This window comes from Cottoperca gobio, chromosome 19 (assembly GCF_900634415.1).
Source record: "Cottoperca gobio chromosome 19, fCotGob3.1, whole genome shotgun sequence".
In the NCBI taxonomy this organism is placed as follows: Eukaryota; Metazoa; Chordata; class Actinopteri; order Perciformes; family Bovichtidae; genus Cottoperca; species Cottoperca gobio.
Window position 1 is genome coordinate 4,678,856 of NC_041373.1, and position 142,857 is coordinate 4,821,712.

At 40.3% G+C, this 142,857-nt stretch overlaps 7 protein-coding genes across 11 annotated transcripts; all 7 read right to left on the reverse strand.

Annotated features, from left to right (window-relative positions):
* Positions 1-10,492: 10,492 nt before the first annotated feature.
* Positions 10,493-22,836, reverse strand: st6galnac (ST6 (alpha-N-acetyl-neuraminyl-2,3-beta-galactosyl-1,3)-N-acetylgalactosaminide alpha-2,6-sialyltransferase). The gene is given in 11 exon segments (XM_029455498.1): positions 10,493-12,618; positions 13,001-13,100; positions 13,334-13,417; positions 14,441-14,544; positions 14,649-14,787; positions 15,830-16,004; positions 16,812-16,977; positions 18,176-18,533; positions 21,067-21,182; positions 21,184-21,452; positions 22,684-22,836. Coding segments are annotated over 10 exon segments (1,446 nt in total). The 5' UTR covers positions 21,217-21,452; positions 22,684-22,836; the 3' UTR covers positions 10,493-12,447.
* Positions 22,837-23,819: 983 nt separating this feature from the next.
* Positions 23,820-43,264, reverse strand: cep131 (centrosomal protein 131). 4 transcript variants are annotated; one of them, XR_003834099.1, is made up of 32 exons: positions 43,119-43,232; positions 42,343-42,386; positions 41,982-42,178; positions 41,694-41,788; positions 39,940-40,051; positions 39,585-39,712; positions 38,834-38,938; positions 37,878-38,057; positions 37,670-37,787; positions 37,425-37,541; positions 36,781-36,973; positions 35,785-35,879; positions 35,568-35,693; positions 35,063-35,255; positions 34,869-34,966; positions 34,572-34,751; positions 33,923-34,114; positions 33,704-33,841; positions 33,225-33,350; positions 33,028-33,144; positions 32,750-32,779; positions 32,268-32,370; positions 30,800-31,001; positions 29,800-29,907; positions 28,827-28,944; positions 28,627-28,701; positions 27,821-27,963; positions 27,501-27,678; positions 27,147-27,343; positions 26,469-26,529; positions 26,220-26,377; positions 23,820-26,147 (listed from the first exon to the last, which is right to left on the reverse strand). XR_003834099.1 is itself a non-coding variant. In XM_029455495.1 (31 exons), the coding sequence occupies exons 2-31, from the start codon at positions 42,374-42,376 to the stop codon at positions 26,306-26,308; spliced, it is 3,831 nt and encodes a 1,276-aa protein (XP_029311355.1). In that variant the 5' UTR covers positions 42,377-42,386; positions 43,119-43,232; the 3' UTR covers positions 23,820-26,305. The 4 variants fall into 4 exon arrangements, 3 of the variants coding, with proteins under 3 accessions (XP_029311355.1, XP_029311357.1, XP_029311356.1); XM_029455495.1 differs by having other exon boundaries at positions 23,820-26,377; XM_029455497.1 differs by lacking the exon at positions 42,343-42,386 and having other exon boundaries at positions 23,820-26,377; positions 43,119-43,264.
* A 681-nt stretch (positions 43,265-43,945) lies between these two features.
* On the reverse strand, positions 43,946-79,606 carry rnf213b (ring finger protein 213b). Its single transcript, XM_029456098.1, is given in 70 exon segments — positions 43,946-44,360; positions 44,867-45,045; positions 45,450-45,539; positions 46,154-46,351; positions 46,551-46,628; positions 46,721-46,922; positions 47,415-47,580; positions 48,599-48,682; positions 48,822-48,954; positions 49,947-50,195; positions 50,952-51,046; positions 51,135-51,294; positions 51,396-51,546; positions 52,050-52,069; positions 52,071-52,148; positions 52,244-52,278; positions 52,380-52,464; positions 53,456-53,698; positions 53,781-53,882; positions 54,252-54,374; positions 55,439-55,629; positions 55,737-55,941; positions 56,084-56,195; positions 57,160-57,259; positions 57,346-57,491; positions 58,452-58,628; positions 58,917-59,017; positions 59,443-59,563; positions 59,647-59,834; positions 60,943-61,140; positions 61,229-61,404; positions 61,544-61,677; positions 61,763-61,951; positions 62,159-62,294; positions 62,430-62,586; positions 62,704-62,747; positions 62,869-62,982; positions 63,094-63,206; positions 63,311-63,409; positions 63,493-63,629; positions 63,730-67,539; positions 68,006-68,161; positions 68,253-68,437; positions 68,648-69,548; positions 69,550-69,762; positions 69,764-69,976; positions 70,241-70,393; positions 71,165-71,308; positions 71,397-71,614; positions 71,709-71,868; positions 72,138-72,769; positions 72,902-73,048; positions 73,159-73,326; positions 73,423-73,588; positions 73,836-73,964; positions 74,536-74,634; positions 74,904-75,041; positions 75,126-75,291; positions 75,370-75,425; positions 75,519-75,729; positions 75,809-76,015; positions 76,417-76,664; positions 76,756-76,782; positions 76,784-77,037; positions 77,127-77,296; positions 77,918-77,952; positions 77,954-78,074; positions 78,157-78,842; positions 78,924-79,061; positions 79,522-79,606. Coding segments are annotated over 69 exon segments (15,351 nt in total). The 5' UTR covers positions 79,014-79,061; positions 79,522-79,606; the 3' UTR covers positions 43,946-44,221.
* A 5,576-nt stretch (positions 79,607-85,182) lies between these two features.
* nploc4 (NPL4 homolog, ubiquitin recognition factor) lies at positions 85,183-102,307 on the reverse strand. The gene is made up of 17 exons (XM_029456570.1): positions 102,115-102,307; positions 101,303-101,383; positions 98,791-98,900; positions 98,417-98,653; positions 98,292-98,340; positions 98,072-98,166; positions 97,862-97,985; positions 97,139-97,318; positions 96,894-96,980; positions 96,070-96,141; positions 95,855-95,981; positions 92,060-92,220; positions 91,737-91,808; positions 91,515-91,607; positions 89,309-89,425; positions 88,957-89,059; positions 85,183-88,140 (listed from the first exon to the last, which is right to left on the reverse strand). The coding sequence occupies exons 1-17, from the start codon at positions 102,127-102,129 to the stop codon at positions 87,980-87,982; spliced, it is 1,884 nt and encodes a 627-aa protein (XP_029312430.1). The 5' UTR covers positions 102,130-102,307; the 3' UTR covers positions 85,183-87,979.
* A 1,850-nt stretch (positions 102,308-104,157) lies between these two features.
* On the reverse strand, positions 104,158-105,897 carry pde6gb (phosphodiesterase 6G, cGMP-specific, rod, gamma, paralog b). The gene is made up of 4 exons (XM_029456534.1): positions 105,845-105,897; positions 104,452-104,679; positions 104,329-104,369; positions 104,158-104,234 (listed from the first exon to the last, which is right to left on the reverse strand). Exons 2-4 carry the CDS (start codon positions 104,595-104,597, stop codon positions 104,158-104,160), a joined length of 264 nt encoding a protein of 87 aa, XP_029312394.1. The 5' UTR covers positions 104,598-104,679; positions 105,845-105,897.
* A 3,101-nt stretch (positions 105,898-108,998) lies between these two features.
* oxld1 (oxidoreductase-like domain containing 1) lies at positions 108,999-111,812 on the reverse strand. The gene is made up of 2 exons (XM_029455557.1): positions 111,615-111,812; positions 108,999-110,781 (listed from the first exon to the last, which is right to left on the reverse strand). Exons 1-2 carry the CDS (start codon positions 111,663-111,665, stop codon positions 110,389-110,391), a joined length of 444 nt encoding a protein of 147 aa, XP_029311417.1. The 5' UTR covers positions 111,666-111,812; the 3' UTR covers positions 108,999-110,388.
* An 11,966-nt stretch (positions 111,813-123,778) lies between these two features.
* On the reverse strand, positions 123,779-135,716 carry gprc5c (G protein-coupled receptor, class C, group 5, member C). Of its 2 annotated transcripts, XM_029456987.1 has the most exons (5): positions 135,501-135,716; positions 132,077-133,123; positions 129,777-129,877; positions 127,271-127,405; positions 123,779-125,901 (listed from the first exon to the last, which is right to left on the reverse strand). In XM_029456987.1, the coding sequence occupies exons 2-5, from the start codon at positions 133,062-133,064 to the stop codon at positions 125,869-125,871; spliced, it is 1,257 nt and encodes a 418-aa protein (XP_029312847.1). In that variant the 5' UTR covers positions 133,065-133,123; positions 135,501-135,716; the 3' UTR covers positions 123,779-125,868. The 2 variants fall into 2 exon arrangements, with proteins under 2 accessions (XP_029312847.1, XP_029312848.1); XM_029456988.1 differs by lacking the exon at positions 127,271-127,405.
* Positions 135,717-142,857: the final 7,141 nt, after the last annotated feature.

The following is a 142,857-nucleotide window of genomic DNA, read 5'->3' on the forward strand; positions in this document are numbered from 1 at the left end:
AGTACATTTATCTAAATGCACATTATTTCTTCCTCTGAGCTGATAACTCGCCCAAAAGACAACAATATGGATATAACAGTTTAATGCAGAGCCTGGAAATTGGCTCGCATAGTGTGAGAATGTGAGTCACTGACACACTCAAACAATAAGATGAAGTACTTTGCACACTGGTTAGACTCAGCAATAATACATCTGCAGAGAAGAAGAGACTCTCTACATGTGCAGAGCAAAGAGCTGAGATTGGTTGAGACTGTTCTTTGAAGAGTCCCCCTCCTGCATGAGCAAATAAATAGAGGACGGACAGGGAGAGCAATCAGGAAGTCTAAATGTTTGTCTGTCTGTGTGTCTGTGTCTGTGTCTGGGTTAAAGTTGCCTCTGAATCCTGCAGGCAGAAGCAATGTCCATGGGGAAAACAAAGTGATTAAGTCTCAGACATACAGTAACAAACTCAGCAGGGACAGAGAGGAGCTGGGGATTGTGCTCTGACTGCAGGGAGACAGATAAAGTCCCAGTCGTTTAAAAAGAGTCCGTCATGGTGATTCCAACAAAAGCCTTGTTATGTTGCTTCTGGAAACAGCAGATTGTTAATTTGTTGAATTATATTTGAAAACTCATTTTTCTTGTTTACAAGTTAAGTGCCTGTCGGCTTCCCCACAGTCCATTTCTCCTCGCAACTAAAGGAATTTAACTGTTTTGTCTTCTTAGTTTCTAAAACCAACCACAGGAAGGATTGTAAACGTGCAACTTTGCAAGAAATGACGTTGAATATTGGTGAATTTGCATGATTTGATGTGCTCAACACCATTTTGCAAATCATGCTACAATACATTGTGTTTGTGAAATGTACTTTCCCTCACAGGCAGCCACTGGCTTCCACTTGTGTCTGTATCGTTTCAGAATCAAACAGCAAGGTCTACTGCACATCATCCTGCTCTGAGTCCGTCTGATTATAACGTATCCAAGTGGCCACTATCAAATCAAACGGCCTCTCTCCTAAACTGACACTCTTTACACGTCTGACTGTCCCGACTCGGTCTCTAGGACATTATAACACGTGTTACATGTTTTAAGCTCAGCGCTCTTCCTTTAGTTACTCTGTATGCCATCGTTTCTCCCCGTTCATTTGTGGAGCCATTTTTCCTGCACTGCATCTCGCAGGAATACAAATGTATGCACATATTTTCACACACAGTGCAGTGCAGTGCAGTAGTGTTACACACTGTGACAGCATACAGCTTTGCATATTCACACATTAGTAAGTTGTCTGTGAAACTTGGGTGTGCTAACCCACCACGTCTGTTAAATGTGACGCCTCAGCTAAATGAGTCGTTACGGAGTCAATTTCAATTAGGCTCCAAGGCTTGTTGGACAACACCTTCAACACCCGAGTCAGGGATCTTAATGGGATTCATTACAATTTCTTTGTGTCTTTTTATTAAAAGGGTGGTGAGACTGACAGGTCTCTTTCCCTCAGTCGCACAAAACTTTACTCAATAAAAGTTTCCTGATTTCCAGGTCACTTGATGTTAAAATCTGGGGTTGTACACAAGCATGCTGTAGTTGTGTATGATGCTGTTGACTGATGAGCCGAAAAGACAGAACAAGGGTGGACCGTGAAAACAGCCTGGCAGAATAGGAAGGTTTTAAGTTTACATTTAGAGATTGCAACACTCCCAGCAGCTTAAAGGCTCAGCTCACCCAGATCACAAAACAACATGCTCTGAGTTGTAAGTAGCTGTGCGGATGGTCTCAAGCAGACAAAACATTGTGTGTGTGTGTGTGGAGGAAAGGGAGGGGACTAATCGCAGGCTTTAAACTGTGAATTGAAATTAAAAGAAATTAAATGTTTGCATGTCTATATTCACACTTCATGGACAAACAAAGGATTTATGATTTTGGAAACTGGCGGCAGGGATTTGTTCCCATTCAACAAAGTTGGAAACACACCATTGGTCATGCAGTGTATGAAAAAAACAACCCTTTCAGCCAGTATTTCTCAGATTCAGAAAATGAAATGTAGTTTCTGCCGTTCAAAGCCTCAAAAAATGACGTTTGAAAGAAGTCGTTTCCAGAAACTTCTGTGGATTATGCAGAGGAATGAAAATGCAGTTTCTGGAAAGACAAGGCGTTTGTAAAATGTACCAAAATGAATTCAAAAGTACATTTGTTAACTTAATTATTGTCATTTAGGTGAAGTGACCCTTCAACCTTTAGTGCTATTCACAGTATTCATAGTATAGTATTTCTTTAGCAGCCATTCCCATCTGTTCTGCTGCAGTCTTTTGAAAAAGATTTGAAACCCCTGCAGCTCTGAGTTTGTTACAAGTAACAAAGGCAGACTGTAAGGCCACAAGAATCTGATTTCCAATACACAGCAGGAATCCAACACAAAGCCTCTACATATATAATCCGACAGGCTTCAACGAGCCTGTAGACATAAATAATGTCTCCACGGACCACATTTGCACACAAATACATCTAACCTAGCTTCATGGGTCGTGCTGGACTGTAGGCAATAGCCCAGTGTTTCACCGCTCATACGTTATTTAACTCACGTTAGCACACACAACTGAGTTATATAACTGTAGCACAAGACTCAGCAGAGTTCCAACTGTCGCACTGAAGTGGTTTACTGTAGCGCTGATTTCTGACCAAAGTGGTGATGCTGTGTGTGGAACGCTTCTCAGCCTCCACTTCCTCACCTTTGAAGGGTAGCTACACATTTTAAAGGTTGGATATATTATTGGTCTCTGAAGTCAGGTTGAAGAAACAGTAGACTATAAAGGGTTCTGCATCTCAGAACAACACACAGCACTACCCACATGTCAAGGTTTTACTTTTCCGAGTAGCCTTACATCATGCTAGAAACAAAAGAGGAAAGATTCAGGTTAAAGAGTTTAAATACGAGATTAGATACTCAGACTATGAGTCTGATTGATCCCGCTGCAAAACCCTTCAGAACATAGATAGTAATGAAGCTGGAGTGTGAAGTAAGTCAGTTCTACTGAAGTAGAGATTTCTGGCTCAGAGTGTGAGAAGAAAACTGCCTTAAGACGTGTATTGTAAAATTCCTTACATGTTGCAAGACACTTCAGGTGAGTGAACAATGTAACTATTAATGTAGACCCCAGTTCATTATTTACAATAAAGACAATTATTGTTTGTACTACAAGTTTTCTGAAATTGTTTGTCTTTTTTTAATGTAGGAGAAATCTACAGACACAAATAGACAACGTTGGTCAAATAAACACTTAAATGTGTATCTGGGATGTTTTCTTTCCTGAAGTCTGAAAGAAACAAAACAGCCCAAAATCTCAAAATTGAGCCGTGCATAAAATAAACTGTTTTTGTCTCGTAGTAAGTCACGACAAATGCTGGATTGGACCCAAACACAGACAATTGAGGCAAACAGGGACAGTTAAAATATGTATTGCCGAAGTGAAGATATAATAATAATAATAATAATAATAATAATATAATAATAATAATAATATATAATAAGAAGAAGAAGAAGAAGAAGAAGAAGAAGAAGAAGAAGAAGAAGAAGAAGAAGAAGAAGAAGAAGAAGAAGAAGAAGAAGAAGAAGAAGAAGAAGAAGAAGAAGAATAATCTTTATTTGTATAGCACCTTTCATACAAGAATTGCAGCCCAAATTGCTTCACAGCAAAAATATAAAAACTTGTACAAGATTAGACAGAATAAGAGCATTTACTGTTATTTCACTTATTAGTGTGACGTAGCATTAAAAATAGTATGAAATAGCAGCATACAAATGGTATAAAATAGCATTGGAAATCATGCAAGTTTCCCTATCTGTGCCGGGAAAACTATCAGAACTATATTTTGAAAGCATGAAATCAACAATGGACCCATGTGGCCTTTCAACTGGTTTACTCCCTTTGACTTTTTATGTTTCAACCGATAGCTAACAACAGGCAGGTTACAGAGATCCAGCAGCTCTACTGCAATAACAAAAAGTTACATACCTTCAACAATCTGAATGAGTGGAAATTATCTGGTTATACTGTATACTGCAGGGCTGACAAGGTAAAGTGGAAACAGGTGAGCATGTGGATGAGTGAGTCAGGTGACTTGAGGAAGTGGAAAGATCTGAGGGCATCTGGTGGACACATAGAGAACAGCAATGAACGAGTAGACAGTATATGGTTTGGGGAAGTGAGGATGTGGCCTCTATAAACGCTTCAAATACAGAAGAGAAGACACTTCATCCTGAGTGGGACATAAAGGCGGCTACCAAGATTCATTTCAAACTATCCAATAGTTGTTGAGATGTTTTAGTCTGGATGAACCAAGAGACTGCCATTTCCCTAGAGCCATGCTGCTAGACTTAAAAAACAATTATACAGTATTTCATATACAGAGAACTCTCAGAGACTCCGAGGCACTGACAGAAGTGCAGTGGGGTTGGACTTTACTCTCATATAAAGCTTTGAACCATATACTGGACAGCTGACCTCGAGAGAAGAAGACAAAGATCCTTTAATGAAATGACAAAAGCTGGCTAGAGGAAGAACTAAGTGAAAATGCTGCACATTATGTGTCCCCTTGCTTCAGATTATTTTAAACCAGTTATTTATGGAATCTTGCAGCACTAGTGCGTTCAGGAATGACTTGCACAACTTGCACAGCCTTTGCCACTGAAATATTACTGATGCACCAAACATTATGGATACTTTTCAAGCAGCGTGCCAAGGCCTGGCCTTGTGGTTGAAGCCCACCAAAAGCGAGGCTGTCCTCCAGCTCAACCCTGTTAACAGGCCTAATGTGGCAGCTGGTCCCTGTACATCTGGAGAGATGTGTCCTGTCTACTCTGCAGCAGCGGGAGCCAAGGTTTTAATGGAGAATGGCTCCGCCGGGGAGATCAAGACAGGTGCAAGGCCACTAGTGGCTGCTTCCTTCCCGTATATAAGAGACGGAGACAGAGGGAGGGTCGGCTGTGCTGTACCAGGAAATATGCATCTGGTGAGGAGCACTGGACAGGGTATGTTGAAAGGGGGAATTGGTAGATGGGATGGATCTGGTGACTGGTAATCATTTCCAATATTTCCAGAGCTGCTTTGCCTGATGTTAAACTCTTTTTCTCTTTAGCTTGATAGCTAAAGAGAAAAAGAGTGTAACATGTTAATGTTTCATAGGTGTGAACATGCAGTGGACTGGCTTTCTTTTCTGCCTCTTTCTCTTTAGAACTTTCAGACTGAGAGCAGAATGGTTTTGTTTGATCTACGCTGTGTCTGTATAACCTCTGGCCAATGAGAGAAAAAGCACACATTCATCTTGATAAGAAAGTGCTTGAAGTGCAAATGATGATGTGAAGTTGGTGCAGAGAGGAATGATGAAAGAAGCAGAGGAAACGCAGCAATGCTCTGCTTTATGTTGAGTAGCTTCACTCGCTGCTTTATCACTCTGCTGCATTCTGTTTGCACAACTCATTTGTGTATATATATATATATATATATATATATATATATAATTTCTGTCTCTGACTGAAATGACGTGTCCTCTGAGATTATTAAAATGGGGAACTGAAAAATCCATGACCTACCCCTGCATGAGTAACCCAGCTATGATAAATCACTTAGCAAGGTAATTGAGGTTGTGTTGATTCGGAGTGGGGCCATGTTTGGTGCCAGTGATGATTAACAAGCCTCTGAGTCTGCCAAGAAATGTAAAAAAAGAACAGTAGAGACACGTGTTGGAGATTCAGACATAGTGAAGCGGTAGATAGTGAATCAGCAGCACGCAACTTCCTGTCAGTCATCGGACGGCTGCATTAAAATGTCAGCTAATTATTTTAATTAAACATTAATCGAGCCAACGTACTGAAATGGAAAAAATACTCATATTGAAGAGCAGTACAGACAAGTCAAGAAAGGCTGCAAGTAACAATATTTGTTAAATGATCCATTAATCTGCAAGCTTCAAAGTCCAAGGTGATTTCTTAAAATGTTTTGTTTCGTCATGATTGAGAGGCTGAATTTTTGCCATTTTTGCATGAAAAATGTCTTTCATAATTATTCGATTATCAATATAATTCATGTTTCTTCTTCTGTCAAATGACTAATGAATTAATCTTGTCATATGTGTACGACACATCACAGCATCTGTCCTTTGACCCTTACTGGTCATGTTTTTCCTGTGTAGTATAACACTGTGTGTTGCACTCTGACAATAAATCATCCTCAAATCTTTGAATTCAGATAAAGAAAAATGAAGAGAAATGAGAGATAAAGGAAAGAAAGAAAAAAGGACTGAAGCAAACACCTTTTCATCTTTTTCCCAAAATGTCGAACTAGATTAATGTAATAACCTACAACATTGTCCTGGAAATTTTGTGTAAGAAAATGTAAATGATAAATTGTAGAAATGACTATCAGTCATTACTAATGTTCTTAGCTAGAAAACTGAAGTGGATGTACTTTCTTTGTCTTCCCCTTTGATTCAACTGTTGAACTGTCTGTGGATCCTCCTGATCTCCAGCTCTCCTGTTGGAGGACTGAGCAGAGCAGGACATCGACTGCATGCCATGGGAGATGAGAAAGCAGGGTGACAGGGTGTGTGTGTGTGTGTGTGTGTGTGTGTGTGTGTGTGTGTGTGTGTGTGTGTGTGTGTGTGTGTCATAAAAAGTGACCAGTATGATGAATGACGAGGTGCTCACGCGAGTCATGGCGATGATTTCACTGTCTGTTGTCATTTTTTTTGTGGTTCTCTGAAGGAAACTTCAACTACAGCAGGTTTCTGGAGCACATGAGGCAGTTCAAGACCTCCGAGCAAAGAGAGGAGGTCATCAAGAAGGCCTTCATGATGCTCGACAAAGACGGCAGCGGCTACATTGAGTGGAACGAGATCAAGTACGAGCAACACTCTCAATTTCAAAGGATTTTTTCTTATTTTCACCAAATCCAAGTAAAAAGTCAAAAACCACAATGTATCTTTTCAACTTTAAATTATTAAAAAATGTGTCACAAATGAATAGTTTCATTTTTATTTTATTTTTAAAGACTCGGTTATTTTCTATATGAGCTGGTCACTGTAGTTTCTATCAATTGGGGACTATTTCCAGCGGCGGATTAATCCACATTTGGTGCTCCAGTGAGTATTTGTGGCAGCAGGACGGTGTGTGTGTGTGTGTGTGTGTGTGTGTGTGTGTGTGTGTGTGTGTGTGTGTGTGTGTGTGTGTGTGTGTGTGTGTGTGTGTGTGTGTGTGTGTGGAAGTCATAATAAACTACAGTGTGTGTTCATGGGAATGAAGGAACATGTCAGACAGTGTAACAGTTTGGCTCATTGGTGTGTTTTAACAATTTAACGATAACAGCTGATAAGGTCAGTATGTTAATTAGTGCAGTTGTTTTGTAGTTGTCAAATTGTGCACACAAAAAGACTAAATGACATTAAGTAGCTGATGCGACTGGCTCCATGGGTTTCCCTCTTCGTCTTGCAGAGTTCTCAGACATGGTGAAGAAACCGATGAAGTAGAGGTCACGTGGTTAATCTGAGCTCCAGAGTGTTACTACGGAAAGAGAGTGAAAGAAACTCCTCCTGGATTAAGACTCGATCTGGTGTTATCAGTGCAATTTGGTAAATAAAATAAAAATAACTAATAAAATAGGTTTGGGGTAAATGTAGGTTAGTAGGTGCAAGCCCACTGTTTATTATTATCAAGACACCGCACCGGTTTAAAACAGAAGCACAAATAGAAATCTGGAATCACTCTTCACCTTGTGACTGTGTTCTTGTTTTCTATTGGACATTGTGACCAAGAAAGTTTCAGTGATGCTTTATTTCACAGGTCCATCATTTCCTAATCATTTCATTGTGAGTTTCCTGCAAATAATGATTTAATTTGGTGCTAATTAAAGAGGAACTCAACAATACACACACTGTGAGCTAAACACTTTTGCTGACTGGAGTTGAAAGTTAGCAGCATTTATTTCGTCAACGAAAAACAATCACGAAAACATATTGTTGGAGACCTATTTTTCTTGACCTAAACATGTAAACTAAATAAAAAGCAAGCTTTGAAAATGAGAATTGTAACAAAATGTATTACATTTTTCACCAACAAATAAAAACTAAATGATGATGTGAAAGACGGATGGTAATGTTAGGTGAGCAGAAACAACACAGACAACTATTTAATCAAAATACAAAAACTAAATAAAAATAAGGGGCTAAAATGAACACTGTAGTTAAGTTGAATTCTGTGGCTCCTCCTTCACCGTGACAAAATAGCTGAGGTTTACCTTTATCTAGCTATTCTCAGTAAATATGCCAAGTATAAAAAAACAGAACTTTAGCCGACTTGCTCTTTTCCAAAACACAATATTAGTACATTAGTTAAGGAAGCTAATTCTAAAATATGTTTGTAAGTCAATTGAATTGATATTGGTCATATATGTTGAACTGCTTGCATGTAAAGAAATATTTTTAAAAGACTATAACATCAAACAAGCAATTAATGGAATTGGTATTTAAATACTGTCTCCAGTATTGCCACTAGGACTAGTTCTGGGACTAGTTCAATAAAGTTACCAAACAAACCAAGAAAGACTCGCAAACAAATAACACAATAAAGTGCTCCCATCAAAAAAATACAATACAGTAATAGAGAAGACCGGATCACTTAGTTTGAATATGTATTAATTAGATATAGATATCTTCCATAACTGTAGCTGTGCATGACATACAATATGTCAGATGAGTATTGAGTAGAACATTTTATTAGTCCAACATGCATCAACTGGCACGAGGATGAAGTGACTGAGGGGGCTGTTATAAATTGCGAGGGGGCAATATTTGTCATGAAATAAAAATATATTTAACCATACAATAGCCTCAGAAAGGCTAAATAACAACAGCATAATCAAACTCATAGAATACAAAAATTCAGAGCGCTAAATTATAATAATTAATAATAGTTATAACAGACTCCAAATTGGACTCTGGCCCCCCCTCCCGCTTCATACTGGTGGAGAGCAGCGACTGCAGATGTGAGGGTCTATTTCACACGTTACCCTCTCTGCTGCACTGCCCTGCTGTCACCACTGGGGGCCAGCAGTGTGTAACTCTTCATGTCTTAGAGACGCTGTTGAGAGAACAGCAGCTCACTCCCGTCAGGTTTTATAAAGCTGCATCATAAATGGACTTTTTGTATCATGAATAAAAATGCAGAAATGACTTGGCTTGCTAGGTTTGTTTATTCATACCTCATTAAATGTTTTTTTTAAAAGGCTATGATAACACAGGATGAGCTCAGCATGGAGCAAATGCCCTATAATCACAATGTGAACTCATGCTGCAGTTGTTAAAAGTAGTCCATGTTGTCATACAGGAATAAGAGCCAACATTTGTTGTCACACGGTGGCAAGAGACACAATTTAAGTTTTTCATTTTGCCTAAGACTTTACAAAACAAGCCAATAAATATAATCTCTTAGTTGTGGAACAACAAGTTTAGAGCGCTCATGAGGAAGTTTATACAGTATCCACACCACCATCTTCCATGTGCATGCGGTTTGTTGTGCATCTGCTTTGATGGAAACAGAAGAGAAACTGATACTCTTTCCATTTACCCAAATGCATCTGCTTATCTCAGCTTGCAGCTGCAGTATGTGATCGTAACGCCCTGCTGAGTCATTTTGGCGACCCCTTCACAGGCTGACTCATGACTTCGGTAACTCCCTAACGCAGCCCCTAGCCCGACTATATCACACGATGAACATCTGGCTCTGTGTGTCCCTCCACACCTCGCAGAGCTCTCAAACACGGTGAAGATAGAGAAGTAACCAAGGTGGTCACACCGCTGTGCTCAAGAGTGTTACTACATAGTGTGAAAGATAGGAGGAGAGGAGACCAAAGAGGCCCTGCATACCATGCTCTCTCTGTGGATCATTAATTGAAGGAGTTGTTAAAAACATGCCTTCATTAATAATTGGCTGTGTCCCAAGGCAGTCAGCCAATGATTAACCCCTGATCTGTAAAGTGTCAGCACACAGGCGCTATCTGAACATATATTCCCACAAAAGGCAGCACCAGGAACACAAACATAGATTGAGAATAACCTTTTGAACCTACATGTTTGTGTTCCTGTTGGAAGTGGTGAACAAACATGTTTGTGTTCCTGTTTCCTGTTGGAAGTGGTGACCAAACATGTTTGTGTTCCTGTTTCCTGTTGGAAGTGGTGACCAAACATGTTTGGTGAGGTTTGCGAGGAAGAAAATATGTAATTTGGCACAAATGACCCAGTTTGGAAACAATAGCTTGAGTTTATAAGAAATGTTGGTCTCCAGACGAGTTTTCTTCATTCTCCATTTTAAATGAAATAAAAAAGGATTTAGTATTAGAAACTTTACCCGATAGACTCGATTACCAAAGTCTTTTCCAGGAATCTACTCACAGTTACCTTCTGGGAGAGTATACAACACTAAGGGACCTGGAAGTGTCTGTGACCAACCAAGAAAGAATCACAAACTCACTGAGATTAAATCAGTTTCTTTTTAATACTGATCAAAAAAAAGAAAATTGCACTTTAAAAAAGGTCTCTCATTCCTCTGTTGCACTTAAATTGTGAAATGTAAAATGATGATTCAGTAAATCAGATGACTGAATATGTATAGATTCAATATTACACAAAAGTAAATGTTAAATACACATATTCCCTGATTTGCGGTTTGTCTTTGGTGTCTTTGGTGGCAACATTTAATCTTAAAGAACATTGACCCTTCATTGTAATCACAAGCAGATTCCACCAGCAGAGTACTCAGCAACCATCCCAAAACCCAAACAGAGGGAAAATGCCACGGACTTCCTTGTTTGTGTTGTTGTGGAAACGTCCTAAATCATCTCAGCAATGCTTCATCCAAACTACTGATTCACATTTGAGTTAGTTTTTTTTTTTAAAGGCACTGAGAGTCCAGCAGAACCCACACAGTGTTCTTATCCTCACAGTGTGGGACCTTGTTAAAAAAAATAAAGCAGACTTGCGTGCAGAACAAAGAAAAAATAAATTAAGTCCCTCAAACTAAACACACTTTCAGATTCAAATATGTGTCCCAGTGAGCTCCACACTCACTCAGTGTTACCTTCCACAGTAAAACCACTCAGAGAGAACATACTCTGAGTAAATGTCAGAATAGACCTTGGCTACTGCCAGCAGTGCTCTGACCGTCTATTTAGGGCTGGGAGACAGAGTATTTTAAGCAAGCGGCCAACTCAATTGCAGTCTTGTCCCTTGTCAACGCACTGCATCACACAGTAACAGAAACCACCTTCACTCAGCCAGACACTGATTGTACGATACGCTCTAAATTCATCCGAGTAAACATCGTTTTGGTGATTTGCTAAATTTGGGTGTAGGGTATAACTTGTGTTTCAACATTTCTCTGTGATGCTGTAACACTCATAAGAACATTTGATTTTAATATGGATTAAAGTTCAAGTCCATAACTTGTATTTGATTCTCGACAGTAATAAAAATTAATCAGGTGATAAATAAAAGAAATAAAACAATCTGTACCCTCTTATAATTGAACATTTCCCATGTGGCAACGCTGGTGCTTTACCGACATTCACACAATGTCAACATCTCTCCTGAGCGTTCATGCACAAAGATTGTTATTCTCACTGCTTGTAGTCACACAACGTAAATAACCCACCGACGCTGCTTTTGCTATTAGTCAGCAGTGAGTGCAATCAGACAAACTTTATATGTTTAGCTCATTTTAAATTAGCCAAATAAATTATACAAGTATTCATTTTTATTTTGATGCAACTACTGATGATGGTGGGTGTTGACGGGGATTCCTGATATCTCTGAACGTTTTATTTTTATTTTTTTTGATTGCCCATAAACACGCTCTGAACGACATGACACAGCAGCTAACGTTAGCATGACAACATGCTCACATGCTGGTGTTTAGCAGGTGAAATGTTTACCGTCTTCACCGCTATGTGGTCGTTAAGTACTGGACATATTGGAATGTTGACCTGATGACGAGGAGAGATGAAAAACCAGGAGATCACAGAAGTCATTAAGATTTGATGACGACCCATCTAATAGTCGTCAAAATATTTCAGTCTGAATGAAAGTGGACGACCAACATTCCCTAAAATCCTTTTAACCAAGTTTAGGCTGGTTTGAACCCTGATGTCTGGACCCATTTGATGAAAGAACACTTTCTGGGAAACAAAATGTTTCAAATAATAGAATTACAACAAATACTAAAATAAAACGTGTCTCCATGCTGAACAATCACAGCGGCCGTCACGTCAGGATCCTCGTTTCCTTCGTGCAAAGAAAACTTCTGCTACAGTCTTGAATAAGTCATTTTGAGAGCCGGCAGGGACGTCCATCTTTTGACTCCCTGTCTAGCATCACAATGCTGTTTGCTCGTGTGCCGATCGGTTGACGTGATTTCTGGTCGACCTGAATTCACTTGCGCATGTAGAGTCGTATGAGGCCCGCCTGGTGTAGCTGCTGCCACAGAATCATTTCCATACGCAGGTCGTGGTTGATGAAGAAGCCCACTGGGCGGTAACTGTTGTCGTAGTAGTGGTCAGAGTAGTCCTTAAAGTCTGGGGTCATGAAGCCGTACGCACTCACCTTCATCCACAAAGAGAGACACAAAACTACAGTCAGGACAACAAACGGATTACAGAAGAATCTAAAACAGAGATTTCACCTGATGACTCCTTCAGCCTGAGTCAGTGTTTATTTCACACCACTGAGAGGTTGAAAAAATGTTTGGACAGTGATGACATGCTGAGGGAACCTGTGGGCAATCTGATAAATAAATCATACGGTTTGCACAGCTGAGTGCACTGAACTGTGGTTTGAGTGAGTCACGAGCACATAATCAGAGATAATTACATTTATAAGGCCAACTGCGAAGAGTCAAAACATTCTCACGAGGTCAGGCAGGTGCAGCCTTGTCCCGCAGTAAATACACAGCAGACTAACAGTAATACAGTAATGATGATTCCACCTGGTCGCAGGTGTGTAGTGCAGCCAACAGCATCACAGCTCCCGTTGATGGACGGTAGATGTCCTTGTATTTGGTTTTCAGAGCATTAGAACGAAGGAATCTGAAACAAACAAAAACGTAAAACATAACATACGTCAAATCTGTGTCAGAGGTCCAGTGTTGCTTTCACATAAATAGGCCGTGCTGTTGTTCCCCTCGGTCACTGTGTGGGAAATTCCCACAGCAGCTCACTCTGGTTTCAGCGTCCCCTTCTCTTTTAATCTCATTTCAAAACTATTTGTAACGTGAGCCCTGCTTCATTCTCCTCACCTGGTCCGTGGATAATTCGCTCACCTGTTTCTGAGGTAACGTATGAAATCAGGGTGGTACATCTTCAGCTTTTCTGCCGACACGTCCTCTCCAAAGTACTTTAATGGACTGTGGAATAAAATATGAAATTAATACCAAAAAGAAGCAATAAAATCACACAATGCACAAACACTTACAAGTAAAAAAGAAAAGAAAAGAAAAAAAAGAGTAAAAGTTTATTAGAACATTTAAATTCAATCTGAATGTAGGTGTTTCCTGTACATGCTATAGTTGGCATAAGTGACTACTTCCCCTAGATAACCACAGAGGTTGACACTTGACCATGTGTCAATGTGACCATGGAAGTGGTAGAGATAAGTCAGTGTGCCACAGTGAGGTTGGAATGCTTCTGTGGGTTAAGTATCAGCACCCACAGCTGGCCTACAGTCTCACACAGGAAAGCTGCTACGTATAAATCAAGGGTTAAACTTGCATTGTCGCTAATATCCAGCAAGGGGCGACTCCCCTGGTTGCAAAAGAAGTCCAGTTGTATAAAAAGTCTATGAGAAAATAACCCTTCTTCTCACTTGATTTATTATCTCAGCAACGATTTTCCTGACGGGTTCAAGAGTCTTTATCGCTAGTTTCAATTCTTCTTCAATACAGCACGATGTTCATTTAGTAAACGATCGTCCCATTTAGAGTAAAATAGACGATAAAGCAGCGTATGCTTTAGGGCGGGGTAGCTTGTGATTGAGAAGTTGCTACCACAGGGTGTTGTCCATGTTTTTGTTTTAGAACTTTAACCTTTTCACAGTGTGTTTTAGCTTCATGAAAGTTAATTGTAACATTTGGGACGCCTAATAATCTCTGGTTCCTCCTCCGTGGATCCTAAATGTCTGTACAAAATTTCATGGCAATCCATCCGATGTTTGTTGAGATATTTCAGTCTGGACCAAAGTGGTGGCCAGAGCAACAGACTGACTTTGTCATCCCTACAGCCAAGACGCTAGCATGGCTACACATAAAGTACAAAGAGCTGTGAAGAGTTTGTGAAGAACAACTAGAGGAATAAAGAGCACGAACATAAACAAGAACATTATCATGAGTCAAATTGCATCATCATTGTGAGAGCCTGTAAGTGTTGCTTACTCTTTGGCCCGCTCAGGTCCTCTCTCTACTAGAGTGTGTGTCGCCGCAGCCTTCATCAGCAGGTAATCTCGGTCATGATCTGGCAGAAAAATGTATCGAGTTTCCTATTGGAGAGCAGCAGAGTGTGATGTGACTCAAGCCTGATTCTGTAAAGTTACAATTTAAGCATTTTATAGAGGAAATACTTCTTAAATACTCGTGTCCTCACTTTAGACTGAGGGGGTCCTCTATATCCAAAGCCTGCATAGCTCCTCATGGAGTTCATCAGTGTGTTGGTGGAGAAGGTGTAGTGGGTGGTCCGAGACCCCACGTCCTGCTCAAAGCCCTTAATGATTGCCCCATTGGTCCTGAAGAACACAAGTGTCCACAAATTGAATTAAATACAATATATTATTTATTGACGCTGGGCAATTTTAGTGGAAAAGATATCACACACACAGAGAGAGAGAGAGAGAGAGAGAGAGAGAGAGAGAGAGAGAGAGAGAGAGAGAGAGAGAGAGAGAGAGAGAGAGAGAGAGAGAGAGAGAGAGAGACACACAGAGAGAGAGAGAGAGAGAGAGAGAGAGAGAGAGAGAGAGACACAGAGAGAGAGAGAGAGAGAGAGAGAGAGAGACACAGAGAGAGAGAGAGAGAGAGAGAGAGAGAGAGAGAGAGACACACACACACACACACACACACACACACACACACACACACACACACACACAGAATAAGTTACTTATTTTTCTCTCTGTGGAGGCAACATTTCCATCTCCAAGATCTCCGTTTTTTTTAAGTGTTCTAACAACATCAGCGTCTGTATTTTAAAGTTGTGCTTTTTCTTGAATCAGTTCTTGGAACTCACTTTCAATGTTCTGGGATTAAGCTTTTTTATAACAAATAAATATTCATAGACACAATACTAAATCTGGGAATTTGTAACAATTTTGAGATTATAAAAATGTCAAATTTGGGGGATATAAATACTATATGTAGGAGCGTTTATAACAACTGTTATGATTTAAAAGATAATACAATTATAATAATTTGGAAATAGGGTGCATTATGACAATATCATTGATTATATTCTTAAATTATATATATGTTGATTTTCATTTGCTCTTTGCTCGCACCTTTTCATATAACACAGTACAGAATGTTTACTTAATTTGTAAAATGTTCACTCTTTTAAAAAGTGCTTTATTTGTTATGGATGTTACCCCCTCTTCACATTGTACATGTTTGAGGGGGGGGGGGGGGGGTATCAAACCCTTCTTAGGGCCCAACACTCTGCAAACATGCTGCTTTAGAAAGAATGTTTTGCTGTTGAACCAACACAAAACACAATGGATCTGCCCGTCAGGGTAGACTTTAGCTGTAGTAAGGAAACTCTTTACGTAGGCCATCTACCTGAAGACATAGTGATGACTGTCGATCTCCTTCCCTTTCTTTGAATCCTTCAGTATCCCACCATTCCCCACCACAGCACAGCGGATACACTCTGATTTATTGCTGCGATGCTTCCAGTCGTCCAACATTTGGAAGTTAGCAGAAGAGTTGAGGACAGACAGAGTTTCCTCCAATGCTGTTGACACAGAAAAACAGAATTAATCTGGATGAGATTTATTTAACATACTCTTAAAGGCTTTTTTTTAAATCCTTGAAATCATGAGAAAAACACTTAAGTTGCTAAACCACCGATTTATTTGTGCCTGTGTAATTGCATCCACCCACAGATTCAGTTATTTGCGAACCCCAGAGGCTCCATGTGTGGGCACACAGACAATAAGATACAATTATCTCAGCACGATAATCGTCTTAACAGTGACGAGGCCCGAATGTACTCAATCAAATTATCCAAAATAATTTGCATCTTCAGTCCGGATACATTTGGAATGCAAACAAAGAGTACACCTTTAAACAACCTGTGATCTCTAATATGAACGTACTTTGAATTATATTTGCATTACAAACACATATGCCTAATAGGAAGTCTTGTTAGCGTGATATCTCAGAAACGATTTGACAGATTTTGTAAATAAAATTCTTGTGAAATTCAATTAAAAAAAGCAGTTTTAAAAGCAGATAAAATATATTTATTTTATCAATAACAAATGTAAAAGCAAGACTGAGTTATGAAGTGTGTAACTGCCATGGGCCTCAGACTCTAAAAAGGGCTCTAAGTTTGTATATAAATGAAAAAAAGAAATAAAAAGTAAATAGAAAAAAGAGAAAAAGAGAAAAAGAGAAAAAGAAAAAAAGAAAAAAAGAAAGAGAAAAGAGAAAAGAGAAAAGAGAAAAGAGAAAAGAGAAAAGAGAAAAGAGAAAATAATGAAATAATAAATTAAAGAAAGACCAAAAATATGTAAAACTAAGAAAAACAAAAGCTCACTCTTGTAATCGATCCCCCCCCAGCCATGTGCTCCTGGGTACCGGCTCAGGCGCTGGTGCTGTTCACGAGTGACGTGTTCGGCCCACTGCAGGACTGGAATGTGTTTCAGAAATCGTCCACCAAATTCGTTTTTTGTGACCCGACTTTGGATACCATCTGGGCAGGCCTGAGGGAAGCAGGTAACGCAGCCTTGTTGTTATCAAACCACAAAAACAGAAAGTAGTATCTGTACAACTCCGTAGCAACATGCATTGATGTCCCACATGATCATTACAAAGCCAGCGTCATTAGTTCCACTTGGAAGATTAACCTCCAGACTCTCTCTGGACTGAAGGCAATTATCTTGGAATTACACGGCTGCAAAAGAACAACGCTTACAACAAGAGCTTTTATCCACCGAGACATATTAATTAGGAAATTCAAATGGACACATTTTTCTGAGCATTAAATAGAAAACTACTTGCAGGCAAGCAGACAAGGAAGGTTCCACACATGCAAACAAATCAGATGGATTTATCTCGTTAATTGTGTTATCAGTTCCTGCTGCTCTGTGGAAGCAATTACGGATTCAGCCTGTGTTCACTCTCTTCTTATGCAACAGCTCAAGGCCTGAACTGCAGCTTCACTGAGTTGATAGTTCTTACTTTAAAAGCTGGATCGTACAAAAGTACAGTGTATGGACGCATTACTTTGATACATTTCTGCCAAGTGGTCGCTCCAAAGACTTTGAGGCAGATTTGAGTTTTTTTGTGATGACACACTCCGGGTGGGAGATGGAGAAAACTGAGCCAGGCTGAAGGAGACTGGGCTTTATTTTTCTATGAAGCATTTACCGGAAAGAAAGACCCACCCAGTACAACTGTGGCAGACGCCCCATGACAGCATCTCCAGCCTGATGAAAACCAGAAGGGTGATTCTGAAGTTCCACATATGATATAGCAGAACTAATTACAGCACACTAACTGTTGCTTTGTGTAAAAACGTGTCTAGTCACACCACAATGAATACTTACATTTTCAAATGAATCTAGTCATTGTTGTTTTTGCCATTAATAGAATGGATGAGACAGTAAGACTGGTGTATCTTCCACTGCGCAGAGGATTGTGTGTCAGAATAACCAGAAGAGCGGTCTGGCTGCATACTGCAGAGATTGCGACAGAGTGCAGTTGGACATCCTGGTAATTGTGGCATACTTCCGTTGACATACTGTGTATTGGAGCTGGGAGCCATAGACACACAAGTTGTACTGTAGTATTAAAAGAGATAGCAATCCGACCCAGGACCGAAAGAAACATCTTATTTTTTAGAAATAAAGAAATATAAATTCAGAATCATTTGAAGGTGCTATAATATGTAGAACTCACTGTTTGTGGTGGGATGACTTCACTCATGTAAGTGTCTCCGATGAAGGGAGGCTCTGTTGGTCCGGCTGCCTGTGTGGGCTGCTGGCGCTGCACTGTGGGGTTTTTGGTGCTGGTCTTTGTTTTATCTACGCCATCAGGCCTAGACCTGGACTTGGAGACATCCAGGACACTGTTGTTCTCTGCTGATTTGTGTTTGGCGGCTGCGGATGTTTGAGTCTTTAAAGTTGGAGTCAGTGTATGCTCGGGCAGAACTGTTCCAGAGGAGAGCTCTGGGTGAAAGGTGGAGGCGGGGGGCGGATGGGTCCACTTATCACTGTTGCTCTTTCTATCAAGAGGTTCCTCCGAGTCTCGTGAGCCACTGCGGAGGACAGAACAAGATTTGGCAGTGAGCCCGGCAGGTCTCTGCAGGAAATAAATCTCTCTCTCTACATGTTGTCACGAGATGCACGTTCTTAAAAATAAATAGTTGAACATTTTGGGAAATATGCTTATTTGTGATGAAGGTTGGAGCCAGCAGCCAGTTATTTTAGCATAAAGACTGGAAACGGTGGAAAGAGAAAGCCTAGCTCTGACCGAAGGTATTCTAGAAAGCTCATTAATCAACACGTTATATCTTATATAATACACACAGAAAGAGATTTAAGAAGTGCTGGTACTAGCTTAGCCTACGCTACAGTATTCTAACCGGCTGCTCGCTCCAGATTCAGATTCAACAGACAGATATGTGGTGTACATCCCTAATCCCACCCTAAATGTGTAATTGATTATTTTGTTATATTAATTTCAAAATAAAATGTTGTCGAACACAAAACCACCATAAAACCTTTTTTTAACGGCTCAAAGTGTTGACAGGACGCATCTGTGGCTAAAAAACACAAGGGGGGGGGGGGGGGGGGTAAATGGGTAAATAACAAAAAGGGACTAACCCTTAAGTTAAGTTAATATCTTTCCACACTAACACATTAATTATATATGACAAAATGGCAGGATCTGAAATGTATTTAGAAAAATAAGTTGATTTATGACACATGGAAAACATTTTAACTCAAGGCTTTTCAAACTCCTCTTTTCTTTAGCAGATGGAGTTTGATGCCACTTTCCAAATATGATAAATATTTGTCATTTAAATGTGACAATGTTGTTTTTTTCCGAACTCTAAAACCGCTTGTTGCATATTTTGTGAAATATTTCATGTAGAGAGAAATCCTACAGACGAGATAGATGCAGCTTCAGGTAACCATGGCGCTCAACTTTACCATGATTGATTCTTTAGCCTGACAAGCAAAATTCTGCTGATGTCACTCTCTGCAGTAAGTAAACCTCATGAACCGGGTAACGAGACACAAATGCAATAAATCAGCTGGATCTAAAGGGTAACTGGAACTTATTAATGTTAAACAAGTATCAAAAGGTTCGACTTCAGAGACGGCAGGAAGTCAGTAAAAACGCAGCCTGTTTGCATTTTATAATAAACCATGAAAGAGTTTGTATAGGGTAAGGCTATAATAAACTAAAACATTAAATTAATATAAATATTTATTTATTTAAATACATTATATTTTCATTGATTAAATAAATAAGTATCTTTATTTACTTCATGAACAAGACATTAAATGTGTTTGCACAGTTAAAAGAGAAAGATATTGTGATTTTATTTTTATCTATCTTTTGCACCATGACTAGTTATTACATATTTATTATTAATATTGACATACTTAACAGTGTCCTGAATATACTGTATGTGTATTTATTTTCACACAGTGCGTTTGACAATATTGTATCTCAATAGGATCAAAAATATCATTTGAAATATATACTTTATTTTCTAAGGCTCTACAGACCAGTACAAAGCATGGAGGTCTCCTACACTAAAAAGGAGCTACAGAAGGGAAGTGAAGAGGATACTCAAAAATATGTTTACCCAGGCATTCAAATTAGAGAACAGCTTTTAAAATGAAAGACCTGCGAGCGCAACACGGCCAAACTTAGCATTCAGTGTCTGAAACAGAGCTTTGAGAAGCAGCCATCTTTCCATTTCTTTCCTCTGACTTAATGCATTTTATCTGGACCTGCTGGCTTTTAAACCTGGAGTGCTGCCTGTTATAACAAACGTATATTTCACATACGCGTGTAGAAGACCACCTCCATTAGTGCAGCCGGAGCGCTGTGTGGTTCCTTTGTCAAAACCACAATGATACGACTAGAGGGGGAATAAGTGCTGGTTACAAAAAAAAAAACCCATGGAACTTTTTATGCCATGATCTTAAAGTTTAACCCTTCAACCTCGTCCCATTTTACTGCTGAATCTGACCTCCATTCTATGTTGGAGAAAACTGCCTCGTCTCCTCATCTGTCTTTGACTTAAGCCATTTGAAACAACATATAGATACTATACGGGTATCCAAAAATAAAAAATGTATTTGCATTTTGAGAATAAAGTTGAACTTTCAGTATGTTAGCTAATGCTAGTAGTTTCATTTATTCAGTTTAAAGTTCAACTTTAATCTTTTGTAATACTTTTAATAGTCCTGATGAAGTAAGTGCCTTTCTGATGAGCCAGTTTCACTTCCTGCTTGTGTAAGGGGGGGGGGGGGGGGGTCCTTTCTTTGTTTTGTGCCTTTAGCAGGTGAAACACATGATCAGCTGGCTGAAGGCCATGTGACTAATGTGGCCAGTTATGTCAACAGATACAAATTCTGTGTAAAAAACACATGACCACAAGTTTGACACAGTTCACTCAATTAAATATGAACGCCTTCAAATTTTAACCAACAGTCAACATTTGAATTTCCCATCCAATGCATCAGAGCACCAGAACAATGAAAACGCTGCTCACGCTGTACGTCCTCATCATCCCGTCTGCAAAGTGCACGTGTTGTCCCTTCACTCACCTGCTCGTTCCCCATGTGAAGCCATGGACACTCTTCAGAGGAACTATGGACCAGGACAGAGGCCTCTCCAGGTTCACACACAGGATGTAGACACACAGCAGGGAGCCGGCGGTCACCTATGCCGAGCACCAGCCTCCTCTGGAGCGCCATCCCCGTCAAGAAGTGTGCGACAGCGGCCGATGGGCTGTGTGTGCTTGCCCTGCCCTCCTCTCCGCCTGGAGGAACATGAGGAGGCTGAGGAAGCAGGTGAAGATGCCGTGCTGCTCAGGACAGTTTTTGTCTTTTTTGGTCAACCAGAAGAGGCAAGGCAGGGTGTCAGTGATGGTGGGGAATTAATTAGCCCCACAATAGGATCCGGCCTCCACTCTGGGCTTCTCTCAGCACAACTACAGTGGGAGGGGGACAGAAAGAGAGAGTTGAAACAAGGTCAAAGAATGGGAGGGGGGGGGGGGGGGGTGTAGGATGGAAGGGGAAACTTTATCTTTCAGCATCAACAGAAATAATCCCTTTTTAATGAAACCTTTGCTCGCGCCTCTAACCACAAAGTGGAGGGTCACTATCTTATCTTTCTTACGTGCCTTTTTCATTGATCTCCTTGTTGCTCTCACAGTTCTTACAAAAGAGGAAACGTTATACGTTTACTACTTTTTTGTACTAGCAACTTGGCAATAAACGAGATTCGGATTCTGAAAAGATTCACACACACACACACACACACACACACACACACACACACACACACACACACACACACACACACACACGCACACACGCACACGCACACACACACACGCACACGCACACGCACACGCACACACACACACGCGCACGGGAACTGAACAGGAAACAACAAAAAAAAAAAACCTGAAGTCAGCTGCAATTGACGGGTGACACAAATGCAGGAAGCCATAAACCTCATCTTTCAGGAAACTTGTTCAGCTGTTGTGCTCAAATGAATGTTGAGAGTCTCTGGAGGTCTCAGCAGAAGACATTAGCATAGACTGAGCTCCTCCCCTCTCCACTTCTCACCTCTTTGTAAGTGTAATAAACACAGCCGAGGCTAGGCTCTGAAATCTGCTCTCTAAACTTCTCTTAAGAAAGCAGCTTGAGACTTGACTTAAGTCCATCAATCCTTCAGAGTAATCACTTGATAACTGGGTCAGGAAAATAATAACAGCACTGATGACAAAGCGAGCGACACAGTTTCCCAGGCTTGTGTGAGGAGATACTCCTGGCTACATGGGGAATGGAAAGAATGTGTTGCAGTGATCGAGTGATAAACACAGCTCCCATGTCTCTGATAACAGACATAACAAACTCTGGGGGGAATTTATATCTTTCCAGACAAAAAAATGAAAAAAACAGCTTGTATTTTTTAGCAGATTTCGACTTGACAAATGTCATAAAAGTGATTAAAATAATCTCTAATATGTCCGAGCAAAATGTAAGAGGGGAAAGAAAATGTACAGCATCAGACTGTGACACATAATGACTCAATCTCTCTTCCTTCAGTCAGAGGACGCTCTCGTCTTTGCCTCTGTTCCTGTCCAACTGAAACAAAGCTCTTCAAACAGAACACAGAAAGATAAAAGTAAATAAAAATGTATGTCCTCTCACCAGTAGAAAACCTCCTGTGCTCTGTGCTCTCAGTCTTTCCTGCATGATGGTCATCATGTAGACATATTCCTCTGAGTTGGGAGCTCTACTGCTCATCTAGTGTGGAGCAGCAGCTCCAGCCTCAGCACTGTATGGGCGGGATCATTGTGAAATGAGCAACAGCTGCTGGCAATTGGTCAACCCCCTCAACTACACAGCATAAGGGGGGGAGAGAATGAGCGAGAAGCCCACTCTGCAATAAAGTTAGACATGAGCAGGCAGCTCCAAGGATCTGTGCTATGCTCACGATGTGTCGAGACCTTGAATCACAACACACTTAATGACAGACAGGAGAAAAAAAAACACACACACACACACACACACGTATGAATGTATAACAGAGACAGAGAATCTATCAGGTGACAAGCAGGAACATGCAGCTTGAACTTCAGCCACACAGCTGACAGCTTTAGAAAACACTTCACTCTCTCCAAATCCACAAGAGCCATTCACTCCATCCACCCAACCCAGTGAGCTGGGCCCTCCAAGCCAAGTGAGAGTCAATAGTCAGTGTGCCTCTCTGCGTCAGTTTCCTCTGTGAAAAGAAAGGAAATACGCCGAAAGGAGAGACACGTTTCAGTACGCACCACCGGTTGCTTTGGCAGTCTGGAGGAAGTGAGCTAGCTGGAGGGCGAGAAAGAAAAAAGAAATGGAAAAAAGGAGGGGAAGAGGAAGAAGTGGGTCAGCTCTGGACATTATTCCAGATGTATAGGCTGCAACATCTCTAACGTCTCCAAAAAGGCAAGTTAAAACCATTTTGTGTACTCTGAATTCTCCGCATTTAGAAAACTATTGTGCCTAAAAATCCATTTACAAGAAATGGTTATAGGTTTACAGACATTTCAGGAATGAAACGATACATTTAAACGTTTCAGAAATACTGTCAATAAATCATTTTAGGCTCCAAACCAACAGCTATTTTGGCTCATAGTTTGGATTCCACAGGGTATTGACTAGATGTGATTAGAGATGCTTCTTCGCCTCCCAACCCATGAGTTATGGTCTTCGAGAGCGAGGGATGGTTGGAAGGCGGGGTCAGAGACAAGCAAACAATTGTCTGTTTTCCCACAGCGAACACAAACGAGGAACACAGTGCGTCTTCTCAACAGTCTTTGCTTTTTATTCTCTTTTTGCTGATAGATCAGTCACCGTCTTCTTCACAGTTTTCAAACCATCACCATGATAAACAATAAAAACTAAAGTGAAACAAGATAAGAAAACAGCGAGTTCAAGAGCTACGTGTTCGGGCACAGAGGATCATACATGTAGACATGGAACAAAATTAAAACGATAACCGATGACAGCTGGAATGGTTTGTATACAAAGTTACAAATGGAAAAAACAAACAGGGTACCTTGTGCATGTGTAAGTGTGTATCTGACAGGGTCCTCTCAGGTCAAAATGAGAGGAATGGTGTCACACAGACAGACACACAAAGGCAAGGCTCATTGGCACTTGTGGAACGGGCATGCGCGGGGAATGCCAACTCACATCGCCACCCTCTCGGGTTCGAGGCCAGCAGCCCCGTCTGCTGTGCCAACACGAGCAGAGCAGCGAGAGGCTGCAGGCTAACTGTGGTGCGTCCAGGCCTCCGGGCCTCCGCACCAGAGTCCTCGTGACTCACAGTGAATCTGTTAATGACCGTGAAACACACAGTGACGTGTGACACATATCAACCACTTCTGTCTCCCTAAAGCTTTACTTACATAAAAAAGTATACATTTATTTACTTTATTTCCTCCTATATTTAGGAGGGTTGGAATTGATTTCATTATGTGATTTGGCTCATGTGACAAACCACACCTCAGGAAAAGTGAGGCGTGACCCATAAGCCTGCACTACGTTACACTTCATATGAACCCTTTACATTGTGGCTCGGACGACTTCCATGTCAGAAAAACCTGACATACTGTATTTAAACCATCTACAAATGGCATAGTTATAAAGTTTTAGCATGGCAGTTAAAAGTTCTGCTCAGTGACTGTAAAAACACTCCATGTGTCTCAAGCTTTGAGAAACAATACTTCAAATCCTTGACCCCTTCAGTGGACCAATAGCACTACAAAGAGGTCATGTAAGAGTGCTAAATTGGAAAATAAATAAAGAAAAGAGGAACAGAATAAATATGTTCGGATGTGAGGTCTAATGTGGGGCCTCAGTGTGTTTTTCACATCATGTTTCACCTTAATAACAGGCTTAACTCCCCCCCCTCACTAACTCATGCTATGGACCGTTCTGACTGAAATCGTATCCACAAAGACTTGTTGTAAGAGTTATGAAATTAGAAAAGAAGCAAAACAAAATCAATGAAATACAGATTTGCAAGTGCTGAGAGGTGGGGGCTCCTGAGAGAGTTACAGAGTATCCAAACGCAGATACACGTGTGTGTGTGAGTCCAGGCCTCCTTTGCTGGTTGAGTTTGATGCGTTTTGTCCCAGTGCAGCCTCTGAATCAGAGCGGGCGAAACCTATATGGCTTTTAACATACCACCGGTCACATGCCCTGTCCCCCCTCAAACCCTGCTACCACCCCGCTCTGCTTTCCTAATCCTATAAACATTTTCTATGCGCATTCCTTCTTCCCTCCACCCCCTGTTCCTCTCTCCTCTTCTTCCTCCTACCTCACATTCAGAAACTTTCAAAGCCACTCTACAATCATCTGGATTTCCCCTCAAACATGACATCCCATTTCTCGTTTTCCTTCAAGTTACCTACTCATCCTATCGCTCCGCCTAGCAACCTTCTACATGCACTTTAGTGTGTAACCGGTGTTAGTGAATCACTTCCAACGTCTTTGTTAGATCCACATTTTGGTTTAAGAGCTAGTCACAGGGCTGTAGCGAGGGAGAGGTTATAGATCCTGTAATTAGCTCTTGCCTCGAGGGGGAACTGGGACAAAACTCATGACAACAGATAAAACGACTGATGCAGACTGATCATTGGTTGAAGGGGTCCTTCTCCCAATTTAGACCAATGCAGGCCTGGGCTGGTTTCAGAAACATCTGGAACTGTTCTCTGTGGCAGCTCTGTGGGGAGCATTGAAGCATTCCTGTTTCACAGTGAGGGAGGAGGGAGGAGGGAGGAGGGAGGAGGGAGGAGGGGAATACAGTCTCAAAAAAAACTGCAGCGATCCTCCGTTGGAAAGGGAAGAAGAATAATGGGAAGTCTAACCATTATCTTTTCATCTAGTGCCACCTGGTCTGTTGCGATCAAATTAGGGAAGCTCCAACACAACACGCTCCTTCATGCCGGGGGGGAGGGGCAATAGTCAGGCCCAGTGCATTTACTCATTTTGTATTTTTCAAATGAGGTAGGACAAGGCTCAGTCACTTGTTCAACTTGTTGAAGTTCCACAGGTTCAGTCTTGCTGGCAGGAACCACATCCAAAAAAGAAAGAAAAAAATGGATAGAGCTCAGAGCGGAGGGAGGTGGAGGTACGGGAGGTGGAGGTACAGGTACGGGAGGTGGAGGTACAGGAGGTGGAGGTACAGGTACGGGAGGTGGAGGTACAGGAGGTGGAGGTACAGGTACGGGAGGTGGAGGTACAGGAGGAGAGGTCCAAACAAATAAAGCCCTCCTGTCAGTCACTTCTCCAACAGCTGCTTCCTCTGCTGTTCCCACAGGGCCTCCAGGTGATCTGCCCTCTTCAGGGCAGCCTATCAGAGGGAGATATTTATACATGCCGTCAATCATCTCTCTCAAACATGCTCTGACAGAAAGACAGCGTCTGCGCTTTAGGCCCCTCACCTCATGTTGCTTCCGGAGATTATTGACAGTTTCTTCCTTCTTCAAGATGGCCGACTTCACTCTGGCAAGTCACAGAAAAGAGGACGTTAATAAGGGGGAAACTTCTTGGCCCAAAAAATGTGAGATTTATGATTTGCTGTTTTCACTACACTGTGATGGAATGCTTTGCCAATCAATATGACACATCAACCGGGTGTTGAGGTACACGTTTTTGGCCTTTGTGGCGCCCCTTATGAGTCAGGCTCAAAATGCTTTGGTAGGCATATTCCCATACTGAAGATATCTACCAATATTTATGATGATCGTAGAAATCGTTAAAGAGTTATCGCCAATTTCCTGCTAAGCCCCGCCCTTTGCGGACATTTCTTTGGCCCCGTCTTCGCTCCTGTGTTTTGTCCTACAAGGCTGTATACAAGATTTGGTGTTGATACTGTTTTTCACGTTATGCAAATTTGAAATCAACCCATCATGTCGGACTTTAACAGTCCAACACGCTTTTTTTCCAGAGCCCAAATTTCACGTCAATCGGACTCACGCGTGAGGGCCGTGGCATTTCCTATTTGCTATTTTTCTAGCCGTATCTTATAAAGCACGGTGGTTTTAATCTTTACATTTTTAATTCAAAGCAAAATAAAGCTGTTTATTAAAGCTGCAAATTCCATGTCCCTTTCCCCTTACCGGTGGTGGACTTCAGCCAATTCCTCTTCCTTGTCCCTAGTGACTCTTTCCACCTCTAGCCGTAGCCTCGCTCGAACTTCTGACACCTCCACCTTCATCTTGCGGTTCTCCTCCTCCGTCATCACCAGCCGGTCGGCAAACTCCTGCCTTATCACCTCCGCCAGGCTGCGGCGCTCATCCACCAGCTTGTCCCTGGTCTGAATAGACAAGTTGAAGAGGAATTCAAGTGGGATCTGTGTGAAACATGCTGCTCACATTTCTAAAAATGGCTATTTACTGGTGTGAGGCCTTCAGAAGAAAGATGAGACCACATGGCACTCGAGGGTTTTTATAAATGATTGAATGAAAGATGACCTGTGTGACATCGTCGGTCTCCTGTTCTTTGTGTCTGAGCACGGCCTGGAGTCTGATCAGCTCCCCCTCCGTCTCCATTTGCTGCTTCCTCAACTCTTGTTGTTTCTCCACAGCCGCCCTCTCAGAGCGCTCCAGCTCCCTCAGCTCAGTTTCGTATTTTTCTCTCACGCGCTTCACCCTGAGAACAGTGTGAATTGGTGGTTGGTGTTGATTAGAACTTTTGTAACATTTGGTGAAGATGCCGTTTACACAGGAGAGAAATTGTGCAACAACTACGATTTGCAAAAGTAAGAAAGGGACAATGTGGGCATCCAAGATACCTGTTGTCAGCCGCCCTCTCACACTCCTCTTTGTCCTTGCTGGTCTCCTCCTCGAGCGTCCAGATGGCGAGCTCGATCTCTTTGTCGCGTCCTCGTCGCAGTTCTTCTTTGAGCTGGCGCTCGCGGCTCAGCAGCCATGCTTCCTGTGGACACACAAACACACACATGCCGTCTGTCCTGGCTGCTTTCTGACCTCACATAGACACACACATACAGATACACGTGTTAACAACTTGTTAATGTGTTAAATCCTCCTTCCTATTGGGCCTGTACTCATCGACTATGTTCTTCCTCACTACATGTGATGTACACGCTGAAGGTTTCCTCCAGATCACATTCTTGCCTCCAACAGCTTCTCACTGCTTTCTCTCCATTCGCTCCCCGTTTGTTTTACAACTGATTTTAAGATTTTATTCCTTTTAAAGCACGTCTGGTGGGAATGTAGACCCCATGAACCAGCTCGCGCCCTTGGATCCTTCTGGCCGTTCCAAAGTCAGGCCTTATATCTAAAGGGGACCTTGCTTTTGCCATCAGGGCCCCTCTGCTTTGAAACAACCTGCCTGAGGCTCGCAGAATCAGTAACGTCTTATAAACCCCTTTTATGTGATGTCGTCTTTTTATTACTTCATACTTCAATGTTTTTTTATTGTTTATTTTTGTACAGTCTTCTCTCTCCCTGTGTTTTTACATCTTCGAGTTTTAATTTGACCTTAATTCTGTTTGGCTTTCTGCTGTTATATTGCCTTGTGTCTTGCTTCTGCTTTGTCTTCCTTAGAGATTAGATGCAGCACAGCATGTCAACAAACCTCTTTTTTCTTGTAGTTTTCTTCCCAGGTCTGCTTTTCAATGTCCAAACGTTCGTGTAATGCCCTCATCTCCACCTAGTAACACAAACACTCATTTATGTTGCTGCTTTAGATTTGTAGAGTTAACAGAGGTGCAGATACGAGACAGACTGAAGTTGATGATGCCGACGTTATTCTGCACCGCTAACACTTCACATCACCTGGTGTCTCCTCTCCTGTTCCTCTCTGGTCTTGTCCAGCTCTTCTCTGAGGGATCGTCCAGCCAGGGAACTGTTCTCCTCCAGCTGTTTCCGCAGATCCTCCAGCTCAGCGCGATGCCTGCCAGACAAACACAAAGAAGAGCCTTGAAAAAGAGAAGCACAATAATCCCCATGTATACATCATCTGTTCCGTCCACTGATATTCCTCTGGCCTCTCTTTGGATGGGAGCTGTGTGCTGTGTCTGTGTTTAAGGTCTGCCTCGCCCCTCTCTCAGTGCCTCACTGTTACACTTTACGTGCTTTAGCAGCCTTTTCTTGTTGTTTAGGTTGGGTAAACTTTTTGTGCTACTCCTTATGTTCCCCTAGAAATAAAGTAAAGGTCATAACTACATTATCTGATGTAAATAAATGCCGTTGATGTTTTTGGGCAACACCAAAGCTGCAAGTGCTAAGGAATCTTCTAGAGTCCAACAATGATGTTGCAGGTATGAGATGTGTAAATAATATGCATCCAAACAATTTAATTTTGTTTTTACTTTTACTGCCATGTAATAGGGATCATTTCAATCCTCTTCTAAAGGTCACTTGTTTAACTGCCGAGCAGCTGCAATAGCATTTCTTTAGATAATAAATGTAGAAAAGGCATTTTATATTCCCTGCAGGACTGAGACAGCTTTCACAAGCACAGACACTCTTGCAAATGGGAATTATTTGATTTTCTGCCAGAGCATGAAGCTGGGTTTAAAAGAACAGTTCCTCTACTCTGTAATACACATCTCCAACCTGAAAGCTGTTCCAGTACAATGCATCATCAAGGTTTCTCCACTGCAGTGTGCCAGCATTGACACACTAAACTGGAAGCTAACCAGACCACCATGATTAACCAACTACTGGAACTTTCTGGAGAGGTTTCTGCTTTATGATATCAGATTTTCACAGTGGAAAGAGACAAACAGGTGACCTTTGACCTTACCTTGCAGCCAGCTGAGCCAGCCTCTCTTTCTCGTCAGCCACCTCCTTGTAGAGCCGCCTCCTCTGCTGCTGCAGGGACAGCTCCTCCTCCTGAAGCTGCTTCTCGTATCTGACACACGTAAACAAGAAGAGACACACACCTGAATGTGACTGCTAAAAAATAACATGAACAATGTTCATTATTACACACTGACAGAGCATGCAAACATGTGACTAAGTAACTAATCTTCTGTTAACTGCTTTTAATCTGATACTAATGAAGATCATTCCTCATCAAATGAAAGCCTCTGCGCGTCTCTTGCTTTGCAGAACAGGCAGCATGATTTCAGTGCTTCCAAAAATAGCCATGACGAGCATGAGACTGAAGGCCATCTCTCTCAGGTTTGAACAGCTTTGTATGTAAGATGATTACTTTGAAGATGCTTCCTGCTTCCTGTCTGAAGTGTTTTATTTGTTTCTTTCAGCTTTCAATTCAGAAAAGCTGCGTATGAGGTTGGATGTTTGTTTTTTTTATTCTCAATGAAATCATATTATCCCTTACATTTTTGCATATTAAAAAAATAAATAACATAGGAATAAGTGAAACATGAATAAATACAAAATAAAATAGTTAAATAAGATAAATATAAAATACAAATAATAATAATAATAATAATAATAATCTATTGTGCATTTTTGTATGTATTTATAGTTTCCATGAAATGATCAAAGAGTGTAAACCAGGTTAGAAACTACAATCATGCCTAGTTTACATCCATGTCTGTCCAAAATGTCATCACTTCATCATTGTATCTCATTACATTTGTTTGAAATAATTAGCATCAAATCAGTTATGGTGAAAAACATGTTCTCTGAGGTCACAGCGACCTTGACCTTTGACCACCAAAATCTAATCCAAGTGAACGTTTGTGCCAAATTTGAAGAGATTTCACGAGAATGGGACGGGCGTGGTTTATGATACGTGCTTCTGTATAGAAGGCCAGTACTGGTGACATGGTTACCTCTGTTTGGCTAGTTCCCTCTCTCTCTGACTCTGCTCGTCCTTCTCCCTATCCAGCTGTTGGCGGAGCTCCTCACACTGGCGGACGTAGCGCTGGGCCGCCCGGTCGTCTGCCTGCAGCAGCTCCGCCTCGTGGAGCGTCCGCAGCTTCTTCAGCTCCTGTTTGTGTTTGGAAATCAGCTTCTGGATCTCTGGCTCCAGACCTGAGGGAGGAGCAGGAACAGAATTCAGGTTATGTTCTGTGGCTGGTCGGGGCCTGCAAGATGGTTTACGGCTCACTGGATAAAATTAGCTGGGGGAAAAAAGGTGGGATGATTCATGTTTGTTTTAAAGAATTCTGGATAGTCATGAGTCAGATTACTAAGGAAGCAATTCTGGGTTCTCAAGCCCTGTGACTGCACACACACACCTCATCAGCACTGGCTGACATCTGTCTGTGACTTTTCATGGACTCAACACAGACAAGAAGTAATGGAAAAACATGATACATTTCTTGGAACAAAACTGTACCTCTTAGTTCATGCTGCCATTAAAAGGGATAGTTGAGATATTTTGAAGTTGGGTTGTATGAGGTACTTCTCTGTAGTCCGTTTATTACCTACAGTGGATACGCCCCCTGCCTCCAACTTGGAGAAACAGACAGGAGTACCAGCACGTGATTAAAGCAGTGTACTGCTGTGGACGGATTCAGCAGCAACATGTATTACAGACACCTAAAAGAGAAGCCCAACTTAAAATATCAAAATCACTTGAAGTGTACTCTATGATTAGAATATTTCCCCCGCTTCACCTTGCCGTGATACAGCTATAAAGTCTGTGTTTCCGATGGGGAACTGAAGCCGCTCTCTCTGCTCTCACCAAAACCACAAGATTTGCCCAAGTTGCCGGTCTACGGCTGCCTCGATAGGTTAGTTAGTTTGTGTTATTGTGGGACTTTGGTGAATCCAAACTAACTAAAGTCACTAATATGTCTTATTGTAGCGAATACACTGACTATGGATAAGTACCTCATACAATCCCACTTCAAACATACAAGCTATCCATCTAACAAGCCGGAGAACGCATCAACAGCCAGTATAATTGATGAATGTACAACACTTACTTTATTTACCAATCCAGCGTTCATATAAACAACCCTTTCATTCATAGAACAGACACAATGCAGCATGCATCTTTGTGTGGGATGGCATGTTGAGCTACCAGCTGCTGGAAGGTAAGAGACTCACTATGAGAGCCAATACGAGCCCTGAAAACAATCTGAGGTCATGTCCCATTCCTGCTAAAGGATGCGTGGCACCTGCACAGTAGAGGATTTTGACGAAATTGAAAGTGTACTTTGTAAGAGCAGGCTGGAAAAGTTACCTTCAAGCAGAGTAGAATTACACAGTGTGCCCTGATCTTAACAGAGCTTTAGTAAAGATGTGTTAATCTCAGATTTCCGCTGCGAGCTGAGGCTCTGTCTGCAGTACCTTTGACAGTGATCTCTTTGATCTTCTTGGTTTTCTCGTCAATCCATTTCTCCCGGCGGATCTTTTCCGTGGCACTCATTAGCTCTTTTAACTTCTTGATTTCCTGTGGAGGGAGGAGGGGGACATGATGGCGGAGGTTTGATGTCACAGTGAAGTGGCCCAGATGCACTAGCAGCTGGGTATTTGTTTTATTTAAAGCAAGAGAGGTGCTTCTGCAGTGAGACATTCAAGGGGTATGCGTGGTACAAGAACAATTCAGATTGAAAACAAGAGGATGAGGAGAGTTCAAACTAATCTGGGCAAGAAAATGAACCTAATAACTTAAATCTAGACATAAATGGGAAAAGAATGAGGAGACTCACATGCAGACAGACTGTCCAACAGAAGTTGTGAGGGACAGACAAATGAAAGGAAGAATAAATGGTAGAATGAGAGGGACGATCGTGCCGAGGATGACCGTGTTAGAGGAGAAAGAAAGTTACCTCGCACAAGGGACCCAGAATTTGCCACACCTAAAAGCCAGAAAAAATAAAAATAAAAATAGACATACAGACAAGGACAGAGAAAGACAGCGAAAAAGAAGAAGAGAGGGAAAAACAGAGAAAAGACAGTTAAACAAAAGCAGCACTGCAAGAAAGGAAACGCAACACGATCACACATGATGCAAAGCCGAAGCAGAGACGGAGAAGTTATTTGCCGTGAAGACCTTTCATGCAAATTCTTTAATCTTCAGATTACCATTGTGGGGACATCTTCTCACCATTTCATGTTGCTCTTGCATTTGTGTAATCTTCTTGGTGTACTTTTGGTCCACCTGCTTCAGTTCTCCCACCACTCCTTCACAGCGCTCACTCAAAGTCTTTTTATCATTGATCAGCTGAAGAAAGACGGATCATATTTTAGACCATGAGGGAAAAGTTTGATGCAGCTGGGATTAGAGTGTGTATGCAAACCTACCTGATCAATGAATGCCAGGTGTCTCTGGATGGTGGCTTCATATTGTTCCTTCTGGAGCTGGAAGTTTCTGTTCAGCTCCTTCTCGGTCTCCTTCACATGTCTCACCGTGAGCTCCCTCTGCTGGGCCTGAAGGACAGGAGCGGAGATAAAGAAGATTAACATACCTGAGGTCTGGGTGTTTTCATCTACGGCAGCTAACAGGACCAGAAACGTGTCTCTACATTAAAGGGGAACACTCAATGTTTGTGAACATAAGTGAAGAATCAACCAATCATATGTGTTTATTTCACGCTGTTCTGTTCCATCTAAATATATATATATACACACTTGATGACATCACAAATTTGAGTTTTAATTTAATTTGAGAGTTTAATAATATTGTTGGACTGTCTTAGGCCATAGGAATAACATGTATGTATTTTGAAAATGGACGTAGTTCCTCTTTAAACAGCACTGTAACGAGTGTGCATTTCCCCCACCAGGGCGGTCTGCAGCAGGATGACTGTGCGTTTCTTCTCCTCCAGCTCCAGCTTGATTCTCATCATGGAGCCGGTAACTTCTGCGGCGGTGGCAGAGGCCTGCTCGACACCAACCAGCTCCTCCTCAGACAACACAGCCTGACAACACATAGGACCAATATAAATGAGGAAATCTCTCGACAACAGGATTAACATTTCTGACAACTGACAGACTCTGACCTCTCTGTGTGACCCTGAAGTCACCGAGCGAGGTCTCTCCTGCTCAGACTTCTCCATCTCATCCAGGAAGCTCATGATGCTCTGCAGCTTGGCCTCAGAGAGCAGGGCGCCCCCATCTGGCAGTGCAGGGTGGTGACTCAGCTGGCCGTGACGCTCCAGGTTGTCAGTAGTCAGAGAGTTGGAGTCTCTGTCCTTTAATGAGACACAGTCCATTCACTATCTATTTTATCGTATTTAAGTTGTAAAATGTTATTTGATTTTATTGTTATTAAGAGTTTATATTACACGCTGTTTTACCATTACTGTTATTATAGCTTTTAATTATATTTTATTACATTTTTATCATCTATCTATCTATCTATCTATCTATCTATCTATCTATCTATATCAATATTTATATATCTACACACTTGTAGATATAGATATGATTTGCGTTGACTGCTTATTTCACTAGTGATATGTATTGTGTCATATTCCAAAAGATCATCATATGGAGATGTTAATAAGGTTAAAAACTGGATTTTCATCAGAGGGTGTCTTTAATATAATTTCTTTCTGGACAAAGAAATCAAAGGAAGTCCCCTCAGGCTGATGATCAGCACTACTGAAAACTTCATAAACCTGCAATGTTGCATTGAGGAAGTCTCACCTCATCTATCCAGGCATATTTCTCTTTGCTGTAGCACTTTGGCTCCGACAGCCTCTGTGGCTCCTCCTCTAACAGCTTCAGGGTGTCCAGCAGCTCGTTCAGGGTGGTTTTAGACTGAGCCCTGCTGGCCACAGCTCCCTGCCGCTGATCCTCCACACTCACCGACCTCTGCAGGATCTCCTGCAAATAACAAACATGCTTATAACGGGGCCAAATAAAACAACTGCTTTAGCTGTTGCATTACTGGATCTATCATTTTCATCATTTAAGTGCAGTTGGAAGTTTTGAATAATTTACCTGGGAACACTGGGAGCCTCTGCAATTGGACAAAGACGGGGAAACAGCTCTGAAGCTGGAGAGCTCACCGAACTCAGCCACTACATTCAAATTGGAGTCTGTGGAAACATTTAATCACTACAGTTATTACAGGGTTCTCTCAAACACTCTATTTTCAAAAACTGGATATGTTGTTGTTGTTCAATAAGGCTCACCTGTGTTTTTAGCTTTCACATCTATGGGCGACATCGGGCTGTTGTTGCTCAGAGAGGCTGGACTTTTGTTGGTCAGATAAATCTTGGGTGGTTTCTTGCGTGCAACTCCACCCGTTTGCCTCAAGCTTTCCAGCTCCACCTCAGCTACGTGCTGAGCCTCTGCAACCCAATGGGCTCTTTTCTGCTGCAGCTCCTGCAACACACCACCAGAGGGAAACATAAGTCAATCAAGAGTTGTGAATTCAACTTTGTGTGATGGAAATGGAAATTGAGGGTTTTGAATCACTTTTAATGGTCACACACACACATGTACAGCAGAGCGCACATTTAGACTCTGCCTAAACTGCCTATACCTATACTTGGTATACCAAGAATGGATTGGTACCTTGAGAGACCCAGCGACCATCCAGTTCCCAAACTAAGTCCCTACAGTTTGAGATACTGCCGCCTGGGTTGGATTATTACTCTTAAAAGATTGAATTAGGGTTTACATCAAAGCACGTACCTCAGATTTGTTCACCTGGGTGGCAGGGAGGCGGGACGTGCGAGCTTTCTCTTTACGAATTAATTTCCTGTCGTTCTGCTGATGCTGCTCCAGGCAAATGTCTACCTCTGCTCTGTCCTCCTGATCCTGTGAGGGATATACAGAGAGGATTTGCTCAATTTTTGTTAGAGAAGGAAGGAAGTGGAGAGCTAAGCTGTGAAGGAACGGAGTTATTTACCTGGGAACATTCAGAGCCTCTGTGATTGGACACAGCTGGAGAAATGGCCCTGAAGCTCAGCTCACCTAAATCAGCCGCAACATTCAAATTGGAGTCTGTGGAAACATATAACAAATCCCTACACTTATTACATCATCCTATTACATTATTCATGTTCAACATTAAAGCTGCGCCAATTGCAAGTTTCTCTGTCGATTGCGATCTCCTTTCTTTTTAGGAACTAAATTTGACAAACATTTTTGTAACTTTTATCTAATGGAAAACTGAAATTCAATTGTATGTTCATAATACAACATTGGATATCAAATTAGATACATTTTCTCCTAAACTGTACCAAGTTACAGGCCCTATTCTCAAACTAATCTCAAAATAAAAGTGCTTTCAGGATACTCCAGGATAAATCCAACTGAAAATGAATTGCAGTTCATCCCACTTTATCAAACATGTTTCACTTTCCCAGAAGAAAGCAGGTGCAAAATATCACAGTTCCTCTGAATATGTTTAAGGTTGTTCCTCCACGGCTATTTGGACTTGCAGGTGCGAGCATTATGTCTTCTTCACTCACGCTGAAAAACTTCTACACGGGCGACATGATGCACGTGTGTGTGTGTGTGTGTGTGTGTGTGTGTGCCGCAGCTGTCGCTGTGTGTACAATGTAAAACTGTCATGTTACACATGTGTAAATCTGACAAGCAAAAAATGAGATATGAGACTAATCACAGGTCACAGCTGACAACCGGCCGGTCGACCAGCAGGATATAAAGATGTTTTGGTGTTCGATATGGCTTGAACTGGCCACTATGAGTGCCCTTAGTTTCAGTGTATAATATCACAGTTCATAAGTCTACACAACAAAATATCATAAGAACTATAATAAGAATAGTCTGACTCCGAGACTTCTCAATGCCCAGAAATCATGCAAAAAAAATCCCTTTCTTATTTATGATGATGATTGCAAATGAATGATAATGTATCTGAAGTTTAAAGAACACAGACCTGTGTTCTTAGCTTTGACGTCTGAGGGCAACATCATGCTGTTGTTGCTCGGTGAGGCTGGACTTTTGTTGGTGGAAGAAAACTTGGGCGGCTTCTTGCGTCCAACCACACCAGTCTGCCTCAGGCTGACCAGCTCCACCTCAGCTGCATGCTGCACCTCTGCAACCCGCTGGGCTCTTTTCTGCTGCAGCTCCTGCAACACACCACCAGGGGGAGACACAGGACATTGTTGTGAGCCATCATAACCCAGTGAGTCATAAAATATAGATAATAATATAGATTTGGTTCCAAATGTAGAGAGTCTTAACTCTAGCATGATCTCAACATCTACATTGGGTTATAGCTTGAGAGGAGGCGTCTGTGCTTTGGCATTATAGACTATTTTACAAATCTCCACTGGAGACAAGAGTTTTTTCCTAAAGAAAATCTTTGGAACACGCTGGGGAAATGATTTGGACGTTTACCAAGCGAGATGTGGCGAAAATGCCAAAAAAGAAGCTTCTGTGTTGCTATATAGAAGTAAGATCCAATGTCACTTCTGCATCAGCGTTGAGCATTCTTTTTTAAAGTATGTCTCCTGCAGGTCTCCAGACTTTATAGAAGTGCAATACTAAAACTGCTGGAGGTAAATCGTTGGTGGGCACCTGAATGGCAGCCAGACGAGCCAGACGAGCTTTCTCCTCACGAATCCGTTTCCTGGCTTCGTCCTTTTTCTGCTGCTGCTCCAGGGAACCGTCCTCCTCTGTCCTCTCCTCCCACTCCTAAAAAGGGAAAGACATGGATAATGTTCCGGTTAATACAGTCGCGATGGAAAGAGAGAGATAAAGCCAGTTAAGGCCTTGGAGAATAAAAGGTGGGCAGTAAGGCAGCCTGGGGCACAGATGGATACCTTTCTTTTACTGGCAAGGATGCGTTTGAGAACTGCCTGGTTAGTGTGTCGTCTCTTGGTATGGCTTCTGTACCAGCGCTGGATGGTGACTGCTGCCTGGTTCACCTGCTGAATAAACCTTCACATACACAAAGGAGCTGATGAGTCAGAGCTATTGACAGGAGAACATTAACAGTACACACACACACAATAGTGTAGTGAGTCTGACCTCTCGGCCTCCTCCTCAGTGACCTCCCTCCTTCGAGACGTGACAGGGCTGCCGCCGTGGGCCGACACTGGAGATTTGTTGTTTGAGGTGGAGGAAGCTGAAGAGAAATTCTTCTGGGACTTTGTCAGGGAGCTGTTGTCTTGTGACACCTCATCGTTTGCTGTGGCCTTCAGGATGTTGCTGAAAGGAAAACCAATGGAACTTTATTTGTATATCAGCTTTCATACAGGCTAGTGCAGTTCAAAGGGCTTTACAGATGACTGACAGGCCGGAAATAAGAAGACGAAACAAGTGCTGACCGTAAAGACAACAGAAAAGACAATTCAGCAATTTACCAATTAGAGATCAACGCAGGACAATAAAATGATAGAAATGTAATACATTTTAATTTAAAGCTATAATAACAGTACAATAAGTAAAACAGCATGAAACTAAAACTAGATTGATAAAATAACAACTTAAATACAATAAAAGAAGTGAATACAATATGTAAATAATGTATTATAAATCATTATTAATGGCAGAATAGGTAGGTCTTAAGTTAATGTTTAAAGATTTCAACACTTCCAGCAACTCTCAGATCCTCAGGCTGATAAAACTTCTGAAAACCTCACACAGCATTTTACCAAGAAGGTGATAGTTAATATAAGTTTCTCTATTTTCCTGAAATTTCAGACCATTCAATACAATTCCAGTTAAACACTAACAGCACTGAGACAATGTCACTGATTGTGATCACAATAATGTTTACATCTGACATGATCAGATACAAACACTAGTACTGATCATGTAAACAATAGTTATGACAATGAAAACACATGATATCCATCATTTTAGAGGCAGCTGACACTAAGTGGCTGTTATCAAACACTTCATCAGCCTGACACATTGGATCAGCCAAATTAAATTCTCCAAACGCACGTCAAGAAAGCAATTGTGTTTATTTCCGGACATACTTAAACGACGGCCTCTGGTTGGAGCTCTTAGGCGTGAGTGGTATCTCAGAGTAGTTGTTGTGTAAGATGGTGGTGACAGAGTTCCCCACAGCTCCCTTGTTGCTCCTGGGGGAAAAAAACAAAAAGGCACAATGACACTCTCCAGGACACAGCTCTGTCCTGTGTTTGGGGAAAGTATTGAGCACGCCACTGCCACATTCTTTTAGTTGTTATTCACCCCCCTCGAGGCATGACAGTAACAGATCCTGTACATGCTTTGACACAAATTCTTAAACCGTATTACAAACTTGGCCCGTACACACAATGTGCATGATGGAAGAAAAGGTCCTCCGTGTGTGGGTGGAATTCCTGAAGGCAGTATCAGCTGCTATGATCTACAGGTATGAAACATGAGAAGCAGCTAGAGATCCAGAATGCAGCAGTGCAAGTCCCCGGACCAATGTTAGGCTTGTCCCTGCTCTACCTGGACTACTGTGTGAGTGTGAGTGTGAGTGTGAGTGTGAATGTGAGTGTGTGTGTGTGTGTAATGTCAGATTTTATCATTCATTTAACCATTAACCTTAGGTTTAGACACTGTGGGAAGCCAGTGATCTGTTTATGTTTTTCATTTACAATGATTTACTTCTGTTCTGAATGTGTGTGTGTGTGTGTGTGTGTGTGTGTGTGTGTGTGTGTGTGTGTGTGTGTGTGTGTGTGTGTGTGTGTGTGTGTGTGTGTGTGTGTGTGTGTGTGTGTCAGAGACGCTGCCCACCTGTTGTTGGCAGTAAAGGTGGCAGCCAGAGCGATACCATGCTCTCTTCTCTTGGGGCCAGTGGGAGAGTCCACGCTGCCAGTGCTGCGGGAGCTGGAGTGCAGGGGGAAAGTTCTGGGCTGATCATCCTTAAAGGAAGGAAACAAAGAGAGAACCCAAAGAAAAGGAAATAATTAAAATAAGATGCTGTATTATTTAGAAAATATTATATATATTTTAACATGATATTAATATTAAAACATTTAAATATCACGGATATCGTCAATACCTGTATACATATCGTGACACCCCTAAATCTTTGACTATGCCTTTTAGCTCCTAAGTGAACAAATGTCAGGTGGTTGATGGCAAATACCAGGATGTTCCATGTGGTTCTGTCTGGTGAGGCTTTGCTGAGACTGGCCAGTTTCTTACGTCCATCTGAGCTGCTGTCGAACAGAGCCAGGTAGTCCTCACCCTGGTCCTGACTAGGAAACACACACAAGCCAGCCACAGGTTACTCCAATTATTCTATATAGAACAATACTACTAAATACTATCAAATTGAAATTGAAAAAAGCACATTCAGGGCTCAATTTTCATGCAACAAGGGCTTAGTCAAATCAAACAACTCGATACAAAGCAGGAACCTCGAGTCATGGCTTTTCTGATTAAAGGTTGTAATGACAGCTGCAAAAATGGGACTCATCCCCCCCCCCAGTACTGGAATTCAGTATGTGGCAGCTGACAGTCTGCTAGGGGGAACTCCGTTATGGATTCCATGTAAATGCGTGCATGCATATGTTGATCCCGATGGCCTGTCATTCATCCTTCAAATAGCCTTACACACCCACACCTCCATCATGAGGCACAGATGTAGTGTGACCTCTTGTCTGACCTGGCCTCCACTGGTATCTGTGCTGCAGCCTGTATGTGCTGTGTGGGGTGTTTCTGTCTGGGTAAGTATATAAATGTGCATGTGTGTGTGTGTGTGTGTGTGTGTGTGAGCATGCGTGTCTTCAGGGGGGTGAAGCCAGCTGGCCCAATGAAAAGCAATCTGACAACACAATCCAGACAGCACATTCCTCTACTTTTTTGCTTTACAAGAGAGTGGTGCACGGAGGGGAGGAAGCGGTGGCGAGGGAGAAGGGTGGTGAGTGACCCAATGACAGCCCTGAAAGACTCAGAGACATGGAGGGGGCATTGGGGGTATTTAGAATGTCTTTAAATTTAAAGCCCCTCTGGTCTGCATCCTCGGAGGCAGAGGGGGGGGGGGTGGCGGCAGCTGCCGGACAATAGAACCAGAGCGTGTACACACACACACACACACACACACACATACACACACACTTCTCCTTTCACTGGCTCCTGGTGGAGGGGAGTAACCTGACCCCGAGGTCCAGGCCCTCCCCCTATAACCTGGGACAAAGCAAGTTGCTGCACCCCTCGACCCTAGCAACAGCCGCCCAGCTTCCCTCCACTCTTTATCATGCAGGAGCTGGCGCGCTACAATTCCTATTGTCCGAACCGCTGAGGCTTCAGCGCTGCCAGCTGTTGCTCACTGAGAGGCACTCTGGTTTAAAGAGCAAAGACTCCATGCAAGAGAGCTGAGCTACAGGGGTGGTTAGTTAGTTAGTTTATTTGATTTGATTTGATATGGACATCACGGTAGCATTAACCTCGTAACATACATTTATGCACAAGGACCAGATGCACTGTGTTTGTAGCGAAACGCACAGTTTCAACACCTGTCCACAGAATGAAGAAAAGAAAATACTTCCTACGAGCAATGTTGTTTCTCTTTTGGCAACATGAGCACTACTTCAAGAGTATCTAGCACACATTATCTAAAATGCACACATTCTTTTCTGTCATTTCCAAAAACATGTCCTTCATATTTGAGACGCATGTACGATGCTGTAAAGGTCATTTGATGATCTGACTGAGAACCTAAGAGCAGCTTTTGCCTGAGGCTTTGCAGAGTACATGTTTTAGCACATACTGTTCTGTGTGCGGTTTAGTGTGTCAATGTCAGTGATAAGAAATTAAGAAAATACTTCTGGTCTACTTGTAAATGTGTTATGAGCAAAAATAGTTCCAGTGTTATTACATCAGCGTGTGTGTTTGTACCTTAAACTGATGTTGGCCTGCTGATTAACCTGGGTGGTGCTGTTGGACCGCCTAAGGTTCTTGATAGAGCGGGAGCTACCAAAGCCGACATCACTCTGTGAATTTAAAAGGTTTGTTAATGAATTATAACATTTGTTTGAAAACATCCCAGCCTTGGTATCACAGAGAATTCTGAGACAAGACTCCTAGAAGACCGTCCTGATTTGCACTCTCCTGCATCTTGATTAGATTATGTTATAACTTGTAAACAATCAGCAGCTGCATTCTGTTGCCAGCACAGTTTCTCACCAGAGTGTTGCGTTTCCCTCTGCTGTCACTAGCCACCGAAACCGACACAGACCGAGAGAAGTATTTCCCAGGTGATGTACTGCTTGGTCTTTTGGACATGGAAAGCTGGGAGCCTGACAAGCTGAGGTCCAAGGCATCTCCTGAGACACCTGTCGGGATGGATGAAGGGCTACGTGTTGCAGGCATCCTTTGAAAACCTGAAAAAGAGTCAAATAGGCCTTGCATATAAGACACAATATATAGATCACGCATGCTATTTGGTGAGGATTAAGCAGGAACAACCACAACAACAGAGGAAGTAACAGCCACTTTCCCCCTGACTGTTTTGTCTCCCAGGGAAACCAACAACAAATCCACTCACTATGTATACTACAGCTGGGATAGTCGGACAACATCGTCAACAAGCTGAAATCAAAGTAGAAAGTAGTTACTAACAGTACTTACAGTTGGATGTAGTGCTCTGTGCTTTAAACGCTAAATGTTTATTATGTCAGCTACGAAACAAGCTCGATAATTGCTAAATAGATACAATTTCAAAGCAGCTCTGTTAAAACATAATGCTTGCTTCTGACAACATTTTACCGTTGCTACTACACCGTGGCAGGTGTGTGTTAGCTCTGTTAGCTAACGTTATCATCTTCCCATCACAAACACAAGATTGTTGAGCATGGCAGGTATGATACATATCGTTACGTATGAAACAGCACTAGCTAGAGAGACAAATACAGCAGCTAATGTTAGTTAACATACTTGCAAGCTAGCTATTGGTATGTTACCCTGCAGTAAGCTAACACAGTCATTAACATTTACCGTTACTAACGTTAACGGTAAATGTTAGAGATAACATTACGCTAGTAGAAGCGTTACCTTGTTGACTGGCACACGTTATTCCCAACTGATGCAAATCGGGATGTTTTGCAATGTAACGTAAAGTAAAGTCAGTGAAATACGATAACGTTCATTTACACTTTTTTCTTGAATCACTGCCTCGTTTCAGCAGTCACACTAAACTTGTTAGTTTATAAATAAAAACGGCTGTTTTTCAGATTAAGTCTTGTCAAAGCAAGCGTTTCCAACTAACGTCTTTAACGTTTCTCCTATCATCAATCACAAGCAATGTTAGCGTTAACTACTTACTTCAAAAGCTGGATGCCACCATTTCTGATAAGATTTAGTAGGCTTTCACGATTTTAATTCCCGACACAATCCTCCTGATACTCAGTGAAAGTAGTCCGTTGACTCAGTGGACAAATACGGGGAACTAAATAACGCGTAACATCATCTCTGTGGTAACAACACACATAATAGCCGCCTCTCAACGTCTGTGATTGGTGTAAAAATATCATTGTCTCTTTGTTTGTTCATCTGATTGGCTGGACGGAGCTGTCTGTCTACTGTGTTGGATTCCAGGGGGCGTGGCTCGAACAACGGTTCGGTTGACTTTGCAAAGGAAGGCGTGATGGCAAAATTACATTCTGGATATCCAGCAACTGCATTGTTTTGGGCATTGCTCAATTGTGAAGATTTTTTGGGCAAATTCTATGTGGTTTTGTTACTGAGAATATTGATGAGAGTTGTTTCTTGCTTTGGAGGAATGTGTTGTTTGGTCTCCTGGAAAATGATACAAAAACACTTATGTGTTCTTATTATTATAATGGTTAACCTCTCAAATTTAAATCTTAAAGCTTATACTGTATTGATAATTTAACCCCATCCAGCATTTATTAAATTATTCTTTTCTTCATTATGTGTTTATTCTCTTTTTGTACATGTTATGCACTTGTAAATTGTCTTTAGAGAGAGAAATCAAGGGCCCTTCGTGTGAAGTGGATTTGTTGGTTAACGCTGTTGGAAATGTAATATGTCTTTATTATAAGAAATAAAGGACAAAAATCAATAACTGCCAGCCAATCATAAAAAGAAGAAGACATTTTTTCAGTGTTGGAAAAATACCACACAGAAAGCAAAATTCAGATTTTTGTATTGTTCCCTGACTCCTCATTAACACATTGAACATAACATAATGAATTAAATAATAGGCCAACTTTAAATGCATTTACTGAACAATTTTGTCACTTTTAGACATCATAAAAAATATACAGACATATTTAGGCTTATAAGAACATGCCCTATCATTAATCATAGATATTCAATCTAAATCCAGATATCCCATTGGTAATATAAGAATACAAAGTCATCACATAAAAGAAAAAGATCAAAAACAAGTCTGTAGAAATCATTTATCTTCTTTTGAACTCTACAGCAGCCCTCCACACGTCAGCCCCTTGTCCCAGTGTGATGTCCTCTGGTAAAGACTCGAGCCTCAGGAGAACTGGAAGGTCTTTCTGCTCCAAATGGACCTCTAAGGTGGACCTGAGGCTGGAGACAGCAGGGTGGGAAGGCATAAACAAAACAACTGTTAGCACGGCATACATTGTTTTCACTATGAGCATGCCTATTCACTTCCCTGCCCAGCTGCTGCTTCAATAGAAATGACCTGTGGCTGAGGGGATACAACTTAAGCTCCTTTCCCCTGACAGATGGCTGCCTGGAGGGGTCACGCTCTCGTCCTGGAAGTCAAAAGGCTCCAAATCCCAGGGGAGAGCCCCGAGTGAGACCACCACACTTTACTCTGAGCTGTCTAGAATCAATGGATTCCTTTAGACTAGGGTGGTAATCTTTGAACTGACAATCGGCACACGTATTACATTCATAAGCTTACAAAACATTCACATTCCTAAAAACACCTAGGGGATAGGGAATACATGTCAATAATGCAAATGTTTTGGGATTGTTTTACCATTTGGACCACCTACTAACCTCACAAATGGTACATTTGGTTGTGTTTTCACTGTAAAGGGGGAATACAAATGGCTTGTGCTTACTCCCAATGAGGTTGGTATCCTTGGTCAGGCACGTTGTTGTTGGTCTTCAGTAGCAGAATTTCATGCAGCTCCAAAGAGAAAGTTTCAACGTCTGTGACAGCAAGGAAAACCTTCAGCCCTTTCCTCTGCTCCTCAGAGAGCTTCTCCTGGAACTTAGAGGGGAGCTTCTGAAACGGGTCCTGAAACATGATCAGGAATAAAGTGTTATTCAGAAAAATTAATGAAATACAACACAGTGCTTTGCAGAAGAATTCCTCGAATTCTGTTTTTATTGGGGTCAAACTCGGGGCGCCTGCCGTGTCAGACAGCACACTTCCAATGGATTACAGCCCACAACATTTAACTGTGTGGTGTGTGGCAGCCAGCGGGGTCACGAGGGAAAATAATGACTCAAAGACAAATACTGTGGTCACCACGGGTGGAGTTTCTTTCATGGATTTTGGGTTTTAAGTCTTTAAAGGGACTTGGTGAATGCACAGTTTAACTGGTGTGACTGAAAATGGGGTTGTTGTTTGTTATGATGTTATTTTATTCTGCAACATCCTATTAAGTCCTGTATTTTTATGATTTTATTTATACTTACTTGCTTTCTGTTTAGCATAAGCTCAGATTTCCAAGAAGTCAGGAGCTGCCAGGTGGATATGCTGTGTTCAAGTTTGTTGTCTCCAAGGCCCTAAAATGAAAATGAAACACACAGGTTTAATATTTCAAAAGCTCCTTTGTAACAGCTCATAAGCGCTTTGTATGTATCTGTTTCTATCACAGCTACTCATTCCTCTATTCATTCCTGTGCGGCAAACTCGTGAAACTTGCTTGACTTGTGTAATCCATCACAAAGTTTGTAGTCGGCGTAACAGGATTGTTGGTAAAGCAGATTAAGTGGAGATTGAATTTCAATATCTGCACTGCAGCACAACAACAATCCAACTGTTTACTGTAAGTGCATGCACGTTTCAAAAGTCTGCTGATAGATTTTTATACTTTACAGAAATGAAAGCAACCAAAGAATGTCTGGAATGGTGAATTTTCAAAGAGAAAAACTTAAGTTTAAAGTACAATATACAAAGTACTTTTCAGTGAGATCAGAATATAGCAATATATATTATTATATATATTTCCCTTATTTCCACACATAAGGTTTAAAAAGTAGTCTTTAAATGGTGGGGTTTATAGAAAGAAAACAACAACAAATGGGTGTTGTAAAGGTACATTGCTTACGAAACGATGTCAACAAAATCACATTCTGTGCATAGCAGTGTTGTAATGGAAATATCCGTGGGTTTCTACCTTGGCTACAACGCTGGAAATCTGCCGTTCCATCTGCAGTGAATCAGTGAGGTAGGACAACAGTTGACTGTGTGGATCCCCGCCTGTCTTGCCAAGAAAGCGAAGGCCGATGTCCACCACGAACATAGCATCACAAACATCTGTGTATGAACGCAGCACCGTTCTCATGGCGCTGCTCACCGAACCCTTCAGCGGTTCCTGTGGTACAGACGGGGAAACTGTCAGCAGGCCAGCGAGAGGAGTGTGAGGGAAGGAATTTGACCTCTAACAAAGTGGCCTCACAAAATCCTACAGGGGAAACTGCTGTGAACATTCTTCGGCTGGCATTAGTCAGTTCCAGATGAAGACTTTACTACCGTAAAATACTAAAGTTCATAAGTGCTTGAAATGGTGTTACCTGATGAATCTTGCCTCTGACCTCGGTTAGAACCACAGAGAAGTCCTGCAGGTGTCTGTTCAAGTACCTTGAGGTGTCCTGATTTTGATCAAAGAGGACAACAGTGCCGGTTAGCAGAAGGTTTGGTGTTACCTGACAGTATGATCTGTATGATTGGTGTTGATTTCTACCGCTTGGATAAGTGGTTTTCCAGCCAGGTAGCGGCGGGCCAGCTGGGTTTGGATGCCTGGCAGGTCGTACTTGCTGTCCGTCTCCCCACCTTTCTTCAGGGTGTAGTGGCAGTGTGATAAAGCCAGAGGTAGCAGCTCTCTTTCTGGGCTGCACAGGGTCAGCTGGGTTTCTGATACGCTCTCTAAAGGAACACTGTATTCACTGGAGGAAATTAAACAGGAGAATGTCCATGATCAGCCGAGTTCATCAATAATAATAATAATTACAATTCTTTTTTTTATTTTTATTGCTTTATCTACAAATAATTTTGCGACCCCCTGCAGTACTCCCTGCTGGTGCGTACTTCCCTCCTCTCCTTTCCTCCGCTCTGTCTCTGACTGTAGGTGTGTGTGCGAGAGCGAAACAGAGCGGAGGAGGGAATGTGAATGAGCAAGGCAAGAAAAAAACAAAAAACTTGAATTTCAGGGGGCGTGGGGTTCCGTTGGGGGAATATATATGTATATTTATTTTTAACGGTGCACGATCTACCCCTACACATCGACCTTTTGGGCACCCCTGCTGTAGAGGAACAGTTGGTGGTTGGTGGAACCCTGCAGTTGTATTTCCATGAACTGCTGTTGTCAGTCTGAACACAGCTTTAAAATGAACTGCTCAAAACCCAACAGCCCTTGGCTCTGGTCCGGGCGTACTGACCTGTCCTCTTGGTGGCTCACTCTCACCAGGCTGTTGTGAGTCTCCGACAGGAAGTCTACCAGTGTTCGGAGACACGACCCCGGTCCATGTCGGCACGGAGTCAGAAACTCCCCAGAGCTCTCGGTCGTCACCTCCTTCTCATACAAGTTCCCATCCACACCCAAGTCTATATATATATAAATATACACACACACATACACACACACACACACACACACACACACACACACACACACACACACACACACACACACACACAGAGGGAAAAGTGAAAAGTGAAAAGACGCAGCTAATCATGGATCAGAGGTCTGCTTTAACTCTGATCAAATCTATTTGCTGATTATAAATTGATTCAACACGTTCATTAAATAAATATGTGCAATAATAAGAAATCATCCTTACTATCGATCAAGGTAAAACATTTGACAGAATTATGTCTTCAATTATTCTAAAATATGAGACAAAATGTGTTGTTTTCACTATTTCAGTATTATGATACCAAACACTGAAGACACTGCTGTCAAACTGCTTTAAACTCAGATTCAAACGCTGTTAAAAATAATTAATCTAACAATGAATTTAATTTAAAATGATGATTAAAAAAGTGTTGGCCACACATTTCACTCTCATCAGTAATAGCTGAAATATTATAATAATGTAATATTGTCACATTTGATCACCACTTGAATTCTAATCATGTGACTAAGCTGGTCTTGTCGCAGAATTGATCAAATTAACATTTTTAATTCCATGTTGTAAATCACAGTAACTTTAACTTAGAAAAGTGCTTTATTGTTATTACATTGGTAATAGTTGATCATTCTTTTCATATATGTTTAGATTATCATATGGATTGTCTATGTTGTCATTTTATTATGTTGTTTATTCTGTATATACGACACGACTATCTGAGGTTTCCCCCCCCATTAATGTTTTTTGATTGTGATTTAATTGTGTTTTGTTTTTTTTAAGGAGTTTTTGTTCCTTGTCCGCTGCATGGATCTAAGGACAGAGGGTGACGTATGTTGTGCAGATTGTAAAGCCCACACATTTGTGATATTTGGATATATAAATAAAATGTTATTGAATATTACTTTTGACAGATCAATGCATAGATTATAACTGATGCAGTGAGAGCTGTGCATTCATACTTCAGAGGTAAATGTTAATGGAGACATGCTTACCGTTGTTTGCCACCTCTGTTCTGAGGCAGTTCCACACCTTGATGAATCTCTCCACTCGCTCATGCAGCATCTTCTTCTGGTGTCCTAATGAGGACAATGAGAAAGATCAGTGTGTGTCTGTGTATGTGTGTGTGTGTGATAGTGTGTGTGATGTCAAGAGCGGGGTTTATTCTTGAACTTTATGTCGTTCGTATGTTCAATTAAAAGTGAAATGTTGATATACCTGCTGGTATCTGCTGCAACATCTGTGCAATAGTGTGAGCTGTGGAGTCTGACGTCAGAGGAAACACCCTCAGCAGGTCTGACTGTAGAGCAGCCAGCTCAGGCAGGTGATGCAACTGCCTCACACAGTGTCTCTGGGACGAACAGAGTCAAAACAATATGTCACTAATGTCAGGGCCACAGATCATATAACAACATGTAGTGATGCTACAGTACATGCATTAATATTCATTGAGAAAGAACAAAAAAAAAATTGTTTTGGAGGAAAATCATGGACATGAGAGACCCAAACAAGAGTTCAAAATCATGTGCATTATTACTTTTTCAATATCATTGGCAATATTATTTTCAATATCATGCACAATACTACCTTATCTTACTTTTATAGTTATTCTAATAGGCACTGCTGTTAGTATTGCTTCGTATGCACTTTATATTTAAAGTGTTATTATTCATATGTTTAGTGTTGTTTTATTCTTATGTTCTTGTCATTTTGAGCAATTACTGGCACAAGAATTTCAGATTAATAAAGTTATATCTTTCCTTCCTAAGAAGAGATGTTTCTTTTTTATAATATATAATATCTATAACATAATATCTCTTTTTCTCAGGACCACTTGGTTTCACATGGATATTCCAGAATAGGCCACAACATAACAGAATGTCCAGGTGGCAGTTTTTCAGTATTGACCATAACCGTGATAACACAAAAAATAAATATTGATATCATGTAAATAATTCACATGTGATATTATTGTGTTAATAATCCAGCTCCTCCTAGACGTACAGTTTTGGTTACAGACTCTGTCTCCACCTCCCCACACTTTTAAGTGAAAAAACCTAACATTTATTTTTATTTATATGAAATGTAAACACATGTTCTGTGAGAGATCCTGACAAATTTGATGACTTCTGACTTATAGGTGGCACTGAAACAAGAGGATGAATTTAAAATGACAAGCCTCAGAGGTCCTCAGTCTGAGTTGCTTGAAATTTGGAACTATTTATCTTTGCTGCAATATTCCAGGATTACTATTTGTTTTTGATGCAAATTTAAATCTAGATGCAGATTCTGTTTCTGTCCTGATGAAAAGGATTTCACATCACCCCTCAAGATGATCGGTACCTTCTTGAGGAACAGGCTCAGCAGGGGTAAGGAGCTGCGTCCCTGCGCTTCTCCCACCAGCTGAGAGAAGCGCTCCACTGTCAGCGTCTCAGGGAGAGTCCAGAAGGAGGAGCGATGTGTCGGGCAGTCGGAGGGGAGGGACAACATGGTCCCGGGGTCCCTGAAGAGGAGATTCATCAGGGGACTTCCAGCGAGTGTATCATCAGCACTGATCCTGTCCTGAGCTTCAGCCAGATTCTTGTGCAACGCCTGCAAACAGACAGGTGGAAGAAACCACATTGTATCACCATGTAGCACAACACACCTTTGTGTCTTTCTTTAGGAAAGGTCAATATATTAATTTATTTTTATATATTGATTAAAAAAAATAGAAATAGTTTTTTTTTTTGCTTTTCTTGAAATATTCTGACTTTATTATCGTAGAATTATGACTTTCTTCTTGTAATATCACTTTTTTTCTCAACTTAATTTCTCAAAATATTATGACTTCTTAGACTTCTCATGTTATGAATGCGCAGAACGTTTTGAACATTAACAGAAATCTTGCTGAAACACATGAGCTATTAAAAGTGCAGGGGTTAATAAAATCATTTCAATTAATGAACGTATCAATAACGCATTTAAAGGAGTTACTTACCAAAACAAAAGACATGAAGGAGCAGGGAACAGTAAATCATGACATGTTTGCTGACTCGGCAAAACATTCAATTAGAAAAGATGATCAGGAGAGCAATACCTGAAAGCCTTCCTGCATTATATACCATTATATGTTCATATTTTGTCACCTGGTGCCTGAATTTTGTGTTTTCTTTTACAATAATAAAGACATTTCCACCATAAATTGGTGCATAAAAATTCACCAGAATGCAGGAAATGAAGAGTTTGACACTCAAACCCTGTTTAGTAAGTGTCGCCCTTGATGTTGGAGTGAAACCGATGCTATGATTCCAGTTACAGACTTGTAAGCAATTAATGCACTGCGTTTGAATACAATGTATTCCTTACTTGAAGCACTGGGTTGATGGCAGAATCACAGACGAGCTTCTCCCACTCTTGCCGTCTTTGTTTGGAGGACAGATCCTGTGTTGCTCGGCGGGAACCTTTGTTAACATGCAGCACAGTTATGTCACGTGTTTGTTTTTTTACACGAACAATAGAAGCAGAAAGTGAAAATCCTTGAAAAGTCACCTAGTTCTGTGCAGGTATTGAGGATCAGATGAACCGTCACGGCTGTGTTGTCCATGTTCTGATCCAGCGTCTGTCCCAACACACGCATGTCCTTTTCAAGGTGCTTCCACAGGAAGTTGAAAACATCATGTGGTCTGGGATGAATCATGTTACCAACTCCCTACAACAACAGAAAGACACCACAGGAGTATTATTAAATAATGCTATCTTTTCAATAACACTGATATGTCAAATCTGGAGCAAATGTAACTGAAGTCTCACTCTGTCATTTCTTAGAGCGCCTTGAAGCATGGCAAGGTGTGTGAGCAGCCGCAGGATGCAGGACTGAGCATAAGTCATCTGTCTTTCAGGGGCTTCAGACCTCCGACGAGCCTCTCCTAATATGTGTCCTGTGCGAGTTTGATCTGTGACACTTTATACACACGAGGAAGAACATTAAAATAGGGCTGTCACCATAGCAGACTTTCAATAAGCAATTACTGTGGCCAAAAGCATTCACGATAACTATATTTTGGTGTTACCTATTGGAAATAATAAATACAATTCAAATGATCTTTAACTTTGTTTAATGTTTGTTTAATGTGCGTCTTTTGGCAAATTATATTACAATTAAAATACGAGTGTAGGGAGATGGAGATGGAATCTGTAACCATACTTGTATAAAAGCTTACAAAAAGAACAATTACACTAATGGAAAGTGAAAAGGCAACCAGAGGATCTGATAACAGGATAAATGGAGAACAGAAAGAAACAGCATTTATTTAAGAGATACTGGATTATTATCATGATCATATGTGTAATATTAACATGATATCAATATTACATTATTTAAATATCAGGGTTATGGTCTATATAGGTATATCATGACAAATATTTGACTGAAAATACTGTCACAAAGACTGCAGAGATGAATACCTTTGTCTTGGAGTAAATCCACTGTACTGGGTTGTGCCTCTCTCCACCAATTGGGACTCCACACACTGGACATTTTGCTACAACCACTGGTCTGCCACACTATGGGACAATACAGAAGCATAACATGAAATATTTATTGAATTTCTCTTTTCTTAAGGATTGTTTGGCAAGAGGGAGACAAAAACAGCTCGTACCTCTGTCACAACGCACGGATGTCCGTTGGCGCAAGCTGTGAATGATGTAAAACACATTATAAATATATCCGGATGGACAATTCATAGAAGTGATGATCAAAAAATAACCTAAACTTCTGTAAAGTAAAATACTTACAGTACAGCTTTGATTTCGGGTCGTTAGAAAACCACTGTCTGACTTCACTCATGTGATCATCGGGCATTGTTGGCAGAAAGGAGTTCTTAAAGGAAAAAGCAAGTTGAGTGAATGTGCAATAGGTTTGAGTATGAGTAAGGTACGTTATAACAGTGGCTCATTATTTTCAGTTTTTAGTTTTATCTGGAAATGTTTCATTGTTTATACAAAAATGCTAATAGAATCTACCCAATTGTAATTATGTGCTTGTAAAGACTCTGTTTACTGTAACAGAACTAAGCTGGTCAGTGTCTTTTGATGTTATTGTTATATATAAATCATATGGAACAACTTGTGATTGTTCAGTGAAAATGAGTAGAAGCTGAAAACGATGAGCCTTAGTTCTGCACTTCTATAAAGTTGGAAGTTAAACATATTATATCATTTTCTGCCGCTAGAGGTCTCTCAATCAAAACAGTAACAGAAGATGGAGTTTGGTGGCGTCGTGAAGTAGCGTGGGATCTCCTGTTCATCGTTCAGGAGGTTTTTACTGGGAGCCGAATTATCTGCAGAGGTCTCCTCCAAAACAAACGGACTAAACTAGTAAAAACACTGAATAAGGCAGTTTCATGCTAAGAATCTGGTTTTCTCTGACACTGCTCAGCTGCTGCTAACGTTTGCTCAGCTTGTTTCTCTGATAACTTAAGATCCAGACGCCAGGAGACTAACATTCTTCATCCAGTTCAAATATATAGGAAAAGGAAAGGACCAAATGAAACAGACCGTAACCTTCATTACGGATTTCTCAAGGTTTTAAAATTGTTGCAAATATTTGGGATAGTGCTAGAACTAAATGTTTTTAGACATTTACATGTGTATTACACCTTTGAACCCTAACCCTAGTCCCTAGTATGAGCCAGGCCAAAAAAACACAAGTTCCTACATTTCCCATAATGCAATTTTGATTGCATCTTTTGTTAGATCCTCCCTGCCTGGTAAACACCGACGTCTTTCAAGAATGTGTAAGTCTCCAAGACATGATACAAGAAGAAAGATATTGGAGTGCCCCATTACGTAAGAGATAAGAAGTGTCTTACTGTAACATTCTGAGGCTGGGAGGCTATCTGATGAAGAGGAACCATCAGAGCATTTCCACTGAGGATCACAGAGTCCAGGTGGACCAGCAGCTCCAGGAGGGTTTGTCTCTGAGGCAAAAGATCGCTGTTGATGCGGAGACTTGAGCCCGGTCCACCAATCCGATTGGACAGAAGCGCAGTGCAGAACTCCCTGAACTCCTTTGACTTTACATTTTTCAGGAGCTCTTCCAGTCTTGCCATGTCCTGTAAAGTCATATGGAGCTGTTAAAAAGAGAAAGTAAATGTACAATAGACACAGTTCACATCAGACATCATGTAAAGTGACCTGCGGGGAGGGAAGCATGTCGACATCGGGGGCTTTGTAGCGGCAGGTGACCTGTCTGAACAAGGCCAGAGCCAGCAGGCTCATCTGAGAATCTCTCAGCTTCTACACAGGAAATAAAACAAATGTGAAATACAGAAAACCCTGAAGTTAATGTGATCAAAAATAAAATACAAAGCATAACATACAGTTATGAAAGTGGTTAAAAAATACTAAATCATTTCAATAAAAACTAAACAAAATCAAACGTAATATTCAACGAAATATTAAATATAATAATATAAACGTGAATTTTAATAAACACTCTACATAATATGATGTGAGGACATTAAAACATGTATATGCGTACAACTAAATGTTTATGTAGTGCCTAGAAATGCTAAACAAGTGAGTTGAAGTTAACTTTAAAGTTAAAGTGTTCTTTCTGACCTCTAGTGGTCATTAGGATTATTGCTCATAAACAGTTTCTCTGACCTGTATTTGTGTCAGGAAGGTTTCAGATCTGTTTTCAAGCAGGACGTCGTCCACAGCCTCTCTCGTGGCTCGGTACAGCGCCCCACAGCAGAGGAACTGGTCCATGTTAGTTGGATTTATCCTCTGTGAGAAACAAATCAGATTTTAGTGTTTTCCTTCCAAGGTAAAAACGCTATGAGTTCCAGCTTATGGATCCTATTTCATATGAGAAGTGAGAAGTTAATAGTAGTTAGTAGAGCAGTTTAGTTCCATGTTATGGCTGCATTATAGTTAGTTGACAAATAGCTAACAACATTAAATTCTACCTTGTGCTAAAAAAAGCTTGGTTTACATTAAATGACAACACGAGCAGAGCTGAAGTAATTAGTCGATTAATTAGTTGATGGACAAAAAATGTTTTTGTAACTATTTTGATAATACGTTAATTGTTTATATAATAATTATAATAATGTAAAAATGTAAAAAATCTTAAGGTTCCACTTTTACATTTTGGGTTAACCAGAGCCAGAACAAGTGATTGGAATACTTGGGCTTTGGAAATCTGTGATATTTCACTAATTTCAGACATTTTATCGACCAAACGATTAATCCAGCAAACAATTAACAAATTAATAATGAACATAATCGTTAGTTGTGGTTCTGCAGCACATAACTGCTGTTGTTAGGAAAATATTTCTCAAAAATAAAGTTTTATAGAGAAAAGCATACAACTATTTTCTGAAAAGTACAGAAAATGTTTCTAAGGAGAGACAGAGGGAGCGATGTGCAGCCTCCCTGCTGCAGGAGGGGATGAGAGTTTGAATAAACTGATCAAGTCTTAAGGCTCGTACCTACTTTCCACTTTGCAGATGTGCACGCGGTTCCGTTCGTGCTACACATGAGGGTCCACGTCGGTGTAACGTTTCGCGCATACGTATTTACCGATCTACACTGTAAGTTACGTTGTTTGCCAGGAGATTAACACCAATGTGGCCGTCTTTGTATTCCTTCAAAGACAAACTCTATTCATGCCGGTGATGGTCATTTGCGTCAAGAGGACCGTAGCAGACACTCGCGGACACAGAAAGTGTGAATTTTCTTTCAGACCGTTTTCTTATATGACTATAATGAATGATGACAACTTCCTTTGTTACTACAAGACATTGTCAGAATGATGTTTTGGCAGCTCTGTGTAAAGATATCTTTACCTGACGTCGAATGAGATCTGCAGGGAAGACCCATCTCCAGGCCGGGTTGTTCATCAGGGACAGTATGCAGTCCCTACCAGAGAGTCTGTTCAGGGCTCGAAGCAGGTAAACCCTGTGCCAGTCATTACCACAGTCCTCACACACCGCCTTCACCTGCCGCAGGAACTGAGCGTCCACGTCTTTAGGTCTGCCTGCATTTCATAAAGAAACATAAAAAAAACATAACAGAAAAATCTGATGAGATCTGAATAAATGAATTGCTGGGATTTAAAGTTAAGCGAAGTTCAGCATTGCACACCTTGACGTGCAGCTTCCTCCAGCAGCCCGGCAGCAGTGCTCAGGTTTATTCTCAGCCTGGCTATGTTGAGCAGGAACTCTGCAGGGTCCTGTTGTCTGTCTGCAGTCTGTTTCTTGGCCATGCTGCTCAGGAAGCTGATCTCTGCTTGTGTTTTCTGTTCTGCGCTCTGTTCCACTGCTCTCGCTTCTGAGCACAACAGAGAGTCCTGAGGAAAAAAAGTGAGTATTTGGATTTTTAATTTGCATGGTCAAAAGCAGCAGGACAAGTACGAATTAGCACCAAAGATGAAGCCAAAATAAAAGATAAAGCGAAAGGAGAAACGGACGAGTGAAGTTTGTGTCTTTTACCTGGAAGCAGTTGACAAACAGCAGGTAGAGTTCAGTGCGGTCTTCTCTGTTGAGAAGATTCTCCTCCAGATTCTTCAGGTAGGTCTGAATGTGAGCCTTTACCTGCTCGAAGCTGAGAGATAAACTACGAGTTACACACATGCAGTTTCTAAACTTATTGTAGTTATAGTAAGAACACATTGAGGTACTTATGCTTTAGAGTATTTCCATTTTGGGAAACGTTTTACTTTTCTTCTGAACAGAAATATTTCCAAAAAGTCAGACTTGTTACAGCGTCATGAAGCAATAGCTTTAGAACATGTTCTGTTTTTGTAGCCAGGCTGTAGAGAAGAATGTCGCCCAAATATAAAAAATCCACAAAATTGGAAATATAAGATTTTAACCCCAAATGGAGTTTTAATAACTGAGACCAAAATAACTGAAATAAATTCACAATATTATGCCGATAATCATCAAAGTATGCTTCAAACTACTGACAAGGCACTAAAACATACTGGAATCGCTTTACCTTACATTTTATTAAGAAACAAATATTCGTATTGCATTACAGATAGGACACATCTTTTTTTAGTGAACAGTGTTTTTTATGAAAAATAATAATAAATAAATCAAACAATCCTAAATACGGTCATCATAAATCATGATGTCCTGCTGCATAAATAAAGGATAAGAAATAGCAACATTGTGTTAGTTGGTTCTTTCTTACATGATGATTCATGGATTTTTTAAATCAGGCTCTATTGTTCACTTCTCACGACCGTCCCGACAATGTAAAGTCCTCATGATCCACTTAATGTGAAGCCATCCTCCATTAAAATCCTATATCTCTCATAATCCTATATACGTATACAGTATATGTCCCTACCCCCAACAGGGTTGAATTTAGGAGATTTCTGTTTCTTTTTTTAAATTATGGGATTATGAATGAATCTATAAGAACAAAATCACTATGAATCCAGCACCTGTTTCTTCACTGTCAGTTTTAGTACAGTATAGTGTACTTTTCTCATTTACTTAATGTTGTGTTGCTGCTTTTGAGTGAGCAAAATGTTCCAGTACTTCCTCCTCTCTCTCACCTGTACTGCAGCAGCAGTTTGGGCAGCACAGATCGCACCACTGGACTGTTATCCACACACTCCAGGAAGGGAGTGAGCGCTCTGGTCCTGTATATGTTGCCTGCATCACATAAATAAAAGGGCCTTATTACCACAGCATCATCAAATGTGTACTTTTTATTATCATTGACGGATTCTCTCACTCACCGCTAGCGGAGACGAGTAATGAGAAGAGCAGCTCCACCACTTCCTCTCCGGGCCTCTGCCCCTCTGATAGACAGAACCTGGACACCACCTCCAGGAAGAAGGAGTTACAGCAGTTCCTGATCGCTGCTTGCTGCTGAAGTGCTGCCCTGAACCGTGAAAAGGAATAATAAATAATAAACTGTGGGGGTTTGACATGCAATAACATATTTGACCACTTGGGGGCATCAGAAACAACCAGTTGTGAATACAACATTGACATCATTATGATCACATTATGATCACATGATATGTTAGCCAACAGCTTATTTACATGGAGCAACATTAGCATTAGTTAGGAGTCGTGTTTCAGTGCACCAGAAGTCCAGTATTTACTTTAGATGTTGCACTTTCCTCACCAGCTCGTCTGTCTACTGTCTGGTGCTGAGCAGGTAACGTGTTCTGATAGTAGGTTTATTACAGCTTTCTCACTGAAACCAGCCGACTGCTGCGGCCCAAAAGGAGCCTATGAGAGCCGTGAGTAAAGTTGGGAAGAGTTGCGGCTCAGACGGCTAAACAATGAGCTGCAACTAAAGCTCCATAAAGCCGAGGGGAGCTTCACATTCAGCTGAATTCGATACAGTGTTATTATTCAAACATAGATTATAGCCGCTCCTGATTAAGGGTTGTAATTGTGTATAAAAAAAGATCCTAAGAGCTGGTAGTGTAGAGATTCCAATTCACCATTGAGCAAGTCTCCATGCAAGCTTTAAACATCTGAATATTTATTTAAAAAATCACTTCTTCATATTTCAATTTTGGATGCATGTTAGCCCAAGTCAGCAGAAATGATTACACTTGATTGTATGTGTGGCAGCTGAATAGCATTACACTATTTCAATTCTGTTTAAATTGCATCAATAATCTTATTTAGTTTGAGCTCATAACACACAGAAAGGTCTGACTTCTTTCACCACTTCCCCCGTCAAACATTTAATAATTCATCAAGTTTTTAAAGTAAATCGAATCTTTTTTGAAAAGGTCAAAATGTTTCAGATTTTAGTGTTCAACAATTTATTCTCGACTGACTCGTGTCCTATAATTTCCATCAGTGATTATTCTGAACTCACTTGATGTTGAGAGAAACAGCGGGCTGGAAGTCGGGTGGCAGGTCTGTCCGGCATTTAGGACAACGTGTGTGTTGCTGAATGGAGCATTGCAGACAGGCCGAACAGAAGACGTGCTGGCAGGGCAGGAGGACCGGCTCTGTGAGCTCCGACAGGCAAACAGGGCAAGAAATCCCAAACCTTCACAGAAAATATCATGAGATAATTATTGCATTGTGAGACAAGAACAACGATTATTTTTGTTATTTTGTACATTAAAAATTAAAAGAAAAAAAAATGAAATCCTTGCATTGAATTGTAAAATCATTTAGTTGTTGTTATGGTGAGATGTTTCTACTTTCTATTATATTATTCAAAATAAACGGAGATTGGGGTTGAATTATATGTTCATTTGTGACATTTTCATTTTATTCTAATAAATCCCTTAAACCGAAACACAGAATACAAACTGTAACGGCAGATCCTGACCTCAGATCTCTGCTGATGTACTCATCATGAAAAGAGTTGAGGATCCGGATCAGCTGCTGCAGTGTGGACAAGCTCTTAACGTTGGGTGACTCCTGCATCAACTGTAAGAAGATAAGAAGAAAAAAAGGCTGAAAACTGACAACTACTAAAACATTTTACTTCTGTTTTTAATGTTAAACTGTTACAACTATGTTTCCTGCTCTGTGTCCTTTCTGATCCTTTTTTGAGTCTTGTTATTATTTTATTTCTACTGCACAGATGCAAAGTTGCTTTAGCAGAGGTTCCCACTGTGTTTTGTAGTGTAGTGCCATCTCACCTGAAATAAAGGCTGGAAACTAAATAAAAAAATAATAAACTATTAAAACAATACATTAACCTTCAGGGTAAAGTAGCAGAGGTGATATTTCAAACAGCAAATGTCAATGAATAATACAAATTGGTATTACTTTCTGCTGTTATCTGCTAGATAAATTGATCATTAACAGTCAAGTCATTTCCTGGGGGGTGAGGGGGGGGGACTACTTACCTTCAGGTGAAGGTTGCAGTGTTTGAGAGCCAGTTCTTTCACTCTTGAGTCATTCTTCTTAACTCCAAAAATGATGTGCTGGATGAAAGATGCAACAACCAGCATCCCTTGCCACAGTGACCTGAAAGGGAAAATGAGTTTATAAATAAACCTTGAAACACAAATAACCTTTTTCCTCCTCACTGCACATCTTTCCAGACTCACCGGATGGAGTCCAGATGTTGCAGACAGCCGGGGCTACAGAGGGTTCTGTATTTCTGACCTAACGCTCTGTCCAGACACGGCTGCAGAAACTCCACTCGGCTCACAAAGGACTCGCACTCTTGCAGCGACGCCACAGTCAGTAGTTTGGTCTGCTCAACACAGATACCAAGAGCTAGAATATCCTCCACCTGCCAAAAATAAAAGACATGATAAGGCTCATTATAAGATTATGACATATTTATAATTAGCATGTTAACTAGAGGATGTTTTTATAATGATGTCTAGCGTGTAAGGTTTAGCATGTTTGCATTCTACATCACTGGTTCCCAGACTGGTAGTAGCCAAAGATTCACAGCGGGGCTTTTTGATTTTAAGGGGTGTATGGAAAAAAAATAGTTGGCCTATATCTCAGGATTTCCTTCTGTGACAAAAACTAAATGAAATTGATATTTTTGAAGTCCGGATCTTTCTTTTTTTATATCAGGATAAGGGCACGATGAAGATCTGAACACAAACTTTATATCATGAGTGTCAAACATGCGGCCCGCGGGCCAAAACCGGCCCGCCAGAGAGTCCAATCCGGCCCGCGTTTTGATCATAAAGTAAAAGCCTTTGTAGATACACTGTGATCTGTAAGTTGTAACGCACATGTGTAAATGATAAACTAATACTATTGTTGAAATTGCACCTTTTTTTTCTTAAGAAATTTCAGGTTGTTCATAATGTTTTGTAAAAAGATTACGTTTGAACATTTTCAGAATGTAAATGAAGGGAAAGATTTGGAGTTGTCGTTATTTACAGGTTATTATGCTGTGATTTTACTGGTCCGGCCCACTTGAGATCAAATTGTGTTGAATGTGGCCCCTGAACTAAAATGAGTTTGACACCCCTGTTTTATATAGTCCTGCATTAGAAAAGTACGCAGTTAAAACAACCAAAGAGCTAATAGAACAATAGTCAAGCATCAGGGAGAACAAAACACTGAATTTGTCAAAAAAGAAGCCTATTAAGTAAGTATGATTGTTATAAATACAAAAACATAATACAGACAGACAACTGCATTAAAAGTTCCTAAAAAATATCTGTTAATATGTCACTTTGTCAGGGGGTCATCAGTTTACTCAATAGGTAGAGGTCTCCCATCATAAAGTAAACTGACAAGTGGAAGTTTTGAGAGTAGCTGATGACAGAAGATTAAACACTAGTGTCTTTTACACCAATGCTTTCAATCCACTTCATATTTTAAAAAATAAATGCACATGTCACATTTTAGAGATTCCTAAAGAGTATTCTCACCATTTCTTGGGGCTTTGACCCCTGCTGAAAGACATCGGTGGCTAGCTGAGGCTGCAGTAGAATTATGTGGCAGAGAGTGTCCAGTCTTGATGCAAAATGTTTGGAAGCAGCCATTATCCAAGCAGGAGAGAGCTCAGGGACGACACCCATGGACGTCTGAAGCTCAGACACACAGCCCAACATGGCCCTGGTGAAAACCTGTATATGACATGTGTAAAAAAAGTCAAGGCTACTGGTTGTTCCCAAAATATGTTTCACCTAAATGTGCAACTCATAATGTCCATACCCTAAGCTCGTCCGTAGACTTGATCTTCTTAGAGAGCAGCAGAAAGTCTTGTAGAAAGTGGTGACCATGCTCCGATCTTTCTTCGTCGGAGAGTTTCAGTAAGTGGCTGCCGAGCCTGCTGTTGGTGAAGGTGCTCACAAACTGGAGAATCCTCCCTGTGCCATCCTCTCTTGTTACTGAGGAACGGTCAAAAGAGCCAGAAATATTTGAAACCATACCATATAGAGCATTTCACATACACAGACCCAAGCTGTTGCCTAGCAATGCAAATCTGTTGAAACGGTCTCTATACTTTATCTGTTCATGAGTTTATACCTGGCATGAATTCAGATTCTTCCCACAGGCTTTTAAGGTGCATGCTGATGAGCCAGCTGAACGGGGCAGCGCAGGGATGTTCTTCACCATCCAACATGAAGTAATAATGCACAGGCACCTCCTGGTCGGACTCACTGCAAATCATCATAATCAAACAATGATGCCTTTTGTTGTTTAATTTTACTGTGGGAATTATTCAGAAGACGTAATCCACCATACCTTGGGTTTTGGAGAGGTGTTAGGACTAAAATCTGTGAATCTGCCAGGATGTCCAACCACAGTGTTATCAGGCCCTGGCTGAGCCTGTCATCAGAGAGCAGGTCCAGATTCGCATTCCTGTCCATAACTTCCAACATGTTGGCCAAGATCGGAGTCACGGTGGACTGCAGATAGCGCCACAGGGTATGTCTGTCAGTTCAAGACACAAAAGAAATCTGCACTTGATCAAATCATCACTAGAAAGAAGAACGCACTGCAGCAGAGTGCACATGAAGTGTCAATGTGCATAGTTCAATTCTAAGATCTGCATCTGTAGTTCATGCCAAAAACAAATAATTGTCCACTTGTCCATTGTTTATTTTAACATTTTCAACTTATCTTGCTAAATGATTTTACCTCAGAGTTCCCCCCTCCTGCAGAGCCGGGAGTTTCTTGGCTTCTCTGCTCACCCACTCCTTTGGAGAGCCCATCATTTTTTCTCTCTGAGCAGAAGCCTCCGCCAGTCTACTCAACATGACCTCCTGAAAGTGAGCTTTAATAAAGTATATAGTTATAGACAAAATTAATAACATCATATTTCACGAAGAAAGTGATCAACAAACCCAGTCTTTCTGGTCAATTCTATAGTATTAATATGCACAAAAAAAATTCAGATGACAATGTTTACCTCCTATTTGTGCTTGACCAGTTCTCAGAAGAGTCAGAAGGATGTGCATCCGCTCCATGCTTCGTGATGTCATGCCATCGGGGTCCCTCAGCAAACCAACAGCTTTTTGGATACATGATCTTACTAAGGATAGGCTGTGGAGGTGGGCTCTATCTCCCTGTACACACACATAATAAAGTTCAATTTGTAGCAAAATTAGAAAAATTAAGATTTGTTTGACACTAACACAAATAGAAGAACATATGGTTTATTTACTGTTACACTCACTACCTACCTGATCTTTTTTTTTCGTCATCGTTTCTTCATCTTCATGGTGTTCTATTAAAGACCAAGAATACGCTATATTTTACATTCAAACTTTGCAGAGAGAACAATGAAATTACTTAATTTTCATACCCAGAAAGACACTTTTAATACGCAGAGATTGTACAGTTTCTACCTGACAGTGCAGGGTTGAGTAGGCTGCTAATGAGAGTTCCACAGAAAACCAACAGGTTTAGGCTCATGTCGTCTGAATCCCTCAAGTCATCAATATGCACCGAGTTCCAGACTCCTTTGATTCGACAAAGACAAAACGTGGCTTTAATCTTGTAATGTGTCATGTATTACGTAGTCAGAAAATCATTTTAATTGTAATGATGATCACATTCCACATAGTCCTCACCTCCTTGGAAACCAATGTACTGAGATCTACTTGGGATCCTCGAAACCTTCACAATGAAAATCACCCAACAGGTCTGATACTCCAGTGACATCAAGTAATTCATGGTGCAATATCTGGAGGCAGAAGAAATCATAAACACATCTGAAATGCCTGTAATGTCCTCAATCATAATCATATTTCAATCTGTTATGGAAAGGATCTTGACATTGAACCCTACTTTGCTGATGCTATGAGTTCATCGCTGCATTGGGATTCCTCGAGGTCCATCTGGATTAACAGGATGTAAGGAGAGTCGCAAGCATCTTTAACGAAGCCCCTGAAACATAAAGGAGAGTACGAGAAAGATTAAAAGACAAAAAAAATTAAAAGCCATGCTGCTGTTATTTGAATAGTTAGTACCGTATATTGTTGCAGAAGGAGACCTCAGTGTCAAACTGGTGGAGTGAGAGCAGTAGGATCCTGTCCGCATGCAGTCCTAAAGTGCGGGCTACATCCCTGACATCTGATCTGGTTAGCAAGCTGGAGAATGTAGTTATCTACAAATGCAAAACCACAAAGTGGAAAATGACGTCAACAATTTATAAAGATTGCAAAGAAATAATGAAAACAAAATTGGAGCAGTAGTTTGTGACCTACCTCTAGAAACTTGCTGGACCCCCGATGCTTGGTCAGGCAATCTTGCAGGAAATCTCGGAGGCAGTGATGATGCTGTTGCTGGAAATACAATCTCTGGAGTTTCTCCTTCTCATCGTTTGCTAAATCTGAATATTTGAGCCTCACAACAGCGTCGGGGGTGGCACAGTTCAACAAGAGACATTTTGCTAAATTGAAGACTTCTTCTTCCTCATTTTCTCCAGGAGACCCAACAGCGTTTTCTGTCTCCATCAATTCTTCACTCTCAGACATGACTTTGTTCTCATCATCAAATACCTCAGTGGATTCATCATCATTCTTTTCCATTGACTCAATTTCTTTCTCTTTTCCAGCAATCTCTAAGTCCATTGCATCAACCAACTGATCGTCCTCCTTATCAGTCTCATCTTTCTGTTCGTTGGAATTTGATCCAAGTGTTTCATTTGGTTCATCTTCTTCCATTGAGTCATCTTTACGGTCTTCAACGTTTTGTGCTCTCCTTTCTAGTGCTTGCAAGAGAGCACTGGCACAGGCATCACCATGGTGGCCAACAAAAATATCAGACAGCTTGAAATGTTCTGAGGCCTCACCTGAGAATTCCTTCACCCACTCCTTCAGTTTGTGGAGAACCCTGTGTTGCCATGGTTCCAGATCGGTACCCCTATCGACAATGTGTTTTTCAAGCCTGTTGATGAGGGGTGTGGGAAAGTGCTCATAGACCTTCTTCTGGTCCTCTACTACCACCAGTCTGAAGTTTGGATGTACACGACACTTGACTCTGTGTGAACCAAGACCAAGATCAACGTATTGCTGCTTACTGAGGTAAACATAGTACTGGTTCAAGGCGTCGTACAGGCTTTCGTAAAGATTTTGCATGTTGAGGAGGATCACAGTACGCCCTGTCTCCATGCAAGTTTTCACACGGTTAACATTGCGACAGATTTGCGCATATTCCTGGTCCTTTGGGAATCCTGAGCCAAAGACTATTTCAGGCGGTGGATAGTCTCCTTTGGCAAAGATTTGTTGCTGAAGGATATGGAGAGCTGCATTGTTGGTGGTCAGCAAAAGGAGGTAACGGCTCTCCTGGTTGGTGTCATAGTCAAGATTCTTTTTCACCATTTGCAAGGTGCTTGGTCTGGGAATTTCCATTAAGTTTTTAAGAACCTCTTGGAAGAATATGACAGGGTCAAAACCCTCAGGTTGTCCACTGAAGTTACGCAAGATGGCCTCTACCAACTGTCTACCATCTGGCTCTTGTTCTGTTGATTTAACTATGGCAAAGAGCATTTTGACTAGGCTATAATAATCCCTTAGACCAAAGAACTGATTCTTTGTGGTCTGATTACAGATGCTCAAGAAGGCCTTTGCCAAAGATGGAAACAGGTGTTTGATTCGCAGGAGAATTTGGTTGGAGGATGAACAAATTCCCTTGGCAGTTTCCACAAGTTCATCCTTACTCGGATCCCATCTCGACACAAATATTCCTCTGTTCATCTTTGCTGGGTCAAGAGCCCAGTTGGAAATGCCAACAAAGCCAACCTTCATGTGTGGATCTGGCTTGTCATTGTCAATGCAACCATCTTCCAAAAGAGGATGAAGGGTCTTCAGGGGCATCTGAGGAGAATCTTCTGCGAGTCCAATCTCATCAAGCACCACCACCGATACATACTCATCCATGTTTTTGTCCTTCTGGAAACGGGCACAGTTCCTGAATATCCCTATGATGCCCTCTGGACTTGAGTGAGGACTGCACTGGAAGGAGACCATATGAACTTGCTTGAGTTTCTTGAATAGTTCACAGTGTGAGTTTTGGCCCTGCATAGCATCAGCAACCACTGTTTTAGCAAGAGACTTAGAGCTGCCCGGCTTGCCAACCAGAAACAGTGGGATCCTGAGCTCAATGCAAACCACCATGAGAAACACATTTTCTTTGAGTGCAACATTTTTGGCGATGGTCTCCCTTGTCTTTATGTTGTGAAGGAAGAAGTCTTGACAGGATGAAATCTCTTGCTGCAATGCTGCTGAAAAGCAGAGAGGGTCTGGAAAGTACTGACAAATTACAGAGAGGTACTCATCTTTGGCTATCAGAGATGGGTAGTAGCAGACCCCAACTGAAAGAATCAAGCACTTCAGGGTTGTATCAGTTGCATTGAGATGAGAATAGTTGTTGAAAAGGACCTCACTATGCTGGTAAAACCAAACTAGCACTTTCATAGACCTCTCCACATCTCTGAGACTCACAAAACTGCACTCATTTCTCCGACTTCGCATATATTTCTGGGAGGCTGCCAGCACATTTGAAATGATGTCCTTACAGACCACTGGCAAATGATGGTCGTTGACTTGCTTCTGGACAATCTGTTTAATGTAGGAAAGTTCAGTTGAATCACTCAATTGACCAAAGTCCCACACCAAGGAAGCCATGCTTGGAGGCAGTGGATGAACTCTGTACACCAGCTGCCTCAGAGGGACTTTGCCAAGACGGTCTTCTGTTTCATCTGCCTTCACTCTATATCCCAAACCAGCACGTTCCAAACGTTTCACCATTTCAGGTGAGTGCTTCCTGTAAGGATTGCAAGCAGCAATTATTTTCAAGCCACTGCCTGCTTTCAGAGGTTCCCCTTTCATTGATTGGTCACACAGGATTTCCTTGATGGCAAAAATGGCCTCTGTGGTGTTGCCTTCGTCAAAGAACAAAATGGTGTCTAGCTTGTGCATTCTACGGTTCTTTCCAGCAAGTATCTCTGCCTCCTTCACCTTTCTGTAGATCATCTCTGCTGTAGTTCCACCATGTACCTTGACAAGTACCATGTTTTCTACTGGTTTTTCCTCCCTCTGCAGAGCACAAAGGAAACGGACTAATCTGGTTTTACCACAGCCAGTCTCTCCCATGATGACAACTGGAATTCCACACCGGAATCTCATGTGTATGGCCAACATCTTCATCACATTGTCAGCAGTGAGTTCATATGTTGGGTCTGGATCAAATTCTCTGTCCATCATTCCTTTCTTTGCACCGACAACGCATGAAATCCTTTTGATTTTGTCCGGCCGGGGCAACTGATCAAAGTCTTCAGTGAGACAGATCCTTTGCCGTTCCAAGTCTTGAAAAAGCTTTTGTGACATCACATTTTCTATCAGGACATTGCGACTTCGAGGATCAACTGCATTGAGTGTGTTTTGTCTCTGACATTCCTGCACATTAAAGCCGAGGAAAGACATTGAGGATCGGTCTGCATTAAAGAAAATGTATGGATGAGACTCATTTTCCCAATGCTTGCGAATTGTCAGACGGGCAAGAAGGTCATCCTCCAGACTGTTATCAATGGGCAGCATGGGACTTTCATCAGATGTGTTCAGAGATGGCGAAGCAAAATCTCTTGCCATTAGAATCATGAACTTCACAATGAAGCCCTTGAAACCAGGCAGCTGGTCAGCCAGAAAATCTGGATCACAGAAAATTGAATTCTCACAGTCTTTCAGTTGCACATTGAGGAACCAGGAGAAGTTCTTCAGCTCTGCCCAAGATGGATCTTGCATTCCACAGTTTGACAGAAAGTGTTTGACACAATCAATGGGATCCCCCATTCTGGATCCTTCCTTGTATTTAAAACGATCCAGATTATGTTTCTGGCTGTAGAGCTGTAAGTATTGATAGGGTCTTTGCATTCCCTCACTGCAAAACTCCTGCTCATCCATGAGTGGGTCAAAGGTCGGTTTTTTCAGCACCCCTCTACTGGTCAACAACTGCATCACCTCTTTTGGAGGTCTACAATGGATGGTAGGCAGAATGTCAAGAAGTCCAAGCTTCATCTGTGTGAGAAAATTAAACATTTATTTATTAAATCAATAACAGTAATTTCACTTTATATAAAAAAAGCATCAAAACCCCTCATTTTAAACTTTCAAAGCTCCTCAAGACCACAGCAATGCTTGCAAATTAGGGGAAATTCATGGCATTGCATTCAGAGATCTATGAGACCCCAAGTTAATACAAGCAAACAAGAATAGAGTATGGAATATGAATGCATTTAATGGCTGTGTCAATGGATGTTCTGCTTGTATTTGGTAAAAAACTGTTTTTACTACTGCACTTTTCAGATTTCAAGATGCTATATATGATGGCTAAGGGATATGAAATATAAGAACATGCTGTTATTGAAAGCTGTGAATTGACAGAGTTAAAAAAAAAAAACTTTAATGTCTGAAGATACATTCATACAACATCATGTTTTAAAACTGCATTTCTTTGACAGTTATCTGAAAAAGACATTAATACCTTGTTTGGTTGGTTTTGAGAGGTTGATTTGTATGTTCTCAGGACCTCAACAGTAATCAAATGAGCAACATTTCTTCTCCACAACATGCCATGACTGTCACTCAAACAGCCCAGAACTAACAGATGGAACAGGAGCTCCTCCAGACCTGAACGAACCTAACGGATAACAAAAGTGAAGGAGACAGACTCTGAAGTACAACCAATTACAGAACAAGTGATCTGCAGAGATACATGCTTGCATACTTACTCCAGCGGTGTCAATGTGCAGGAGAACAGGGTCCTGCTCTCTCAAGGGGGCCAGTTTCTCTGTTAGAGTCCTAATCAAGGAGTCGACGTCAACAGATGGCTCAATCAGTCTGATCCTGATATGTTTTGCTCTGGGAGATTTCTGCTGGATCTTCTCAAACAAACGATCTACACAGAGGGATTTTCCTATTGATAGACAAAAACATGCATTCTGTCAAGAAAAATATTCTATGGATCAATTTGAAAATTGTAACTTAAATTCCCTATGTGTACAATGTTTATGGAATATTACATTATAGGATTTAACAAACAGTTTTTACTTAGCAAACTAATTATATTATTGCCACTATTGTATAAGCATTTTTATAATGGCATGCCAGTTAGGGTTACTCTTACCAACTGCAGGGCGTACAGATGACACCGTCCAGACTGAGAGCTTATCTGGAGAAACCTGTGCGACAGGGTTTTGTAGCGACGTGTTTTGTGTAAATTGGTGATGTAGATATTTCTTGGCAGTCTCTTCTGTTAGACTCACACCAGCCTGCACTCTTTTATTGCTGAAGAAAGACGGCACATATCTGTGCTGGTGCACGACAGGACTGACTATTATCAAGCGATAATGCGGGTTGGCACTTCTCTCGAAACCCTCAAAAAGCTCCCCCAAGGCCACACTGACATCATATCCCAGCAGTCCTGGATTGACAAGAGAGTATATCTTCTGCCAGTTTTGTTTGGAGCCTTGACCGAGAGCTCGGCGGAGAAAGATCTCCACCTCCTCCTCTGTGGTTTCCTCTCTGCAGACTAGAACCTCATCAGTAGATGGCAGAGGCTGCTCTGGACTCTGCATGTAAAACGACAGGACGGTGGTAAAAACCTCTGCACTGGGACAAATCACAAGATTGGGCTTCCCCTCCTGGAGAACCTTTGGAAGATTCCTGATCATGTGTTGCTGGTTCATTTCAGAAAGGCATGAGAGGAATTGGGCCAGAGACGGGATGTCCAAGTACTCATTGAGGTACTGAGACATGTCATTTTTGAATTTCCACCAGAGTTTTTCAAGACTGTCCTCATCGCCCATCCTCATGCCATCAGTGTGTCTGAGTAGTGAGCCCTCTGCAGCACCATCATCTTCATCCTCTGAAGAAAACTCCATCAAATCAGGTGGTTCTTTCTCGTCTTCTTCGGTGTGTCCTGGTGAAGCTGGTGTTAAGTCCATAGAAGGAACGAACACCAATTGATCTTCATTGTCAAACTCATCATCTTCCAGCTCATCATGTATTGAATTCATACTTGCTGCTATTAGTGTAAGCGTCTCTGACATCAGTTAGAGTGCACTGAGGCATTATGGGAAAAAGTAAAAGCCATAACTGTGGAGGAACTGCCGCCTGCCGTTGACACACTTTGTATATCCAGTGGCACAGGTACACCATCTGCTCTGAGGTGTAGTGGTTCAGCAAGTTAAAGCTGGAGCGCATCTCACCGATGAAGGCGCACCATTCCTCTTTGCAGCTAGTCCATGGAGTGAGTCAGCTTTTGCAGCTGCTCAGTCACCTCGCCGTAGGACGCCATATGCTGACCCTTCAGGGATAAGAAGGTGGCTTTGATGCACGGCTGCTGTTGTTGTGGGCAGCACTGGACCTCAGCATGCCATTCCCTGAAGAGCATGTTGCCGGATGTTTGCATCTGAAGGAGGATGGTTCCCAGTCTCTGAACGCCTTCAAAAACCTACAGTACAGGAGTTCAGGGATGTATACAGTTAATCTCAGAAGATAATGTCGAACACACTTTGGGATTAAATCTTTAGATTTTCTTTGGTTAAAGCTGAAGCTAAATGTTTGACAATAACAATGGATCAAGAGATAAAATGAAGGAACATGAGACCACTCTAGATGAGCTGATATTTTTGTTGTAGTTTTAACGTCGTCTAAATAACCTCTCGCCACATTGTGCGGGAAATTACACATGTTGTCTTGTATAAATGCCACTGACCTCTGTGAATCTGTTGACTTGCTCTCTGCCGTGCTCCCCTTTGGAAGACATGAGCATGAGTTTGTTTTGTAGCTCCAGCAGGTCTTCCAGCTTGTAGCTCTTCCGCTCTGTGCCCTTTTTCACTGTGACCTGTATCATGTTTTGTAGACATCTCTGCAAACAAGTGAAAATCATAAATATCTTAAATAATGTGTATGCATTGAGTCACAAACGCGCTGCATCTTGGTATCTTTACCTTTGACTTGGTGTAATTTTAGATTCTAAAGCTCATTGTGATTTGTTGACCAAAACTGCTTTTATCATTTGCGCAATGTACAAAGGTGAGACCTCAACTGAGCCAGCAAGATGCCTAAAGGTTTGTTCATGCTTTTGTTTCTAGGCGTGACTGCTGTAACAGAATGCTACTGCCAAGGTTTTAACAAAATCTAAAATGAGAGATCATAACTGTTTTACGCTAACCAACACTCCCTGTATCTCTAAAGAAATTGATTTTAAAGCCCTTCTCTCAGTTTTTAGATAGTAAATAGCCTTGCCCCCTTGTATATCACAGTCTCCTCGTTGTTTTATGTTCCCCCACGAACCTTTAGATCCTCCACAGCTGCTCTTTTAACTGTTTGCACAAAAACCTTTGGGGATGCTATTTTTATCCCCATAAATATGGAACATTCTGCCTTTAAATATTAGACTTGCTGTTTTAAACAACAATCAAAACCCATCTTTTTAATACAGCCTTTAACTAGCAGTTGTCTATTTTTTATCTTTAATGATTTTCTCATATTTTTAGATAATAGAGACACACATTTTCTCTCTTCCTCCATGTGTATGGTGTTTTTGTTTTTGCTGCTAAATTGTTAAGCGGTGTGCTGGCTTCTATGCATGAAAGTTGCTTTTTAAAAATCCTTTAGTGGAAGAATGTCCAGCTACCTTCTCTGTGTTTTCATCAGACCATCCTATGTGGTAAACTCCAGCATCATTAATCGAAGTGGCCAGGGAGAGAGAGGACTGCTCCACGGAGCCGTGAGTCTCCTTCAGTGCTTTCAGCCAGTCCAGCAAGCGAGTAGACTCTCTCTGGAAAACAAACCCAGTGGCATCAATGTCACTTTACCACAGTAACAGGGCTTTATGTTCTGCCTACAGACAAGGAAGAGGTTAATACCAATTTGTCCGGTAGCTTCTCATCTCTATTTTGGGTGTCCCACACCTGCTGAGCACACTTTAGGAACTCCTCAAAGCCAGCTTCAGGGTTGAGGGAGTAGAGCAGAGGGGCGTAACCCATCACTGCATCGTGGAAACAGGCCACCTGGTCGATCTCTGTGTCATTCTCTCCAGCAGATATGGAAGCCAGGTCGACATACACCTTAACCTCGCTCATATCTGTTGAGGGGAAGGAAAGGTGTGCAGGCAGGCATCGTCAGCAAAACTGAAGACAGTTTATGTTTTTGCATTAATGTGGAGATTTTCTTCTCACTTTTAAGGTTCTCTTTGACCCAGCTGACCAGTGTCTGGCTCGCTAGAAACTCTTCTAGACAGGTAGTGTGCTGCTCGGTGACTGTGGAGAGTTGCTGTTTGGCACGTAAGAGGTCATCAGTAAGGGACCCCAGGGCCCTCTGCTTAAATGTGTCTTTTTCCTGTTAAAAAGCAATGTATACATAATCAAAATATTATACATTTTCTTTAAAAGAAAATCAAGAGAAAAAGTGTGTTTGCTAGACAGGTCTATAAAGTGAATCATTATGCAGCTGTGTATAATCATAGACCACCAAAATGTCACTTTTCACCTCCTAATATTATTTAATTATATTTTTAAATGTTCTTTAATTAAAGTATGATAGCTGGCTATCCCCCTGCAACTCAGTTGCTTTGTAAATGAACATATGTCAGATCACAAGACTATTACCAGTTGGCTGAGAGTGTAGATGTCTGTGAAGTTCCCAGAAAGCTCCATTTTATCAGCAATTTTCAGTATCGCACTTGCTGCAGCCGCTGCCTCCTGGAGCTGTCGATACTCCTGGATCTGATGGAGTCTCAGCTCCACCCAGTTCTCCTCAGGACTCAATAACTTACAAACTGTCTCGGACATCAGACTCAGCTCCTTCTTCATCAGTTTCCCGTCACCCTGGTCACCAGACTCCTCCAGAACCTGATTGAGCTGCTTGAACGTGATGCTTTTATTTGCCATGCTCACAGCAAGCTGACCGAACTCCGTCATCAGCGGCTTCCAGATGTTATCGTAGATCTGTGACAGGTTGCAGGTGACTGCAACAGGAGCTGAGCAGGGTTGCATCGCTGACGCCAAAGCTGCAGCCTTCTTGACCCAGTAGGACAGAATCAGGTTGCTGTGATGCAGTTTGTGCATGTCACTGGACATTGTCAAGACATTCAGACTGGCCCTATACCAGAGGACCTGGGAAGGGCCCGTGTGCCCCAGCTTCCCCTCAGCATCAAAGGACTGAACTAGCACCAGTTTGTTCAGGCTCACAGTCTGGAGGTCTGCACTGTGCTGCATCTCGATAGTCGACATCTCAGGAACTGGTTAAATAAGAACCATATTACAGCCCATAAAACCACAATACATAACCAAGTTCTTTAAAAAAGTTCTCTAACTTAACATAATTCAGGTTGGTAATGGGTTACATATTTTTATATGTTAGGTATACTAACCCGTGATGCTTTCTGCAACCTTTGCTATCATCTTTAACAGTGTATCCATCTGCTGTTTCCGCTGATTGAAACAGTTCAAATCCTGCTCTCTCTGAGCCAAAACAACATCTGCACTGACAGGAACGCTCTCAGAATTGTTTTTCTTGTCTGTGGAAGACATAATGCAGCTGTTATTAATAAACACCATTTAATTTATTTTTTAAATGTAGTAATCATGGAGGTCTTTTCGTGATGTTAATGCTTGTTAGGGGTCATACACTGCTGATGAAGTCTCTTAAACTGCTCCTTATATTTCAGGCATGTCTGTAGGTGTCCCAGAGACACGTGTCCCTGAAGCAGCGACTCCACCAGAGAATGAAGTGCAGTCAGACAGCTGTGGACAACCTGCCCTGCAGCATCATCCACCCGGATCAACTTCCAGTCACCTGGACCAAAACAATGACATTTTAACCGTTATAAAACTTACTGAGAAAAGAAACAAAATAACATAAATGATTGAAGTGAATAATGAAATGAAGTACTGTGAGTCAGCAGGTGGTTCATGGCAGACTGTGGATGGAGCAGCTGGACTACAGAGTCGTCTCTGAATCGTGCTGCTGATTCAACCACAACAGCAGACAAGACATCCTGAGGGAGGTTCACCTTCATCTTAGAGCTGAGACTCATCAGGTCTCCCTCCTTCTCTCTCTGGAAACATGAACGTACTGTATCAGCATTTATTTAACTTGAATTATTATTTTACTCTTAATTGACCTGCTTGGCTAGAGAGAAATACTCTTGTGAACATCTGGATTCAGGATATCATTAAAAGAGACAAGTTCCCCTGCATCACCTGGGTGAGCATGCATGAATATAGAAAGTACATCAACACCCAAATGACATGCGAATATAACAAAATGACTATAGAGCTTTCGATCATTAATATGCACTGTACCTGGCAGATTGCCTTGATAGCAGACTGACACAGCTCGTCGAAACATGTCTGTATGTCATCGTCACTTTTTCTTATAGCTGCCAAGGATGACTCAAGGCAGCAGAACAGGACTTTATCCTCATCACTTGCCTGCGGAAAAAAATAAAGAGTCAAGATGTGATGTAGAAGGAAAGCATTCACCGGCTGGTACTAGATTCCTGTAATGTTGTTCTGGGTTTGAACATCAGATGTCACTAAAACAATATAAACTCAGTAGAGTGCAGATCTCCTCCAGGTGTTTCTCCCTCAAACTAGACAGAGTAGTGGATCATAACATATCAGGTATAGAATTAATCTGCAGATGCTCCGGTTCAAAATGAGACCAAACTTTTATATGAATGTCAGTTTTTGAGCCACGACAAAGACCAAAATGTTGCCTTCAGCAAATTAAAGAAGGCTTGTTTTTAGACTAGCCGATTGCCAGAAATACCTTTTGCTACTGAAGCAGTTCAGAATCAACTGCAGCCCCTACCGGCCGGTTAAGAGGTGTACCGAGTCAGCAGTAAATTATGTTATAAAACCCAAAACCCCTTAAGGTCCTTGAGCATACTGTCATGAATAAGCACAAGAAATATCAGGCCGAGGAGACACACACACACTCACACACACATGGTGGGTGGAGATAATAATGTCTATTTTACACTGATGAAGAAATGATTACCTTGGAAACCCTCTTCTTCAGGTCTTTCTTCAGGCTCAGCCTCCAACGGGATGAAACTTCTTCAATAGAGCATTCCACCTTCAGCAGCGAGTCCCACATCTGATGATACAACAGTTATTATTCTAAGGTTTAAATACACGGTTTAAGAGAAATAAACATCACCATTTTCCTTTCATATGGGTTAGGGTTAGGGAAGTCAATTCATCTGTTCATTTGTAAAAAAAATAAACATCTGCAGCACAAACACTGTTAACATTTTTTTTGTTCACTTTATCAGAGCTGTTCACTGCAAACTGAACACAAGGAACGAAGCCAATATCAACTAACAATGTCATATACTACTGACAAATATTATGTTTAACGTGTACCTCAATTTCCTTTGGATAGGTGAGTGATTTTGATGGTGTCATCAGGGGTTTTTGCAGCAATTCATCTCTCCACTCACTGACTCGCTGCTGCACGTCATGTAGTTTCTTCTTAAACTTCTCAAACTCATCGTCTGAGGACTAATAGGCACAAAAGGAGTGCAGTGAATTAAAGTTACCTTTCCATAATCAGGCAGTCTGAGCACATAATAAAGAGATTATTACCTCTTTCTTCAGTTTGGCATCCAACATCTCTGCCAATTTGGACACTAGCTGGTAGGACAGGACTGCAGCTGGGTAGCACTGGACGAGTCTCACAATTTCACATGTGTTCCACATCACACTGATGCTGCTCAGGAAGGCTGGCTCGATGTTACCACCTTCAAGCATTCTACAGACACAAAGCTAAGGTTACAGGGAGTACAACGACCCCACATCAGTGCATCAGTGGGAACATTTCAGTCCTTACCTGTCCTTCTCTTTGCCTACTTTCAGCAGTATATGGTTCAAGGTTCTCTGAGTGTGCTACGTGTAGAAACACAAATCACAAAGGGTCACTTTAAAGATTAAACAACAGCGTTTTAAATGTTAAATATTGTGATGAGTAGATTTGTCCACCTTCACATGCTCGTCTCTGTTGTTGTCCCTTGACAGGACACATCTTTGCAGTCTGTACAACAGACTCTGGATCAGGTGTTCTGCAGGTATTCCCGTCAGCTCAGAAAATTCAGTAAGATCCTCAAATGCGACCAGAGATGACCAGCTCACCAGGAGCAGAGGCATCTCTTTAGCCATATTTAAGCGTGTCTTGATCAAACTCAGCATTGTCCTGTGAAAAAGTGAAGTTTTACTTAAATAAAATAGGATCCACCATTTCAGGAATAAAAGTTGCTTTGGGACAAACTCACTTTCTTTTGTCAGGGTGGGACTGTATACTCTCCCTGAAGCATGTGAAATGGACCCTTTCAATTCCTGACCAGTCCTCCTCCTCCACAGATGGACCCACTTTTGTTGCGTGTGCTCCCGGCTGTCTGAGCCTGAAGAGCAGGGGAACGAGCAGCACGAGCTCGGACACTCTGTTCTGCGCACAGTGGTTTATCAGACCCAACACAACACTGAAGGGAGGACACAGAGTAGAGGGAGAATTAGAGATCCTGAATCGATTCACAGCTTCTAAAAATAGATTTAGTTTTTTGCTTGTTGTTCTTGAAGTCACTGAGAATTGAGATAATAAACTTTTTTTTATTAAAAAGTGTTTTTTTGTGCAAGTTTAGCATGAATGAATGTTAAATCTTAGGTTTGCCTTTTAATGTTTACATTATTGCCATCAGTTATAACTTTTTCAAATGTATAACTCCATAATCTTTTACACACTTTACTCTGCTGTCATGTCATAATTAGCTCACAGCAAACTTGAGTAGATCCTGAAATCACTGCCCCTATGTACTGAATCCAGAATCAGCCTTTAAAAGTTATTATGATTTGAACTTAGTAAGTGGACTTTTGCTAGACTTACAATTGAGGATTTTGGATATAACTGAGAAACAAGTCCAGGTTTTTCTTATCCGTCGCATTCTCTGAGGACACGAGGAGACACAGCTCAGCCAAGGCTTTCGCTCCAAGGTTGATGTTTAACTTTCTAGTAACCATGAACACAGACATTCCCTGAATGAGAGGGCTGGTGCTCCTCCAGCTGTCTGGGAGTTTCTCCTTCGGCTCTCCTTTTAAAATCTGAACCAAAGTCTCTGTGATCAGCTCGGCTGTCTGTGAATAGTAAAAACATTTGGTTACAGGTGGAACATTGGAGGTGGTGTATAATGAATGCTGTGAAACCTGCTCTTCCTGTTGCACCAACCATGATCACAGGAGGTTGTGAATTGTCTAGGGAAATTCATCCTCGTATGTGCGGAGCCGAGACTCCCCATAAAATGTAACAAGCTGTCGCACAAGCTCTCAGTGCTCTGCTTGTCTGACGGGGACCATTTCTGGAAGATTCTGTTCAGCAGAGTCCTCGCTGAGGCCCGCCAGGCATCTGATACCTCAACACTTTTTGATTTCCAGCCGAGCAGGTGAAGGCCAGATTGCCAGAATCTTTGCTGGTCATGACGAGAAATGAAGCCTTCATAAAGGTGCAACTCTAGATGGAACACAGGCAGGTTTATGTTAAAGACACACACGTACAGATGTGTGTTGGCATGCTGCAGCTAAATGGTTTGCTTGCATTACCTTTAACGTTTGAGTCCATGGGAATTTGAATGTGTCTTACAGCAAATCCTGTAATTTCTTTCGTTCGTTGCTTTACACCATACCAATATGTCCACCAGACGCCTCTCTTCAAGTTACTTTCTTCCACGGAAAGACTTGCTTCGACCAGATATCCTTCCCGTGGTAGTCCACTACACATAAAGTATTGAACATTTGTTATGACAGCTTTACTGAAGCTACAAAAACTGCAGTGAAGTCTGCCAGTATCAGGGCGATGGTTTCATTGTGTGGCTCTGTACTTATTAGGCTTTAGTAAAAGCAACAATACCACAGTGTTAAATGACTCTGTTACAAAGTAAAGGTCCTGAATTAAAAGCACATAAGCATCACTAACCAAAAGTACTTCCAGAATCAAAAGTATTCACTTTGCAAAATGGCCTCTTCCAGATTGTTAATTATGGAGCCTTCAAGGTCCCGAAAGATGATTTATTTTTTATACACACAAGATAATAACTTGTAAGTAACTAGTGTCTCGGGCTGTATAGAATGTCAATTTATTTTAATATGAAGCTTCTATTGAGGTTTTTGAATGAAGCTTCAAATGTCTGTTGTCATATTTTATGACATCATCACCATAAAACAATTTGTGTTATTGCGGTTATATGAATGTAAGTTATGGTGCTGTTACTGATGTGAATGTCAACACCCTCATATGGAAGTTGAGTCAGAGCTTTAATCTCACAGTCGTTATTTAACTTCGGATCTGTGTTGCAGACATTCTATGTATTACAGCTCATCAAATCAATACTCACACAAAATGCGTCATCTTAAAGGGTGAATTGCCCTCCGTCGTAACAAAGCAGAAGTGTGTCACATTCTTGGTTGAATTTAAACTTTTTGTCCAGCACAGCATAGATGTGAACGGTGAACACGGGGGCAGCAGGTGGATATCTCACTGGGCTTCGATCACTGTGGAGAGGGAAGAACACACGTTTACATCACAGCTTCAAACACAGTATGTGATGTGGCTGTGATTATCACCGTGTCTCACCGCGTGCTTTGGGCTGTTTTTGTGTTTTTATCTGCTGCTTTGGAAGCTTCCACGTCGGACTGCTTCTGACTCCCGCCCTCTCCAGACACAACTTTGGCGTAAGACTTTGTTTTGGCACCTGCAGGATCACCTGAGGCTCCTGCCGAGGGGTTCTCCTCTTTAGACTTTGACTCTTTCTCAGGGTTTTGCTTCTTGGCAGACTCTGAAGACGCCCTCTCATTGTCGGGGCATTCGTCTTGTTTTAGCTGCGCCTCAGCAGCGTTCTTTGTCTCAGATTGAGTCTTTTCATCATTTGTGTCTTCTTTTTTTGAACCAGAGAAGTCTGTCTGCGTTTCCTGGTTGCTCTGAAAAACAACTGGAGTTTGTGTAAATTTGTTTGTGCCTTTATGTTTCCTCGTTTGAGTGTGAGCTTGCACCATCTTAGCAGGTTCGTGGCGTTGTTCGTCCACAGTTTGCACGTCGTCTTCTGCTTGGGGATCCTCATGTTGTGCTTCTACTGGCACACTCTCAGTTTGGCTGCTTGTGGTCTCCATGACTTCACTCCCACCTTTTTCTGTGTCTTTATTTTCAACATCTGCATCTGACTTTACGCTTGAGACGCTCTTTCTTTCTGCTCTTTTCTGATTTTTCTTTCTCCTCCTCTCGTTGCCTTTGGCCTTCCTGGTCGAATTGCCTGGTCCTTGTTCCTGCAATACACATTAAGTTTACATATTATTCATGGTGATTCAAATTCTGTGTGAAACGTGTTCTTGTGGCTGAATTTCTACCTTATTTATTTTTCTGCTTCTTTTGATTGCAACATCCTCCACTTGCTGGGATCCAGCAGCGCTGTGGAGGTCTCCTGCTCCCTCCTCCATCTGTAGGGACTTTTCTCAAGGGAGTCCCTGTTCCCCTATTAGCTGTCTCTGAATATAAACATCACATGCAGTTACATCCTTCATGTCCTCACAATTCACTGGGAGATTTAGTATTCAAATGAAGTCAGATAGATTAGTCAGTTAGGGAGTTGCAAGAAGAGATATTAGCTTCATCTTTATTACTTATACCGCTATGATAAAGAAATAAAGTCACCTAGTCTGTAATACAAAACAACTACCAAATATTGATGTTATTAATAAATATCAATAATTTGAAATCAATAAAAATACGATAAATACCAGACTACTTTATTTTTTATCTGAGCTGACTTCAGGTCGTTTAATGTTTCATTAAGATAAACAAAAAGGTTATTTAATCGTTAAAGAATGATGAAATCCAAGTTCAGTTTATAATGCATCACCCAGCAGTTAAAGATGTCATCTGTACTAAATGTAGTTACATTATACAAGTAAGGCAATTATATAGTCTTACGCTATGTTTACTTACCTTTTTTAGTTAGAAGTTGGCACTGCCAGTCTGCAGCTCTATCAAGCAACAACTACTGAAGAAATGTTCAGGAAATGTGAATCTGCTGCAACCTCCTTGCTCTAACGAACAAGGGAGCGTCGAGAAATTCATTAACTACTGTAAAGCTGGCTGTTATCTTTGACGTACAGTCTATCAAAGCTAACTGTGTTAATTATTCAAATATAACTCGACATATTCATCATCTTTAACACAGTTCCGGTTAAAAAAGCGTCGACTAATACACTGCGTTAGCTCTTGATTTACGAACTATTTTCTCGACGGTCCCTAAAGCACAAAGCTCGTTTCAGTTTCATTTCTTTCTGAATCCCAGCAAACAAGAAACCTATGCTGCGTTCACGGACTTCCATTTCACGATATCAGCAGTCTAGAAACCTGTGAGATCTCCAGGTTTTCAATGCTTGAGGATTTCAGTGCTTTTTAAAAATAACAACAGCTAAATGTCACCGTGTATTTCTTACATTTATGATGCCAGAGGTGAAATGTAATTAAGCATATTCACTCAAGTACTGCATTACAGTACACATTTGAGGTACCAAATATATTGTTCCTATCATTGTATTGTTCCACATTATTTTATTTTCTATATTTATGTTTTTGTCGACTTTTGTAGCACTTGCTTCTATTTTTATTTTCTCTCACTATGTTCATAATCAGGTTTATTGTCACAATAAACCTGATTTCCTGTCACCAGATACATGTATCCTGTAAAACATGCCTCGTTATAGATTAAACTATCCAGCAGTATAATATCTCATTGTTACACCAACCAAAACAATAAAATACTATTTACAGATACTTTTGCTAATTATTCTTATACATAATTTCACTGAGGTAACATTTTTATTGCAGTATGGAGTATCTACAGGAATTATAGAATGGGTTTTTTTGCGAATAGTTCAAAATGTACTTCAAAAATATTTTTATTCTGAAGAAACAGACAAAAAATCTCAGATACATGTGCAAAATACACAGCATGTCCAAAACATGTTATTATTCTTATTGCAATAATAATAATAATAATAATAATAATAATAATAATAATAATAATAATAATAATACATTTAATTTATATAGCACTTTTGTTAGATACACAAAGATGCTTACAAGGCTACTACTAGGATTAATAATAAAAATAAAATAATTATAAAATAAATTCTGATAACTGAAAAGTTATTGATTGTTGACATAAAAAACTGTTTAGAAAAGTTGTTTTATTGAATGTAATCTTTAATTAGATATCTACAGGTCAAATATGTAAGACGTCTTACTGTGTTGAAGTAGCTCACGTGTAACTGCAGCTTCCCCAAATGACTGATTCATGCAAAGGTTTACAAAAATGTCAATATTCACATTTGCACAAGTCTATGGACTAAACCCAGAGGACACAATCCTGTCTGTCAAGATAGAATAAAAATCCTTCTGATGCTGCGGAGCCAAAAGTAAAGTAGCAAATAACTGCATATCAATTTAGTTGTAAATCAAATGTTCTTACAAGAAGAGAAACGTGTACAACCTTAAAATGTAGGAGAGGTGATCAGAAGCAATCCAGTGAGAAAAGAATGAATAAATAAATGTAACAGTGGAATCAAATATGTTTCCGCCCTTGTGGGAGTAGTTTCACAGCCAAAAGAATACTTCAAAGCTCAGAACAAAAGTTACATTTTATTATTTAGATAGTGTGTCAACTGTGGCAGTTTCACCTGTTCTCTTTCGGGTTTTATGTCCTGCAATTTAGCTTTTTGTAATCAAGAAATGTCCCTATTCTTCCATTTAGACAGGTGATGTAACTGCACCAGTGAAAACAAGAGTTTCACAACAAGAGAAGGGAAATGACCTCACCTGTCTTTAGCAGAAAGCTTTATGAATGGATTTTGAGACTATTATAGGAGCGATTTCCTGCTTTAAACGTGACATTACTCCACACGCTTCATCTCAAGTTCATGCTTCAGTCCTGTGAAGCAGCAGGTTTCATCATTCTCCGAATTACGACCCTTCTCCTCCTTCCTTGACCTCCTGCATCGGTGCCTGCAGCCACCAGCTCCCCTGGCAGTGATCCCGGTGGTCGGGCTTCACCTCGGGGCGGTGCAGGCTTCCTTCTAGATCGCACATCGTCCACGAAGCCCTCCACTCCCTCAAACTTGTCTGACAGCTCAGAGAGACGCTCTTTCAGGGCGTTGAACTCCTTGTAGAGATCTCCCAGGGCGTCCGACAGCGGCTGGATGCTGAGGGATGGGACATGAACTCTCATTGATCACACTACAAGCAACTTACACCCACAACGACAAAGTGAGAGGAGAATATTAAACAAAAAGAGAGTCTTATGTAAGTCAAATAATTACATGACGGATTATGAGACGCTCTTTGTGTTTGTTTTGCACCTTTTTCTATATATTTTGTGTCTATTTGTGGTTGTCTTGTGTTTCTTTGTGGTCCATTGTTCTCTTTGTGTTAATGTTGTGGCTCTTTTGAGTTATTTTGTGGTCTTTTTGTGTTTCTTTGTAGTTATTTTGTGTGTCTTTGAAGTTGCTTGGTACAAGTGATATTTTGCAGGTCCTCTGACACTTTGGGCCTGTTCAGTACTCCCTCCATGCATTCTGTTTAAAATGAAAACAGAACGGGTCCTCACCGTCCATAGTCAGGCAGCACAGTGTTGTGGTCATGAAGGAGCAGATCTTTGACCTGCGTCATGATGGCATATTTCCAGTTGTCTAACACCAACGTGAGGTTAGCACATCCTCTGGTGTTCACTCGCTCTGCTACATTCAGAAAGAACCAAAGCGAAACACAGAGCAGGCGCAGAATCAGTTCTTAATCAAAATCAAAGAAAACATACTTATTGAATATGTTTGCTACTGATATTATTACAAAGTCATTATTCAAATGGAACAAATAGGTAACAGCTCAGTGAAAAATGACTGTAGTACGAGAAAAATGTCTGTATTCAGTTTATGATTTAAAGGCAAATTATTAATAGTTAAATGTATTTCTGATCAGAATGGGCAGCAGGGGGGGGGGGAGGACAGAGAGACGAACTGAAAGGAAAAGAAAAGAAAGAAGGAACGTAGAAGGAAAAGATAACAAAGGGATAGAATGAAGAAACATGATATTAGATACACAAGTTGAACAAATACTGAATGTAAAATCTAAACTAAAAGTGATCAGATTTAGTGATTTGCAGTTCAAAAGACATCTGGCTTCAAACTGGGCTTTGTAGTTGAAAAGTTTTTAGACACCTAAATTATATAATAATAATAATAATAATAATAATAATAATAATAATAATAATAATAATAATAATAATAATAATAATAATAAACTATTTCATAATTCCTGCATAAAATGCAACACAATCCACTTTCCATAAAAGCCAATAATCATGAACATTTGCAAAAAAACACAGGTAAATACCATAAAATAGGATACATTTAAATTTAAAAAGACAAGATTAAATATCACTTTAAGAGAAAGCAATGTTATAAATACATCTTAAGGTTGTGTTTAAAATGTCTACAGAGTTAGAGTCCCATAAATGCCACATATACTAATAACTAATAACTGAACCGCATTTCATTGACTATCTTAAAGTCTATTTAGGACCTGCATACTGTTAAAACATAGTAACATAAAAAGCGTATAAAGCACTTTACTCCAGTGTTAAAACAAGACAAATGTTCACCTGCCAATCACCATAAGTAGCCGATTTACTGAGATTGAGGAATTAAATATTTCCCATTGAAAAGAAGTGAAGGAAAAGTAGGAAATCTCCAAAACAAAAACATATTTATTTTTGAACTGCTCACCTTCATTCCTGAAATCCCACTCTGCTCTCGGGGTTGTTTTCTTCTTCTGAGCAGCACACAGAGTCACCGATAAAATGAGCAGGACTCCGGCGGTGTTCATCCTTAAACTAACGCACACGTTCATCTACAAGTGCATTTTACTATCAACGACATTCAGAATGTGCAAGAAACTGCCTCTCATTATACAAGTGTAGAGATACAACTTCATCTGAAGTAATAATCATGTGGAAAACGTACCTGCAGTGGCAGTCCCAAGTCAAATAATCCAGTGAAGTACAAGATGATGAAGGGGCTATTCTCGGCAGAGGAGTGTCTTCTTCAGTCTCCACTCCCACTCATCCTGAGCCTCATATATCAGGACTTCACTTCAAAGTCAAGCTTAAAGCTGCTCTTTCAGTCTGTTTTCTATCACAAGTCTTTGCCTCTTTAATCCTTCACTTCTAGTTTCTGCATCAAAGTAACAAGAAGTTTGAGGAATAATTTGTCAACGCTTCATAAACAACATCGTAGTTATTTTATGTCTCTTCGGGGTCAGTGCATTTCTGTTCGAGTGAAACAAGGCAGAACACGTTCAGAGAAAAAAAATAAAAATAAAAATGTTTATGAAGTGTAAACGCTGCAACATGATGTACAGACACGTCGTTTTTTTACGACCACGTCCAACTTCCACATTCCTGTTCTTCATCTGTTGTCCATCTGCAGCCCAGAGCGCGCCGAGTGTGTGATGTTGAGGATCACTTCCACTGCACTCCACCTGCTCTGATCACTTGTAAAAACATCTGTTATGGCAGTGAAATCAGCATGTACCCTGGAGACTTTAGTACCTTTACACATATTAAGTCATATTAAGTATTGTTGACTGTGGTAGAACTACCAAATGTCATGACTCAAGAATCTAACTACATGATATGGATAGAGCTGCAAAGATTACGAGATAAGTTGTCAACTATTAAATTAATCGCCAACTATTTTAGATAATTGATTAACGGTTTGAGTAAAATCCTCCACATCAGCTTCTTAAATGTGAATATTTTCTGGTTTCTTTTCTCCTCTATGACAGTAAACTGAATATATGAAGACTTTTATTTTACTTTTGGAAACACTGATCAAAACAAATAATTGATGAGTCAACAATACCAAACCAGATTTGAGGTCATATAAAGCAGTGCCCCATCTTTGTCCACTTGAGAGCACTGAAAGGTTGATGTGTAAAACGCTCCAGTGTATTTTGGTTTAAATTATTATATAAAAAAAACGAATCGAAGGGTTCCGTATCAAGTAAAAAGATTCACCATCAGCCAAAATATTGTCATCCGATTTGTTAAACTCCAAAATATCGATATCTGCAGTTTAATTTGTTCATGTTATTTGATTGTTGTGTTTTGATTGGCTAGTTTGTGTGCTTCTTCTTGTCATGGATTTTTGTAATTGATGTTTTTTCTACAATTTTCTTTGTTATTGTTTTCTCCTTAAGTTGAGAGGAGGTGTATAAGCCTGTACTTCACCTCTCCCGACCTCCCTCCTGACGTCGTTTTGACACTAAGTTGGAAACACACTAATATAATATAAGTTTTTTCCAAACCATGAAAAACAATCCTAAAACCAAAGTGATGAGGTGTCCAAACACTTCTGGTCATATAGTCTAGAAGTGGTTTTCGAAACTTTGAATTGTCATTTGTTGTTTATTATTTTCCTAAATATGCATCAAATGACAAACTCAAAATGATTTAAAAACACAACTTTGCCTTTCTTTGGACTTTTATGATTGCATCTAACCAGACAGCTAACAAATCAAAGACACTATTATCAGCAGTAAGAATTTTTTGTTGTTGTTTTTTTATTTATTATTATTTTGTTTCAAATCCAGGTCAACAGCATACAACGTTCAGGGTCCTCCGTTAGCTCAGTGGAACGTGAGGACCGTCTGTAAGTCCAAGAGCATGCTTGCTCAGCAAACGGCCCCTGGATCAATACAAAAGGAAAAGGTCACTGCCGCCCGTTAGCATGACATAAGGTAAATCGCTCTTAAGAACTCACACCGGGGGGCAAGAATGATATCACCGGGCAAAGAAAAACACACACATTTTTTTTTCAAATTAACCTACAGCTAAAAATATATTCTCACTTCATCAATGGAATTACTGTCAAGCTCTTACAAAGAAGCACACGTCTCATAAATTCATAAATAGCAAATCTGCAATAATCGACTCGCCCTCTTAACCGTGAGGCCCCTTTCCCCGTCGACAATCCCGAAGAAACAGGATTTAGTGAGTCACTCAGCTTCTGCCGGTCGGAACATCATTTTAGCATAAACTGAAACTATTTCATGTGCACAAAGATATGAGGGGAAAAAGGTAAACATGAAAGTTGTGATAAAAGGTTTGAGAATGTTGTCAGTCTGCATGAGTCAGCAGCAAACACCAAGGACGTGGATTAAAAGAGATCGGCAAAAAATATATCATTTTTTGGTCATTCCAAAAAGTGTAAATATGGAAAATGTGCAGCTTGTTTGTTTTTAGCATCAACTTTTCACATATGATCTGTAAAACAAAAGTTGACAATTCTCCAATTTTAGACCACTTGAAAAATTTCAATTGCATTCGTCAAGATCACATACGTAAAATATGATCTTCAAAAGTACACTGGCGTTGAGATGCTGTTGAGCTTTTAAATGTGGACGTGTTCACCTCGGGACTACAGGCGATGGCACTAAAAATCTTCTTCCTGTGGCCACACCAGCTCACCAAGACCCCCACACAGCTGTGTATGGACTGTACCACTGTGGTCCATTTCTCTGGATGGGTGCAGTTTAGAAATGCTACGAGCATATAGGCGGAGCGGCTTAAAGTAACATTGTTCTGCCAGATGTTAACATGTCCACGATGTGCAACCAGAGCTTAACTTTTACGACTCAAATGATCTCACAAGTTTTGGTCCCAATATTCGTCTCACGAAAGAAAGGGATCATAAAAGCAATAAAAGAACCCGTTTTAACAAACTATCCTTATATGCCGACTGCTGACTAATATGTTCAAGAGTAAGTTCACTGAAATTATTTACAATAAAACAAAACATTTTCTGTTTGTATGACTAACTACAATTAGAATTGTATTTTTTTGCAATTTATTGTGAACTGGTCCCGCTTGCCTTTCTAACGCCATCGAGGAGCGTTAAGTTCTTTTCACATTGTTTTCAGGCTCAGCCTCTTCCACACCACTGGCAACCGAAGCTCTACAAAGTGGAGAAAACCACAACCTGGTCATCAGCCTCCTGCTCAAAGTTCACCTAACAATTATCTGCACAACCAAAAGCAGACGACGCTAACTTCAAGGTTATTTTCTTAAACACTGATCGTCATCCTGCCTAAAGATGTGACGCGCCGACATCACATGAGACAAGTGAAATGATCGGTATCTTATTCTCCCTGTGGTGACCTGCGACCCTTCAGAGCAGCAAAGTCTTTGAAGGCTGAGGGATGGAAAAACCCAGCGGGGCCCCCATCAGCGGAGGACCTTAAGTTATGGTCCGACTCCTTTTGACCAGTCACTAAACAACAGATAAAGAAACCACAGGCAGGGAGCGGACAGAGGGGAAAGTGGCGAGCAATGGTTGTTTCTAGAAGCACCTCACGGCTGATACAATGCAAGTCAGTAATAATAATGAAGACGACGATGGATGGTGTCCTTGGGAGTTTTATCAGAGGCAGAACATACAGCTGATAAAATAAGCTACATATTGTGCCTGCTCAAGTTCAAACCACCAAATCCAACAGCTGCAATTCCAACAAAAGATCTTTAGGAACCACTTTAAGTTGGTGGGACATCAGTCCAACAGGTAATGGAGGAGGAGTTAGGGGTGAACGGCTTTTCAACTCTGGGAATTCTTTTTCAAAGTAATTTAACACTGAAAATATAAACTCTACTTAGTCTGGAGCTCTTTAAGAGTTTTCAGGGATGAGCTTTGACCAATGATTGTACTTTAAGGGGTTTGTCAAAGAGACAAGGACCCATAGAAACCTGACTGAGTAGGGGCCATGCTGAAGATTCAAAACTTTAAGGTATCGCTACAATCAGATAAAAAAGAAAAAAAGAAAAAGCACTAATTAAATAACAGTATCATTCCTCATATGTATTTATACACAGCAAGATATTCCAGAAGACGTTGTGAGAGTGAGAGGGGCACTGATGTGAGAGAACCTCCAAACACTCGAGTCTTTGCTGTTGTCTTGAGTCACAGCAGGATTTATTTGAGGGGCTGATTATTCAGGGGGGCTGTGGGTTGAGGGAAAGGGGCCTCAGCCAAAAAAAGTGCTTAAACCTTAACGAGCCCCGCCACTCACGAGAGCCGCTGTGAGGAGGGAGACAGAAATAAAAACACAGTCTGGTTTTATTTTATTAACTCAGTGAATTCGATGTAAACGAGTGCATCCCTTTCACAGGTAACAGCAGCCTGTGAGATGGGAAGGCTTCAGAGCGAGGCGAAAGGAAACAAAACAAAAAAGGGCATCCAAATCTCGCAGTTCGCCCTGGTGCAGCGATGTCATTGGCGAGTTAAGAGGAGGGCTGGGCGGGATGACTTCAGGGCAGCGGATGGGGGGGGGGGGAGGGCAGGGGTTTTTAACTGCGGGGCAGGCTGCACATTTCACAGTGCTCTGTGCCAGGCTGGTTCATGAAGGTGCAGTGGAGGCAGGACCACATGGCTGAGGAGGAGGCGGGGACCGAGGAGCCGCCCATGGCCCCGTAACCCTGAGAGCTGGAGGGCTGCCCGCCCACAGTACCTGGGAGGACAGGAGAGGGATTACACAACATTAGGACAGCCACTATTAAATAACATTTCTCATTGAACTCATTGTGTTTTATAAACATGTGAAACGTGCCCATTAAGTTGCCAGAGACCAAAGTGACCTCGGGTCGCTTGTTTTGTCAGACCAACTAGGCCTTTTGGTTTTGCAGGTTTTTGGTCCTAAACGACAACGTCTTGGTCTGAAGATAAAGTTGTTCTTTACACAGGGTTCTGACACCTTTTAGAAAAGTCAAATTCAAGTGCTTGTCAAGCATTTCAAGGTGCATTTGCAAGCTGTTCCGGCACTTTACAGCTGTGGTAAATGACATATTTACATACAGTACACTGATTATTGCACAGATTAAATTAGATGTTCTTGTGCTACAACCAAGATGTTGTTTTGTGACGGCGTTCTACAGAAGGGTGACAAATTAAAAAGGAAAACACAACAAAGTGCCATGTTTCAAAAAGGTGTACCTTGTTTATAGGTAGACTCTGCATCCTAGAGAACCTACATTTCAAGCACTTTATTCAAAATCTAAGCACTTTTCAAACCTTAAAAAAACCACATTCAAATATAAATGTTTAAGGATTTCATCACCCGTAGTAACGCTGTTTATTCTACAAGTGATGCTGGAGTTTTGACATTTCCAAAACACATTGTAAGATATTTAACAGAGAGCTGCAATTCCTCTCATTTGAGATCCTTAAATCAGCGAATGATTGACAAAGCTGTTTTATAAATGACTTGAGCAATTGATAGGTTATCAAAGATTTCTGTAACTCAATTGATTCACAGTTTAAGACTTACTGCACAGCTGCTCGATGGTGGCCCACTGCTCCGACTTCTTCCAGGTCTGTGCCAGATCTTCATCAGAGGTCCTCACTGCATCCAGTAGCAAGCCGATGCTGTCCTGCACAAACAAACAAACTCTCATCTATCGACTAGAACATTCAAAAAATACATACACATGCGTTGTTTCGCAAGACTGGACTTTGATCTTCATGATGGGCCACGGGCCAGTTTGAATTACTATCAGCATGATGGGTCTGAGTGAAACCATCCGGACACCAGTAACCATTTCCAGACTGGAAAAGAACGTGGGCTTATTTAACCCATTTTCTGCTTTACAAATGGAAAACAAATAGAAGTGTCGACTTACTCTCAGAGGCATGACTTCATTGGTGACGAGGAAGAGGAGCAGGTGGAAGTCTGACACGATGTCCAGGAATGCCGTGGAGGTGCACTGGGACAGGTATGTTGCTAAACTGTGGAAATTCTGCAGACACACAAACAGACACTTTTCCATTTCTACACACAATACATGTACTGTAAATAGAACAACTTTGGATTTGTTGGAAGGAACTTTGGGTTCTTAACCCTGAGGAGTCGACCGTCACGCCGGCGTGATCAGATCACATGACCTGTTCTTCATAAAAACCATTTACGCAGTTTTCAGGATTCACCAATGTTTTGTTATGTGAAATGTCTTGTTAGAATAATTGTTTACGTTTTCTTCAATTCTACAAATGTATTATTTTTTAGTTACAATAATATTTGTATTATTTATTTATTATGTATAAAGCATTATGATCCTTTCAAATAAAAAAACACTACACAGCACTTAACCACTACATGAGTAATGAGTTAGCGCTTTTATATGCACGACTGACGTCACTAAATATGAAGCTTGTTTGGCTTTCACTTCAGAACTACTTTCAGAATTTAGTTTTTACATTTGGAGTCCAGTGCTCCAACCTTTTTACCCTTCATTTTGGGAACTCTTGACTTAATTCTCTCAACTTTCCTTTTCCTTTCTGAGTGTGCACACAGCTCTGCAGTCTCATGTCCTTTAATGGGGATTGGCGGGACATTTACCTGCTAATTAAGATCAGCTGGAACACGCTTTCAATTTACAAAGACAACAGGCTTCGTCATTATAAGAACAAAGGCACCAACAACTCTGCGGTTTAAGAACACGCCATGAATCTGACCCAAACTTTTCTGAGGACCTTTCTCAAGAACAAATTTAAGAACAATCTAAAGGTCCTGTCACACATCTCCGTATGGCAGAAACGTATTCTGGCGCATACGAAAATTTGTCAGAGTCCAAATACGTCCAACGGATCGGAAAAGTGAACATATACAGATACGCATGTCTAACCTATTGATAGAGCATCACTTACTTATACAAAATGTATCAGACGAATGCCCAACGAATGCATAACTTATACAAAAATATGGCGTATACAAAATATCGGCAACACGCTGGTGTACGTAGATATAAGGTAAGGTACAAGTAGTATTCGTTAAGAGCTCACTGTGTTACGCTGGGGTGCGTTGTTGAACGCTGATGTTTTGAGCATGTTCAAAATTACCGGACGTACCCAACGTGTGCTTCATAAGATATGCAGACGTTACGTTACGTTAGACATACGTGAATATGGAATACGTACGTGAATATTTACCTACGTAAATACAGTACGTGAATACCTACGTGACTACGTTAGAGGTACGTTAGATATAGGCTGTAGTGTATCCTACAGCCAATTTATTGATAACGAGTGGATAACCTATTCCTACCCTATGTTAACATTATGCCTGACGACGGAGTAACTTATTAAACGTGTTTCAGTACAGCTAGCGTTCAGTTAGCGTTTTGAGAGCTTATTGGGGTTTGAATATAGTATATAGGGTCCCTGTGAGTAGCTCATCCTCACTTCTTCACAGCACGTCTTGATGAATACATCAACCCAGCATCAGAGAGCATGGAGGATGCTGAGAGGCTGAGACAAGAGTACATTCTAGTCGTTCTCCAGCATCAGCATGACGTCAACCAAATGGTACTTTTCCAGCTCCGTTGGCCAGACGCTCTGATACGTTTTAAATAGGTAAGTGATACGATATCAATAGGTTTGACATACGTATAATAATTTGTTATGTATACGTCAGCTACAACACCGCTGTGGGAAAGTTGGACGTATTTGGACTCTGACACATTTTGAGCTACTTTTCATATACGGCGGCATGTTTCTGCCATACGGAACTGTGTAACAGGGCCGTACGTCTGGCCGTGTTCGGCTTATCGTCTGCCTCCTTCAAACGATCACAACTTACCCTTAATTTATATCAACCCATTGCCAATATTTCATATACTCTAGCATACGTTTCTGTCATACGGATGTGTGACAGGGCCTTTAGGAAGTGATTAGTGAATGAGGCCCATTGGTGTTCTTACTGTTTCAGCCTGTGAAGATACATCTCCTACATTTCTTTAAATACAACAAAACTATATTTTACAGAGAAAATTAATTGATTAATTTAGCCAGAACCTTGTATTTGGTTTAGTTTATCCAGAAATGACATACTTGTGTCTCTCCCAGGATATCACGGTTCTCAATGGGGAAGCGTTGCGTAGAGCAGAAGGTGTACTGGGGGTCCTTTGGAAAAGTGGTAGTTATCTGAAAAGAAAAAGAAACAGGGACATCATGTATCTAAAGAGGCAGTGCGAGTACATTGTATTAATAAGAATAGATACCGAATGAATAAAATCCATAGGCCTGTAGACCAGAGAATAAAATGGTACTCACATCTATGATAAGGTACTCCACAGGAAGAGGCCGGGCTAGAAACGTGACATTGTTTCCAAACTTGTCTGTGTCCTTTTGTATGGAAGGAGGAGAAGAAAAAAAAGTAGGCTCACTAAAAAACTAATAATCTTAACATCTGGATACAAACATCTGCACGAATAGACTAATAATACATGGCACCAAGTAAGTTATTCTGCTAAAGAGACAAGCGGTTCAATCGTTTGTGTAATGCTCAGTCATTGTGTATTCTCAAAAACAAACCATACACCATTTTATAATATGGAGAGTTACCAAAGGTTGTGGCGACATGTATGAAGTCTCACCTTGAAGAAGACGTCCGGTACGTACTGCTCGGGGGTGGACTCTTTAGCGAAGCCCAGCTCAGGGGCGTCTTTGCAGGGCAGTAGGCACTCGTCTCTCACCAAAGCCATGCACTGATTGGACACCTGATATCCTTCAAAGTGCACCTGGTTATCTGGACCACCTGCACACACAGCAGAGACAGACAAATGCACTTAGTTGGGTGAAGAATAATCGTAACCACTGTCTTTTACTGTTGACTCAATCAGCTGTTGCGTAGAGCTCCTTTATATCCGTTTAGACTTTTTAACAGAACCCGTCACTAACATCAGTCCGTGTCCTTTTTTCTAATACAATTCTACACATCATGCACGTATCCTGTGCAATATGTGAAAGCTGTATAAATGTATATAGATATGTTATTTTATTTGCATCTTGTTCTTTTTAAATCTTGTTTTATTTTTTATTTATCATTTAAATCACTTTTTTAGACTCTTGAGCTGCTGTAACAAACGTTCTTATCTTTGATAACATTTGTCAGACTTTTATAGCCCTCATGACACAGCTTGTGTCAGCTGTTGAAGTACGCACAACTGTTGTTTACTTATCACTTAATTTTTCTAGAACATTTGAAACGCCCATGACAAATGAAGATACCTTAAAATGTATTAATATTAAATGTAGTATTGGAGCAGTCATGATACGAGAAGCTAGAACCATTAAATGTTTGTTGTTACTTGATGGCTGGAAATATTGGTCAACATTTCCAGTTAAATTTAGTTTTGATTATTGATAAAAAAAATGATTATCTGCTTCAGAGGTTGAGAAATAAATGTTTTAGTAAACGTCAGTTTTTCAGAAAACCCTCCAGTTTTAGGAAGTTGTTTTCAAACAATGGTTAGGTTTTAGAAGGTTTTAACAGGACGCCTGAGGTCTAAATGGGTTAACACATGAATCTAATTTGCAAACAGATTTTTTAGGGAAAGTAAAACAGATGGACTTTGCAATGCTGGCATCAGATGTGAAGCAATCACGTCAGATTTGGCTGCCAGTGCCTGAGTAATGCAAATGACAGTGATGAGGTAACTAAGTGTTGTGCTTTTCCTGGAACAAATATAGAAGGTGGTCCTGCAAGGTTGTAAAGCAGGGAAAGTGTAAACACGTGCTCTCAATCCTACAGACCAGAGAGCATCTGGCAAAAATGACTACGCACACAATGCAGACACTGGAGAGAAAAAAACATGGTGATGGCCTAGTGGTCTAGTGGTACGCCTTCCACACAAAACACTAGAAGGTTGGGAGTTCAATACCAGGCTGCCACCATTACCCTGAGCAAGGTACTTAACCCTGAGCTGCTCCAGGGAGACTGTCCCTGTACTTAGTTCACTGTAAGTCTCTCTGGATAAGAGCGTCTGCTATATGACCTTTAATGTAATGTTGTCTTCTATCCGTAAATGTTGACCCTCACGTCAATAGTTTTAAAACTTCTCGCATAGGACTGCAGTTGAAAATAAGCCAAATTTACAGAAATGTTAATTGATGTGCGTTTTGATTATAAATAAATACATTTAATGGGTTGCACTTAAAATAAATTGACAGTAATTCAGAGTAATTTGCAGCTCTGGAAGAAGAGGTGACGTTTATCAGTACTGCAAGTTTTGCAATTACATGTGAGGCTTAAAGCTGAAAGCTTTTTGTTTAATACCTTTAGTACATAGTACTCTACCAGGTGAGGGACCGGGGCGACCCACTAGGCTTAAAGTTAAGACTGTAAACAATGTAGCGCTGTAACCATTAGTTGATCCTCAGAATAATGATCGCCAACTATTTTGATAAATCGATTAATCGTAGGAGTCATTTTTCATGCAAAATGTCAGAAATCTTTCCTTCTCAAATATGGATATGTTCTGCTTGATATCATATTAAAGAGAATTCTTTGGGTTTGGGACTTAAAAACAAAACATTGAAAGACATCACGTTGTACTTTGAGTCACTGGGATGAACACCATTTCACTATTTTCTGACTAAACGATTAAGATAGGAAATAATCTGCAGATTAATTCATGAGAATAATCGTTAGTTGCAGCCCTAAAACAATGACGGATGACCACTAAATTTAAATTTACTCTCCGTGTAATCTGTGGGAGGGAAAGGCAAACGGACCTTTGAAAAGGAGGATTTCTATGTCTTCTAATCGTCTTATTATACACTGCTCAAACTAATTAAGGGAAGACTTTTGAATCAGAGTATAGCTTCAAGTCAATTAAACTTCTGGGATATTGATCTGGTCAGTTAAGTATCAGAGAGGGTTGTTAATGAGTTTCAGTTGCTTTGGTGTTAATGAAATTAACAACAGGTGCACTAGAGGAGCAACAATGAGACGACCCCCAAAACAGGAATGGTTTTCCAGGTGGAGTCCAATGACATTTTTTCCCTCCTCATCTTTCTGACTGTTTTTCACTAGTTTTGCATTTGGCTAGGGTCAGCATCACTACTGGTAGCATGAGGCGATACCTCAACCCTACAGAGGTTACACACGCAGTCCAACTCCTCCAGTCCACATCAATACGTGCCATTGCCAGAAGGTTGCTCTCAAGAGCATGGAGGAGATTCCAGGAGACAGGCAGTTACTCTAGGAGAGCTGGACAGGGCCGTAGAAGTTCCTTAACCCAGTGTTTCCCCTACCATTGTCTTGGCAGGGCGCTGCGCCTTGTCAACAGAGCCCTGCCTGAAATTCAAGGTGGAAAGAGGAACAGGATGAGCACTGCCAGAGCCGTACAAAATGACCTCCAGCAGGCCACTGATGTGAATGTCTCTGACCAAACAATCAGAAACAGACTTCATGAGGGTGGCCCGAGGGCCCGACAGCCTCTAGTGAGCCCTCTGCCCTCTGCCCGGAACCGTGGGGCTGAACACCAGAATTGGCAGGTCCGCCACGGGCGCCCTGTGCTTTTCACAGATGAGAGCAGGTTCACCCTGAGGACATGTGACAGACATGAAAGGGTCTGGAGAAGCCGTGGAGAATGTTATGCTGCCTGTAACAGCATGAGCGGTTTGGTGGTGGGTCAGTGATGATCTGGAGAGGCATATCCATAGAGGGACGCACAGACCTCTACAGGCTAGACGACGGCACCCTGACTGACTGTGAGACCCTACGCTGGTGCAGTGGGTCCTAATTTCATCCTGGTTCACGACAATGCCCGGCCTCATGTGGCGAGAGTATACAGGCAGTTCCCGGAGGATGAAGGAATTGATACCATTGACTAGCCCCCACGCTCGCCTGACCTAAATCCAAAGAAAACCTCTGGGACATCATGTTTCAGTCCATCCGACGCCGCCAGGTTGCACCTCAGACTGTCCAGGAGCTGAGTGATGCCCTGGTCCAGATCTGGGAGGAGATACCCCAGGACACCATCCGTCGTCTCATTAGGAGCCCCGACGTTGTCAGGCATGCATACGAGCACATGGGGGGCAATACACAGTACTGAGTACCATTTTTAGTTGCTGCAATGGAATTTCAGTAAAATGGACGAGCCTGCCGCATCATTGTTTCACTTTGATTTTCGAGGTGTCTTTGAATTTAGCGCTCTGTAGGTTGATACATTTTATTTCCATTAAACGAAGTGGCATCCTTTCGTTCCTAACACATTACCCAGTCCATATCAGTGTAGATAGCTAGCATTGTATACATCAGCATATCATTTTATCTTATTTAAACAAGCATTTACTCATACCACATGTCATGGCTTAGGCAAGAATTTCAGTATCAATGGTAATAGTTAGCTCTCACTTTATCCTCAGAGTGAACAAAGACGTACCTGTTGCCACCACCGTCACAAATTTAGAGCCAAAATGGCCGTCTCGAGAGAGTCTGCAAGGGTTTGAATGTAGATTCTGGAAGTATCCCGCTGTGATGCACTCCTCTGCGCTCAGATAGTGCGAGTCCTGACAGCAGAAAGGACCATGTCAAAACATTGAGGGGAAAGAAGCATATTAGTGTGATGAACAGGTCGTCTGAGCGAGTGCAGCTCACATTGTTTCTCGTGTAGCGGACAGTGCCTATCCTCGTGTCCTCAGACAGCAGGTCAGTGAAGATCCAGCCCACCTGAAAACCACAGAAAGGAAAACAGATTCACTGAGTAGAAATAATTACTTGATTAATCTGTGAAAATAAATATATATAAATGAATTATTCCTGTAATTTGTTCAAGCAAAAATGCCAAAATGTAATTTACAGCTTTTTAAATGTGAATATTTGCTGTTTTTTTTGTTTTATAGTAAACTGAATATATTTGGGTTTTGTACTTTAAAACGTTGTTGTGGACTTATATTTCACTATTTTCTGACATAATCAGCAGATTAATCAATAATGGAAATAATCATTAGTTGCATCCCAAAATATTAAGAGTAAAATCATCTTAATTCATACGTCACAAAAGGAGAACACGTCCAGAACAGGAAGCGTTAGTGACGTTCACACAGCACCAGCATCCTGCGTGTCCCTTTTTCTATCCTGGTTTAGATATGGCCATTCACACCAAGGTAAACTAACAATAATTCATGTGTAACAGATCAATGTGAAGCAGTTTGCGTTGCATTAAAAAAAATAAAATAAAAAAAGGTTGAACGGGATAAATTCTTTGACGAATTATAAATCAGTTCCTGTGCCACAGGTATAAAGCCGGAGCACCTTGAAGGAGAAGCACAAATCTGCCTTGAGCCTTGAATTTGAAGTTTGTCAAACTGCTGGACTGCAAACTGTCAGTACTCGGTGTGAAGGTAAGAAAACACTTTGTCTTAAAAAGGTGATTGGGACACAGTGTCAACAAACAGAGCAACCAAAAAAAGACGGCCAACCTTGCACAGGCCCAGTTTGGCGGCGATTTCATCCACAGCTGCAGCTTTAGGATCCTCCACCAGCTCCAGGCTGTTCTGACTGGCATTCTGCAACACAGCAGTGTCACAATCAAATTAAAACAAAAACAGTTAGAAAAGGTTAATAACTACTTCCATTTGTTGATGGCAGGAAAAAGGTGTACACTAAACATAGTGTCACAAGGAACTCAAATATTACTGTGATATGTTTAGAGTGAATCTCTTACCTGAGGTGGCTCGTAGATGGCAGCCACCTCAGCTCTGATGCCCAGAGGGATGTCTTTGTGCTCAGTGAACCTGCCGTACAAGTATCCCATCCTCTGACTGCCCGTCTTCCTCCAGAAGTCCAAGAAGCGGTCAGCGATGGTGTGGTTCTCAAACATGATGCTGTCCACGTGTCTGTATTTCTGGGAGAAAAACAGAGAAAGCTAAATACATGCAACAGTATTTGGGATTTAATTTCCACTGTTGACAATGTCGCATACAAAACATTACAACCAAGCCTGCTCTTATCAATTGGCCACCGATCGTTATCTGCAAATATTCGTTCTAAATAGTTGGATTGGTGGTCTCTATAAAGACTCAACGGCTACAATTTCACAGCCTGTTGAAGTCACAGAGCCGAGCCAGCGTCTGTGCCCTCTCATCTCTTCATTTTATTTTGAATATATTTTTTATTTGATAGTGAGAGCTTGGAGAGGCAGGAAAGGAAGGGGACAGAACGACACGCAGCAAAGTGTCCGGGCCAGGATCGAACCCACACCGCTGCAGTAAGGACAGTCCTGACACATGGGGCACGTGCTCCACCATGTGAGCTACTGGGGCGGCCCTCATCTTTTAAATGTAATACTTAATATACAATGTTAACAATGGTTAAATAAATAGTGCTACACATTAAATAGATCCTGATCAGAATGCTTCATTACAGACATATAGACTTGGTCACTTACTTGTCTGCTCAGTGTGAGGGCACTGGGCTGGCACTTGGTGCAGATCCCCTCAGGCCAGGGAGGGTGGCCCTCACAGCCCGACTTGATCTTACAGCTGATGTTCTCCAAAGCTGCAAACTTCCCTCTGCAAGAGAGGAAAACATTTTTAAAATTTGACTAGGATTTAAAAATGTGTATTTATTGATCTATTATATTATTATGACTTCTCACTTATCGGCTCCACCAGTCAGCTTCCGAAGGTATGCGTGGAATGACATGTGCTTCACTGGTGGGTCGAGGTGATTCAGGTAGTCTTCGTCAAAAGGCTGACAAAGAAAAAGGCAGTTTTAAAAAGTTAAATCAGAATGAACCTGTCTTACAGTAGTGATGCTAGCATTACAGGAAGTCTAGTTAAAGAGGAAAACAACTAAACAAGAATGAATTCTCTTACCTCTAACGGTACACAGTGCACACATTTTCCAAGAGAACCATGGTGACATCTGTAACACGAAAACAATCATTAGGTATCTGACGTTTGCATTTCATTTGTATGTTTGCTGTAGATCTTCTTCTTACAGCTGTGGATCTTTGTTCCTGTAGATCTTGCCGTCTTGCTTGGTCAGATACTGATCAATCTCGTCCTCCTGGACCTGAGGCGCTGAGAAGGACCGGGGGATCATGGAGGACGAAGAAGAGGACGAGGAAGATGAGACGGATGGTAGGGATGTAGATGAGTGTGGGGTGGCAGTGTCCATCACCTCCCCTGAGGAGGTAGGGGATCCTGAAGGGACCAGATAAAGCATGTCGCCATGCCTACAAAGACAAAACGATTAGTATGTGTATCCTAATTGTTTAGAATGATTTAATTTAATTTCTACAGTGTCTTTTCAATGACTCAAGTTTAATGCGTGATGATCTCGACTTTACTAATGCACAACACGTTTACTTACTTGATCTTAAGCAGGTTCAGAGTTTTATTCTGGGAAAGGAGTTCTTCGGTCTTGTTGCGGTTCAGGTAAACAGAAAACCCAATAGAATTTAACCCAAACTCTTTGGCCACCTAAGGGAGAAATAATTCCGTGTGCTGATTAGACTGGACGACTACATTGTGTCAAATATTGGCCAAAATACTACTACTTTGAACACCATGAAATGCATTTAATGATGAGAGGATCAAATAATGTCTCAGAAATATTCTCCTTCCTTGAAATCCACTCGAGGAAAGAATTCAAATGAACGTGTGAAGGTGTCCACTGTTCAAACAATGCCAGTCACCCTACAGAGGCAGATTAGCATAGAGCCTCATAGAACGAGAGAATCTCAGCCTGGAGGAGGAACACCTCTTAAGGTCATCACAGTGTGAGCCAAACTAAGATATTAAGAGTACATTGAGCTGGTCGGCCAACACAGTGTCCCATGGCACTTTAATCACCACATCACGTATCAGGCGGGCAATCAGCCGGGCGCTGCTCATTTGCCTGTATTTCATCACTTCAGGTGTGCCTTCAAAAGAGCAGAATGATCATCTTGGTATGAAAACTGAACTCATAATGACACCTAATACAGAAAGAATATCTAAGACAGCTGCATCGACCCCATGACATGTAAACCAACAAACCACCACAAACCACCTACCACTGGTTTTCCTTTATCGTTAAGGTCAGTGTCGGAAACAAGCGGAAGCATTGAGGTGATTTGAGCATAAAGTCATGAAGAACCTGTTTATGAGTCTAATCCTGGTGACGATCATTTATTCAGGATATGATGTTTACAGAGGAATCAGGATTTTCATATTCCCTGAATAAATGATTGATACTAGTAACCTGGTTACTGAATACTGCATTCTATTTGCTCAGGTGTTGTGATGTTTACAAAAACAAACCAGCGATGAGCAATATGAAATATTAAACACTACACATTTACAACCTCTTGACAACTTAACTGCTAATTTCCTTACCGCTCTGATCGCCCAAAGATCGTCGACCACCTCTCTCTCTGCATGCACTCACACGCACTCTACAAACTGAGCTATTCCTGAAAGCAGCTGCACTGTGTCCTCCACACCGGTGTCTGTCACCGTCACTATGTAGGATAGGGGAGCAGTGGATGAAGATAAGCAGCCTTTCATTACCAAAAGACAAAACTCAGTTTCTCTTGTTGCCATCATTATTTGTATTTCTGTTACGTCACTTGGCTGAAGCCGTGCCTGCGCAGATAGTCGGTGGTGCTCGATAACCGGGCTTATCCTGCTTTCAGAAAACCGGATATGGTGTTTACATGTTCAAACATATAAACGGAACACTCCAAAAATGCAATTATAAATGGGTTATTCATGTCCACATAAGAACAGTCATGATTTCTCTCAATCCACACAAAAGAACACTGTAAGATATTATTACTGTATGCTGGGTGACACTGTATACTGTCAGACTCTAGGACACAGAACATCACTTTGAGCTCCTTTTATTTCATTCCAGTTGCAAAAATAAAACCTGCAGGGCTCTCAGACTGTCTCTGCTTCAAACCCATGGTTTTCTATTCCAACCATCCGTGGCTGCACATCCGCAGGGAATGAACACTACTCCCTACATTGATCTGCAGGCTACACCATCCTTCCTCCACATGGAAACATACATTTTTAATGAGGTGCTGCTGCAATGCTCCGCTGTGACTGGTCTGCTGCTGGAATACGGTTCTATTTTTATGTTTTTCAAGTCCATTGATTCAAATGCATTTGTTCCGGCAATTATCTTTGAGTGCTAATGTATGAATATAGGTCAGATGAAACCAAACTAAGAAAGAATAGTTCTTACAAACATAACAACTCAGGACCAAATTATCTTTTTTAAGCATTTATTATTCTATCTATCTATTATTCTATCCACAACCTTGTAAGCAGCTGTGATGACAAAATGTAATGCATCCACTACATTCCCCAAACACAAAACTCCATCGCAAGCCACGTATTAATCATGGAAGCTAGTAGGGCTGCACAATATACAGTCTTTTGTGTTCAGTTCAATTTGTTGAAGACAATTTTTTGGGGGGAAATAACAATTTAATAAATATTTTCTTTAAATTCAACAAGCAATTTGTTGTATTTTAGCAGTATACTTAAAAGCAGCAGAAAGGCCGAACTGAGTGCATTTTAATATTGGCTTTGCAAATATGTGAAGCCCTAGAAGCCAGCAGATCACACAGATGCAGTGCAGGACCGAACTGCTCTGGAACTTTCTGCACAGCTTTTTACATAAATGAACAATGAGCAGGCACAGGCAAAATCCAGGAAAACACAAGTGTACTTTGTGACAACAATTACTGCTTCGGGGCCTGCATTACTGTAGGCTTAAAAGATGGGATGTACATGCCTTGCAAACACAGATGGCTTTTAAAAAGAGGGTCGTGTGATTTGACAGTATGACCCATTCTGACTGGAAAACGGTTTTGTGTTTTATACAGTACCTTCTTTAAAAAAGCAGTAGCTGTATCCCGCTTGGTAGAAGTAATTTTCTTCATCCCATCTGGGGATTGCACCCTGATGATCTAAACAAAAACAAAAAAAGGCATAAGCGGTATTCAGTGGTCTAATTTACCAGTTTAAACAATTGGGATAGAAAGCTCAATTGTTAGTTATTTGCAAACAAAAATAACGTGGGACTAAACAGTTTCAATATGACTTTCCAACACCTGTCAGACAAAACAAGGGCACTAATCCCCCTCTTTACAGCGGTGTCAGTGTCATGATATTATGACAACGATGACAATGCAAAAAAGTAATGTTAACGTTAGCCTAGGAGCCTCTACTTTACAACTAAGAGCTTTTGTATTGGGACATTAAGATGTCGACTTTGAACCAGACATCGGTAACTGAAGCTGTCACGGTGTGGGGGGCTTATTCGCAGTCAACTTTTAATAAATCAACAACACCATGGCTTCCATTACATCCAACGAGCATATTCTAGCTAATGTTTATCTAATAGGTTGAGCATGCTAAACAATGTTCCAGATATTTGTATTCCTAAATTTGCTAGTTGTATAGCTTTAGGTTTTTTCAAACGATGCATTGTTATTGGGATGTCGTCAGCTAGCCAAATAGCTAATATTAGCCGGTTAGCTAAACAGGCCTCAGTCACTCTTTGCTAATGATAGCAAGCGACTGTTAGCTACCAAGCTAATTCTGCTGCCTCATCACTCCAGACTTCGGCTAACAAGCTAGCTAACGTTAGCCGAGTCGACCCCTCACTGCCGTTAATAGAACATGCCTTATTACTTACAATAGTATCTGCCATGTTGCTCAGGGGAGTGCTCCCGATAGATATCGCTGCGTTAGTAGACAGAGACACTAAATACAAATTTCACGTAGCGTTACTGTCTGTCAACGAAACTCCATCCCACAACTCAAACACCGGGTGTTGCAGACATTAGCGACCGACCGTTTCTCACCGGTCCTACACCGAAGCGACCACGGCCGAAACAAAGTTTTTTTTTCTACATGAAAAGGCACGTTCCACTTCTCTTTTTAATTACAGTCATACATATTGTACTACAACTACAATGTAGAGGACACTGTGTAACAAAGCAGCCACACACATTAAAATGTTGTAAAATATTATACATTTATGGAGAACAGGACCCAGTCTTGATTACCAACTAGCTGGCACCAAACCTACAAGGGCCCACCTGCATGTCAATTAGTTGCACATAATTTTATTAATTGCAATTTGAGGCCCTGACTTGCAATGGGACCCTGTTTCAAAATCCTTAATTATGTTAGCTTATATTGTCCATATGTGTAATCAAAATTGAATCAATTTGATGCAAAAACAAGATACACAGACATTTTCCAGCACAGAACTGTTGGTTCCTGGTTTTCTGGGCATAAAATAAAGCTGTCATTTAAATTGTAGTTTGCAGTGTGCACAATATGAAAAACGAATAACATTTATTCACTATAATAATACAATGTATCATCTATTGTATGGAGAGATGCTATGTTTATATTCTCAACGCTTAAATTATTAATGTTGTCAGTATAGTACATGTACCTTAACATTGTAAACTATTTCTAACAACAGTACTCTAATTTCTTGATCTGGCAGGGCTGATATAATATAATATTATATTATATTAAGAAACTTTAAATGTTTTGGTGTTCGTTGTGTGAAATGTTGTTTTTATGTTTACATTCATACAAGTATGTATGCACTGACCGAAATAAACATTGATAAGCATCAAAGTATTGACTCATAATCAAAGGAGAAATTTTGATGTGAATAATTAAATCTCCATTTTTAATTTCCTGTTTTTATGCTTTATTTTTTTCCACATCTTGTAGAAAGGACATAGCTCCATATTCATCCCTTCAGGTCAGAGCGTGTACTGAAACATCCATCCCACTCATCCCTCTGCCACCCCCTCATAACTACAGTGCAATCATTGAAAACATATTTATTTAAAAATAATAATAATCTTCCATCACAAGCTTTATATCATCAGGGCAAAGTTAACAACTTTTATGTTATTTTCTTCTTGATTTGAATAATGTTTTGAAAGATAAAGTCAGGACAACAAAATTGAGGGTAGAAGTTGAAAAGCAACTCAAGTAGTGCCTGCATTAATCTTATGTGTACAACAGGTTGTCTGTCTATGAACAGAATGAAGGATCAGGGATGGAGATGAAATGACAATGAAATGAAAACAGATTAATCTAACATTGAATGATGGATGAAAGATGAAATTGCTAAAATATTGATCTTAAAAAGACAAATATAAACACACAGGGCACAACAGTGTTGTGTGGAAGTATGAGAAATAAACATAAAATACACATTTTCATATACATTCATATTATACAAGGGAGATATACAAATTAGAAGGGATGTGAAACACAAGCTAACACAATGATGGAAGATACTGTACCTCTTCAGCTAAGATGAGTTGTAAGTTTGAGAAAATGATGAATGATACATACTTATTAACATTGTCAAACTGAACGCTTACACTCAGCTAGAAGAAGAGAAAAGGATGCTGGCAGTTTAGTGCAACAGTGCAGATCTAGTGAAGATGTGAGAAACGGATGCTAAACTTGAGCAGATGTTGTGTGTGGACTGCAGAATCAGAAGGACAATCCGGTGACAGAGAACGGAACATTTTTTTTTGGATTGCTTTTTTCTCTTTTTTCTCTTTTTCCATTTTTTGTGTTTGTTGCCGTTCGTTATGGTAGTTTGTCTGGAATAGTTCCATTTGAAGTCAGGAGGTGGAGCCTGAGGCAGATGTTTTGCAGTGCATGGACGGGGCCTGTAATCCTCAAGGAGAGCTCAGATGATACCATACTTGGCCAGCTCGTTGAGCTCCAGGTGATTGAAGGCCTCCCAGGGGCAAATGACAGTGATATCTGCACAAAAAAGATAGTGAAGTGGGGTTATTCAGGCCCCTGCAGATCATAGAAACTAATACAAAATACATTTTGATACCTAAAGTGAACTCACCTGTGCCTAAGCCCTCCATTCCAGGGATATCATCACCAAAGCTGTAAAGAAAAAACAATTACACACTATAACTTGACTTTTTGTTTTTTAAACCTCTAAAGAAAACGTGTGTTCAAGGCATACCCCTGGATTCCCTTCTTTGGAGGCTTGCTCTTGAACTGACGGGTCTGCCTCTGCTTAAACTTGGGTGGTCCCTTGCGTGGGGTGGCGGGGCCGCCGGTGACTCGGGTCGCCGACTTGATCTCAGTTTTGGGCACCTCAAGATTCATTTTGAGCAGTTATGGAACCTGTGTGCAGGCTGCTGGCTTTAGAGACGCCTCTCTGAAGTGTAGTTGTCCTGATGATAACTTTCTTATTTTGGAAAGGAGAAAGAAAAAGTTAGGTAATTCATCCAAACCATGTATCACTATTAATTAACCATAGATGTCAGGTAAGAGTTAGCAAGCAGTCCTGTCACCTCTGTCTGACATTGCAGGCATTAATCCTCTTACTGATCTGACAAGCACCAGGCAGGATTTACACTCATATTTACCACTGATTGAATGTCTGAGATGGACAATACCTTGCAGCATGTTCTGTGAGGATGACCCAATTTCCCATAATCCCTGGCTCAAGTTAATAACTACACCCCTCTCTCTGTTTCAAGCCGGCTGTCCAAATGTAATCTCGTTAGAGCAAGGACAACACAGCAGATATGCTGAGCACGCTCTGAGGGTCTCAATGATCAATCTGTTGAATGACACTGACAGTCCTGAACACGGCTCAGACATCGTGTACAGTAGTTTGTATCAACATATAATGTAGTCTATATTCTTTAAGTGGTTAGTTTGTACACTCCAGCCTTTTCATGTCCAATGATGAACCTTTTTCTCTGCTTGAAGATGGGAATGCTGTAACTTATTAAATCTTAAAATATCTTTAAAGCTCTAGAATTCAGATTGTATATTGTGTGCTGAAAATACATTGCATCATCAATATTGAACCTTGTCTGCAGAAGTATTGAAAAACTCTCAAGTATTAAAAGCTGGCATTGGAATTCTGTAAAATGTATAATTCTTCAACAGTGTTTTTCTAGAGCTGCTTGTTTGGACAATATTTGATATTTGGCTTCTGTTAAATGAAAAAAAAAGTGTTTGGTAGAAAAACGTGTTTTTATTCCTCAAAGTGAGGAGAAAAGAAAAACATATTATTTTATATTAATCTCTAACCATTTGGCAAACCACAACCACACAAGATCTGCAGCACACCTGACTGATACATCTTCCATAAAAGGGAGAAACAACAATGTCTGATGAACAAAGTAAACAAGAGCCTGTTAAAATAAATTAAAGTCACATTTACATCTTTTCAGTCCAAATCAAATCACATCAGCTCAAAATAAGAATGATCTATAATATCCATTGACCTCCACGCAGCTCCAGAACAGCAATATCAATCTTTCCTCACTGTGTTTACTACAACAACATTAAATCCTGAAGTATCTCAGTAAAGGTGTGGTCATGGTGGGTCTACTCACCGGCTGCTGGGGAGAAGGACAGCCAGACGGGTGAATGTAGCAGATGTGTGGAGTTCTATGCTCTGAGGGCCAGTCGCAGTACAGGCCCCTCTTATATGCTGAGCCCCCGCAAAGGATTATGAAGGCACCGCCTCCTGCTCTAGTGTCAACAGTTCACATGTGTGGGGTTTGGGTCAAAGAGGGTGAGGGTGTGTAGATGTCCAAGTTTAATTGTTTTTTATTGTCATGGTGATATGATATGCACTGTTGAATAGTTCTAACCCCTGTGCCTCACTCTAAAGAAGTCGCTCTGATGTCCTTAGAGGACAAAAATCTATGTGTCAAAAAACTGTAATAAAATGATTTATATATAATAAAATATGTAATTATTATTTTATTATCTTTCACTTTCACTGAGTTAAATCTTTTAATCAACTTCAGTCCTGATCATAACTCACATTTGAACTGTTAACGCTTTAAATGCCAGTTTGTTTACATAATGCCACAGTTGTTATCAAAAAGAAACAGAACATTTGTATTATTCTGTACTAAATGATCCGGTCCGTTTCATATGCATTGCATCAAACACATAACTTCCAAAATTTGAAAATAAAACTCACAGCCTTGCCTAAATGTTTGTCATATGCATTAACACAACCAGAATGATAAAAACAAAATTAAGATTTAAATGCCAATAAATGTCATTATGTCCCTAATGATGCATGAGGTTAATTATATGTCATTATTAAAAGACATAATGTAGATTCTTGGTAAAAGTGTGTGATTATAATACAATAAATAAAACTAATTTGACCAGCTTTCTGTGTTTATCCAGCTTTGACATGACACAGCAGGCTATTTGTGATTAGGCTAAAGCCCACTTTATACACAAAGTGCACAAAATGTGCATTTTGATCATGTTAGCTTTGTTTGAGATCTCCAAAGCATGACATAGAACTGTGATGTAGTTTATGTCTCCAGAAAATGCAGGAAAACACTGAGCAACCCTAATCAAATTACTGGTTATCGGATCCATGAGATAATACAGCCTGGAATATGTTGATGCAGATTATGGATGCAGCAGGAAGCTTCCTTAAAGTCCTCGCAGCCCTTTCCCTCTTGTTATTTAATCGTCTCACCATCTGCTTCAGGCCAAACCCCTCAATCCTCCATCCTGCAGAAGTCTCTTAGATCATCTTATACTCATCATCATCTTCATACTCTTTAGTGTAATTCCCTGCAGTGAGAGTGTCCTCCCTTTATATGTACAGTACTGAACACCAGCCTTCACACCTGTAGTACAACTAGTCCAAGTAACAGTTTGAAGTTATACTGGATACTAACCACAGGGCTACATCCTACAAAACAGAAGTCAATCACTACATCAGGACTTCTCGTGAGTTAATTCAGGTGGATATAACCACAGCGTCCATGGATTTAGTATTGCACTTCCATTAAATTGTGATACTTGCAAGAGATTCATCTGCTAAAAGTTGAAAGTTTCTCTTAGCTCTCAGCAGGAGGGCATGTGGGCACAAGTGCCCGGCCTTCAGTAGACTATTAAAGATATAATATGTTACTTTTCTGAAATTAAAAGTCTAAAAACGACCAGACCATATAGTTTGGTGAGTTTTGCATGCGTCAGCATTGGGGGTGTCTGTCATGTCATAATTTGACTTTTTATCCAGTTTGAAGCCACATTTGTACAATACACTTTATAGATCTTGATCGTTTTTAACTATATATGAACCGGATGAAGGATTTAATTAATCGGACATCTGGACCCTAAATGATCAGACTCACAAGCTGAGCAAACATTAGTGTCACTGACTTTTTAACGTTAAACTGCTTTAATAACTTTTTTTTCCATTTCTTTAAGAGAGCAGTATTAAACACAGTCTGTTTATAATCCGGCTCCCAGTAAAAACCTCCTAACCGGGAGAAGATGACTGCAGTGAGGGCATTGGTGGTGAAAACAACAACTCCTATGATACATCTGTGTGCTGTGTGGCTGGAGTTGCTCACTGGCTCCTGTGTAATCAGGACTTACAGTGCATCACCTTTACTTCTGCTGAGTGAGTCAGCATCACACACAAACTGGCCCCGAGAGACGGAGAGATGCAGCAGGCTGTAATCTCCTCAGATGACTGAAAGACGTCATTCCTTGTGAACGTGATCCACTTCTTTTCTGCTGTGATTCATCAGGGTATTACTTCTGGTCTGCAAGAAGCCTCCTTCATTCTTCAAAATCTCATTCATATATATACATTTGAATTTTATATTAGATCTGCAAAGATTCATCGATTAGTTGCTTAGTTTCCAACTATTAAATGAATTGCCAAAGATTAATCTGTTTGAGGAATTTGTTAGGAAAGAAAATAATGTTCTGATTGCAGCTTAAATGTGAATATTTTCTGGTTTCTTTACTCCTTTATGACAGTAAACTGAATGTCAGAGTTGTGGACAAAAGATATTTTAGGACGTGATCTTGGGCTTTGGGAAACACTGGAACATGTAAGATTCTGACATCTTTTACACCAAATTAAAATGAATAATAATCGACAGATTATTTGACAATGAAAAGATAATTGTTAGTTTCAGCCTTAATTAGGTTGAAAACGTTGATCTTCTAAACAAAGTAAATTCTTGAACATACTGAAATATTTTGTTTTCATTCGAGGATGTAAGGAACGAGAACGTAAGAGATGTTCACTGGACGATAAGTTTCACACTAATGTTATTAGTTACAATGACTCTGAAAGGAATGAGAACAGAAATATAATAATAAACTGAATTAATAACCAGATTATTGAGAATAGCATTTTACAATAATATGTATATAATTAAGCAAGTTAGTTAACATGTTAGCAGCACTAAATGAACTGCTGATGAAAAATAACATCAGCTGTGAGCTTTTAAAATAATGTCCTATTACTAATTATCAACATGTACTGTATGTACGTGATTTCTGTCTGTATCATTAACTCACACACTTATTTATGTCATCTTTTCTCAATAACTCCGATAGATAAAAGCACATGGTTTGATAAATCCATTTTAAATCAGCGGTACCGTGATACTGGTATATCGTTACACGTCTTTCATTCAGGTGTTCTGCCAGAAATCCACTTCTGTATTATGACTTTATGACAACATTTCATCTCAACTCAGTTCATGATGTCTCAGAAAAAACTTTTATTTAACAAACAACTCTTAGAAATAAATTTAAAATAAACTCTTGAATATAATGAAGCAAATGATCATAACACATAAACATTATACTTTTAACACTTCAGATCAAACTCATAAATAAAGCTAAATGTGCAAATGTGCTTTATGATGAAAGGAACATGACAATGAATCAATGAACTATAAGGTTTACTCAATCAGGCTGGAAAAATAAATAAAATAAAATAAAAATAAACCGAATGGATTTTCTAATGAGTCCCAAAAACATTAACGACCGTATTACTAAACACGCAACTCTTCAAAAACTCACTTCAAGCACCTTAAGAAATAAATCAAGGATTAATGTGACAGCAATTCCAGCATTCCTGAAGAGCAACAGGTTGTGCTGGTTGGTTACGTACTTAACCCGAAACTTTAGGAACAATTCGGATTGTCTGGTGTTATTCCTATTTGTTATAATTAGTTTGTACTCACAAAGACAATTACTGAGATCTTGGAACACCAAACATCTGTAAATAGAAGTCTAACAGGTCAAGAAACAGGAGCAGGAAGAGAAACAGTCACATGGCAACATTATTATTACCCAGACTGTTGTTTAGAGACTTTCTGCTTCAACTTCAACCATTCTAATCCTGCACCGTTCTGTGATATGAGGGATTATTACCAACATTTCAGGTGTGCTCACCTTTAGGCAGGGATTACAATGAGCACCTGCCAAATACAGTAAAACAGATTAAGGTTACATCATATTTCTACTGTTTGGTTCCACTGACTCAGTATTTACAATGTCAAGTGTTCTACATAGACTTCAGATGTGGCAGACAGAAATAATTGAGTGACCGGTAGTAATGTTCAGTGACATGCGGAAGTGGCAGCTGAGGAAAAAATGGAATTTCAGACACTAGTTTTACTTCTGAATGAAGTGGTTTAGATAATCTGGATAAACTGTTGGTTGGTTTACAAACTGTCTGATGTCTGACTGATCCTGTTTCCTGTCGGACTTTGTTGTAGTGATGTCAGGTGTTACCAAGTCCAATGTTACCATAACAAATGGAAATGATTGACAATGTCACCATTATAAAATCCAAATTGTAATAATTTAATTATCCTTTAAATGTTTTATCATTAGCCACAGCAGGTGGATTCCTCACCTCAACACATTACTTTTCACACTCGTCCTGGTAGTTTGTGTCAGTTTTCCGAAATGTTGTGCAGACAAGACCTGTGTGAACCGCCGAAGCAGGAAGTGAAAGTATGGAGGTAAAATCGGTGCATGGAGTGTGTTTTAAAGTGCAACAAGATTCTTACTAAAATTGCTCACAACCCTCATTCCATGTCAACACTGTGATCGAAGGCACCGGCAGTAAACATATCCGTCACGTCTTCTTTAAGAGCCTAATCTCCATTTTTAAGTAGGTTTTAAGGTTTTCATCGAGGACGTTTTCCTCAATAGCGGCAAGCGCCCGGTCGCCTCCGTTGTGATAGTACGTCAACAGCTGCTCCGCATGTTCGATCCACACACAGTTATGACAGCCACTCATGCAGCAGTGGGTGGGAGCAGGCGGTGGGCCCTGATCAGGAGACCAGGCAGAGGTACTGTGGCTGGGTTCAGTGTCCGTGCACTCAGAGGAGTCAGTCAGTGTGGGAGGAGCAGGGGAATCTGGTCCAGTAGAGACGCAGCGAACGGTACCGCTGTGTTGTCTCCTCCACGACTGCACAGGGCAACGATGGGACTGATGTCTCATGTGCAGCAGGGAGAGGATGCACAGCTGAAAGACAGTAGAATATAATGTCAAATGATTAATCATAATCAATCATCTTGTGATTCTATGCAATTATTTGTTCCCTGTTTGTAATTTCCTGTTTCTTTGGCAGTTAGACAGGACAACAGACTAATCATTTTGCAGTGCAGCTTACTACTATAGCTGTAATATTGAGACAGGGGTTAGAGAGGGACAGGACTGCTCACAAATCTGTGATATCATTGGTTGAACTTTAATAATAATGTCATGCTTTAGGAAACCCACTGGGGAGGAAGAGTGTGAAGTAACTGTGTAGGAAAAATATACCTTTTAAAAACCCTTATCAACAAAGACAGTTTACGGTACACCTAGTGTTATGTGCAGTTTAAGGTGTTTTCCCCCCTTGATTGTGTTTTATGGGGCAAACACCTTGGACTAAGGTGCATTTTTCTGAGCTCAGTGCACAACAATATGTGTATTGAATTCTAACAAGATAACGCTGACAGTGTCTCCACTAAATATCGTGCATTGATGGTAACATTTCAACGTCTGAATGTCACGAGGAAAGTAACGTACAAGGTGTAAACATTCAATGGTAGTTCAGGCTTACTCAAAAACTACCGTTTCTTTGACAAAAAGCTTGGCTAAACTAGCCAATTCTTCGGAAGGCAATTAAACATAATACACACTCCCCGCTGGGAAAAAGGTAGAAACAATATGGTGTATTTTCTGCGAATAAATAAGCCTACCAACCGGTGTAAACAAAGGAAAGGTTAGGTCAAAGTCAGCCTGTCAGCGCTGCTAGGTTGGGAACACTATGCTAGTTTAGTAGCTTCTCTACCGTTAGCTTAGCTACCAACCTTTCGTAAAGACACCGACGACGTCGCCACATTTACACCCAAACACAGCATCGTCGCAGACAATACGAAGCTTGGTTACATGTCTGTAAACATTTCTTTGAACTGTGGATTTCAGAAAATGTCTCCCTCTTTGACGTTTCATGCACGGCATTAGCTGTCTTACAAGCTAATTGCGTCACTTCATATTTTCCTGAACTATGACCTTTGTGTGTAGTTGTCAACAAAACCGTTGATTGGTCAACAGGAAATATTGTGACCAATAAAGAAACACGCTTCTAAAAATGTATGCCAATGATCGAGTAGTAGTGGGCGGCTCCCAAAAGACAAACTGCATTTCCAATCTCTGTCCAGCTGGTGTCAGTGTTTCATAGTCAGACAATAAAGCTCATGAGCTATAAATGATAGTGAAGAGAGAAACGTCACACTAATGAAAAGATCAGGACAATATGTATATATTTATGAATGGTAAATATTATGTATACTTTATTAAATCATATATGATCTGATAGTGTGGTTGGGTTACTAGTCAGTAGGTTTATTTATGTATTGTTGCCATGCACCACTTGCATTCAACAGTATGATGTGGCCCTATTTGTTATGTGTTAACAATTTTCTTAAAAATAAATAAAATCTTTGTGTCAAAAGGCCTGTTATACATTCCATCCTTTCAATGACCTCTTCTACTGCTAAATTACCGTTTCATTAAAACAAAAGCAAAGTGAAAAGATTTTATGTCACTTGTCATTTGCCATGTTTTGCAAAGTCATGAATCTGATGGCTTTAGATGTGACACAATCCCAAAAGAATTGCAACTTGTCTTTGACTCAAACATCAATGACTCATGACTTCCCTGGTTTAGCCTGGTCGAGTAGAATTACTTCATAACATATATGTTATAAAAAGTATTACAGCAAATTAACTCTTTATTTTCCAGCAGCAGCCAATCACGCTGCCGAAGCAAGAGGGCAAGAGAGAGAACAGACAACAGATGATACCTCGGATGATCACATTTGAATTTATGTGAATGACTCTGCTGTGGTCAACAAAAAGCAGATGATTGTAACTGTTATATAACTGTTACTCTGTTTGAGAGTATACTGACTTGTTTCGGGCACGAAACATAGTTTAGGACTTTGACTTGACTTTGGATTTGTTGGTCTTGACTCAGGACTTGATAGCTAAGACTTGAGACTTTCTTGTGACTGCAAAACAATGACTTGGTCCCACCTCACGTAGAGGAAACTGATATGTTTCCCATACACCTGTATTGAAGCCGAGATCATATTTTGGTTATATAATATAAGCAGAAACCAGGTTTTTGCCTTGAGGTAGTTCCACTGCCCTAGATTTCAATGAGGTGCACTGAAAGAGCATTTCATCCATAGTAAAGCAGATTTGGCTTCTTTATGCTCATGAGTGAATGTAGACCCTCTTTTGATGTAGTTTTTCTTTTGTGTGTTCAACGATTCTGTACCTTAACTATTTGACCCATTCACTGATGCGTGACAAGATGTGTGTGTGTGTGTGTGTGTGTGTGTGTGTGTTTAGTATATGAAAGAGAAGGAGTGAAAGTCCCCACAGGCTTCAATGTTTGCAAGCCACATTCATGGTAACGTGGTAACGTGCTGTGGAAACATGGCAGCTGCTCGGCCTGGCATGAGATACCAGGTGTGTGGTGGGGCATGTTATCTCACCAGAGGCCCCGGTCACAATGTGACTTTATCCCAAGGAGAGCTTCTCCCTCAGTCGCAGTCACGCTTCATAGAAACTCAGAGCTTTATTCAAACACATAAAACCCGCTACAATTAAAAGGCTGCTGATATTATTCTGAAAGCACAGATGGATCACAAATAATCTCTGCAGAGTAATACATAGAAGGTAGCTGTGTACACAGACAGTAGAATGAACAAAGCCATGAGTTTTAATAGCTCAATGATGCAGGCTTAGTCTCGTGATAATCGTTTTATCACAATAGATTACATTCCACAAAGGTTTTTGTTATCATGAGGCGTGCCTGATGGGTCATATTTCTCTCTTCGGGTAAGAAGGACAGAATAGATTTTACTCTACTCATGCGGTGACATCACAATGTGGATATAATAAAGCTGTTTGGGTGGATCAGGCTTGTCAAAGTTACTCAGCTGATGTTGTAATAACTGAGTGACTGAGTTTGCAGAGAGATAACAATGAGCGAATAATTAACAATGAGTGAAACAAACCTAATTTCATTTACTTTTTTAAATGTATTTTGTATTACTGAAATGTCTTAATAAAATGTATAACTAATACTGTAATTATTATTATTTATTATTATTTTTTAAAATGTATTATCATTATCTTAAAAAAAATGTTTTTGCTGGTAAACATTTTTATTGTTTTGGGAGATTTTGGGATGGTGCGTTGGGTGGGATATACAGTGTCTATAAATAAGTTAGATCCTTTATTTTCAAGATCTGGGTTACCATCATGACATATAACCAAGGTAAATAGTAAAGAAAGAAAAGAAATAAAAGAAAAGGATAAAAAGGACACACAACAATGTGTTAGGGAAGTCAGACACAAGAATGGTGAACTCAAATGCCCGACTCCGAGACGGATGTAAAGTAACAAAATAAAATGCTTTGCTGCAAACAAAGTACAAAACAATAGCGCTCACAAGGAGGAATACAAACAAACAAAGTATCAAAATAAACGATCAATCACAAGGGGGAGAACAATGAATAACACAAAGTACAAAACAAAAGATCACTCTCTCAGAGGACATCAACAATCTAAATACAAGCTCTCACAAAGAGGCACATGGAACAAGCTAAACTGACCTGATCACTAACGATACTCACAACACATGAACAAGTAGGAACTGGCACACCTTTATAGAATGGTGAATTCTAACAAGAAGCAAGGGTTCAGGTTGAATGCAAAAATGTAAATTAATTTTATAAACATTTAATAACACAACTGAAAGGAGAGAAAACAGTTATCTAAATAAATGAGCAAATGCATACTAATAATGCTGATGTTATTAATAATACAAATAAAGGGATGTGCTCCCCTTATTTGGTTGTTGACTCCCAATATTTATTACCCCAGAGGAATCTATCTGTATGTCTGAACTGCTGTAGGCCTACCTTTTGTTAAGCTGTGGTTCAATAGCTTCATATTTTGTGTTGTGAGCATTCACCTTCACTTTCCTCTTAGTTCTGCTATTTGTTCCACAGTATTCCTCTGAGTTTAAATGTTAACTGCTCCATTACTTTTACTTCTTCCCAATAGGTCCAACAATTTCTCTACACTGGCGCTTCATTTCTGAAAGCAGTTTTTTTTTCAGTTTAAACTTTCCCCTTTGCCATTTTCTCTAATAAAATGAACTCATGGTTAATTGTTGTAACTTAAGTAAAGCATCTGAATACTCCCTCGACCACTGACTGCATATAGTCTGGACTGACATTAACACAATCACTGGCAACAACATGACATAAAATGTTAAAAATGTTTCACATCAAAATTCATGTACGATGTGACGGTTAAGATGATCTAGCAGTGTTTGGTATCAGCTTGTGTAGGTCAGCTTAGAGAATGCAGAGAATCCCCCCCCCACCACCACACAGCCCTTCGCTGCTGGATTAGGTTTCTCTCAACACCTTTTCCCTTGGAAATCCTGGAGCCCTGCTTTACCTCCGGCAGCCGTTTCCTGAGGGGCCCTTCGCTTGCAGATTGAGGGAAAGATGGATTTAGTCGGCCACATGACAAAGAAAATAAGCTTGAGGGAGGGAAACTATTTTTGATACACTTTGATACTTTAGAAACTTTTCACATGACCCAGTGCTTCCCAAAGTGTGGCCATTGGTTCTCAGGCAATTCCAGGAGGCCTTGTAAAGAGAGGTTCAACATATCAACACATATTATTTCATCCTGTGGAAATTGGCACAAAGATTATTATTGTATGTGTAAAGATGCCAATTTTGCTTACAGCTTCGTAGCACAAAACACAAAACAACTTGTGTCTGGATGGCCATGAGATTTTGATACAGATATTTAAAGTACCTATACAATGAAACCTATTGACTTTGGCGAGTCCCTGAGCTTTCGTTAAGCACCACCATGAGGTTGACATGTAGGATTTTGAGCGAAATGTCTCAACAAACTTCCGGATTGATTGCCATGAAATATGTGCAGACATTCATGTTCCCCTCAGGATGAAGTTGACTTTAGTGATCCTCTGATTTTTCCCAAGGCACCATTATCAGGTCAAAGCTTATTTCCCCAATACTTTGGTTGATGCAAAAACCGTCCCAAATATTCCCAACTGTACTGTTTGGTTCCAAGTAACACATTGTTTAGCATGCTAACACGCTAAACAGTGAACATGATGAACGTTATATGCAAAACATCAGCATGTTAATATTGTCATTATGAGCATATTGACGTTAATATTGTGGATCTTCTCATCTTCTCGTGAAAAAGTAAATATTTTGGGCCAGTCAACAAGCGATTCTGTTCCCTGCTTCACCCCCACGGGATCGAGAGCAAGCAGTGGAATGATACAAAGAATGTCTCTCAACTAAGACTACTAAGTTCCTTTGGTTTGTACCAAACAGACTGTTGTGAACGTAACATCATTACACCGCTGTGCCTACACACAGCCTCACCATTCGGGGGCATATTGTGTCTATAGAAGTAGGTCAGAGGAAGAAAATTCTAAAGCAGAAATGTTTCAAGGGATTCCTGATATGAAAAAAAAAAAAAGCTCACGCTCACATTAACAACACACAGCTTTGCTTTGGCCGCAGGCATTCTGCATGAGAGGGATTAGTTTCATAATCCTGGTGAAAGCCTGTGTGCACAAAAGGCCTGGCAGTAGTTCCAACAACTTGTTGCACACAGACGAAACTGTCCCACTATATTTGGGAAAGATTTTCCAGGAACACAACCCGCACAAAGATAAACAAAAAATAGATGTATCAATGTAAAACAACAGTGCTAAAGGTCAAATCTGTATTTTCTGACCTCATATCATTTATTTTATTAACCAGGACAGGTCCCATTCAGATTAAAAAATATATTTTTCAGGGTCGGTGTCGGTGTCAGCACAAGATAGTATCAGTATAGTATATAGTATCAGTTCAGAAAGTAGGATTTCTGTTTCCTGAAAGTTTCGGGTTTGTGCAGAGTTTGGGTTATCTGGGCCTCTATAATGTTCCTCTCATACATTAGTGCTGCCTACAGTATGAAAACGTATTTTCTAGCTGCAGCTGTGTCAACAGTCTGGGCAAACAGCTCCCCTCAAGTCCTTCAAAACAGGGAAAAGTGGCAACAAGGTTTTTCTGTTTCACGGCACCCACTTTAAGCGCTGAAATTCACCAACCAACAATGGCGTCTCTGATAACCAAGCTTCTTTTCCCATTTGTGGATCTGCAAGAAGGAAGAGCTCAAACTGTGACAGCTAGCCTGCATTAAAAAGGTAGCAGGGAGGTGTTTTGGTGCTCAGGTGTCCTTCCTCATGTCCTCCTGGCTGACTCACAGCACCAGCTTTGTCCTGAGTGTACAAAGACCACACTGTTCATTTACCTGGAGTGGAGGGCTGCCACTGCCGTTGACCAAAAATGACAAGTGAATGACACACCTCAAATGGTGACTTGGCAGAATTGGCAAAAACAGGTTTGTGTATGTGTCAGGATGTGTGATAGGCCTTTTGTTGATGAAGACATTTTGACACGTCACAGTAGGAGAAGCACAGGTGTAGATGATAAATAGATAGAAGGGTCCATTATTGTTCTGTGTCAGTGTCGTGGTGTTGTGCATTGTCCTCACAGAGACATCGTTAACGTCATTAGCACCACCTGTGCTTTTTCTCCTGTGAAAAAGGCCCCTCGTATGGTGTTCTCTGTTGTGTGGTTGCACTGCTGATACATTTTTTAATCAAATTAATAATAAACTGTGAATTTTCGTACCTCATAACATTTTAAAAGTGTTTAAAGGTTTAACAAAGCGGCAACCTCCGGTTCTGAATATTGAAACTTTAAACCTGCTTTAAACCTGCATTCTTTCAAATGTCCAGCAGGGGGCGACTCCACTGTTAAATGGAATCTGAATGTATAGAAGTCTATGAGAAAATGACCTTCTCACTTCTACATCTCACTTGATTTATTACCTTAATAAACATTTTCCTAACAGGTTTATATTTCCAATCGTTAGTTTGGAGTCTTTTTCAATACAGCATGATCGTTTTGTAAATGATGGTCCCATTTAGAGTAAAATCATTTTGGTCACCTAAAAATGTCTTGTTCAATGTTCAGTTCTCCTGTCACTTCTGGCTGCAAAAAAACAAGATGGCAACCACCAAAATGTCAAACTTGAGGCTTCAAAACCATAGTCCACAAACCGATGAATGACGTCACATAGACTACATCCACTTCTTATATACAGTCTTAAAAAGTAGATAACATCTGTTTTGTGTATTCCTACTTCAAACCACATAAAACTACAACAGTGTTTAAAGGTTTAACACAGTATGGTTCTCAGTCTGAGACGCTGGTAACAATCCGTAATACAGCAAAGGCTTCTCCCTCAGAGGACGTGCCAGTAATGAGACAAACAAGGGAGAGTCATCAGAGTCTAATTAAGCACAAACATGCTGTTCCAGGTAAAACTCAACCTGGGGGCCAAGACATGTCAACCTGTAACTAGAGGTTTGAAAATAGATATTGCTGTATTTTGCATTGCATGGATGTGAATCCACTCTGTGTTTACTCTGGGAAAAGTTCAGGTCAAGCTGCTGGTCAATCATTCTTTAGTTAGCGAGGTAACATGAAGGTCTGCGATGGTTGAGTAACTCCAAATGATGGGGCTTGAATGCATAACGTGTTTCATGTAAAGTAACGGTGCACTGGCCAATCAACGGCCCTGGATATTAACACCTCACCCACTAAACACCTACTGGGAGTGAGAAGCAGCTCTGTGTAGCAGCAGCACGATGTAAAGCTGTTAATGAACAACAGGCTCAGTTTACTCTCTGGAATCATAAACTCGATTCAATTTAGATGTGCATCAAATGACGAGCAAAGAGAACCAGAAAAGTCGCCACAACTGAATAAATGGAAGGACACGATTGATGAAATCTATAAAATGGAGATAATAAATCACAGGATTAAGAATCTGGCAAAACTGTTTCATTTGATATGGATGAAAATACAGAAAACAAATATACACAAATAAAAACATATATACTTTAAAATATTCTCTGAACCAAACCTTTATTTACCTTTATTTAGTCATTAATGTTATCCCCCCGTGTTTTCCAATACCTAAATGTATTATTGATCGAGTGTCTGTAAATGTTTAATTTTGTATTATTATTTATAATAATAACAACAATAATAATTCTTATTATTATATTTTTTGTATTTTATTGTTTTATCTTTTATACATTTTTAAGATATTGGGATTGTGGTGTGGGTGGCTATTATAAATGTATTTAAAACTTATTTTTTCTTTCTTTCTTTCTTATTTTTCTGATAATGAACTACTGTAACAAATTACAATTTATTTATAAAGAGTATTAAAAAAGATGTGTACTTTGTCTCCTGATGACTGCATCAGGTCTTGATGTTGAGCCGGTCTGGATGTGCGGGAGGTGGCTGTTATGTTGGACTTGTGCTGTGAAGTGCCGGCGCTCTGGGCTCAGGTCTGCCAAAACATGCTGGGCTGAGTTTATCAGTCAGAGCCTTGCTGGGGTAAACAAAAGGCAAAGCAAAATTCATGGAAGATAACAGTACATTTACTCAAGAGCTCTACTTTGATACAAGGTTTGAGTCATTTTACTTTATGTGAGTATTTCCATTTTAAAGCTGCACTAATCCATAATTTTATATTAAATGACAAACCCGCAGATAATTATCAAACGAGAAATACACTGTCGCTACCTGCAAGTTAGAGACTAGCTGGTGAACATAGATGAGCATTTATCAGTTAGGAGACAGATATTTCCCTCAGGAGATGCTAGAGACCAAGACACAGCTAAGAGCTGAATAAACATCAGACTTACATTCATCAGGGGACCAGAAACATGACTCGGAACATTTATTTAGCACCATGTCAGCTAGTTGTGTAAATAGTTTGCTAAGTCTTGTATGACTGTATTTAAGTGACCTTACTCTGTAACTTCTACTCCACAACTTTGTTATATGTCTCACTTTTTACTTCGGACAACTACAATTACAACTACTTTGCAGGTTAAGATTTCACAAAACATAGTATTACAGTATCTTATAAAATATGATGCATTGTTGCTATAACAGTAGCTACAGTATATTCTGCATACAAAATCATTTTACTTATCTACCTTTACTCAAGCACATTTTGACTGCAGGATATGTAAGGGAAAGAAATGTACAGTGCAACACAGCTACAGTATATATACATAAGCAAAAGATGTGACAACTTCCGCCACTGGCAAACTGTACACACATTGACGTGAACACAGGGGAGGCTGTTTGAATGAGTTATCTGCTTTCTATTGCACCATGTGGGGAGTGTTTTGTCTCTCCAGATGACACTTTCACCGTGTAAACAACCTGTGACTCTACATTATGTGCTCTGTGAGAGAACCTGAGCAGCATTTTAAGATATCAAAGGCTTGTCATTTTGCTCACTGCAGTGTATTCCCGAGCTCCACTGCACACTGTGTTTGTGTGCGTGTCACTAACTAATTGGACAAAGTGCCTCGGTGCCTCGGATACATGCACTATCAGCAGGATGCAGGCGCTGGCTTGTAGCACCAATTAGCTCGCAGTGAGACGTCTCTCACACTCCTGACACTGCTGGTGCTGCCGTATCACCCTGGATACACAGCCGCATCCTCCCAAAAGCATCTCAAACAGCCTGCTGAGGATTAAAGGCTCACGGAGACATAAAGAGGTCACAGGTTTCACAATGCTTTATATTAGGAGTGTGAATCTTTCGGTATGTCATGATTCAAAATGGATTCTCGATTCAAAACTATTTTCGATTCAAGATTCAGTACATAGGGGAGCTTGTTTCAGGATCTATTCCAGTCCACTGTGCGCTAAAAGAGGCGATGTGGCAAATTATTGCATGAAAGCAAAGTGTGTATAAGATTTTGGAGGTTTTTTTATTTGAAGACATTTAATCAATTTATTGCAATAATAACACAAAAAAGAAAAGCTCAGACAAAGGGTAACAATTATTCATGCTAAACAAATAAAGACTTTTTATACAAAAGCTATTTAGTATTTCTCAATTCTCAGTGACTCAGAATAACATGTTCAATAAAAAATTAAAATGCTGCCTGTTACATATATTTCAAAAAATAAAATGGAATAAAAGCTGCCTTTTTATTCTTCAGAAAAAAATCAACAAACAATGTCCATCAGTAGCATTATTAGGTTCATATAAGAATAATAAAAATAAAGGTTTTTAAGAATCACATTTTTATTTTCTAAGATTCTGGTTCTTAGAAAATAAAAATCTTGATTCTTACATTAATGGATTTTTTGCAGAAAAAAACATTGCACGTTTCCAAAAATGCATTATGTTTCATATGTGAAGAGTGTTTTCTGTGTGTGTGATCACACAGAGAGATCCAACATGGCTGCAGGCTGATGACAACCAGCTCTGCTCCTGTAAGAGATCAATCACATCATCCTCACTCCGTGTTACTCTCTGAAATAAATTATATATTGTGAAAAGAAAAAACTGTTATGCTACCATGGAAAAGTCAAATAATAAAAGCAAAAATATAAAATAGAATAATTTGAATTAAAAACTAAGTAAATAAGTAAATTAAATACAACAAAAAGTGAAACAAAGACTATATGTTATGTTTGTCAGTACAGATTCCATGTGTATTCCATAAGATCATTTAAAAAAACCTCAATACCAATAATCATTTGAGCGAAAAGATTACCGTAAATGATGGTGTGTTTCTTGTCCTGTCAGACTCCTTTTCCCAGATCTAAGGAATAAAATCGGTTACCACGATGTAGTTATTACTGATAGAAATGATGGCCAAGATTACGAAATAAGTCATTAAATAAAATAATAAGTCGTAATAAAACGTGACTTTCCTTTATCAACCTGTCAGTTAATGATAAGCCGACCTAAAATATGCTCTACTTTTAACTATAAATCATTTTTTGTAGCTGAATCTTACTCAGTGCAGGAGAAAACAAGGTCAACATCCTGCATTTTCTGCATTAAGCTTGTTGTATAACAGCAATCTAAACCGGGCCTAAAATAACGAGCTGCGTTTCTTTTTTTTCACCCTGCAAACCGAACATGATAAATTAGACCTGTTTCTGCTATCTTCTGTTATAATTTGAGCTCAGAGCTTTTGTAACTCAACATTATCACCGCAGTAGATGGACATAAAAGGTGAAAAAGACAAAGCATATATTGTTGCATATTCAATGTATCTTCTCAAATGTCTTATCTGGCCTGCAGCAGTTTTGCAGAGCTGTGACTGCTCCGTCCATCACATTAAAGTGAGAATCACTGATAAAAAGACCTGCGATAGCAGGGCCTGCTGAGCCTAAAATAGAGCGGGGAGTTGGCCTTGTATCACCTCCTCAGGAGACTTGGAGGTTATCAGGCCACAGCAGTTAGATCGCTTATAAATCACAGTCCGACCTCTTGACCACAGCAGAGTGCGACCACAGCAGCAAGCAGCCCGAGCACGTTCAATAAAGACACATGAAATATGAGCACGGGGGAGGTGGAGTTGAGATCTATCTGTGTGTGTGTGTGTGTGTGTGTGTGTGTGTGTGTGTGTGTGTGTGTGTGTGTGTGTGTGTGTGTTTGTATCAGATGGATCCATGTCAAAATATTACATAAGGTCTTGCAGCAGCTAATAATAAATGTAACAAAATAAGGATTGCTGAGGTTTGTTGCTATAAGAAGTATATGATACTTTGCGTATGTTATATTATACTTAACTTTTTATTTACCTAAAATGGCAGCTCTGTCTCTATGTATTATAATTATACTTTACATTACTTTTTTCTTCTCAGCATATACAACACAACATCTCGCATGTCGGTCCACCCTGGAAGAAGGATCTCTCCTCTTCCCTGCTACCAGTCTTCATGCTAAGCTAAGCTAACCCCCTCCTTTTCCCAGCTCTGTACTAAGCGCAAAGACGCAGCGTGGTATCGATCTCCTCATCTGAGAGATGCATTTTCAAAATCACCAAATGTATTGCAATGGACTTCAGGTGGACAGGGGGTGAACGGAGGCTTTACACATGGCGTCAAATGACACGACTTTTAAACCTATTGTTTATTGTGCAATGAAAGATGTTATGGAAGATTTGAAATTGCACTTCATGTCAAACTGTTGGTCTGTGTTGTCTAAGATAATTGTAGCAAACAAGATATTGGAGAAATAGTATTGATATAAAAGACGTGTTGACCTTTAAGTTTATAATGCTACTCATTGATGCACTCCTCTTACAAAAATCCATTTGAATATTTTGAAATGCTTCTCACAGCAAATATTGATATATGCGATTAATTTAGATTAATTAATCACAAAGCTTGTAATTAATTAGATACATTTTTTTAATCGCTTGACAGCCCTAATTTTAACATCATGTATATTTTTACTCACCAGAGTGAACCTGCTATCTACCGGTTGTCAGACAGCTGCTGTATGTGCAATGCAGCCGATCATTGTCCACCTTGGAGCGGCTGTGAGTCATGGGCCTGGACATTTTAATAGCTGAGATAGTGGACTCTGGATACACTTTGTAAAAACAATATATTGCTACTAAGTTTATCCTACATGGAGACGCTGCAGAGTTGGAGTTGGAGTTAGTCAGTTGGATGTCAGGGCTTAAATAAAGCGTGCTGCCGTGTGTTCCTCTCTAACAAAGAGATACTGAAGATAGTTTGTCATTGTAGGAAACAGATAACTGAAGCCACGATCAATTATGTTCCGTCTCCTCTGATGACCTTGATGAGTTCAGTCATCTGATGTCACTGAGCTTGGATCAATAAATGTGTTTGCACGAGTTAATGAACATGATTGAATTGTGTGCCTGCTGTTATTCCTCTCACGACACACTGGACCTCCATCGTTTATCCAAACTGTAGTCGTGTGGAATAAATATTATGGTAATAACTGTTTGGCTGACAGTATAGGGACAAAGGCTGCACTTTTATTCAAATAGATCACATGTTGTGTATGTTATATGAGGTGAATAGTATAATTCTAAGTAAATGACATGTCAGAGTTTGTATCAACAGTTGTATGACAGTCTCCAGACTCCAGGTTGTTTGCAGCAGGCCATGCATGACCAGAAATGCAAATCTTCTCTTCATTCAACTTTTTGAGGGGATGTTTGGTCCTGAGTCTCAGCATCCTTTGAGGTCCACATCAAATACTAACCAGGATCATCCATAAAGTATATTTCCAGAGTGACCTCGTCATCACCAGGTACATTTTGAAAACTCACTATACAAAACATGACAAGTGAATATTTATTTGCTGTATATTAAAGACATATCACACAGTGGCTGTGGTAAAAAAAAAGAAAATAATTCAATACATTAAAATAAAAGATAAATGATAAACAGCTGAAGTCCCATCACCACACAAGAAGGGTGTTTAACAACATTTGTGTTTAAAACTAAATGACACTTGTATCTCCTGCCCAGAGAAGACAACGCTTCTGACATTCTATCAGCTAAATGATTCATTGATTATTTTTTTTTTACAGATTAATCAGTAATGAAGATGATAGTTGGATGTATTATTTTCATTATCAATTCATCTGCTTTATGTATTATGTTCTCGATTAATTAGGTTCTAATTGGGTAGTTTGGTCTACAGTATATAATCCAAAGTGATGTCTTTAAATGTCTTGTTTTGTCAAGATAGTCATTTTATTATGATAAAAAACAGAGAAATGCATAACATGTCCATATTTGGGAGGCTGAAAACAGCATTTCTGATATTTTTGCATGAAATATTACTTCAACTATTAATCTATTAACAAAATAGTTGGTGATTATTTTGTCGTCAATGAATTAATTGATTAGTCAACTAATCGCTGCAGCTCTTGCATGATGGTCGTTAGCTTTGAGTTATGGACCATAGATTGTAAACTCTTTAGGATGCATTGTGGGATCATTTGAGTTCCATATAAAGGCTATAATAAATGTCAGTATACTGTGGACTGCAGAGTGAATAGTGAATGATTTTGGCCCTTGATTATTTTTTTAACATTCAACAACTACAACTCCCATAAAGCTTTGATGGTCCTTCTGTAGTTCTGACTCAGGAATATGTTGTTATTGAAGGCAAATAACAAAAAATCTCTGAAGATGACAAGGTTCTGAAATTGTAGGTCAGCTAAAGGAGTACATATTTATTCTGGAATATGGACATAAAACATATCATGTTAATGAGAAATGACATTGAGCATTATAAACCAGTGAAACAAGCTAATCACAGGCGTGATTTGAGCTCTCTGTTCTCATTTGATTGGTAGAAATAAGATAAAACAATTAAATAGCACACAGTGGTGCTATAAATAGTATTAAATATACACATTCATACAATGCATCCATGCAGTGTAGAACCATTGACACACTAAAAACATATTCACATTAATCCAACACCAGTAGCTCAATTGTATGTGTGGTTAATAACAATATTCACAATGCAGGGACAAATATACATTGACTCCTGTAATTAAACTCGACTGTGCACAACATGTTAGTCAATCCTTCTGATTTAGTTTCTTCTTTTCCAGCCTGTGTCGTGACATTGACTGTTATAAAGTTTGTTTATGGCGTGTTTTTAGGGGGAAGGGGGTGTACTTTTACGTGTGTGTGTGTGTGTGCACACGTGAATATCATATTTGCGCCGTCAGCACCGTCACTCTTCGTCTGTGTGTGGTTGGGTCCTGCAGAGAGCTCACAGTCCACTCTCAGTGAAAGGCGACCATTGCAAAAAGTCTTTGTTCTGCAGCAGAGCCGCGGCTTCATCCCGTCGCTTTGACTTCCAAATGAAGCTCTATACTATCTGATGCCCAGCGGCTCACGGAAAAATCAGTCAATAGAAGCTGTTTTCCATCAGTGGGGACGAGCCAGCGGTCGCCTCAACATGTCTGGGCCGAGGGTTCCTCTTAGAACCAGCTTAGGGAACCACAATGAACAGCAAATCAGCAGGTGCAAATGAAAAAGACATGAACTGAAGATATTTTGACGGGGTGTTGAGAGGCACAGCGTATTCACCACTGGGACGTCCTATGCAGACCATTCCCCTGCAAATAGAGAGAGATGAGAACATTGTGAGAACTGAGACCTCCACTGTAACCCTGTGTACAGTATTAACTAGGTGGCTCTGAAAAGCTTGCTCATACATACATAACATCTTTGATTCACAACAGTCACAGTAGATTCAAAGTGTGACCCAGGACGTGTCTGAAATCACTCCCTATTTGTAACAAAGTGCCCTGTGTTTACTTTGCACCATTTTATTTACATTATTTAAGAATTCAAAATCAAAAAAATCCCCTAATTGTTTATTTAAGTTTCCATCATATATAAATGACCATGGCAGGTTTGTGTCAACATTTTTGTCCCAGCGCAGATCAAATTGTCAAATCATATTTTAGTTGCTTTTTGTGATTTGATATAAGTGTAACTGATAAATGAGCATATGACATTGTCTCATGACAACAATAGGCCTCTAAATTATATAGAATCAAAATCGTATTGTGGCAGACTTTATGATATCAGAAGATTTCATATCACTGTCCAAAGAATTTATATAATTTCGTATCGTGACCTTAAATCATCAGTTGAAGCGCAACATTATAATTTTAGAGTAAATACAGCAGATGCAGAGTAAACTGTAGGGTTTATTATGAATGGAAAAGTGAATGGGTGATTTCAGACACAGCACTAGTTTGAAGAAATATCCATGTGCATTCTTGCTATGTTGGACTGATGAGAAACATATGGATGGAAATGGCTTTGTTCCTTGTGTGGTTAGCAGTTTTCAGTTAAATATTAAATATACTGGACATAACTTGACAGCGGAGTAGTTATCCACCAATATATGTCAAAATAGCTTCTGTTTGAACCCGGGTCACATTGGAATCCATTGTAACTGCTGTGAAACTGACTACAGCTGCATCCTCCACAAATCAGAGAACTACATACTTTTCAGAGCCACCTTAAAAGCCTAAATGTGAGTGTTTGATACTCAGCTTTTAAAAACATCAGACCTTTTAGAAGGTAAATGGTATGCACAAAAAGATAAAAGAAAACACTGCAATAGCACCAGAAAGAGACAAATCATGTCACATCAAACTTGACCCTTTTCACCGACATTGTTTTGAATTGACAGAAGAGGTACAGAGTGCACTGAGTCCAACTAGCATATTGAGCAGACGAGGTAAAAGACAAGAGGCCTCGAGAGAGAGAGCGAGCTCCACAAGATAAGAAAAAAGAAAATCCAGACAAAGAGGTGATTCATAGTCAACCTGTAGAAGAAGTTGCTATGGATACAGCAGGAGCTGAGAGGTGGACATGCACAGAGGCAGGGGGACAGAAACAGCATCTGGAGGTAAGCAGGTTGATAAAGAGAAACACAGAGACGCGTCGGGGGTTCAGGGTAGGACCTACGCTATTTCCGTTTGTCTGAGTGTGTGCAGTGTTCCCGGCCTCAGTGCGTGTCGAAGGGGTGCTGCTCCCGCTGTTGGCAGCAGAGTTGACGGAAGCTCTGGGAATGACCATGTCAAACGACACGTCCGGAGGGTGCTGCATAACATGGCCCATGACAAAAACATCCAAGAAATGAGGGAGGGAATGATCCTGTAACTGCCTGCTCTTTGGAAAGACCTCCACAAACAAACCAACAACCGGGATAGTTTGGAAGTTTTATAGTGGGGTTGTGTGAGGTACTTATGTATAGTCAGTGTATACCTGCAGCAGATGGAGGTCGACACGCCCGCTGCTTGGAGAAACAGACAGGAGTACCAGCACAGAAGCTAAGCGACGTTCTGCTGTGGACGGAGGCAGCAGCAAAACGTATCTCAGACACCTAAAAAAAGGCCCACCAAAACATCTGTGTGCTTTATCTTGTCGTCAGACAGCCTCTCTGAGGGGGAACTGAAAGAAAGTGTTATTTTACTTTGCAGAACACAGCAGTTGCTGGTCTACCGCTGCCTCGATCAGTTAGTTTGTTTGTGTTACTTTGGTGAATCCAAACTAACCAAAGTCTCATAGCAACACAAACAAACTAACTGAATCGAGTTTACCAGCAACTCCTGTGTCCTGCAATGTAAAATGATTTGTGTCTGGTGGCTTTAAAGGGAGCACAGATAACAGTTTCAGTTCCCCCTCAGGAAGAGTTGTTGCTGTCAGCAAGGTAATGTGGTGAAAATATTTAAAATATAGCGTAAACTTAAACTGGTTTTAAGTGTCATCTACTGCAACACACTGACTATGGATAAGAACCTCATACGCTCTTCAGAACGTCTGATTCCCCTCAGAATGACCTGTTCTTGTCTATGTAGTAACCGGTAATGCATCGCCTCGCCCCACTTACCGTTATAACACCTTCCCAGCTGTCCCCCTTGGAAAGGTTTGCAATGATAAAAAAAACAAACAAACTCCAAACTCTTTAATAATATCTTTAAAATCTTGGCCACAGTTTTGCATATGTGCATCTATATATCTGTCTCTTTAAACTCTCACTTCAAATCACTCCTCAAGACACACTGACAATTGTTTTTAAGTCTAGATTTCGACACTTTCATATTTGTTTATTTTGTTATTTACTTATGTTTTACTTATATATATATTAGTTTTTTATTTATCTTGTCTGTTCGTTTTAATTAATTGTAATTATTTTTGCATTCGTATATATACCGTAATACTTGCTTTGCTACCAGATACTTTGTCTCTTTTGTTCTTCTCAGTTTTATGTATGTACAGCACTTTGTAACTCTGTTTTTGAAAAGTGCTAAATAATAAAGTTATGATTATCATTATCAGAGCCCCGTGCACGCCACTTCATCCTGTTAAGCTTGACAGACCTTCCGTGCCTAGAGTGACAGTTGCTAAACTATGATTGGATAATCTCTGTGCAAGGGAGGGGTTTAGTAAACACTCCATTATATACAAGGGAAGCACTTTTGTTTGTTTTTAATAAACTGAAATTGAAAAATAATGTGATCATTGTGTGTTCTGTGATATGAAGCAGCAGGAAGTTGTTTACTGTCTCATCATTATCCAAAATCAACAGACTTCTCCTATTTTTATCACTTCTCTTTTCACTATTGCTTTGATGCTTCTGCTACTGACCTACTACTGTTTTGGAATACATACTATCATCGAACGATGACTCAAAAGTTGACCATGAGGTGACACGACTACAAAATAGTTGCCAAAAATCTGATTTATTTTAAATTTAAAACATAGGTCTGGATTTTTAGAGAATATTAACACTGACATACCTCACATCAAGAAAAACACTCAAAATATCAATCTGGTTATGACCACACTTTTCCCAATACAGTTTCTATGACACTGAACAAGTAAGAGTGTATCTTTCATCTAGTTTCCAATCAATTCAAACCTTCAATATGTCAAAAAAACTTTCTAATGTGTTATGAAGCAGAGTAAGGGGAACTATGATGATGAGATATTGTTCTTTTTTAAATTGTTTTGCAATCAGCTTTCATCTACCTTTTAATCTGTTGCAAAACTTATTTTATTATAATATTATTTATTTCCCTTTACTTTTCATTATTTAAACACATTTACATATATTTCTTACTCATTTATTATTATTATTATTATTATTATTATTATTATTATTATTATTATTATTATTATTATTATTATTATTATTTTGTCCGTGTGTGTTTTTCTTGCTTTTTCCCTGACATAAAAAATCTGCATTCGATTTACATGAGGCTTGTTCTTTGTCTTGTTTTATTTGTAGAAAAATAACTGAGAAAATAAACTGTCAAAGGTTCTTCATTTAAATAATAATGTGCCTACCACAGGATATACAATATGAGTGAACCAGCTACTTATCTGCCTCTACACTATTTATGCCACACAAGTGTGTCTCTGTAAACAAACCGCCAGGGTGTGTGTGTGTGTGTGTGTGTGTACTCACGATTCCCACTGCTTTGCTGATGAGAGCCAGCTCAGTGGGCTGGTAGACTGAACCACGCAGCTGACCCGTGTAGCCGCTGTATGGAGACACAGGCTTGGACGCTGTAACGCACAGACAGAGACAACAAATGTTTTGTCAGTCATCGAGCACTCTGAGTGATAACTTCAGGCCTCTTAAGTGTATCCTTCTTCTGCAACCATCTCTTAAATCCTAATATATTACAATCCCTTCAAATAAACAGCACCAAATCAACAGACCAGGACCAAGAGGCACCATCTGTCCTTTATCTCGTCTGTGCTTGTGTCCTGTAAAAACACCCAGCAGAGATGCGGGAGAAGACTTTGTCGCACTTAGCGGCTCCTAAATTCAAATATTTTCCCCAAAATAAAAACTGTTGCTACACCTCAGTTGCCGTGGAGACAATGCAAACACAAGGCGGGATGTTTCTGGTGGGAATCAAGAGTGGGAGTGTTTACATGTTACACAGTGGTGCAGTTAGATAGTAGACACTCATTAACAGGAATGATTCAAAGACATTACCTCTGAATACCTGTTAGACAGAAACTCTGGGAAAACAATGTGTACAAATGGTTGGTTAGACTTTCCTGTCCTGGTGCTGATGACTATTATTGACTTTTTATTCATAGCTCACAAAAGAAGGAAGGAAGTTACCTCAAGGGTGTTATCTGGGAAGTTAATGATGAAGGATGAAGTCAAATGTTGCTGCTCTCTATCAGAGACCCAGATATGAGCATTTTCCTATCACACAACAGTTGTGACTACAGTATTTAGCATTCAAATAAAAACAGGATACGAAGAAAATGAAAGGGAAAAAGTAAAATATTGATAAAAACTCTTCAGATAATGTCAAAAAAAATAATCAAAAAATTCCCCCTGAAATGCTGGAGAGAAAAAGTTGAACATCTCTCAGAATAATCAGATTTAAATACATAGTTACTAGGGCAGCTTGAGATGAAGAAAAACTGCAATTTGAATAACATTTAATATCACAATAACAATACTACACAGGATAAATAAACAAATATTTAAATCTACTCAGTTCTGCCTTTCAGTATATTGCTAAATAAAAACAACAAACTGGTTGTTGAATTAATAAAATGTCAGGAAATTATTTTCATCATTCTTTCATTGAACATATTGAACATTAAACTGAACACAAAAGTCACCAAAAACAATGAAAGTTGTATTTAAAAGTGCAGTTTTCTACTGACAACTCAAAATATTGCAGTCTTTGGCGCAAGTTGACGTTAAATTGATTTAAAAACTATATATTGTGCAATCCTACTAGTTACTTTCCACCTCTACACCACGGTGACAGCAGCTCTGTAACCCTTGAAGACATTAACAGCCACATAACGCCGTCTACCTCATCGTCTATGATAATCCATCGTCTCCGCCACCAGCCCTGATGATGAGCTCTCTCTGTCTGAGAGGCAGCAGATTTATGCTCTGATCTTGGTGGCGTCCTGTGCAGCTCAGGACTTAAACAACATCATATCAAATTCTGCGGGGTCATGATGTAGATGCAAAGCAATCTTTTGAGGACATTTTGCTGGGTAATCCGTCCGTTCTGATGTTTTTGTGTGCTTGAAACCTTTTTGAAGCTCATCTGTACAAGGTCATTCTGTATATTCTGTGATAATATTATAACACAGTCATTACAGGGACATAATGTACGAGGCATTTTCCAGGCAGAAATTTTAATTAGCTTCCAGTTAGACTATGTAGTCACGGAGGTAACTGTGACATTCATGCGTCACATGTAAAATTAGGTACTTAAGGCCCCTTCTAGTTATTACCTCACAAACAAACTATATCTCAATTAGGCAAATATCTTCAAAATTCTAATTTCATACTTAATTCATACTTGAGAAAATAAAGGACGGGGCATCTTATTGCTACAACTCGGGTGTGCCTAAATTAGAAATCATTTTTAATTATGAATTTAAAATCAACCATCAACAAATTGCAGCCCAAACGTCTTGCTTTTCAGACATACAATGGATGGTATAGTTGTGATTATGTATTAAGTTTTATTACGTCAGACTGTAGTGAAATTGCTGTTGTGAAAGTGGGTAAGTCCCTGAGTCGACAGAGTTTTGTAAGTAGAGTAATATTAACAAAGTCAACAAATGAGCGATATATCCTGCCTGTAGGTTTTACTGGGACATGGACTACAAACATTTCAGAGGTGGTGAGTTTGAAGCAGCAGAGAATTTTACTTTACTAAAGATGACATACAACAACATTTGATAAAAACATGTCAGCAGGCTACATACCTTGGTTGGGCTCATCCATAGAGAAAGCCTTATTTTCCACGAACATGTTCTGCGAGCTCTGCTCCTTCAGGATCGTCTCGTAGCCGACTCCTCGGTTCGGGTATAGATCTTCCCCGAAGCTTGGCTGGCTTTCATCATCACCGGTCAAACAGCAGATGTCCGGAATTGTGTAGAGGATGAGGAACGCCCACGCATTCGCCACCAAGGCGATGGCCAAGGTGGGGTCATCCCAAGCGGGCCCTCCGTTCCTCTCATTCCCGTAGACGTACATGACGATCCACGCCACCCAAATCCCCACAGTGACAAAGCTGGTTAGAAGGATGAAGGCGCCTTCCTTCTTCCAATGATTGTGTTTGCCCGCCATGATGGTCAAGCTTGCCAGCACCACAGCCAGGATCAGGGTCATCACGTAGATCAGCGCCATGACGAAGTCCTCATTGGCGATGTTGCAAGGCGTAGCCGTGGCTCTGCTAGTTTCAGCTGTGGCGTTGAGTGGCACCTGTGGGTGGCGCACCACTGTGATGATCAGCCACTCTGTGTTGATGACCACCTCCACAAGCCACAGACCCACTGCCCCGAGACACAAGACCCAAGCCCGGGGCCCGCTGTTACACCTGGCGAGGATGTTCAGCCTCACGCACTGCATCAGGAGGCAAGCGAAGCAGCCGCCAAACAGCACGCCGAAGAGGAACCTCCGGGAGGCGCAGGTGGCGAAATCCTTTCCCACGATGAAGGCGAAAGTCAGGCAGAAGAGACCGGCGGTGCAGACCAGGAACAAGGCATGGAGGGCCACCGAGCTTTTGCGGTTCTTGTCTTGCGTGAAGGGCACGCTGGCTAGCAGCGAGATGAAAAGAACAAAGGAGAAGATGATGCCAGCCGTTGCGAAGGCCTCCAGCACGATGCCCCACACGGCATTAAGGTCACACAAGTTGTAATAAAGGGAGTCCACGCTAGAGCCGCAACCCTTAGGGGTGGAGTTTGAAGCCATTGCTACTGGCAGAGACCAGGTTTCAATTCGGACGAGTTGTTCTGGGATCCTGAGAGCACCTGTTCAGATGGACAAACAGGGAGAGTCTGAAAAAAGTCGGATGTGGACACATCTTAACAAAGACTCCAATACGTCACCAATGCTGGATTAGAATACTGTTGTCTACACCCAATTAAACAAATATTACACTTACATGAGTCAATATACACACAGCAACACATGGGATCAAACATTTGTCATGATATTTACACAGAACATATGTAAGAGGAAATGATTTACCTGCGTTTCAGAGCTAGAAAGAATCAGAAACTGCATCACAGACTTCAGCAGCCTCCAAATATATCAGAGGAATGTCTATGGACTTTTCCCTAACTTTGAGATGAATCATTAACGGGATCTGTCCACAAATATTGTTTCTGTACGTTGCGATTACATCTGAATCAATAGGTGAAAGTCCATTCAACCTAAAGTGCTGCAGGTACAACTGTAGTTTATTTCTATTGAACAACAAAAAATCACAGTGGAACTTTGTCTGCTTTGTGAATAAAAATCTCCACAGTGCTTGTTCGGTACTTTCTGTCCCTGTCAGATTGAATTACTCTGAACTGAGGACAGTCTCTGAGCCGGATCGATAGAAGCGCGGTGGCGGACGTTCAGTCTTTCTAACGTTTGACTCAATCACGACAAGGATCGTTCTGGAACAAATAAATCAACCTTTTTTGGTTGTCCATGATTTGGTTGGCCCCTTATTTTATGTCGTCATTTTTGGTCATTGACAGTGGCTTTGTGAGTTCTGTCAGTCCTTTAGTGAACTTTAATAAAATGAATATGTTTGTTTTAATTTAAGGGTGTGACCTCTAATCACGCGCACAGTAATAAAGGGCGCTCCAGTAATCTTTTCTAGATTTAATTCCTGTCAAACTGAGAAACAGAGACATGTGGTGGCACTGTATTAACACATCAAAGATATGTGAACCTCTGTTACCATGGAAAGCTCAAGGATGGTTTTATGGTATGTTTACAATTTCTGAATGCTCAAGGTAGGAACACAAGGCACATTTTCATTCCAGTATGAAACAAAGACAAAAGACTCCCAGCTTGGTACTTTTTTTGTTTTGATTTTCATACAACCCTGGACAGAGATAAATCATGGAAGGTGAAACCTCTGATTCTTAGAATACTTTATCAAGATCCAAACAAATCAGTTAACAAAACAATGAAACTCAACGAGTCCTCATTTATCATGGAGGACCTGGACTCTATCAAGTTCCTTCATGACCTTGGAAACAAAGGTCTCACCACATGATCCAGTTAATAGCAGTTCTGGAGCTTTCAATCATATCACATGGTCTTCTACAACAGGAAGAGTTTTCCTTGTAAAATATGGCTGATCAAAGCTTTTGAGCCAACGTGAATGAGAATCTCCATTCCATGAACACTTTGCAAACTCCACCCGCTGATGAAGATCATGTGATGTGATCAAAAGCTTGTCAGCAGTTACTAAATGGACCTTGTGGCAAGATTGAATGTTAAATGTGTTAGATGACAAATGCTGTCAATCCAATCACACAGAGATCAACAAAAGGCTTTTGGGGACCTCAGACTCCCCAAGGGTCTAAGGTTCACCAAGTGATATTTAGTAATGTTCACCACTGTAAGCTGGAATGATAAGGGTAATTTCTGTCTAACTTGTTGAGGGGCCCGGTGTCAGAATCTAATGTTCATGTTCTGCTTGCTTTGAGAATCCTGATCAGAACTTAAATATAACACTATACATATACAATGCACAGAGATTGGAGGGGGGCGGGGACCCTAGGGTCTTCTTGTATCTCATCTATATTTTCATTTTCATTCATTTAGACTCAGTTTCAGTAGCTTTTATACAAAACACACAACATCTCATGTACATCTGTAGGCAGCTGGGAATGGTGATGCATTACACTTGTAAAATATTTTTAAAAATCAATCACTTTTTCCATCAACAAAGTGCAGTCATGACACAAATAATGCTTTTACTTATTCCTCGTCACTATCTGATAGTTCATGCAGCAGATCTGATCTCATATCAATATGAAGGATTTTTTTGTGTGAATCTGAACCATTAAAAAACAGTTTCACACACACTTCATGCTGTGTTCAGGGACATAAATGACCATGAGACACACTTTAACCTGCATGTAAAAATACTATAATAAAAGCCTATGTTATGACACTTTTTCTTCTCCTTTAAAATCGACATATATAATACGAAACGCAGTTATGGCGCACCTAAAGTACTAATATAGCCTACTGAATAGAAATGTTTGTCCATGTAAACATAACTCTAAATATACATATTCAAATCTTAAAACCCTGAACGAGACAATTAGCCTGGTCTTAAGAACAGCACACACTAAGATGTGTCTGGTGTGTTGACTACCTGTGTGTTGACCTCACCTCGGAGCTGGTTCTTGTTGATCTCTGAAACGCTTCTTCACCTGCTCCAACCGGCGGTAACGGCACAGTAAATCATCGAGAGTAAAAAAAAAGAAGAGAAGTCAGTAAAAAAGTTTCTACTCTTCCACAAATCTCATAGAACACGTCATCAGACTGATCCCAGCTCAGCTCACTTCTGATCAAATGGAGAATAAAAGTTTAAGAATCGTTTACGAGCGTTTTCCAACGATCTGACTGCTGTGATGCTCTCTCTCTCTCTCTCTCTCTCTCTCTCTCTCTCTCTCTCTCTCTCTCTCTCTCTCTCTCTTGATCGCAGTATAACTGAAACATCCAACACGTGAGTGTGGAGTGTAAGTGGTGTGTAGGGACATCTGGTGGTGAAAAGAGGTTCAATCCAGCAGCAGATTTGGGAGGTTTAAACCACATGAAGGTGACAGTAAAGTACAAAATGACTCAAATGAAACACTGATACTGTTACAGTGTACATGAAGAATCTAATTCCTAAATCCTATGAATACATTTTGCTTCCCAAATGATGACTTGTGTTTGGTAAGAAAAGGTCTTGAGTTAATTATTGTTCTGTAAATGCTCTTATTCTGTCTATTCTTGTACTAATTGTTATGTTTTTGCTGTGAAGCACTTTGGGCTGCCATTCTTGTATGAAAGGTGCTATACAAATAAAGCTTATTATTATTATTATTATTATTATATCATATTACAGGACATAAATTAACTGCACTGTATATAATTTATTTTGTAGTGCTCAAATTCTTTACCTCAGACAAATAAATATTACAATGAATACAAATACATTAGATATATATTGTATATTCTTATTACAGTGGACACACACCTAAAATCACATGTTCCTTGTGATTCACTGGGAATCTTTCCACCACATCTCATGTAATGATGCAGGTAATGAGACGTGCTGCTTATAGGAGCAAAAACAACTGATCTGGAGGAGGTGATCATAACAGGACGGATTATGTAATGGCACAATTTTGGATATTGTGTCTTAATGATGGTTTTCTTGGTCAGACTAAACTGTTTTCTTCTTGCTTTTCTTTTTACTATTATGAAAGTAGCAAAATAGCCCAAACACTCAAATTTTACCAGTACGTGAAAAAAAAAAAAAAAAAAACGTTTTGCGTTAAGTGTCTCAAGCTGTGTCTTTATCCAAAACATCTTCTTCTTCTTCGTTCTCTCTTTCTTTAACAGACTCATCTTTGCCACAATTATCTCTTTGTTTTTCTCCCTTTTGTTCAGTCAGTGGCTCAGACTTGTGAAAGATCAACTGCATCAGACCCTCTGTGTCTTTATCTTCCATCTCACCTATATATGAATTATTGTTTCCACACAAGGAAGGGGAAGAAAGTCTTTAGTCCACTTATGTACTTTTCAAGATTAATCAGGTCAAGGTTCCCCTCACACTGTGCTTAACTGTTAGCACTGAACTATAATATATACTCAGCACCATCATTCATACCGTCACTACCATTACAAACGCTTTATGTTTTATTTTATTATTTCCACTTTGGGTTTGAATGACAATATGGTAAAAAGTTATTCAAGCAGGTGAGCTGAGGAACAAATGATGTTTGATTCAGATCCAATAGCACCGCCGTGTGGCCATTTACAAGTCCCTTCACTGTTTACAAAAGCTCTTCTTTCTGGATTCTTAGGTTCTTCAGTCTGAAGAAAGTCATTACTTATTTATTTTATATGCTTAATGATTTTTCTACAGTTGTATTCCAGTTTTTTGCAGGTGTGGACTTGAACACAAAGTGCAGTTCCAATCCCAATTTAGATTTGATAAGATCTAATGGAAAGTTACATATTGGTGGCGCTTTAGCAAGGAATTAGAAATTGAAATTCTTCAACCACTGACCCCACTGGTGGGTCAAAGTTAAACATGTCTGACTGGAATTTGGTGAAATGTGTATAATAAAATGATGCACAAAACATCTAGAACAGGGGTTCCCAAACCTTTTACCTTGGAGGACCAAAACTAAAACTTCATGGTGGGCCACGGGCCAAAAGAAAAACCTTATTGTATTTTATTGTATAGTTAAGATGCAAAATAATACGAGGACCCCAAGTTCTCTTAATCTCCATTTTTGGGTTTGCTCCAAACTGACTTCCTGCACAAACTGTCCATCTGCCAACCATGCTCAGATTATGAAATATAATTAATAATTAGGGATACTACATATTTAAAGAGCATGTCTACCTCACAAAAACTCCACAAACACTTTATTTGTTTAATTGTTTTTTTTGTTTTTTCCGCTAGAAACATCTAGCAGGCCAAATCAAACCTCATGGTGGCCCCACTTTGGTCATCAGGCCCCACTTTGGGCACCCCTGATCTGGAACATGTCCATTTGATGGAACGATGGAGCCATTAAAAACATGGAGTCTTGGGTTAGATAAGTTTGAATATTTTACTCCCCGAACACATAGAATATATATGATACTGTCACATGGTGTGAAATAAGTCGACTTCTTCAACCTCAAAGCTACTTCAGGAGTTCAAAAAGGGGAAACATGGATTTTTAGGAGTTAAGTGTCCATGACTCAGGAGTCTGACTCTTTTCCACTGGAGGTCTGAAGGGTTTTTACACATTCAGGAATTCTTCTTGTTCTCTTGATATTGAGCTTTGAGTGCTGACAGTAGAAGTGAATATTTTGGTGCCGATGACGTTTTTGGTGAATGATTAAAGGAGCAGTCCACCCAGAGAAAGCTCCTGCCGCTCTTTATATGTTCCTCTAGTTTACTCTCACTCACACTTGTTGCTCAAGAGCTGATTATTCCTGCTTCATTTCCCTCAGCGAGGCCTCTGGCTGACCTGCGCAGAGTGGACAGCTTCTTGTTTGGACTTTCATTCTCTCTCTTCAGCTCCTCCATATGGCTCTCGCTGACGGGACGTCAGGTTTTCAGCTCTCCGTTTTTTGTAATTAAGTCCTCCATCAAAAGGTTTGTGTTCTCTCTTCGGTTCCACCCATCGGACTCCTTGCGGCCGTCGTGGTGGTTAAGTTTAAAATATCTGTTTCCAAATATAGATCAGTGTCTGCGGTCCCTTCAGTGCCCGTTCACCAACACCACCATATCTCCTTGTACTCATCCCACATTATGTCACGTGTGGGGGTTTAAGCAGCTTTCTTATTGACCTATTCTCCATCTTCTTGAACCAAAACCTCTGAGAGACATTAGAGAAGAGTCCTTCAGTCTGCAGCTCTGCGAGGACTAGTTCATTATTGTCTGACCTTTCTAAAACGAAGCGTGACCAGTACTCCCTCAGATATCGTTCCGTGGCCTACAGATATTAAACGCCAAAGTGCACAATATCATGAGTCAGTTATACTGAGAACATTTAAAAAGAAAATCACAATTACTTCATGATGTTTAATTATTTTTGACATTTATATTTATACATATATATATTTTCTTTATCTTCTTCCCTTTATTGTTTTTCATGTATTTCTTTGTTTTTATTGGGTCATGGTTTCCTGACTGGTTAGTTTTTCTGCTCATTTTGTCTGCTCCTTGCATGATTTCTGTTGTATTTCTTTAGCGTAGTTTTCTCTTTCCCTCCCTGATTTGTTATCATTTGTTTACTCCTGACGTTGAGGGGAAGTCTGATGTACAAAGCCTCTTGATCTCTCCTGACACATTTCTTATTTCTTCACTCTCTGGACTTCTATGCAGTCTTACGTATGTGGAAATATAATGAAATGAAAATATGTTTGCAGTATGTGCAATGCAGTATTATATCTCTACATGTTTGTGTTTTGCGGTGACTGATTTACGTCCCCTCTTCTATACCTGGCTGTGGATTTGTGGGGACAGACTCGCCTGATATAAAACATCTCCCGGGCTGTGCTTCTCTGTGATTGCACAGCATAAGAACAACTGCACCAATCCTGTGTTAAACATTTATTTTCCTCCCCATATAAAACTCTTCTCAGTGCGTACAGACAGGATCGTTCTACATTACAGTTACATGATGTAAACAATGCTCGTGAAGCCACTTCAACAACAACATGCGGGAGAACAAGACTTTCAACGTTTATCACTGAGGCAGGGAAACAAAATGCTTTTCTGACCTCACATCCAAAATAACACTTGTTAAATGTTAAAGTTAAAGTTTAAACTGACAAACCTCATGGAGAGTGTTTGGGCTGGAGGAGTCTTATTGGATATTTCATCACACCTGCTCAGATGTGTCATGAATGTGACTGTATTTGGGGCACAAATTGCTTTTTGGGATTCTTCATTGAATGTCTACAAATATTAAAACAAAATACTTATTTGGAATACTGATTGTTGCGGCGAGAAAAGAAATGGCTTAAGCCAGACACCCCATCTATACAGAAATGGTTTGATATCGTGGATAATTCTGCTAAAGTATATAAGTAAAGATGACTGTGTGAACTGCTGATGTTATGTGATCCTAAATAAATTAAAACAAGAAAAATGCACATTTGAGCAAATTATGCAGGAAAAACTACTTCCTTTAACTTTCCATGAAGTATGCATTTTCTATATCTACCCAATTGCATCTGATATGATACACTTGTCACTCTCTGTGGTGCTTTGTCTTTTCATTTGATGCCTCCTGACACCCGCTGAGCAGCCGGCAGGGCTGAATAGGAACACAGTCAGCGGACATAACCAGTTGTTTGAACAGGCACAAAGGACAGGTGGCAGGCGGACGGGGGACGTGTGGCTCGTGGGGTTTACCTGCTCTTCAAGGTGAGGCACTACAGGCAAAAAACATTATTTTTTTCATGCACTGGTCAATTTGGAGAGTTTGGGTTATTTTGCCTCCATAACATGTTTTTTTCAAATGAAAAAATCATCCAAAATACACATTTATCAATTCAACAAAAGTTAGTATAAGATAATGTCTCATTTTGCACATAACATTTCAGAAAACTTTTAATACAAATCAAATACAAAGTAATCAAGGCAGTTCATTTATGTTTACCCTATTCACACTTCCTTGCAAAATGCACAGAATTTTACCTTTTTCTTAAAATGAGTTTCACTCTCCAGAAATCTCCACTTCAGTAGCACTTACATACATCAAACCTTTCACTTTCATTGCTGTCTATATTATGAATGTTATTTCGTATATAATTTTTAGCCTGATTTATAGAACATTTTCAGATTTCTGTTCTGAAAATGTATGCAAATTAGCACATATGTAATAAGAAAATCCCGAATTTGCATCTTTAAACATAATGTTTCAGAAAACTTGTAATACAAAAAAATTATTGTCTTTCTGTAAGTAATCAACTGGGGAAATTTCATGGTGATATCTATTCGTTATTTATTTGACCCTCTTGTAGTGTCTCCCCTCACCCTCTCCTCCCTGACGGCTCTGTAGATGCTCCAGCTCAGCTTCATTAAACTTTAATCAAAGCCTGCTCTTACATCCTAGCATCGCATTACTCTCCTAACTGTTTATTCTGTCCCCCACTGTCTTCACCAGTGTAAGGTCGCCGTCACTACACGCTCTCTAACACCCCCCTCTGCTGTTGTCGGGCAGCAGGAGACATCTTCAAAGAAACAGTTTGCATCTACATCTGAGTACAGACTCTCAGAACTCAGTGTGGGACGACGCCGGGGACACACTGACACAGGGACACACTGACGCGGGGACACACAGGGGAACTGAGTCTCTTACTGTTACAGTAAACACAATGAGGACTGTAGAGGGATGAGAGCAGGCAGGTGGCTTACATTGGAAACTTTAGCCCTGAATGGTCAGAGGAGATGCATATGTTCTGTACTTGAGACTTTGTTGAGTGAGGCATTACAAAATGTACGAGATGATAAAGAAAGATTTCACTGCCTGAAGTTAGAAAAGCTTTGAAGTTCTTTGTAATGAATGATTGCAAATATGAAAGCTGCATTAAACTTCTTCTTTTTAATAGCTACAGAAAAACTATGGACAAACAGCCATGCCATTTCATCACATTATAAAGTTGTAACATGTTAGCAAACAATTGGAAACATTAGCATTCATTATCATGTTTGTGTCCTTCTGATGAATCAAAATCTTCTTCTAAATAATTCCCTTTTGACTCCACCAAGAGAATAACCTGGCTAGTGAGCTGTTAAATGCTTCACTTTATTCACCAGCTAGTCTCTAACTGTGTCTGTCTGCTGTTTGCTGCTGATCAGGTCTCGTACAATAGGTTGCCGTGTCTAACCAGATAATACTTACTGTTGTCACCCATGAAGGCTTCACATCGGGATATAATTTGGCTATAAAGCTGTCCCTTAAAAGGTATGTTATGTAACCTTTCCACAATAAAATGTCTAGACCTATGCTATACATTTTGTTGAGTTGTGTAGCTACATTATCCCAAATGTTTCCAAGAATTTTCAAAGCCAGAGAAATTAGTCATTTTAATCGAGGTCATGGTCGGTTTCATTTGGCTGACTGGCAATGGCGTTCTTTGATCATGCATCAGCGTTGTGGTTCTGCCAGTAGCTGTCATAAATGTTGTTTTTATTCAGTTTTAAGCTACATTTTTACCATACACTTTTTAGATATTGGTCGTTTTTTACTAAATTTTAACTGGATAAAGGATTTTAGTCACTGGACGTCTGGATCTTAACAGAGAAACAAGCTGAGCAATTATTAGTGGCAACTCGGCTCACAGTCCCGTCTGCAGAACAACGTCGGGGGAAACACTAATTTTTAACGTGAAACTGCTTTTTACCGGTTGTAATGTTTATTTGGAGAGGAATAATTTGGCTCCCGTTAAAAACCTCCTCCAATGAAGGCAAAGATGGTGAAAACAACAACTCCCATGATCCCATGCTACTTCACAACACGATCAAACTACGTCTTTTGTTATTGTTTTGATTTAGTGGCAGAAAATTTTATATTTTTGCTTTTTAAAACACAGGTTAAGACAATCATCACAACACCAGTTACAAATAAAGGCCCTGTCACACATATCCGTATGACAGAAACGTATGCCGGCGCAAATAGTCCAAATACGTCCAACTTTTCATCGGATCGGAAAAGTGAACATATACAGATACACATGTCTAACCTATTGATAGAGCATCACTTACTTATACAAAATGTATCAGACGAATGCCCAACGAATGCATAAGATATACAAAAATATGGAGTATACAAATTATTGGCAATATGCTGGTTTACGTTGATATAAGGTAAGGTATAAGTAGTATTCATTAAGAGCTGACTGTGCTACGCTGGTGTACGTTGATATAAGGTAAGGTACAAGTAGTATTCGTTAAGAGCTCACTGTGTTACGCTGGGGTGCGTTGTTGAACGCTGATGTTTTGAGCATGTTCAAAATTACCGGA

Coding starts and splice junctions, on each gene's coding strand:
- cep131 (XM_029455495.1), bottom strand. CDS start 42,376: ATGTTGTCCGACTATCCCAGCTGTAGTATACATA. Junction 40,052..41,693: donor CAGGCCAACATCAGTTTAAG/GTACAAACACAC, acceptor TGTGTTTCCTAG/TCAGGACCAGGGTGAGGACT. Junction 35,256..35,567: donor CCCAGGTGAACAAATCTGAG/GTACGTGCTTTG, acceptor GGTGTGTTGCAG/GAGCTGCAGCAGAAAAGAGC.
- nploc4 (XM_029456570.1), bottom strand. Junction 98,167..98,291: donor TGCACTGTGTACCGTTAGAG/GTAAGAGAATTC, acceptor TTTCTTTGTCAG/CCTTTTGACGAAGACTACCT. Junction 96,142..96,893: donor CCAAACTGGGCCTGTGCAAG/GTTGGCCGTCTT, acceptor TGTGGTTTTCAG/GTGGGCTGGATCTTCACTGA.
- pde6gb (XM_029456534.1), bottom strand. CDS start 104,597: ATGAATCTTGAGGTGCCCAAAACTGAGATCAAGTCGGCGACCCGAGTC. Junction 104,370..104,451: donor CCAAAGAAGGGAATCCAGGG/GTATGCCTTGAA, acceptor TTTTCTTTACAG/CTTTGGTGATGATATCCCTG. Junction 104,235..104,328: donor AATGGAGGGCTTAGGCACAG/GTGAGTTCACTT, acceptor TTTTTTGTGCAG/ATATCACTGTCATTTGCCCC.
- oxld1 (XM_029455557.1), bottom strand. CDS start 111,665: ATGCTGTGTTTGGGTGTAAATGTGGCGACGTCGTCGGTGTCTTTACGA. Junction 110,782..111,614: donor CGTCGGTGTCTTTACGAAAG/GTTGGTAGCTAA, acceptor ACTGTCTTTCAG/CTGTGCATCCTCTCCCTGCT.
- gprc5c (XM_029456987.1), bottom strand. CDS start 133,064: ATGGCTTCAAACTCCACCCCTAAGGGTTGCGGCTCTAGCGTGGACTCC. Junction 129,878..132,076: donor TATGGATGAGCCCAACCAAG/GTATGTAGCCTG, acceptor TGTGCGTTACAG/CGTCCAAGCCTGTGTCTCCA. Junction 125,902..127,270: donor CTCAGACAAACGGAAATAGC/GTAGGTCCTACC, acceptor CTCTATTTGCAG/GGGAATGGTCTGCATAGGAC.